This window comes from Rhipicephalus microplus, chromosome 4 (assembly GCF_043290135.1).
Source record: "Rhipicephalus microplus isolate Deutch F79 chromosome 4, USDA_Rmic, whole genome shotgun sequence".
In the NCBI taxonomy this organism is placed as follows: Eukaryota; Metazoa; Arthropoda; class Arachnida; order Ixodida; family Ixodidae; genus Rhipicephalus; species Rhipicephalus microplus.
In genome coordinates, this window is record NC_134703.1 from 143536357 (window position 1) to 143680535 (window position 144179).

Genomic DNA, 144179 nt, shown 5'->3' on the forward strand with positions numbered 1-144179 from the left:
TGCTACCAACTCTGAAAAAGCAATATGGCTCTTCGTCTTCAAGCCTTTCGTGAAGAATTCAACGGAGCTTCGATATTTCAGTGGAATGCCCGAGGCCTCAAGCGCCGCATTTCTGATATCCGACCATTCGCGTTCAAGAACCAATTTACTATTATTGTTATTTGTGAGCCATGATTTCACAAAGTGATGCGGGTGTCCAGGTACGAAGCCTTCAAGTCCGCTACCATCAAAAAACAGAGTAAAGTCGTTGTTTATATCAAGTGTGAGCTTACATATATTGAGCTTACATATTGTGGGCATTCATTATGTACTTCTTCTCATATATGCATAATCATAATCATCATCATCCTCATCTTCATTGGGTGTCACCACAATCATCATCGTGTGTATGCGCGCTCTGTCTCAGACTGCCCGCTCGCTGCTGAGTCCTTGGGCTGAATAAACGCTGTCTCAACACAGACGTCTTAAATGGTGGAGGTGGATTTTCGGTCCTCGGTCCTCTCCTACCTCGCTCGACTCCCTGTAGCTTCATTGAGGCCGCCCATTACTCCCACGGTCTGGCAGCATATCACAGAACGAGCCTGCCGGTGCTGGTGCCGTCTCTCCCTCGCCATCTTCAGCAGCGACTCCTGTTTACGCACACAGCGACCAGCGTGATCCCCTTCTCTTCGCCGGTCTTCGGGGGGAAGACGTGGAGGACTGGCTCGATGAGTACAGCTGTGTTAGTGTTGCTAATCACTGGGACGATAGCGCCAACTCCCATTTCGTGTCTTTCTACTTGACCGGTGTGGCGAAGACTTGGTATTTCCACCACGTCATTGGCTTACCCGACTGAGCGACCTTCCAGCTCCAGCTGCGACATGTTTTCGGGACACCGGCCATTCGTTTCGCTGTCGCGATGAGGACCCTCGATATTCGCCGTCAACATCCCGGCGAATCTTACACTTCCTACATTGAGGATGTCCTTTGACTCTTCCGGCGTGTCAATTCATCTATGCCGGAATCGGGCAAAGTACGGCACATCTTGAAAGGCAATGGACCTGTTGCCTTTAATGCCTACGCTGCGCAAAATCCAGCTACCATCGCTGACGTCGTCGCGACATGCCATCGCCTTGAGTCGCTGGACTTCGTTCGTCTCCAACCGGACATTGGCAACCACCACTCCACGTCTCATGGCTATCTGCGTGACCTCATGCGGGACATTATACGCGAAGAATTGCGGTCTATGGGCTTCACACCTCCTTCACCGCGTTCAACACAGTCTTCAGGAGTTCCTTTGCGTGACCTCATGAGGAATGAACTTACATCCCTGATCTCGTACAGGCCTCGGAGCAACGTGCACGTGACATTGCCGCAGTTATTCTACGTGTCGGTTGCTGCCGCTCCCCCGGTAAACTACCATCCGACACCACCTGACCCTTCTTTGGCCCACATGACCACGTTATCTCGAGGTGCCCCTAACACCTTCTACTACCCACCCTGGCGCTCGTGCCACCCTGTCTGCTATTACTGCGGTTATCGCGGCCACACATCTCGTTTCTGACGAAAGCGCCAGCAAGATTAGCGTCGGGGTTACGACGTGCGTAAACGAGATCGATCCACCGGGGCCTCTTATCAAGGTCAGCGTTATTCGTCTCCTCTACAGCGGTCTCAATCTCCACCGGTATCGAATGCACCGCAGAACAGCCGAAACACGAGAAGCCGCTTGCCTCCGTCTTTCCGCCGTTCCTCTTCTCTACTTCGGCCCGCCTCATTTTCCTCTAACAGTAATTCGGAAAGCTAAATGATGCAGTTTGTGGAGAAGAAACTGCATTTGAAATTTGAACTGAAATTCCTCGATCATGCCCGTGTAACATGATGATGATTAGTGGAGTTTATTGGCGCAAGGGCCAGATGTGGCCAAAGAGCGCCAGAGCGATGATAATGAACTGTGCGATGTGCAGTGTAGATAAAACAGATGTGACGTAGCTGTAAATAGGCCTAAAAACAGTCGCTGTATGTGCGTAAATATATATATATAGTAAAATTATGCAATGACAACTGATGTGTGCTATGGAAACATAAAATAGTTTAAAAGTGATATGTATGTGAAATAAAAACTTGGCATGGAGCACCAGTGCCTAGAAAAACCCCCTAAAACAAGAGCATGGAGGCCTTGGCTCATTGAAAGCTGCTATCACAACGGCATCCTCTGAACAGAGGATGCGCTATGAACCTGTTGGGCTAAAAACATTCAATGTTGGGCTAAAAATCTTCAATACTACATCCTTTTAAAAACTTAAAACTGATTTTGCACCAAAAAGCGGCTCTTCACCGAGAAACATAATCGGATGTAAAGGAAGATTAAAGCGGTATGCTAAAGCAAAATATTTTTTTCTCTCACTTTCAGCTTCCGGACACTCCAGGAGGACGTGGAGGACGTGGAGGACGGTTAGCTTCTCACCACATCTACCACAAGTAGGAGGTTCATCGCCAGTCAGAAGAAAGCTATAGGTACCATAAGTGTGTCCTATTCTGAGGCGATAGAATAGGACATCAGTTCACGGTGTTCTTGTAGCGGAGGGCCAGTAACCCAACCGCGGCTTAATCAAGTGAAGCTTATTTTTTATTTCTGTGTCCCACAAGCGTTGCCAGTGGTTTCGCAGTTTCTTACGTAGGAAGGGCTTTAGATCTGTTGTAGGGACAGTAGTGGTGGGGTTAATAGCGCGCAATATAATTGACGTGGCCATTTGGTCAGCTAGCACGTTGCCCTCGATGCTTCTATGGCCAGGAACCCAGCAAATAGTAACATGCTGGTCGGACATATACGCTCTACACAGAACAGAATACAGCTCAATTATTACCGGATTTCTGATTCTGAAAAGGGATCTTAATGCTTTTACAACGCTTAACGAGTCTTTGAATGTAATTGATTTTTGTATGTTTGATTTCCGTATATGCTTCACAGACGACATAGTGCGTAACCCTCAGCCGTAAATATACTTGTTTCCGGGTGCAGCACACCGGATTCCGAGAAGGATGGTCTGACAGCTGGTTAAGCCACCCCTGCATGCGACTTAGAAGCGTCAGTATAAAACTCTACGCATGAGTAGTTGGACTGGAGTTGTCGGAAATGCATTTTCATATGTGCATCTGGTGCATGTTTAGTTATCTCGGCAAAGGAAGTGTCACAATGTATGAGCTGCCACTGCCACGGCGGTAAATGTTTTGTTGTGGGCATAGGACAAAGTTCTAGCAGCGGAACACCAATTTCCTCACTTAAGCTTCTCACACGCAAAGAGAACGGCTTTCTCGCTGCGGGTCGATTATGGTAGAGGGTGGCAGCGGTCGTATCGTTTATAGCTGAATAAGAAGAATGCTTTATGTTTGCGCGTACCTTTATAAAATAAGTGAAACTGCTATAGGATCGCTGTAGGTGAAGTGACCAAAGATTCGACTCTAGATAGAGACTCTGGATCGGACTTGTCCTGAAAGCACCGGTTGCTAGTCGAATACCCAGATGGTGAACGGAGTCTAGGATTTTCAAAGCACTTGGCGTTGCGGAATGACAAATTATAGAGGCATAATCAAGGCGTGACCGAACAAGGCTTTTGTACAAGTTCAAGAGACACTTCCGATCACTATCCCATGTTGTACGTGATAGGAGCTTTAGGAGGTTGATCGCTTTCAGACATTTCATTTTTACATGTTTAATATGGGGAATAAACGTGAGCTTAGAATCTAAAGTGGTTCCTAGGAATTTAGGCTCGCTGCTCACAGAGAGTTGGTCTCCCTCGATCGCAGTATTTGGTAGTGGCATTACCCCTCGTTTGTTGGAGAAGAGTACACAGGTACTTTTCTGGGTGTTTATTTTGAAACCATTCTCATCCGCCCATTTACAGAATTTATTCAATCCAAGCTGCACTTGTCGTTCACAGATAGACATATTGCATGATTTGAAACTCATCTGCACATCATCAACATACACAGAATAAAACATCGCGCTTGGAATGACTGACTGCAGGGAGTTCATTTTTACAAAAAAGAGTGTGCAACTAAGCACGCCCCCTTGCGGAACACCAGTCTCTTGGGTAAATGATCTAGAGAGAGCATTTCCCACCTTTACGCGAAAGGTTCGGTTAGACAGATAACTTTTCATTGTGTTTATCATGTTCCCATGGATGGCCATGGCGGCAAGATCGCGAAGAATCCCGAATCGCCATGTGGTATCGTACGCTTTCTCCAGGTCTAAGAATACCAAAAGTACAAACTGCCTATGAATAAATGCATCTCTGATGTATGTCTCTATGCAAACAAGGTGGTCTATTGTCGACGTCCCCTCTCTGAAACCACACTGAAGGGGGTCTAGTATACTGTTACTTTATAGGAAGTGGGTTAAGCGCCGGTTCAACATTTTCACATATAGTTTGCATAAACAGCTTGTTAACGCTATTGGCCTGTAGCTGGCGGCCAAGGACGGGTCTTTGCCTTGTTTAAGTACCGGGATGACTATCGCTTCTTTCCATGACAATGGAATATATCCAGCTTCCCACATGGTATTGAAGAGGGTTAGGAGCGTTTTTAGTGTTTCTGGGTGGAGATACTTCATCATTTCGTACGTTATACAATCGCCACCTGGCGCCGAGTTGTTGCAGTACGCAAGAGATGCCTTAAGTTCAGCTAATGAAAATGGGCAGTTGTAAGCCTCCCTGGATGGACGTTTAGATTTAAGGGGTTGCCGCTCTTCGCGTTCTTTGAATCTTAAGAACGTTTCTGTGTAGTGCGATGCACTTGAGACGTATTGAAAGTGTTCGCCTAGGCAGTCCGCCTGCTCCTCCAGGCTCTCCCCTCGGCTACTTACCAAAGGTAGGGGGTGTGACTCCCGACCCATTAACTTGTTTACCCAATTCCAAACCTTCGTTTCGTCGGTGTAAGAATTTATACCGGAGATGTACCTATTCCAACTTTCTTTCTTTGCAAGACGACGCATTCTTCTGTCAGGCTTGGGACTTAACCTGTTTGAAATTGTTGAGGTTTTCAGCCGTTGGGTAATTTCGGAGTAGTCTCCAAGCTTTATTTTGTCTATTGCGCGCTTTCCGACAATCGTCGTTCCACCATAGGATGCGACGTTTATTGGTCATTCCGTTGGTTTGCTTGATACATTTCACTGCAGCGTCAATAATAAAACCTGTTAGGTATGCTACAGCATCGTCTATATTAAAATCAGCAATCTCATCTCTGTCTAAAAATGTAATTTCTCGAAACAGTTCCCAGTTGGCTGACTTGGTATTCCAGCGAGGAAAGTCAGGCGAGCATGTATCTTCTTTTGTTAACTTTAAAATAATCGGGAAGTGGTCACTCCCAAAAGGGTTCTTGAATACGAACCACTCCAGATATGGAATTATAGCACTCGAGACAATACTCAGGTCTATAGAAGAGTATGTGTTATGTGTAGTGCTATAATACGTTGGTTCTTTTTTATTTAGTAGACATGCACCTGACGAAAACAGATACTGTTCTATTAGGCGTCATTGCGCATCTAAACGGGAGTCACCCCATAGGGGTTTATGTGCATTTAGATCACCAACGACTATATATGGCAGAGGAAGTTCATCAATGAAGCTTTTAAATTGTGTCTTTAAAAGTTGATATTACGGGGGAATGTAAATAGAGGTAATTGTTAGTAGCTTCCCGAACAGCACTGCTCGGACAGCAACTGCCTCAAGAGAAGTTCGTAGGTTTAATTGCTTACAGGCAACACCTTAATTAACTATTATAGCGACACCAACCGACGAAGCGGCAGCGTCGTCACGGTCTTTGCGGAAGATGGCAAAATGCTTTAGAAAGTTTGTTTGTGTGGACTTGAGATGTGTTTCCTGAACACAGCACCTTTGGAGTATGTTCATTAAGAAGTTCTCTAATATCGTCGAGGTTATGGAGAAGTCCTCTCACATTCCACTGTAAGATCTGTGTGTCCATTTTAGATGTGTTTTGTGCTGTGTGCTCAAGGATGGAAAGTTAGCTCACGGACCCTTTCCAGGCGCCATGACACGAGATTTTTCTTTTTTGGATCGGTCGACGGAGTCGCGCCGATTCTTAGGTGCTGGCTGCGCCCTCACGCTCGGTGTTATGTCCATTGCCTCTTGCGAGGCGCGGGACACGCGCTCTTGCGAGCGCTGCGGTTGTTTTGAGGGCCTCGCCTCAAAAGACGACATCTTCGTGGCTCCCAGCCCGGAGGTTGGTGGGTCTTTCTTGGATGGCGGAGCAGCACTGGCTGCAACCGCCGAGGGGGCGGATGGCGTCACCGCTGGCTCACTACGCGTGTGCCAGACAGGCGCCGGGGGCCGTCGTGGCGCTGCCCCCTGACGCGCCACTTCGGCAAAGCTGGTTTCTGGTAGGCAGGACACCTGCCTTCGTGTCTCCCTAAAAAATGTTTTGTTTTACTTTAATTGTGACAATTTCCTTTTCCTTTTTCCAGCATGGGCATGACCGCGAGTATGCGGCATGCTCCCCATTACAGTTCGCACAGTGAAGAGAGTTTTCACGGGTATCTGATGTGTGTTCTTCAGGACTGCATTTCGCGCAAGTTAGGCGGCCTCGGCAGTTCTTTGAACTGTGGCCGAACCGCTGGCATTTGAAACATCGAAGAGGGTTTGGTATATATGGCCTCACTTGAAGCCTGATATACCCAGCCTCAATGGAGTCGGGCAGTACACTTGAATTGAAGGTGAGTATCAGGTGCTTAGTCTGGACTTCTTTGCCATCACGCCTCATCCTAATTCTTTTCACGTTGATGACATTCCGTTCGCTGAAACCCTCCAGGAGTTCAGCCTCCGTCTGCCCTAACAGGTCATCATCTGAAACAACGCCACGGGTGGTGTTCATGGTTCGGTGTGGGGTTACTATTATTGTGGTATCTCCAAATATCACTAGATTAGGCAGTCTCTCATAATGTTTCTGGTCGCGGAGCTCCAACAGGAGGTCACCACTTGCCATTCTCGATGCTTTATATCCCGGGCCAAATATTTCCATCAAAGACTTTGATACTAGAAAAGGTGAAAGTGTTCGCACTGATTTGCCGGGTGTGTCAGCGTGGATAACATGGAATCGGGGAAAAAATACTTTCTGGTTTCCAAAGAACTGGAAGACTTCATCGGTGCGCCCTCTTTTCTGAGGGCGATCAGAAAGTGGAGGGAAGGAACTAGTCATAAGAGAAGGTTTATTTTCGGCAGCGGCGCCAGCCACCCACCATGGAGTCCTACAAGGGGACGCTGCAGGGTCTGTAAGCACAGGCCCTGCAGACGCCAGCTGTACACCACAACTATAACCGAATATGGTGTATCCAAGGTAGGATAGCCACACAGGGTTAACCCTTGCCGCCGGGAAACACGGAAGTCAATGGAAGAGAGTAGAGGACAGAAAAGATTTAAAGTAAGAGAAAAGACGAAGATGTGAGGGGGAGACAGGAAAAGGCGACTGCCGATTCCCCCCAGGCGGGTCAATCCGAGGGTGCCGTCTACGTGAAGCCAGGGCCAAAGGAATGTTGCCTCTGCCGGGGGGCCTTAAAGGTCCAATCACCCAGCGTCAGCTCAACCCCCAGGATCCTCTTTTCCCCGGACACGGCAAAGCCACGCAAGGCTAGGCGTGGGAGGGAGTCAAAACTCCCCCTTTACCTCAGGTCCGTGGTGTCGCTAAACACCAAACGCCTACTTGCACAGGCGCCCCTGCAGGGCCGTGTAACGTGATTTCTGTTGAAGTGGAAGGAGTGTGTGCCAATGCTTTGGTGGACAAGGGTGCGGCATTTTCTGTGATGCGTGTTGATTAAGGTCAGCGTCTTAAGAAAGTGATGATCCCTTACGATGGACCCACGTTGGTTGCTGCCCAGGGGTACACCATTCGCCCTTGCGCTTTCTGTACAGCCCGTGCTTTTATTGATGGTATCCGCCATCACATTCTGTTCACCGTCCTGAATGACTGCTCTCACCAATAAATTTAAGGATGGGATTTTCTTTCATCTGCCTCTGTGGCTATTTGCTGTGGCCAACGCGTTGTCCACCTCACCAACACGGACTGCACGCTAAACGATGACACCCAGAGGCCACTTCGTTTAACAGCTGCGGAGAATACCGAATTACCAATAGGTCAAGAGTGAATTGTAACTATTACCTCCAAAGACATCGACCATGACGATGTCTTGGTCTCATCATCACTTAGTTGCGTTGGTAAAGGCATCGTACTTCTCGCTTCCGGTGTAGTTTGTTTTCTAAATGGTTCCGCACTTGTCACCGCCGTGAATACAACATCTGAAAAAAATTTACTTCATCAGAACACCACGGTGGCCTGCGTGACCGCTCCAGAGCCAGCGTGCGTTGTGCCACTTCATGCCATCTCCTCGAATGACCACTCTAGTGGTGAGCCTGCATCATTTTCCGGATTTGCCGCAGCCATTAGCGACGACTTGACACCTTCACAAACACAACAGCTGCTTGCTTTCTTAAAAAACACGCAAGCTCTTTTGATGTTTACTCCTCGACGTAGGGCCGCACTACTACTACAACGCATCGAATTTACACAGTAGGAAGATATACGCCGCCTGCCCTATCGCGTGTCTCCTGCTGAGAGAAAAATTATTGAAGAAAATGTAGCTGACATGCTCAAATTAGAGGTAATTCGCCCCTCATCTACCCCTTGGTCGTCGCCTGTGGTTCTGGTTCGTAAGAAGGATGGCTGCGTGCGCTTGTGCGTCGATTACAGGGCGCTCAACAAGATCACTCGCAAGGATCTGTACCCAGAGCCTCGCTCTGACGACGCCCTTGATTCTCTACAAGGCGCGAAATACTTTTCCAGCCTCGACCTGCGTTCCGGATACTGGCGAATTCCTACGCATGAAGAGGACAAAGAGAAAATGGCATTCGCAACCCCCGACGGGCTATCCGAATTCAACGTTATGACTTTCGAGCTGTGCAAAGCGCCCGCTACTTTTGAGCGCATGATTGATACCGTGCGGCGCGGCCTTAAATAAAAGACCTGCCTCTGCTATTTGGACGCCGGCGTTATTTTTTCGTCAACGTTTCCTCAGCACCTGCAGCGTTTGGATGACTTTTCTGACATGCCTTGCCACCACTGGTCTACAACTCAATACAAAAAAATACCGTTTCGCCACAAAAGCTATCAATGTTTTGGGACTCGTCATGACCAAAGACAGAATGCGGCCAGATACGGTCAAATTGCTGCGGTGCTTCGCTTTCCGCTCCCCGAGAAGCCGAAGGATTGGCGGAGTTTTCTTGGTCTCGCCTCCTATTTTCGCCGTTTCATACGAAACTTCGCATCAATAGCGGCTCCACTGCACCAGCTTCTTGCTTCCTACGTGCCCTTTCTGTGGTCGTAAGAATGTCAAACGGCATTTGACCTGTTGAAGTGTGCCCTCACGTCCTAACCTGTACTCCGCTACTTTGATGAGTCCGGACCAAACATCCGACATGCAGACGCTAGTGGCCGTTCTGCTCCAACGCGACACCTCTTCACAAGAGAGAGTAGTTGCATATGCCAGTAGAGTACTAACCGCAACCGAGAAGAACTAACTATACATTAACTGAGCAGGAGTGCTTGGCGGTGGTCTGGTCAGTACAAAAGTTCGTCCCTATCTCCACAGCCGTCATTTCATGATCGTTACGGACCACCACGCCCTATGCTGGCTTTCCACGCTTAAGAACTTGTCTGGACGCTTGGGTAGGTGAATTCTACGTTTACAGGAGTATGACTTCGATATCATTTAAAGTGTGGTAGAAAACACCATGACGCCGACGCCCTTTCGCGCTGCCTTTTACCACATAACCAGCTCGGCATCGGTCAAAGTTCAGCCGTCACTTCAACCGCAGCACCTGCGCTCGCCTCAATAGACCCGCTATTTTCGGACGACAAGCGCGCACTTCACTCCTGCCAGTTGTCTGATCCATACTGCAGGCTTATTATGAACTAGCCCTCAGAAGCTTCTCATACACCTAACGCGCGGCATCGTCGCATGGAGTTCTCTACCGTCACATCTACCACCCTGATGTCAAACGCTGGGTTCCCGTGCTACCACGCTCTCTTTGACTTGACGTACTTGAAGCCTTCAACGACGACTCGATTGCCGGCCATCTTGGCTTTCGAAAAACTCACGACCGCATTTGAAGTCGCTCCTACTGGCCTGGTACTTCTACTAGCATCGCGCGCTACCTTGGTTCCTGTGTCCTATGTCAGCGTCGTAAAATCTAGACATTTGCACCGGCTGGACCTATGCAGCCAATTCTGTGCCCCACAACGCCATTTGAGGTTGTAGGTATCGACCTTTACGGCCCTCTTTCTGTCAATCTACTGGCAAACGATGAATAGTGACCACCATAGACCACATGACACGCTATTTGGAGACATCTGTGTCAACTGCCTCTGTTTCGGAAGTTGCCGACCTCGTTCTGCACGCCATCATTCTGCGCCAAGGCGCCCCTCGTATATTGCTAAGCGACCGTGGAAGGGTGTTCCTGTCAGAAGTACTAAATGAAGTATTGCGTGCTTCGGGAATAACACACAAGACAGCTTCAAGCTATTACCCTCAGACCAACGGTCTCACCGAGAGATTTCACCGTACTCTTGCTGAAATGTTAGCCGTATACATCAGTCCAGACCACATAAACTGGGATACCATTCTCCAATTTCTCATCTTTGCCTACAACACAGCTGTTCTGTGCAAAACGAGTGCCCACAATATATACATTACCTCACGATGACAACCAGCATGTCAGCTTCAAAGTAAAACGTAGAGACATCACTTTCACGATAGTAGGCGCATATATATCACCTTCAAGTCACTTTGAACCTGAAAGACTACACGCACTGTGCACCTGGACCATGTATCATCACCTGAGATTTCAACGCTCACCACCCCCTATGGAAAGTGAGATGATAGATCGTCGTGGTAGGCAAAGTTTCTCCTTTGCTTTGGAGCAGCAGCTGCGTTGTGTACAAAACGGAAGTCTTACGTTTCTACGGGGAACGAAATATTGCAGCTGACTCGACTTAAGATTAGTGTCACGATGCCCTAACAGGAAAGGTTCAGTGGTTCACAGATTTATGAAAATCATGCAAGTGACCAGATACTTTCTTAAAAATCAAGGGCCTGAAAAACCACAAAAATGCAGCGCTTCGACTCGCATCGGGTGGTCAAAGCTCCGGTTCCTGGGGAAAGAGAAGTGTCAAGAAAATGAAGCGGCTCCTTTGACGCTCTCGAGCATATGATTAGAGGTGCTGCTGAAGAAGCGACTTGTTGTTATGAACTAAATTGAAAATACTGTCATATGAAGCGAAATTGAAACGGCTCAGAGCAATCCGTCATTGTGCCAAAGAAGATACAGGTTCAATAAGTCCATTTACGACTTGAGGGAGGCAAGGCATCTACAGAAAAAAAATTCTGCGGCAAATCAACTCACTTCAGCACTTTCGGTGGAAATCTCTGTGCGAATCGCCAGATACACGCAAGCCTTTAACGCAAACATGGAGAATTGTTCATGGCATACGAACATCGACGCATCAACATCGCCCCTTCAAGTGTCTCTCTCTCCACCAAAACCACACCGAAGTTGGAGTAGTAGATTTCTGCATAAGAGTTGCCGGTCAGGCGCCTGTGTTCGCCACGCGTCACTTGGAAAACGCACCAGTCTCCAAAGATTCAAGAATAGACATCATTTTTTTCTGTAGAAGAATTTCAAGTAGCCTTGACTGCATACAAACAATCTTCATCGCCTGGTCCATATGGGATCACGTACATGACTCTTTGAAACCTCGGTGAAGCAGCTTCACAGGCCCTTCTATCCGTGTACAACGACTCGTGCAGCAGCGTATTGGTCCCTTCTTCGTGTATATCTAACCGCCTCGCCCCCGTAATTAAACCAGGTAACTCTCCCCTGGACTTGAATACTTACCGCCCCATCACACTTGTCAGCTGTCTCCGGAAAGTGACGGAGAGGATGATTTTGACTCGCCTAGAGTGGTACCTGGAGCACCGTGAGATATCCCGTTATGCTATGACAGGCTTTCGGCATGGGCGGTTCGCTATTGATAACGTTATTGACCTGGTCTCGTCTGTGCAACATCAGAAAAGCCTGAAACGATTATTTTCGGCGTTTCTCTTGGATGTGAGAGGCGCATACAATAATGTATCGCATGAAGCCATGAAGTTTTTTCATTGCAAATAAAGTTTTTTTCATTCCATTCTATTCCAAGTCATTCTGCATATCTTGAAAAATGTTGGCTTAGTGGGCGGGGTTTATCAATGGATCGACAGCTATTTAAAGGGCAGGACCTTCTCTGTGAACTCGCTTTCTTGGTTTCATGCCGACCGGTGGTGTCCCCGCGATCTCCGTCGACAGCGCAGCTCAAGCCGACTGGACTCGCCCTACGCCATCTCCTGACGCCGACAAGAGCTCTCAGCCTCTCGTCAAGTGGCGCCCCTCCCTCAGACTCCTGCGACCATGTCCATCTCTCCTATCTTCTCCTTACTTCAGTGTGCGCTGCCCCTGCACCTCGCTCTCTCCTTTCGCTCTCTCTATCTCTATACCTTTTATTCCTATCCCTTTAATCCCTCCTTACCCCCCACTCGTGAGCTACCGTTGAGGTGTCCTCCCCCTGAGAGACAATTACGGGGCTCACTTTTCTCTTCTTTTCATTTAAGAATCACCCCCCCCTTCTTTTTGCATACTGAAGATGGCACAACAAAGCACCATTGTATCTGTCACGGTGTGCCACAAAGTGGTGTTCTTAGCCCCACACTTTACAATCTAGCGCTCCTCAGCCTGGTTGACGCACTTCCACGATCAGTCAATTTACCAATATATGCAGATTACATCTGCATCTGGGCGTCAGCCATAAAAAGCCTTAATTTGCGTGCAAGGCTTTAGTGAGCAGCTATACTGGCGACAAAGTATTTTGAAGGACAGACACTAGAGCTGTCATCAGAGAAGCGCTCGCTATAGCATTCACGCATAGGGCGATGAGCCCGTATGTTATTTTAATCAATGGACACAAGATATACTATGTGAAGACCCACCGATTCCCCGGAGTCATAGTTGATTTCGACCTCCTCCCGACCATTACTACTTTCAGGTTGGATCCCATGCAAGAAACTTGAGCTTTACATTACACCAATTTTAAGGCGGTCATAATGAAAGAAAAACGCCACCTACATCCCGAAGCCATATCCGCATTACGAATAATGAAGAGCTTTGTATACAATTTACACACGTGTTGTCACGTCTTTACATAATAGAGTGGGCAATGTACAGGGGCTAATGATACCTTGGAGCTTCACGCACTCGCCATCGTTCACTTGGCTGGTATGGTGTGTTTTGTTATACAAGCGTGCTTTTGACATGCAATCATTAGTTTTGCGCGCAGATGGCGTCCTTCAGTCTTTTTACTAACGTAGCCTTTTTTGCAGACGATGTTGGCCACTACTACTGTTGGCTATTGTATCTTTTCTTTGCACATACTTACACCCTATTCAGAGCTTTAGTAGAAGCAGGAACAATATATTGCTCTCAAGACAACAAGCTGGAATCGAAAGTACTCGTAATGATAGAACAAATACATAAAGTAGTAATGAAAATAAGTAGTTTAAATCTCAGTGAAATTGCCTTTAATAGCATAATTTCACATGAAAAACTAAACATTCTTCAGTGGCAACGACCAAGTGGCACCTCGGAGAGCTTTATCAAGCCATATAACTCATAGAAAGAAATTCTATTTATATGTGTCAGTGTGAGCAAAAAAAGTGTGCCACGTACATTGCGTGAGTGCTACTGGCAGAACTTTCACTAGTCAATGAAATGAGGCTACCGTAAAAAAGGCCAGACGTGGACGGTGAATATTACCATATATCAATTTTTTTAGAATTTTATATAATATTTCGAGACTTTTGATAGAATGTTCAGGTAATGTACAGCTAGTGTACTTGATAATCGGCGGCTGTAGCTATGAAAAACGATATGGACGAATTTTTCACTAATGTTATCCTGTGAGCTCGTTTTACATTGATTTTTATTTACCGAACTACAAATTCCATTTGGAGCTGGGCGAACTCATGAGTTACATATACGAGGGGTTTTGTGCAGGGTGCGTTGCAAATGACGTCATTTTAGAGCGTTCCCGTTGAGCTATTGCAGCTATCAGCCAGTGTGAAGGACAATATAAAAATGTCCAGGTATATTGTGAACATGATGTCATCTAGCAACTTATTATCGCGCTATATGACAAAAAGAAGGTCATTCCGATTTCTTGTGAATCCAATAGCTTCCAAATTGTAATTTAGGTTTCACTTGAATATCAGTGAATAAATGCTGAAAGGGAGTTTAATGCATTCACCTATTACGAATAAAAGAAAAAAAAAACGTGTTTTGCACTAAGTGATGCTTTAAACATCTAACTACCTGTGATTTTCATCTCGCCCTGTTGTGAGAGAGCTTGTCCTGTTTTATGCCCCCAATATATGTATTGTCCCGAAAATGGGTTGGCATTGCTGGCCATAAGGAGAATATATATTCCTGTTTACGCGGCAGGTTTCACACTATAGTTTCTGCCCTCAAAACTCGTATGGCACAATTGCGATATACCGTTGGAGCACGTGTGCTCGTTCTACGATAGACGGAATATTTATTTCAGCTGGCGCGCCAAGTAGACCGTATACCTCAGCGCGTATGAGTCACAGAGAAGAGTAAAGCTTGACCTAGCAGCTGCACAGCAGCTGTCACTGGGTTTTGCTTTTCATCTAGTGCAACATCGCTAACGTGAAAAGTGTATTCTGCTGTGGAATATGGCTTTACTGGCTTTTTTTTTTCGCTAGGGTTACAGCACCAGTGTGCTGATAATATATTTATTGGGCTCCTACTCAGACGTTTATGTGTAGTTACATAAAGTGCCACGCCGTTAGTGCCATGCTAGTTCATGCGTTTGCCCACTCAGACGCACCGAAATGAACCGGGTACTGCAAACCTTTCCTTATCGGGTCGCTGTCTGTAAATCGAGGCGGGCCACTATGAGTCCTTCCACGGCAAGAAAGCATTGTGCTTCATCAAACAACAAGAAACCTTTCCGACAAATACCCCGTATTCCAGCGCTGCCACTTATCGGAAGTTCATGGATATATTGCCGATTTTTACGTAAGTTTCGCAACTTTGGCGAAGTGTGCTTGCTTTTGGAAACATTTTATTCTGCTTATCAAAACATTGTAAATATTGAGCAGTAACTGAAATGATGATTATATTGCTGTTAAATTTGTTACACTGAACACTCATATAAATAACTGATACTTCATTTACCTTAAGACATTACGTGACCTCCTAGAAAACAAAAGAAGAGTTCGGCAAATATACAGTCATCCCCATGTGGATGTTACTGGAGAATAGGTGCGATATTGGCGTCAAGTATAGACGAACACGTATACTCACTTACAAAGAAACCACGTTGTAATTCCCATAAAATACGAACGCAGCTGCCCGGGGTGTGGCGAACGGCCAACTCTCATCCACATTACGCGAGAATGCGAATCACCACCACATAGATTCAACTCTGCCCTTTTAGGGACAACAGCTTTGGAGTGAGGATCCCAACCACTTGCCCAGAAACCTTTAAGCGAATAAAATCAGTTTTTCATCGTCATCATTGCCGCAATTGTTTTCTAAAGGTTAAGGCACTGGGCTGCTGACCCTCAGGGTGCGGGATTGAATCCCAGGCGCCCCGCCGCATTTTCGAGGGGGGCAAAGAGGGTTGACGCCCGTGTGCTTACTTTCAGGTTCACGTTAAGGAACCTGAAATAGTCGAAATTTTCGGAGCCCTCCATTGCGGTGTCTCTCATAACAACATAGTGGTTTTGGAACGTTCAACTGCAGCAATTATTATTATTATTATTATTATTATTATTATTATTATTATTATTATTATTATTATTATTATTATTATTATTATTATTATTATTATTATTAACTTAGGACACGAGCAGGGAATGCCCCTCGTTACGTGTTCTAGTGAAGTGATCATTGCTCTAACGTTGGAACAAGGTTTTCATGACTTGGTAACATAACTTAGGTAAAATTTCGAAGCAATTTAGAGTGTGAAAGGAAGTATTGGATAGTTTTGCTTCTTCGTGTGAAAAACAGAGAACTTATCTCACTGGGCTATGCACGATGCAACTTTTTCTTGTCGATAGAATTCAGACCGCTGCACAAATTTAGGCAAGCGTTAGCGACAGCAACATTCGCTGTTGCGCTTTGATAGTTGTGACGCCTCTTCTATGTCTCATGCAGGCAGAGTTCCCAAGTGTGGCCGGCTAACAAGCAAATAATCATCCCAAAAGAAGCCTGAAACAAAAATTTCAGTTTTTTTATGACTGAAGGTATTTTATTAGCGTAAAAATGTCGGCTGAATATGAAGATGATTTACAAAATCACTCTTTTGTACAACCAAAACAAACGAAGCAATGAACGAAAGTACATACTCACTTCTAAACATTGTTTCCAACGTAGCCTCCCATCAGTTAGTTGCATGCACATTTTTTGCGCACTATTAACGTTGAGTGTTGGTACCCCCAGCGTATCTTTGACTTTTACACTCAACTGCACACGATCATTGAAAAACGTGCTGATGGTGATGGTGATAATCCCTATAACACATATTTTTTTTTCTGGAAAAGTTAAATCATAAAAAAACGTGACAAGTGACTCGAGAATTCTTCAAGTGCCTCGGTGAAAAGTAAAACAAGATCAGAGCCGCTCTTTATAAAAGAACTAGCAACTCACTATGCATTTCTAACGTCCTACGTGAAGGTTCCAAACCCGTGACTAGCAGCCCAACCCACACTTGAGTGTCTTCACGGTAGATTTTTTTCTTAGTAAGTGTAATCATGAAGTACAGATACATCGCTGGGTTGAAGCCTTTTTTTCGTGAGGTATGCAGTCACCATGCATTAAAACATTTCCATCAAGATAAATATATCTTTTGAACTAGCGAACCGTTTTAGGATAAAATTTATATGGCTATCAACCGGGGATCAAGACGTCAAGTCCTTTTGAAAATTACCCGTTAGCTGACTTTCTCCCACACCCTCCTCCCGACCGTTCATGATTTCACCACTTCCATGTCCCCCGCCATTGTATATTCTATGAATGCGGCTGGCATGCCGAGGATAGTTTGATATGTCTGCCCCGTGTACATATTTTGATTCCATACCATATGGACAAACATGCGGAGACGTTTTTGCTGTAAGACAAGCCCTAAGGGCACATAGGTACAAACTGTAAATCTTTTGCAGGAAATGGTGATCCTGATGAAAGGCACAAAGTCTCCATGGAAATGTACAGAAAATACGGCCCAATTTTTGTAGAGAGGCCGCAGGGAAGGCACTCAGTGGTGCACATTGTCAAAGGCACAGACATACGAATACTGCACAAGGAGGAAGGCAAGGAACCATTCAGATTGGGAGCGGCGCCCTTGAAGCACTATCGCGAATCCAGGCCCCAGTACTACGCAAACGTCGGCCTTTTGAATCTGTAAGTCGTTGCTGGGTGCATTCATTACGGTGCTCACTTCGGGCACATACCTCAGCTCACGTTAACATTTCTTTGCATTTCAGTGAGAATATCAAGTGTTTACCTAGCTCTTTGTCACGAAGTGATTCTCTTGTGGAACACATCTTGCGGTCTGTGCTGTTTTTTCTGCGTTCCACAGCGCAACAGCGGGGTCTCCAGCTGCCTACATCGCGGTCATGGATGTACAATCCCCGGAGAACCCGCCCAGTACCAGTTTATCCACGGGCATTGCTTCAAGAAAGCGTGGTAATCCATCTAGTGAGAGCGAGGACACCGAGCTTTACTCTGCATTAGACTACGAGTCCTCGGAAGACGACTTCGAACCTGTGCTCTACCGCAAGACCAAACGAAGAATCATGAACGCATCATCGGCATCAAGTGCAGCCACTGTGAGGACAGCGCCTCAGCGATGGCCTCACTCCATTCTGTTTGTGCCGCAGACTACTACTGCCAATCTACGCTTCCTCAACAGGCAACCACTGTCCTTGTACCTTGAAAACATTGTGCCTAGCGAGATTAAGGACATCAGGATAAACACGAGGAAGAATATTTTGGCAATTGACGTGAGGAACCAGAGTGCACTGAACACGCTACAGCATGTGTCAGAGCTGGGAAACACCAAAGTCCGATCCATCATACCAGGGAATGGTGACACCATAACAGGAGTTATCTATAACATAGACACTGAAATCGCCAATGAAGATCTTCCTGTACTGATAAAACCAGTGAGTGAAAACAACGTCATTGTGCATGCTGGTCGCCTAGGCAACTCTCGTTGTGTGCGACTAACATTCAAGGGTGACTGTCTTCCCTCTTACGTGAAGGTTGGCCATTTCCGTCACCAGGTTCGCCCATTTATTCCGAAGCCTATGCAGTGTGTCAAGTGCCAGAAGATTGGCCACGTGAAGGGCGTTTGCAGAAATTCCGAAGTGTGCCCCCGATGCGCTGAACGCCACTCAGAAGACGACTGTAATGCAACTATGTTGAAATGCTCTAACTGCCAAGGAGCTCACAGTGCTTCCTCCAAGGACTGTCCTCAGATTAAGAAAGAAATTTATATTCTGAGGCAACTGGTGCGAGATAACTCCAATCACAGAGAAGCTGCGCAAAAAGTAAGGCGAAGGCGCTGTCATCGTCGAAGGTCCTCACGAAGGACAGTGCAAAATCTGACGAGAAAGTCAGAAACTCAAGTGAAATCGACAAGCGCGGCTCCTAGCACGGCAAACGTCTGCGCTGAAAGAGAAGATGCTGAAAGATCTCTCTCTCTCTCCAAAGGAATGGCCACCCCTTCAGCCTAGACGATCTGTTGAGCCTCAACAGAAGCCGCCTACACAACCTGTAGAGCCTCAACAGAAGCCGCCTCAAGAACAAGCACAAAATGCTGCAACGGCCGGGAAGCCAGATCATCGCGTGATGGTGATGCTAAGATCATTAGTGGACACTATTCGCATGTTGTTAAGTGACATGAATACACCGTCAGCCAAAAGTGCCTTTCAAGTACTGGACGCGCTTAGTCCAGTACTAGCAGCCCTAGAGTAGACCATGGCTAACCCACCACTGTCTTTCAGGGATGAGGTTCGTAAAGCAGCAATACTGCAGTGGAATGCCAGGGGACTGAGATCGCGCATTGGGGACTTTCGTCGATTTGTGTACGTCAATATGTTTCCCGTAATCGTCATTTGTGAGCCGAACTTATCGAGTGCAATACGACTCTCGGGATACGAACCTTTTATGTCGTCTACTGTTACTGAAAGCAGCAAGGTTCTGGTGTACATTTGCCGAGACCTCACTTACATCCTTCAACCTGTACCACCTTATGACGGAAACCAATACGTATGCTTAAGAGTGCAAAAGAGGAGGCTCAACATCACTGTGGTTGGCGCATACCTATCACCATCAAGCCGTTTCGATCAAAAAAGACTACGAGACATCATAGCGTTAAATCCTGACCCGCGTGTCATCATTGGGGATTTTAACGCTCATCATACATTATGGGGAAGTCATAATACCAACATGAAGGGCAGAAGCTTGGTGTCTTTTGCCTCCGACAACCAACTTTGGCTGCTGAACGATGGCAGTCCTACATTTTTGCGTGGCTCCACATACAGTAGCTGTCTCGACTTGGCTTTTCTTTCGCGAAGCCTAGTGAAACATACTGAATGGTTCACGGATATAGAAACGCACGGGAGTGATCACATTCCAACATACGTCAAGATCAGAGGATTGTCGCCTCCTAAAGTTGGTTAAAAGAGTGGACTGGAAAAAATTTCAGTCCCGTATGGAAGACCAATGCCAATAACACATATCCGATTTACAAGAGGCCATCAAGAGCACTGTAAAAGAGACTGTGGGTCCAATCCCATGCCCTGTAAGAATCACGGACATCGACATAAGGCTGGAGCGACTTCGAGCCTTGCGAAGACGAGCTGAAAGAAGGTACCAGCGCACGAAGGACATAGAAGATTTACGGACTGCTAGACGTATGCGGAAGAAGATCAAACGTCGGTTGGACAAGCTAGAATTCTAACGCTGGATTACTTTCTGCGAGTCACTCGACCCTCGTAAGCCTCTATCGCAGATATGGAGGACGGTTAGAGGTTTGCGGTCATCGCCCATTCAGAAGTCACCATTCAAGGCCTTAGCCTTTCACCAAAATTGACCAGATGTGGACGTTGCTGAAGCGTTCTGTGCCAGATTATCAGGGCAAACTCCAGCCATCAGCAGCTCACCACTTTCGAGCAGTTGTCCGCCACCACGTGACTCCTGTACGGACTTCCCGTTCACCATTCAGGAGCTCAAAGCAGCACTCGCTTCATGCAAACGGCCCTCCACACCAGGACCTGACGCAATCTCCTACAGAGCCCTGTGTCATCTGGGTGAGCGCGCGAGAATAGCTCTACTTCAGCTATATAATGATTGTTGGCTAGAGGGCACTGTCCCCTTAAGTTGGAAAACTAGTCGTCTAGTACCATTACTAAAACCTAGCAAATCATCATTGGAACTCTCCTCCTATCGCCCGATCGCATTGGCTAGTTGCGTGGGTAAAGTGATGGAGAGAATGATTCTCGGCCGACTCGAGTGGTACTTGGAGTATCATGAGATCTACCCAAATTCCATGGCTGGCTTCCGACGTGGTCGATCATCGATCAATAGCGTCATCGACCTAATCACGTACGTCGAACACGAGAAAGGCCATAAGCGTCTTTGCGCCTCTCTGTTCCTTGACGTCAAAGGAGCCTATGATAACGTTACACATGAAACCGTCCTTAGCGCACTAGAAGAGGTTGGAGTGGGTGGCCGAATGTTTAAGTGGATACGCAGTTATCTCCAAATGCGATCCTATTTTGTGAGTACAGAGACCGGAAACAGGTCTACACGTTTCAGTTTTCGTGGCGTCCCTCAGGATGGTGTACTGAGCCCCGTGCTATTCAATATAACACTAATCGCTCCCAATACGCACCTACCAAACAATATTTATCTATCAACATACGCTGATGACATCTGCATCTGAACATCTGCGGTAACTCACCTGCAGTTACGAGCGAGAATACAGAGAGCTGCTACTGCAACTACTTTGTATCTACGCAATCGAAGCCTGGAAATTTCCTCCGGAAAGTGCGCTCTTCTGGCATTTACGCGCAAACCCATGTCGAATTACAGAGTGTCAATTAACGGTCAAAATATACCCTATCGTCGATCTCACAAATTTCTGGGTGCCATAGTCGACAGAGACATATCATGGAGCCCTCATGTGTCGTATTTGAAAAAGCGATTGACAGGCATATGCCATCTTTTCAAGTTTTTCGCTGGAAAGACTTGGGGAATGCAGCCTAATGCTATGTTACGACTGTACAGGGTGCTTTTCCTTGGCTTTTTACGATACAGTCTGCCTGCATTATCAAACGCCAGCAAAACAAGTCGACGCATGATACAAAGCATTCAGGCACAGGCGCTTCGAATATGTCTAGCTCTGCCTCAGGGTGCCTCAACAATGGCGACTATAGCTATAGCCAAAGACCACCTCGTGCAGACCCATATTGAAATTGAAGCTTTGAGGACACACATAAGGCATGTGGGCCGGACTCCCCATCACCACCTAGCCCCTCTACCAGTGGATAGCCATCATACTTCCTTTTGTCGAACAATAACTACACATGGTGACTCCCTACCAACTGGTTTTACGCCCGCGGCGAGACCTTCAATTCCTCCATGGTGCCTCAAACAGCCAGTCATCAACCTGACAATACCAGGCATCCAGAATAAAACGAGATTTCTCAATACCAGCCCTCAAGCAGCTCGCCTTACTTCTGCTGTACGAGAAGTACCAAGACTGCACCCACGTCTACACCAACGGCTCCGTCCTGCCAAACAGCTCAACAGCGGCGGTCGTTATTCCAACGCACGCCACAACCATCAAATTCAGGACAGCTCATGCAACCACAACAACGGCAGCAGAGCTTGCAGCGCTTCGCGCTGCGCTGCGTTTCATTAACGACCAAAGCACGCAACGGTGGACGATTTTCTGCGACTGCAAGGCGGCACTGCAGTCACTTCTGTCAAACCTACGCCGTGGTCCAGACGAGCAGTGTGTATTTGAAACAGCAGAAATGCTACACCATATAACAGACAAAAGGCACCACGTTATATTTCAGTGGTTGCCAAGCCACTGTGAAATTATCGGTAGAAACGAGCTGATCAAGCTGCCCGTTCAGCCCATACAGAAGACAACGACCAGTCAATACCTCTCTCAAGGACGGATGCTGCTAGGAGGCTCCGCCTTCTTGCTCGCCAACGCTCCATGGCTCTTTGGAATGAGCCTCTCTTTACACATGCAAGATTACGATCCCTTGATCCAACGTTAAGCATGCAGCTTCGAACAAAAATTCGACGAGGTGACGCTACTGCTCTGTGCAGACTATGGTTGGGAATCGCGTTTACCCGTGCGTACGCGTTCCGCATAGGTATGGCCGACACCGCCGACTGTGCACAATGCGGAGATGAAGAAACAATTCGACATATCCTGTGTGACTGCCCGAAATACAACCTGGAAAGACAACATCTTTCTAATAAACTAAACAGGTTAGATGACCAGCCGCTGTCAGAAGAAAGTATACTGCGCCATCGTCATGACTCATCGTCACAGAAGAAAGCCGTGCAAGCGCTACTGGGCTTCTTACGAACTACTGGCCTGTCGGAACGCCTCTGAGTGGACTGATTTTGTGTGTGGGTGTGTGTCGGTGTTTTTCTCTTGTTTATTTTTAACTCTCCCTTTCTCTTTCAACCCCTCTTCCCCAACCCCAGTGTAGGGTAGCATACCGGATACTAGCATCTGGTTAACCTCCCTGCTTCTTTTTTTCTCGTTTCTCTTTCTCTCTTGTCACTGATACCACATGTTAGTAAACCTTGATGTTAAAAAAAATGTGCTCCCAATAAATGGTTTGCAGTTATTTTTTGCTTAGAGCGGAAAACAGGGGAACAATTTATCTGCGTTGTGACATAGTAATTATTTCATTCCATAAGGTACAGGCATTTTTCAGATGTTGATTAATGATTTTACTTAGTGAGGACCTGGGGCCTGCTTAGAAGGAAAGAATAAAAAATATTGAAAGAACCTTGATGGGGGCATGCAGAGAACGAGGTCGATGCAGAACTGGCTCAATGGCAGCTCGGTCTCCTGTTGCTGGCTCTGAGCTCTACTTTTCGAAATCATTCCATTGTGCAAATAAACGTGTTCCATTTGTGGTGGGAGTTGCTAGGCAAGCCAGCTACTGTCAAGCGAGAACGGAGGACAACCGTCTACTAACAACGGAACCGCAAGAGCACGAGCTTTACCATAGCCGTTGACTAGCGGCCTTGCCACCACTACCTCAAGAGATGAACTTGGATGGCGACAGCCGGGAGCCGACCGCGAGTGCACCGTTTTTTCACTACCGGGAGCCACGCGCTTACCCCTATCAATGGGTGAGCCGACCCAATGATTGGAATGCTGCTAGCCAGTTGTCCCCCATGGGCCTATTTCTCGACTTCAGTGCTTTGGTATTGTGGATGATGTGATCTTGTTATTCCTTCTCATGTGTGGATTACCTTTGCAGTCCTGTGTTTTTGCTGTGTAATTCTTCAGGCTTTTATGTTGTGCATTTTATTACTTTTCTATGTATTCTGTACATTTTATTCTTAATGTGCAATGGTTGCGTGCAGAACCCCGATTCGTCTTCATTTCAAGATGAGGATGGTGTGGTGTCGTCGTCTCAGTTTCGGTTTCGGAACTTGTTCGCTGGCCCCTAGAGGGCATTGTACAAATGTACCACGTTGTATACACAAAGAAAGTTTCCGCCCGGGCTCGGTGGCGCCACTTTGTCCTCTTCCCCAGCCCGTGCTGCGGGCTTCGGGCCTCACTTTCCCCGTGCGTCAGGTCCGACGCACAATGCAACAAATATGGTTCCAGAATCCCGAGCTCTTGACAACATCGGATCAATTCACGGAGGAGATTAAGAAGTACTTTGGCGACCTTGCCCCGAACAAGAAAGGCGCAGAGAAAATGTTGTCGCAGGGAGCTCATACTTGTGTTGAGACTTGCAAAACATACATTAAAGAGGTGCTAAAATTGTGCAAGCGTGTGAGTGCCAACAGGACCAAAGCAGACACGGTGGGCCACATTATCAAAGGAATAGCGGAAGATGTCTGCCACTTCCTTATCGGCAATGAAAGTCTTGATTCTGTGGCCGATGTGATCGGGCTACTGCCGAACACACAGGCCCTGAAAGGTCGCTGCGCCGCATTAAAGTTCGAACGCCTGGCCAATATCACGATGGTCGCCACTAAGGATGTGTGCCAAGACTCTTTCCTGCCGCCCTTTCTTCAACAATTCACCTCAGTGTACGCGAAGAATTTCGTCGCCACTTTTCTGCACCCGTGAATGTCCGAGAACCACCGCGCGATACACCGTCCAAGAGCATTATTACTGCAAGTTTCGACAAGCGCAGTTACCCTAACCACGGTCCTCAGCTAAGGCCTCCACCACTTCCGCTTCTCATGTACAGCGGCCTTATGGTCCCTGAAGTCATGACGGCTACAACAGACATCCACTTCCTTTTGTGTCTCAGTGGGAACAGAGCGCCGCGTATACCCTCAACATGCAGCGACGTCCTCTATGCCTCATGAAGAGAAGACTTTGGCACGTTGGCAGGGAGTACATTGACGTACCCAATCGCGTACATCTGCGTTCATCCGGGGCCATACATAGCGTGATGACGCAAGGCGTTGCGAGGCACGAACGCCGGGGTGAGAGAGTTGGTGCAGCATGCGGAAAAGCGGCTTGCGAAACGTACTTGATAATAGGAGTGTGGGTGTGTCTGTAAAAGTGTCGCAGACAAGCTTGACGTTATTGAACAGAATGTCGTCAAATTTGTGTGCTGTTTCAGATGGGCGCAGTTTTTTTAGCTCGGGATTATTAGCTTGGTGTGCTGAGAGCTTCTGCACATCGAGTGGCGCAAGAGTTGGAGGTGATGTCACTGCGTCCACGCGACTGAGAGTGTCGGCAAGTATGTTCAGGTCACCGCTGATGTGTAGGATGTCGGTGGTGAATTTCGATACAAACAGGAGATGGTAGATTTCTCGCAGCGTATGTGTCGATGACTCTCTGCAAAGCGCATATGACGATGACTTCGGGTCTCTGAAAATGAAGAATGGTCGACCTTCGACAAAATGACGAAAGTGTCGGATGGCGAGGTGAATTCCTATCCCGACGAAAGGTGCTTTACGGATCTTTTGTCGGGCTGAGTTTCTTGGAGAAAAAGGCTACAGAAGTTGCCATGTGTTGCGAACCCGCTGCTATAAAACTGGTCTCACGGTTGTGATAGCCGCATTGCTCATGAGGGCGAGAGGTGCCGTGGGGTCAGGATGTGCCCGGAAAGCATCATTGGTGAGTGCGCCCTTGATCTTGTTGAATGCATCTTCAACAGTGTCATTCGAAGGTAGCAACGATGTCGTGTCTTTGATGGTAAGTAGACGGTCCAAATGGTTCACTATACTCGCACAGTTTTTTATTAATCGGTGGTAAAAGTTAACCATGCCAAGGAACTGTCCTAGCTTAGTAACTGTTTTGGTCCTCGGGGAGCTCTGCACTGCGTCGAATTTTGACGGAAGTGAGCGGATGCGTCTGGTGTCCAGGTGATGTCCCAAAAAGACGAAGTTAGAGGTGCCAAACTTGCCTTTAGAGACGTTGATGACGATGTCGTGGTCGGACAGTCGCTGTAAGAAACAACAAAAATGCTTTGTAAACGCTCTTCAGAAGATTTCCTGGCCACCAAGAAGTTGTCAACGTAGGCGTAGACGAGTGGTAGACCACGTGTGACTGTGTCGATGAAACGTTTAAATTACTGGGCGGCAATCCTGGGACCAAATGGCATTCGCAAAAACTCGAAGAGTCCGAAAGGTGCTGTGATGACCGTCTTGGGTATATCTTACTTAGCCACGGCATCTTGGTGGTAGGCGAAGACAATGTCAACCCTCGAAAAGGTGGTGGAGCTTTGCAGAGCAGCGGTAAAGTCTTGTATGTTGGGTAACGGGTACTGATCCAGAATCGTCTTACTGCTTAGAGATCGGTTGTCTCTGCATCGTCTCCAGTCACCTGATGTTTTGGGCACCTTGTGGAGTGGAGCGGCTCAGTTAGTTTAGAATGGGTGAATACTTCCTAATATCACCATACTGTTACGTGGTTTTGGCTGACCAACGTCCCCTACGCGACATGAAGGCTTTTCGGGGAAGCTTCTTTCTCGTTTCGTGGGCTCATACCGCGTGCTTAGACGAGTGACCGACACTGCATACGAAATTGTTTCTGATGATCCATCGACCTCACCTGCTCTGCTGTATCGTGACGGCGTCCATGTATCAGGACCCAAGCGCTGTCACACAGCTCCTGCTGTGGCGCCGTAGGCTCATCGGGTCGGCGCTTTTGCCGCCATGGCTTGTGCTACGTGGTTTTGGCTCATACTAACATGGCATAGTGGGACATAGCATAAAAGGGTGCGTCAGACTGAAAGTGAAGAGTTCGACGTTGTTGGTGAGGTGTGTTGTAGCTGCGGATTGTCTACTTTTATTTCCACGTAACAATATGTTCAAATACTGCACGTGCAACTTTGAGCTTGTTTTGAGCAAGTCGACGTGGTCGGAAAAAGGCAGGACGTCCAGAGGTTACGGCGTGGTGACGTCCGTCGTGGCTCACTGATTTTTTCCAATTCGGCGGTGCGGTGATATGCGGATATTCTTGTTGCAAAGCCGCAAAAGGTTCATTAAAAAGCGTAGCACAAGTGAGAGTTCTATCCGCGGTTTCCGGCGCAGCAATACCTTTCACAGAGAGGTAAGTTCTCGCTTTGAGTAGACGTTGTCGTTTGACGTCAACAATGAGGCCGTGGTTGGTGAGGAAATCAGTGCCGATAATGGCAGAAGAAGCATCGGTGATCATGAGCAGCCAGCGAAATGGTCTTCGTAGTCCCAGGTTGTATGTAAGCGAGCATTGTCGAAAAATTGGACTGCGTGTTCCGTTCACAGCTTGCAAGATCAGCATTGAAAGTTGCGGCGTGTACCTTACGTGTAGAAGGCAAAAGGCCGACCTGTGCACCGATTAGAAATTGTTGCCCAGTGACCATGTCGTTGACAAAGAAGAGGCGAAATGTGATGGGCCTGTGACCTCTCGTCACCGCTAGCGGCCGGCCGTACGGTTTTCCGACCAAGCGCATGGGAAGAGACAGCGATGCGGTAATACCAGTGGATATTAGACTGGTATGCTTCACCATTGCGCTGGCGCTCGATGGAGGAACAGCGCTGAAAGATGGGGAATGGCGCCGTCGATTTGAAAGAGAAACGCTCCTACGTGTGCTGCCAACGAGAAATTTCTTTATTCTATCGCAGAACTCAGCGACAGGTATTCATGCTGATGCTGGCTCGAGCAGCGTCATCAGTGAAGGGTTGGCAGCTTGCGATGTTGAAGTCGGAAGTGCAGCTGCAACCATGGGAAGTGGATTGGCAACTTCCATAACCTTGTCGGCCAACGTAGCGAGCTCTGACAAATTCTGGGTTGAGGCACTGGCCAGTACCATTTGGACTGAAGAAATAGCGAAAAGAATAGATCACGGAGAAATGTACTATCTGTGGCGGAATCACGTGGTCCGAGAAGATAGAATAATCGAATCAGGGGCTGGCTTGGCTGTTGATTGCCGAGTTGTTCGACCGAGAGTAGCTGTTTCAAGCGCGTGCTTTCCGAGGGAGCCGTGTGGTCCAATATAGCGGCCTTGGTTAAGCCGTAAGGCGACTCCGGTAGGGCATGCCCAAATGAATGCAGAAGATCGGAAAGCTCGTCAATGACGGCCGCTGGAAGGACGTCGAGCACAAAGAAGTACTTGCGAGCCTGGGCGTAATCCGCGAGAGTTCAAAACGGGCCGCTGCTTCGATGAACCATGCCGAGAGGTTCCGTTCCCAGAACTGTGGCAGTCGAATACTGTTCGAAATAACCGCAGCGCTTGAATCTGTCTCGTCGTCCACCGAGTCGGTTGAGCCTTGCGGATGTTCGTTGCCAGTGCAGACATGGCTCCACGTCTTTTTTTTTTTGATAGGGCACAAGTTTATAGCTCATGCACACGTCCGTAGTCACCAATTGCACACAAGAAAACAGCCACTCGACACGCCCTGTTATCGCGAAAGCGAAAAACACACTGCCTTCTTTATTTTCTTCGCCCCTCACGTCAGCCTTGCTGCCACCCGCACGATTCCTGTACTCCCTTTGTGGCACAATACCAATGATGTCAGTGGTGCTACAGAGCGCCGCCAACCCTCAACATCTAGAAACGTTTTCTGTGCCTCGTGGGCCCATCTGCTATCAGTGTTGCGTTCGTGGACATATCGCCAGATTTTGCCCCATGTGATGTCCGCCACGTTCGACATTTTCTCAGCGATCCCCGACGTTTGCACATTGAAGCCAACGGCCTGACTTAACCTACTTGCCACCCAAACCAACTGACCAGCGCACGCATGTCAGCCGAACAACCGAAGTGTTTCGCCGTGTCTGTGCGCAGCTTAACGCCTCCCACCACACGAACGTATCGGTCGCCATCTCCACGGTGCTGGTCACAGCTTTCGTCTTTGCTACCGGGAAACTAGCCAGTGCGGCCGACGGAGGGAGGTCACTGGACGTACCCATTTTCATCAAAGTATGCCTCCACTTCTTTTTATGCTTCAGAATAAGGTTCATGTACTTGTCAATGACGTTCCCACGATGGCATTGATAGATGCTGGTGCAAGTGTTTCTGTAATGTGTTTAGTTTTTTTTTGCAACAACTTAGCCTCAATGTTATGTTTTATTAGGACAAACTTGCACTTTTCAGGCAGCGAGCGGCGCGTTCTTGCATACAGTCGGTGTCTGCCCTGTGTGTCTTATTGTTGCCTGTGAAACGCTCTAGGTGGAATTCACCGTACCGGCTCAATCAACGCACGACGCTATTCTTGGCACAGACTTTTCGCGAGAGTGTCGCACTACCGTGGCTTGTGAAGTAGGTGAGGTTCTGTTGTTTACTGTCACCAACCAGTCTAATTGTTAGAAAGATAATCGCATTGTAGCTAAAGATGCCCTTCTGCAGGCTTGGTAGACGGCACAGTGTACAAGCGCTTCGGAAACAGACTCGAGTTTCACTTCAAGTGACAGTTATTAAGCCGTTGCCCGTAACTTGTGTTAAGAAAGCCATCTTTGTACCAAGCTGCGTTGTATCTTTCGCAGACCAGAAAGCTCAATTACGGGTGATAAACAGCTCACCTGAGTCGGTTGTACTACCGGCTGGTATGTGCCTTGCCCTGTTTGAATAGTAGGGCAGTATCTGCGTTGGAGCCTTACGCGATCCTGCAAAAATGGATCCCAATGAAACTCCTGGTATGGAAGCTGAATTCTCAAAAATTATTAGCAAGTCCGTTTTCTGGCAGAAGCGTAGAGCCCTCGTTGCACTACTGGCATGGCGTGCTAAAACATTTCATTTTTCACAAAATGTGCCTAGGGCTGAAATACCGACCACGCGCGCTCGTCACAAGATCTTTGCTAGCTCAGCTCATCCTCTTCGACAAAATCCATTTTGTGTTTCCGCGTCCGAGCGCAAATTTATTGCTGAACAAGTCAGCGAGATGCTAGCCACTGGTGTCATTCAAGAATTGTTTAGTTCCTAGGCTGCACCTGTCGCCTTGGTAAAGAAAAAAGACGGGTCCTGGAGGTTCTGTATTCATTATCGGCATCTCAAGTCGGTAACCAAGAAGGACATGCATCCGCTTGCTTGCATCGATGACATCGTTGATTGCCTGCATGCAGCTTCCTATTTTCCTTTGGTAGACTAGTGATCCGGTCATTGGAGGATTCCCATTGATGCAACTGATAAAAAAAAGACAGCGTTTGTTACGCCAGACGGTTTGCTTGAATTTGTAGTTAGGCCGTTCAGTTTGTGTAATGCTCTGGCAATATTTGAACGCTATATGGATACCTTGTTCATCATCATCACCATCGTCATCTGCCTGTCCCCGTCCACTGCAGGATTAAGGCGTCGCACACGTTCCACCAGTCAACTCGGTCATGTGCCTGCTGCTGTCATTTTATAGCCGCAAACTTCTTAATCTCTACCGCCTACCTAACTTTCCGCATTCCCATAATTCGCTTGCCTTCTCTGGTAATCTACTTTGTTACCCTTAATGACGAGTGGTTATCTTGTCTACGCTCTACATGTCTGGCTCATGTCCATTTCCTCATCCTGATTTCAACTATGATATCCTTAACCTCGGTTTGTTCCCTGATCCACCCTGCTGTCTTCTTGTCTCTTAAATTTACACCTACCATTCTTCTTTCCATTGCTCGCTACGTCGTCCTTAATTTAAGCTGAAACCTCTTTGTAAGTCTCCAGCTCTCTGCTCCGTAGCTAAGAACCGGCAACATGCAGCTGTTATATACCTTCCTCTTGAGGGAGAGTGGCAATCTACCTGTCATGATTTGAAAGTGCTTGCCAAATGTGCTCCACCCCATTCTTATTTTTGTAGTTACTTCAATCTCGTAGTTCCGCTCCACGGTTATTACATTTCCTAAGTAGACATTGTCTTTTACGACTTGAAGTGCACTACTACCTATCTCGAAGCATTGTTCTCTGCTGAGGTTGTTGTACATTACTTACGTTTTCTGCAGAATAAAACCTACCTTTCTGACCTCCTTGTATAATTCCGTAATCATGAGTTGCAATTCGTCCCCTGAGTTACTCAGCAATGCAATGTCATCTGTGAACTGCTTGTTACTAAGGTACTCTCCATTAAAATTATCCCTAACTCTTCCTATTCTAAGCCCCTGAAAACCTCCTGTGAGCACATGGTAAATAGTACTGAGGAGATTGTATCCCCGTGCCTTACATCCTTCTTGAATCGCATTCCGTTGCTTATTTTATGCAGCACTATGGTAGCAGTGGATTTCCTGCAGATTTCTTTTAGGATGTTTATATATGCTTCGTCAACAATCTGATTCCACAGTGTCTGCATGTCTGCTGATATTTCTACTGAATCAAACGCCTTCTCGTATTGAGGCTACAAAACAAATTTTAAATGCAAAACATTTCTTAGCGAACTTCGGCGACTTTCAGCGTATCTATCTGTCTATCTATCTATCTATCTATCTATCTATCAAGCCGCTTACGACTGGGTGCTCTCGTGATCACCCCGTGAACTTGGCGTGAACCAAAATTAGCATGGGAGGGTAAGATGGTTTTCCGAATATGACGTGCAGGTCAAGACATGTATATAGTCACAACCCCATCGCGTACGTCGCCAAATGCTTCCCGCCAAACAGTGGCACATACCTACGGGCGGGTGTTTGCCGCTGGTATGCGGGTATGCGCCACAGGTGATTGACACCTAATATCTATCCAGCAACGACGAGAAACACACATGGTAAATTTTAACGCGTGAGCGGTTAATACCCGACATTGGTAGGGTCGGCTCGACCAATGCAAAGAATAAATGTCAGGGTCCCAGCTGGAGTCGAACCCAAGTCTTGTGCGTGGCAAGTAAGCTTTTTACCACAGAGCTACACAAGGTCTCGGAACTACTTTTCTAATAGATGCTAATCTTCGTGAAACGTCAATAGTGTTTACAGTGTTGCCTACTCGATTTTATAAATTTTGGAGTAAGACGGTAAGCTGGGCCAGTTGGTTAGGATCCATCGTGAACTTACAGCGTAACACCAGAAAAAATACAGGACAGGGACAGCGCCGTCTCTTCTTTCTCTTTTGCTTTTTCCCTGTCCTGTATTTTTGCTGGTGTTGCGCTGTAAGTAAGTTCACGATGGATATATTTTGATAAAGCTGTCACGTCAGAGTAACGTCAATTGTAGTTAGTTGCCATGCACTGAGGTCGATTTCTGTTGCAGTGTTCTGGGCCAGCATCATCGCGAGCATCAGCGCTTCATATCAGCTTCTGGTGTTGCTAAAACGCATGTTCCAGTTGGGATCCTTGCGCAAGTGCAAACAACTGGTTATATAAACATCGGGAACTCTTCAATGTCTGTGCGTGTAACATTTGTACATATATTTAATGTCGTTTTATGACGTGTCGCTCAATAGGAAAATTGCAACAAGGTCACCTTCCCCCTGAATGCTTCGCATAACGTCGATTCCCAGGTACGTGGGATCTGGTGATTTTTTTTTCCAAATGGCAAATTCGTTTATATTACCTAAATGATGTGGTTATTTTTGGACGAACTTTTGTTGGACGAAAAAAATGTCGTTTTGGTGAATGTCAAACACTGGTTTTTGGACTCCTTGGGGACAAAGCTGGTGTTAGGCCAGGCCCATAGAAAGTTGACGCCACGTGCAAGTTTAAGCAGCCGCTATCTCTCCGGAAGCTGCGAATTTTTCTGGGCCCATGCTTTCATTTTCGCCGATTTGTTGCAAATTTTGCTGAAAAGGCCCAGCCACTCACAAAATTCCTGAACAAGGACATCCCTTTCCACTGGACACCAAATTGAGTCAGCGTTTAAACAACTACAGTTCGTCCTGACTTCCGGGCCAATACTACGCCATTTTGATCCCTCTGCTCCCATGGAAATTTATACTGATGTGAGTGGAGTCACTTTCGGCACGGTGCTCATTCAACGCCATGGTTGCTGAACACGTAGTCGGCTATGCAAGCCGGTCCTTTAGCGAGGCAGGGCTTAATTATACGCTTACCGAACTAAGTGCTTCGCAGTCGTTTTCGCCGTACACAAGTTTCGCCCCTACATCTACGTTCGTCGCTTCTCAGTCGTCACCAATAATCACTCCCTTTGCTGATTCGTAGGGTACGTGACCCATCTGGTCGACTTACATGATGGTCCCTACACTTACAAGAATTGGACTTCACGGTCTCCTACAAGAGCGGTTAGCGCCACGCAGACGCTGACTGCCTGTCACGGGTTCCTCTATACCAACGACTCAGTGTGAAGCTGACAACTTTGACCGCTCTATCGCCGCTATATATTTATAATGGCTCTTATTTTCCTGACAATGCGGCTTTCAGGGCAGCACAGCACGAGGGCTGTTGCTTAGATGACCTCTTTGCCTCCGCGAATTATCCCGACAATTCGAGCTCTTTTGTAGTTCATGATGCCGTTTTTTACAAGAAGAATTAATCCGGCGAAGGCGTCCATCTGCTTCTCATAGTTCCATGCCCTCTACGCCCCCAAATTTTTGTTTCCGTCATGACGACGCAACCAGTGAACACATGGGCTTCGACAAAACGTTTCATCACCTTCTAGGTACAAAATCTCCGCCTAGGAGTGAAAATTGAATCTTTCACTGCAAATGTCAGTCCTAAACTTCACTATTTATTGGAAGAAAAGCAAAATATAGCTTTGTTCACTAAGTATTATGGCTAGGTGATGTTAGCACCCGCCCGATCTCAAAGGTACAACCATATCAATCCATCCATACACCCATTACGAATGCATCGCTCTGTCATTGCGTTACAGATTTGGCATCAAGATTAAATGAATTATTTTAGCAACAATTGAAAACAAACATGTTTGTTTTTCTTGCGAAAGTACAGCAATAGAGTATTAGGCGAGAAACACTTTTCTTTACGTTTCGTCTTCTGCAATGCTATGTGCGTCTGTCCAAGTGGTCTGCCCCATTTACTTCCCCCAACCCTCCCGCCCTATTGCATCTTTCGTTTTGTTATGAAGTCGAGTTAGAGGAGCGTGACAGTGCATCTACTTAGCTTCGTCATTGTTTTGCAGTTGATTTGAAATGAGTTTGGGCAAGACGCCGTCGTGCAAAAAACAAGAACTCGATGTTGTCAACCTTCTAAGTACGTTTCCGTGTTTAGCCAGTGCCAATTGATGGGTTATCGTGTGCGTCGACCCCCTGACACGCTACGTTGAAACTGCGGCTGTACCTGCTGCAACAGCCTTTCACGTGTCGCAGTTTATTCTTCAAAGTTTCAAAGTTTCAAAGTTTATTTGCAGGAAAATACAAAAACTTCCCTGCGGGAGGCAAAGACTAAAGGCTAAATAGCCTGACGAGGTCTTGACCTCCTGATACAGTCTGCATCAGTGCCATATTACACATATTCACACATCAGTAACATACATATACAAATAAGTGACATTATACATATCTTATTTAGTTACATAGTATACATTCAGAATATGTTTTACATAAACAGGAAACAATTTTGGTATCAAACGATTCTGTTTAAGTATCATTGTTCACAGTAAGAAAAAAAATCAACTCAGTATACAAGTATTCCTAAATATAAAAGCCTATGGATTTACTATGTCTTTAGTCAAAAGAAGAAAGGATTTATGATGACATTTAAATTGTTTAGTTTTCAGAGTAAAGTCTATATTCGATTCGTGAAGGTTTAGCAATTGTATGATCTTATAATCAATAGCCTGCTTGCCATAGTTCGTGCGTGTTTTCTTAGTTTTGCGGGTAGAATTTCTGAAGCCATATGTTGTTGATACAGTGCGTGGAAAGGAATCCTGTAGTTTATGTTTGTGGATGTGTTGCATCAGTTTAAGATTATATACTTTCCTAGCAGATAGAATTCCATGTTTAAGAAAAAGCGGCTGAGTGTCTAAGTCCTTGGGGTGACCTTTATATTTTTCTATTACACGGAGCGCGCGCTTTTGCAAGATTAATATTCGATCGTAATTGGTCTTAGTTGTTGTTCCCCATACAAGCATTCCGTATAGAAGCTTGGAGTAAAACATGCTATAATATAATGATTTACATAACCATGAAGGGAGGAGGAAAGCAATTTTACTCAAGCACCCTACAGAACGAGCTAGATCTACCAAGAGACTATTTACGTGCGGTGTCCATGTTAAGTGCTCATGAAACCAGACTCCAAGGAATTTTTGTGTGCTGACTTGTTCGAGTCGCTGATTGTCAAACAAGATTACTATATTATCACTGATGTGCTTGTTAATGGGCCTGAACATAATAAATTTTGTTTTTTGTGTGTTTAATTTTAGTTTGTTTTTTGTTAGCCAGCCTGAAAGTTTCGAGAGATATACATTTGTCGAAGCTTCTACTTCCTGAATGGTGGAGCCTGTGAAGAATATACTTGTGTCGTCAGCGAACATTTTAATTTCGGGTGTATACTGAACCTCTGTAATATCATTTATATATAAAAGGAAAAGCACGGGGCCTAAAATGGACCCCTGCGGAACTCCTTTCTTTACGCTTAAATAGTCTGACTTTTTACTGTCTATGCTAACAAATTGTTGTCTGGATGATAAATAGCTTTTAAATAAATCAGAGACTATTCCACGAATTCCATAGCGGCTTAATTTCAACAGTAAGATATTATGGTCAACAGAATCGAACGCTTTACGCAAGTCAAGGAAGACACCTAACGTGAACATTTTATTTTCAATATTTTCTATTATGCGGCTTTTTACATCAATTAGTGCCTCTTCCGTGGTTTTATTTTTGCGAAAACCATATTGATGCGGTGATAAGATATTGTACTTCTCAAGATATTTCATAAGGCGCGTATTTATACATTTTTCATAAATTTTTGAGAATACAGGTAATACGGATATCGGACGATAGTTTGTTAATTCAGTAGTGTTGCCACCTTTATGAATGGGTGTAACTTTGGCCACCTTAAGTTTTGTTGGAAAGATTCCAATAAGAAAGGAATAATTTACCAGATATGCTAATACGGGGCTAAGTATAGATGCGACAGCTTTAACTGGAGCCACCCTTACGTCATCATAACCACTCGCAACGTTTGTCTTTAGTTCTTTTATATATCGGTAGACTTCCTCGGGTAATACTTCGTGTAGTACGAGAGAGTTCATGCAACTACTTGTTTCATCTTCATATTGTGTTGAGTCTTCATCATAAACAGCCACATTTACAAAGTATTGGTTAATTGCGTTTGCCAGTTCCTTACCCTCCAGAATGATATTGTTGACTTTTACTTGTTTAGGTGTATTTGACGTTGCTGTTCTCCCAGTTAAGGAAATAACTTGTTTCTATATTTTTGCCGGTTCTGATTTTATACGTGAGAAGGTGGCTTCATAATAGGCAAGTTTAGCCTTCCTAGTGTCACTATTTAGTTTGTTGCGGAATCGCTTGAATTCACGCAATATTGCAATATCTCTAGTAGCAAGAAACCTGTGAAAAAGCGCGCTTTTCTGCTTGATTCGTTTCAGGAGGTCACTGTTTATCCATGGTTTTCTGTTCTTACCCTTTCGTGTTCTGATCTGTTGTATCGGGAAAGCAATATCGTAGCACTCAAGGAAAATAGCTAGGAAAGTATTATATGCGCTATCTGGGTTGCATTGCACATACACAGGTGACCAGTCAGCACGTTCGTTTAATTCGGTAAACTTAAGCAGTGATTTGTCATCAATATATCTATACCGCGCGATATTTGGACATTTAATTTTGTGCTGCAGGTTTTGTGTAGAAATGTAGATAGGTAGGTGGTCACTTAGGTCTGAGCACAGTATGCCCGAGGTGTAATCGCAACTATTTAGGCTAGTTATACAGACGTCAAGTGACGTGGAACTATTGTGAGTAATACGGGTTGGATATATAATGGCATTCCGACATCCATATGATGCTACAAGGTTTTTCAAGTCAAGCGCGTACAGCTCTTCACTCATCATATTAATATTTACATCACCCATGATAAAATATGGTTTTTTTATCTCATTAAAACAATGCATGAGGTTTTCCATATGACTGAGAAAATGCCTCTTATATCCAGTTGGGGGTCTATACACCACGGCAAGTACAAAAGAATTTGTTTCTATTGCTAGGCACTCTATGTCACCATTACTCACAGAAAGATCATCAAGCATTTGAAAACAATATCGCTGCCGCAAGTATATAGCCAACCCTCCACCTCTTCCTGCGCGATCCAAGCGTGCTATATTATAGTTAGTGAACTGAGGAGACATGTCAGTATTACACAGCCATGTCTCTGTAAACAATATTGCATCGATGTCCACGTGAAGAGAACTCATAAAGACATCAAATGCTTCATGCTTGTTCCTAATACTTCTTATATTTTGATGTAGTATGGTAAAGGAGGCATCATTAATTATTGGTATTGTTGTTTCTATAGTAGACATGGTGAAAAAAATCCGCCTTCTCTTCTCCTTCCCTTCCCCTTTCTTTACCTAATGAGACCTAAATCAATTGGGCTTGTTATCCGGATTACATCTGACGTTTCATCTTTGCGCGCAAGAATTTTTCCTCCACTAGACCATACGAATTTCCATTTTGCAGATTTCTTTTTTGCTATGGCTGCGCCAAGAAGCTGCTTGTTCTGTCGCGTCAGGTGCTCGTTAACATAAATAACGCTTTCCGCTCCCTCGTAATCGAGGTGACTAGAAAGGATCGTTTGTTTCTTTGCTTTTGCGAGCACCGCATTACGTTTGTTGCGCGAGATGAGCCGGACAACGATGTTCCGTTCATTCCTTTTTGCCGTCGACACCCTGTGACAGATGTCGATGTCACTGTCAGATATTGGCTCACCCACAAGCTCACCTATCTTTTTCACGACGATAGTTGAGTCAAGTTCCTCTGGTGCACCCTTTATCTCAAGATTGTTACTTCTTTGATATTGCTCAAGTTCTTCAACTTTCTTTTCAAGCCGATGATTCTCGGCTTTTAGTTTTTCGTTCTGAGAAACCAGTTCTTTTACTTCCGCTCTTAGTGCCCTGATATCGGATCCTATTTTCTTTACTTCATCGCATGTATCGCAGCAAAATTTCAGGCTTTCTTTTAGTGACCTTATCTCGGCACGTATTTCCCGTTGAAAATCAGAGATTAACGTTGCGATTTCTTTCTTGTCACCCTTACTCATGATAGGAACTTCACTTGACAAGTACAAAAAAAAAGAAAAAAATGTTTGTCCGGCAGCAGTGCAAAAGGCAAGGAAAGTAGTCGAGGGATACCTCTTTCTTACCTGCAAAGAATTGCAGATGTATTTTTGCCGTCTGATCGCTTTGTGCACCGCTGCCGGACTGTGTGGGAGACGAGAATCTCAGCGCTTATAAAGCCAGCCGAGGATCAGCTGACAGCCTTCTGCGCCGACTCCGTGTTATCTTGTTCCAGCAATCAGGCCAGCAGCGTCACGATGCCGGTTCTCGATGCGTTGCGGGCCATACGTCGATGAAGGGTAGTTTTGCCGTAGCGTCCAACCGAAGCGTACACGTGGAAATTCCCTGCAAAGAATTGCAGATGTATTTTTGCCGTCTGATCGCTTTGTGCACCGCTGCCGGACTGTCTTCGCCATATGATTCTACGTTATGACCCTTCACGAATTGTCATTAGTGGCTGGATAGATCAGTTTGTCGCTGACGTTGTTGAAGAAATCCTGCGCCTGTGTGCCAGCCAATTCCGCCACGTGACCCCGTATCAACCACAGACGAATTAACTCGTAGAGTGGACCAACATTAAACTAACGAACATGTTATCAATTTATGTTGACGGTAAGCACAACAATGGGGATGAAGTACTACCTTATATCAGATACGCATACAACAACGTGAAGCAGGAAACGACAGGGTAATCGCCTTTTTTTCAGCTCTACGCCCACTCCCATCGCATTTGTCTCGTCACAATTCTGCCTTTTACGTTAGATGTGGAAACAGCGGTTGCCGAGTCAATATGTCGCGCTGAAGAAGCCCGTCGCGTCACACACCTTGGAACCATTGCATCACAACAGCGCTACAAGGCCTGGTATAACGCCTAACTCCCACCATCAGTCTGTTTTTTGCACAAAAGGTGGCCTTGTGTGGTTGTAGAGGGCTTTCAGCAAACGTGGTTTGTGCCAAAAGTTCTTGGCCCGCTACTCCGGACCATTTGGTGTTCTTGACCATCTCAGTGACGTTAGATATGGCATCTCCGGTGTCACAAACAATGGTCGGCGCTCTACCAAGGCACAGCTGACACACGTCGCACACCTCAAGACGCATGACCGTCAACCTTCCTACTGTGAACGGGGAAATGAAACAACCTAGATGGGTGCATGAAGAGGACGAGGTTGAGGCGGGACTGGGTCACGAGCAGCTTGGTCTCCTGTTGCTGGCTCTGAGTTGTACCTTGGATTGATTGATTGATTGATTGATATGGGGGGTTTAACGTCTAAAAACCACTTTATAATTATGAGAGACGCCGTTGTAGAGGGTTCCGGAAATTTCGACCAACTGGGGTTCTTTAACGTGCACCCAAATCTGAGCACACGTTCCTACAACATTTCCGCCTCAATCGGAAATGCAGCCGCCGCCACCGGGATTTGATTCCGCTTCCTGCGGGTCAGCATTCGAGTGAGATGTACCTCTCGGAATTATTCCAGTGTGTAAATAAACTCATTCTATTGTCAGAATATTGTAATTTGCCTGGCTCTCAGATAAACCTCCGACAAGAACCCATACTGCTGCCTGGGAAGTGACGCATGTTAGTTGAAAAAGACTTCGTCGTTGTTGAGAAATAAGAGAGTTGAGAGAATTATTGTTGAGCGTATCGTTCACTTCAAAAACATGATAGGATGCTTGAAGGGTAAGGGGTTCTCAAATTATTTTTTGCTTGTGTATCACACAAGCAAAGAACCACACACCAGAATAGCCTAGGTTGAGCCTGTTACTGGTCTCAATTACAATTACCCCAACTTTGTCGCTTTGTATTCGGCAGAGTATTGACTACCCAAAAATATTTTAATAAAAACGTACAGACATTCAGCACTCCTGCGTTTTTGTAACCAGGGTACAGAGTGCTTACTGTACTTAGCGCTTCAGTGGCGTATTTTGTTGTCGTGCATGGGACCTTCCGACGATACTTATACGACCAAGCCTGTGTACGCGAAACACACACACACACACACACATGCACGCACACACGCACACACAACACACACACAACACACACACGCACGCGCACACATGCACACACGTACGCACGCAAGCACACAAACACACACACACACACACACACACACACATTGAAGGACACTTGAGATTTGCCTTCGAGGGTAGCATTGGATAACGTGATCGGGCTGTGTGTGCATGGCCTTCTCGGCTCGCAGCCTTGCTTCGATTCTCTATCATGCCTTAACCACGCTGCTAAAGACACACACACAAACGCGCACACTCACTCGCACAAAAACGGCTGACTGTTCACGTAACATTGGCCGTTTCGAACAATGCGTGAATGCCTATTGAAGTATTACTTTCTATTTGCATCGGTCTTCATTTTTCGGCCACAACCTACCAGGCCGACACTAATGCCAGTACCAGCAGTGACACCGGATTTTTTCTGAAATTTGCTTTGCAACACCTTCGTAGTAAAGTTACAAGATTAACAAATGATCCAGTTTGTATTCACAGAATCGTAACAGGAACCTACCTATGAGGAACATGCAGTCTCTCAGTAGTAATTGTGTGCCTGGGCTCGTGATATTACAAATGCAAGGGAGTTTAATAGCGACGCCAGGTAGTAGGCAGGCAGCCGGTACGGACAGAAATGCTCGAGCAGTCCAGCCTCTACAGCTCGTGCACACACTCGCGCTTCGCACTCAGAGAGAGATCGTCCCACTAGTCAGTGCCTTGCGAATTCCCAACTACAATACCCTGGCGACGAAGACGAGCCATCCTGGCGACTCAAGGTGACCAGAGAACAGGAGGGTCGTAGCAGGGCTTGAGGCGACTGACGTGGACCGTCTCACGACCAAGGCGGCGCTTGTCCGTGGACGGCTTGAGCGGTTCAATCACATAGGTGACAGAAGAAGGGTGCTGTATGACGCGGTAAGGGCCTGTATACTTCGGTGAAAACTTTGGAGTCAGTCCAGGAGAGGGGAAAGGCAGTCGGAGCCACACTAGAGAACCGATGTTGAAAGTGTCCTGTAGAAGATCACGGTCGTGGCGATCTTTTTGGAGTGCTTGATCATCGGCTGTGAAGGGCCGTGCAAGCTGACGACACTCTTCGGCATGTTCGGCCATTTCAGAAACTAGGCTGAACTCGGAGGCATCAGGATTGTATGACAGGATTGTGTCGAGTGTGCTGCATGGGTCACGACCATACAAAAGAAAAAAATGGAGAAAAGCCCGTTGTTGATTGAATCGCCGTATATTAGGCATACGTCACGAAAAGAAGGACAACGTCCCAATTGGAGTGGTCGGAATCAATATACATAGCGAGCATATCTCCGAGGGTTCTATTGAAACGTTCCGTTAGGCCCTTCGTCTGAGGGTGGTAGATTGTTGATGTGCGGTGTACCGTACGGCATGAATGTAAGAGCTGCTGCGAAACTTCGGAAAAAAATACGCGGCCCCTGTCACTCAGGAGCTCCCGTGGTGCACCATGACGAAGAACAAACCGATGCAAGATGAAGGTTGCAACGTCACGAGCACCAGCCGAAGGTAGCGCTGCCGTTTCGGCATACCTTGTCAGATGGTCGGCAGCCACAATCACCCATCGATTACCACTAACAGAGCACGGTAGCGGGCTGTATAGGTCAATCACAACATGATCAAATGGGCATGCAGGACATGTTAAAGGCTGCAGTTGACCGGGTGAATGAGGAAATGTCTTGCACTGCTGACACAGGGAACATCAGCGAATGTGTTTGCGTACAAACGTGTACATACCCCGCCAGTAGTAACGCTGGCGGATCCGCTTACACTTCTTTAGCGCACCGGCGTGTGCGTGTTGCGGCTCAGCATGAAAATATTCGCAGATATCAGACCGCATTTGGCTGGGTATGACTAGCAGCCATTTACGACCCACCACTTGATAGTTGCGAATGTATAACAGGCCATCGCGTATGGCGAAACGCGTTGCTTGGCGGCGAAAAGCACGCGGGTAACCAGAAGTTGATGCGTCAGAAAGCACATTCAAGAGCGAGACAATCCAAGGGTCTTTCCGCTGTTGGAATGACATGTCCGTGACGCAGACGGCACAGAGGGGAAGGTCAAGGGCTGATATTTCCGTATCATCAGATTTCACGGGGGATCGTGAAAACGCATCTGCGTCAGAGTGCTTTCGCCCCGATCGGTAGACGGCGCGTATGTCCAATTCCTGGAGGCGTAGTGCCGAACGTCCGAGGCAACCAGAAGGATCTTTCAGTGAAGCCAACCAACAGAGTGCGTGATGGTCAGTTACCACATCAAATGTTTGGCCGTACAAATAGCGACGAAACTTGTTTAACGCCCACACAATAGCCAGGCACTCTTTTTCCGTAACAGAATAGTTGGCTTCTGCCTTAGTGAGGGCGTGGCTGGCATAGGCGACCACATACTCCGTAAAACCTGATTTGCGTTGCGCGAGTACTGCACCAAGGCCGACGCCACTTGCATCCGTGTGTACTTCGGTCGGCGCAGTAGGATCGTAATGACGCAGTACGGGTGGCAAGGTAAGGAGTTGGCGCAGTGTTGTGAAGGATTCGTCACAGGCTGCTGTCCAATTCGAAAGATCTGCAGGGCCAGCAAGAAGTTGGTGAGCGGAGCGATGATGGAAGCAAAGTTCTGAACAAACCGACGAAAATAGGAGCACAGGCCCACAAAGCTCCGAAGTTCTTAAACTGTAGTCGGCTTACGAAATTCGGCAACAGCACGAAGCTTGTCAGGGTCGGGAAGGATGCCGGCTTTCGAGACGACATGACCAAGTATGGCGAGTTGTTTAGCCCCGAAGTGACAGTTCTTCAGGTTAAGCTGAAGCCTGGCGTTTGTAAGGCGCTGTAGATTTTTACGCAGACGAGTGAGATGCGAAGTGAAATCGGGTGAAAAGACCACAACGTCATTAAGATAGCACAACCATATGTTCCATTTGAGACCGCGTAAAATGCTGTCCATCATTCGCTCGAATGTGGCGGGGCATCGCACATTCCGAATGGCATTACGGTAAGTTCATAGAGACAATCCGGTGTGACGAATGCTGTTTTTGGACGATCAGACTCAGCCATTGGGACCTGCCAATAACCTGAGCGAAGGTCAAGCGAGGAAAAGAATTCTGCACCTTAGATACAATCGAGAGCGTCGTCTATGCGGGAAAGAGGGTAACCATCTTTCCTCGTATTGTTGTTTAGGCGCCTGTACTCTGCGCAGAACCGTATCGAACCATCCTTTTTTTTTGACGAGTACAACTGGTGAAGACCAAGGACTACAAGAAGGCTTGATGACTCCACGCTGTAGCATGTCGTCTACTTGTTCTGCAATTACGCGATGCTCCGCAGGGGACACACGATAGGGGCGCTGGTGCAAAGGAGTACTCTTCCCTGTGTCAATTGTGTGCCCAACGGTGTTCGTTCTTCCTAGTACCGCTTTGGGAAAGTCAAACGAACGCCTGAATTCATGAAACAGGGCAACAAGCTGCTCTCGTTGAGCCGGGGCTAGATGGCAGTCAATAGAACGATGAAATGCATCGGATGACACACTGTTCGAGGCAAAGTGAGGAACCAATGCGTTCAGCTCCAAATTCGGTTTGGTGTCGAAGAAATCGGCAGACATGATAGTACCTTCATCGATAGGCTGAATGTGACCGAGCGTCTCGTTGCGGCGCAAACTGAGGGGGCACGAGTTCGGATTGGAAATAAATATTACGGTAGTGTCTTGACAAAGCGCAAGAACGGCGAATGGCAGCGATGTGTGATGGCGGCTACCGAAGATGTCAGATGGCGTGAATAGGACGGTAGCGTCAGAAAGTGAAGTGCAGCAGGCAGGGACAAACTGGGCGCTGAAAGGAGGAAGGTCTATGTCCGTCGCGACGACAAGGTTAGCCATACTAGATACGGCCGCATCAACAGAAGGCGCATCACGAAACGGTAACAGGTCCACTTCGGCCCGAGCGCAGTCCACGACGGCGTGATGACGTGATAAGAAATCCCATTCTAGGATGACATCGTGGGAACATGAAGCCAACACGTGAAATTCAATGATGTACAACATGTCTCGAATAACCACTTTTGCCGTACATGCCACGACGGGCTCAATTTGTTAGGCGCTCGCAGTGCTAAGAGAAACTGTGGGAGAAAGCATCGTCACTTTACGAAGAGAGCGGCAGAGTCTTTGACTAATCACAGATATCGCGACACCGCTATCTATGAGTGCAAGTGTTCGTACACCTTCGACGATTACATCGATAAGATTGTCGGGAGATAGGCGAGGACTTAAACGATCAGACGATGACGATGATCAGGCTCGTGCCTCCGGAGCTGCGGCAGTTAGATTTACATCTCAATGAAGGTGGATTGTCGACGCATAGGCGACACCGAACGACGACTTGTTGAAGGGGAAGGTGAGCGGCAAGTAGAACGTCGAGAAGCGGAGGTTCGGGTGCCGAAAGCAGCTTGCAAATCTCACAAATTTCTGGGTGCCATAGTCGACAGAGACATATCATGGAGCCCTCATGTGTCGTATTTGAAAAAGCGATTGACAGGCATATGCCATCTTTTCAAGTTTTTCGCTGGAAAGACTTGGGGAATGCAGCCTAATGCTATGTTACGACTGTACAGGGTGCTTTTCCTTGGCTTTTTACGATACAGTCTGCCTGCATTATCAAACGCCAGCAAAACAAGTCGACGCATGATACAAAGCATTCAGGCACAGGCGCTTCGAATATGTCTAGCTCTGCCTCAGGGTGCCTCAACAATGGCGACTATAGCTATAGCCAAAGACCACCTCGTGCAGACCCATATTGAAATTGAAGCTTTGAGGACACACATAAGGCATGTGGGCCGGACTCCCCATCACCACCTAGCCCCTCTACCAGTGGATAGCCATCATACTTCCTTTTGTCGAACAATAACTACACATGGTGACTCCCTACCAACTGGTTTTACGCCCGCGGCGAGACCTTCAATTCCTCCATGGTGCCTCAAACAGCCAGTCATCAACCTGACAATACCAGGCATCCAGAATAAAACGAGATTTCTCAATACCAGCCCTCAAGCAGCTCGCCTTACTTCTGCTGTACGAGAAGTACCAAGACTGCACCCACGTCTACACCAACGGCTCCGTCCTGCCAAACAGCTCAACAGCGGCGGTCGTTATTCCAACGCACGCCACAACCATCAAATTCAGGACAGCTCATGCAACCACAACAACGGCAGCAGAGCTTGCAGCGCTTCGCGCTGCGCTGCGTTTCATTAACGACCAAAGCACGCAACGGTGGACGATTTTCTGCGACTGCAAGGCGGCACTGCAGTCACTTCTGTCAAACCTACGCCGTGGTCCAGACGAGCAGTGTGTATTTGAAACAGCAGAAATGCTACACCATATAACAGACAAAAGGCACCACGTTATATTTCAGTGGTTGCCAAGCCACTGTGAAATTATCGGTAGAAACGAGCTGATCAAGCTGCCCGTTCAGCCCATACAGAAGACAACGACCAGTCAATACCTCTCTCAAGGACGGATGCTGCTAGGAGGCTCTGCCTTCTTGCTCGCCAACGCTCCATGGCTCTTTGGAATGAGCCTCTCTTTACACATGCAAGATTACGATCCCTTGATCCAACGTTAAGCATGCAGCTTCGAACAAAAATTCGACGAGGTGACGCTACTGCTCTGTGCAGACTATGGTTGGGAATCGCGTTTACCCGTGCGTACGCGTTCCGCATAGGTATGGCCGACACCGCCGACTGTGCACAATGCGGAGATGAAGAAACAATTCGACATATCCTGTGTGACTGCCCGAAATACAACCTGGAAAGACAACATCTTTCTAATAAACTAAACAGGTTAGATGACCAGCCGCTGTCAGAAGAAAGTATACTGCGCCATCGTCATGACTCATCGTCACAGAAGAAAGCCGTGCAAGCGCTACTGGGCTTCTTACGAACTACTGGCCTGTCGGAACGCCTCTGAGTGGACTGATTTTGTGTGTGGGTGTGTGTCGGTGTTTTTCTCTTGTTTATTTTTAACTCTCCCTTTCTCTTTCAACCCCCTCTTCCCCAACCCCAGTGTAGGGTAGCATACCGGATACTAGCATCTGGTTAACCTCCCTGCTTCTTTTTTTCTCGTTTCTCTTTCTCTCTTGTCACTGATACCACATGTTAGTAAACCTTGATGTTAAAAAAAATGTGCTCCCAATAAATGGTTTGCAGTTATTTTTTGCTTAGAGCGGAAAACAGGGGAACAATTTATCTGCGTTGTGACATAGTAATTATTTCATTCCATAAGGTACAGGCATTTTTCAGATGTTGATTAATGATTTTACTTAGTGAGGACCTGGGGCCTGCTTAGAAGGAAAGAATAAAAAATATTGAAAGAACCTTGATGGGGGCATGCAGAGAACGAGGTCGATGCAGAACTGGCTCAATGGCAGCTCGGTCTCCTGTTGCTGGCTCTGAGCTCTACTTTTCGAAATCATTCCATTGTGCAAATAAACGTGTTCCATTTGTGGTGGGAGTTGCTAGGCAAGCCAGCTACTGTCAAGCGAGAACGGAGGACAACCGTCTACTAACAACGGAACCGCAAGAGCACGAGCTTTACCATAGCCGTTGACTAGCGGCCTTGCCACCACTACCTCAAGAGATGAACTTGGATGGCGACAGCCGGGAGCCGACCGCGAGTGCACCGTTTTTTCACTACCGGGAGCCACGCGCTTACCCCTATCAATGGGTGAGCCGACCCAATGATTGGAATGCTGCTAGCCAGTTGTCCCCCATGGGCCTATTTCTCGACTTCAGTGCTTTGGTATTGTGGATGATGTGATCTTGTTATTCCTTCTCATGTGTGGATTACCTTTGCAGTCCTGTGTTTTTGCTGTGTAATTCTTCAGGCTTTTATGTTGTGCATTTTATTACTTTTCTATGTATTCTGTACATTTTATTCTTAATGTGCAATGGTTGCGTGCAGAACCCCGATTCGTCTTCATTTCAAGATGAGGATGGTGTGGTGTCGTCGTCTCAGTTTCGGTTTCGGAACTTGTTCGCTGGCCCCTAGAGGGCATTGTACAAATGTACCACGTTGTATACACAAAGAAAGTTTCCGCCCGGGCTCGGTGGCGCCACTTTGTCCTCTTCCCCAGCCCGTGCTGCGGGCTTCGGGCCTCACTTTTCCCGTGCGTCAGGTCCGACGCACAATGCAACAAATATGGTTCCAGAATCCCGAGCTCTTGACAACATCGGATCAATTCACGGAGGAGATTAAGAAGTACTTTGGCGACCTTGCCCCGAACAAGAAAGGCGCAGAGAAAATGTTGTCGCAGGGAGCTCATACTTGTGTTGAGACTTGCAAAACATACATTAAAGAGGTGCTAAAATTGTGCAAGCGTGTGAGTGCCAACAGGACCAAAGCAGACACGGTGGGCCACATTATCAAAGGAATAGCGGAAGATGTCTGCCACTTCCTTATCGGCAATGAAAGTCTTGATTCTGTGGCCGATGTGATCGGGCTACTGCCGAACACACAGGCCCTGAAAGGTCGCTGCGCCGCATTAAAGTTCGAACGCCTGGCCAATATCACGATGGTCGCCACTAAGGATGTGTGCCAAGACTCTTTCCTGCCGCCCTTTCTTCAACAATTCACCTCAGTGTACGCGAAGAATTTCGTCGCCACTTTTCTGCACCCGTGAATGTCCGAGAACCACCGCGCGATACACCGTCCAAGAGCATTATTACTGCAAGTTTCGACAAGCGCAGTTACCCTAACCACGGTCCTCAGCTAAGGCCTCCACCACTTCCGCTTCTCATGTACAGCGGCCTTATGGTCCCTGAAGTCATGACGGCTACAACAGACATCCACTTCCTTTTGTGTCTCAGTGGGAACAGAGCGCCGCGTATACCCTCAACATGCAGCGACGTCCTCTATGCCTCATGAAGAGAAGACTTTGGCACGTTGGCAGGGAGTACATTGACGTACCCAATCGCGTACATCTGCGTTCATCCGGGGCCATACATAGCGTGATGACGCAAGGCGTTGCGAGGCACGAACGCCGGGGTGAGAGAGTTGGTGCAGCATGCGGAAAAGCGGCTTGCGAAACGTACTTGATAATAGGAGTGTGGGTGTGTCTGTAAAAGTGTCGCAGACAAGCTTGACGTTATTGAACAGAATGTCGTCAAATTTGTGTGCTGTTTCAGATGGGCGCAGTTTTTTTAGCTCGGGATTATTAGCTTGGTGTGCTGAGAGCTTCTGCACATCGAGTGGCGCAAGAGTTGGAGGTGATGTCACTGCGTCCACGCGACTGAGAGTGTCGGCAAGTATGTTCAGGTCACCGCTGATGTGTAGGATGTCGGTGGTGAATTTCGATACAAACAGGAGATGGTAGATTTCTCGCAGCGTATGTGTCGATGACTCTCTGCAAAGCGCATATGACGATGACTTCGGGTCTCTGAAAATGAAGAATGGTCGACCTTCGACAAAATGACGAAAGTGTCGGATGGCGAGGTGAATTCCTATCCCGACGAAAGGTGCTTTACGGATCTTTTGTCGGGCTGAGTTTCTTGGAGAAAAAGGCTACAGAAGTTGCCATGTGTTGCGAACCCGCTGCTATAAAACTGGTCTCACGGTTGTGATAGCCGCATTGCTCATGAGGGCGAGAGGTGCCGTGGGGTCAGGATGTGCCCGGAAAGCATCATTGGTGAGTGCGCCCTTGATCTTGTTGAATGCATCTTCAACAGTGTCATTCGAAGGTAGCAACGATGTCGTGTCTTTGATGGTAAGTAGACGGTCCAAATGGTTCACTATACTCGCACAGTTTTTTATTAATCGGTGGTAAAAGTTAACCATGCCAAGGAGCTGTCCTAGCTTAGTAACTGTTTTGGTCCTCGGGGAGCTCTGCACTGCGTCGAATTTTGACGGAAGTGAGCGGATGCGTCTGGTGTCCAGGTGATGTCCCAAAAAGACGAAGTTAGAGGTGCCAAACTTGCCTTTAGAGACGTTGATGACGATGTCGTGGTCGGACAGTCGCTGTAAGAAACAACAAAAATGCTTTGTAAACGCTCTTCAGAAGATTTCCTGGCCACCAAGAAGTTGTCAACGTAGGCGTAGACGAGTGGTAGACCACGTGTGACTGTGTCGATGAAACGTTTAAATTACTGGGCGGCAATCCTGGGACCAAATGGCATTCGCAAAAACTCGAAGAGTCCGAAAGGTGCTGTGATGACCGTCTTGGGTATATCTTACTTAGCCACGGCATCTTGGTGGTAGGCGAAGACAATGTCAACCCTCGAAAAGGTGGTGGAGCTTTGCAGAGCAGCGGTAAAGTCTTGTATGTTGGGTAACGGGTACTGATCCAGAATCGTCTTACTGCTTAGAGATCGGTTGTCTCTGCATCGTCTCCAGTCACCTGATGTTTTGGGCACCTTGTGGAGTGGAGCGGCTCAGTTAGTTTAGAATGGGTGAATACTTCCTAATATCACCATACTGTTACGTGGTTTTGGCTGACCAACGTCCCCTACGCGACATGAAGGCTTTTCGGGGAAGCTTCTTTCTCGTTTCGTGGGCTCATACCGCGTGCTTAGACGAGTGACCGACACTGCATACGAAATTGTTTCTGATGATCCATCGACCTCACCTGCTCTGCTGTATCGTGACGGCGTCCATGTATCAGGACCCAAGCGCTGTCACACAGCTCCTGCTGTGGCGCCGTAGGCTCATCGGGTCGGCGCTTTTGCCGCCATGGCTTGTGCTACGTGGTTTTGGCTCATACTAACATGGCATAGTGGGACATAGCATAAAAGGGTGCGTCAGACTGAAAGTGAAGAGTTCGACGTTGTTGGTGAGGTGTGTTGTAGCTGCGGATTGTCTACTTTTATTTCCACGTAACAATATGTTCAAATACTGCACGTGCAACTTTGAGCTTGTTTTGAGCAAGTCGACGTGGTCGGAAAAAGGCAGGACGTCCAGAGGTTACGGCGTGGTGACGTCCGTCGTGGCTCACTGATTTTTTCCAATTCGGCGGTGCGGTGATATGCGGATATTCTTGTTGCAAAGCCGCAAAAGGTTCATTAAAAAGCGTAGCACAAGTGAGAGTTCTATCCGCGGTTTCCGGCGCAGCAATACCTTTCACAGAGAGGTAAGTTCTCGCTTTGAGTAGACGTTGTCGTTTGACGTCAACAATGAGGCCGTGGTTGGTGAGGAAATCAGTGCCGATAATGGCAGAAGAAGCATCGGTGATCATGAGCAGCCAGCGAAATGGTCTTCGTAGTCCCAGGTTGTATGTAAGCGAGCATTGTCGAAAAATTGGACTGCGTGTTCCGTTCACAGCTTGCAAGATCAGCATTGAAAGTTGCGGCGTGTACCTTACGTGTAGAAGGCAAAAGGCCGACCTGTGCACCGATTAGAAATTGTTGCCCAGTGACCATGTCGTTGACAAAGAAGAGGCGAAATATGATGGGCCTGTGACCTCTCGTCACCGCTAGCGGCCGGCCGTACGGTTTTCCGACCAAGCGCATGGGAAGAGACAGCGATGCGGTAATACCAGTGGATATTAGACTGGTATGCTTCACCATTGCGCTGGCGCTCGATGGAGGAACAGCGCTGAAAGATGGGGAATGGCGCCGTCGATTTGAAAGAGAAACGCTCCTACGTGTGCTGCCAACGAGAAATTTCTTTATTCTATCGCAGAACTCAGCGACAGGTATTCATGCTGATGCTGGCTCGAGCAGCGTCATCAGTGAAGGGTTGGCAGCTTGCGATGTTGAAGTCGGAAGTGCAGCTGCAACCATGGGAAGTGGATTGGCAACTTCCATAACCTTGTCGGCCAACGTAGCGAGCTCTGACAAATTCTGGGTTGAGGCACTGGCCAGTACCATTTGGACTGAAGAAATAGCGAAAAGAATAGATCACGGAGAAATGTACTATCTGTGGCGGAATCACGTGGTCCGAGAAGATAGAATAATCGAATCAGGGGCTGGCTTGGCTGTTGATTGCCGAGTTGTTCGACCGAGAGTAGCTGTTTCAAGCGCGTGCTTTCCGAGGGAGCCGTGTGGTCCAATATAGCGGCCTTGGTTAAGCCGTAAGGCGACTCCGGTAGGGCATGCCCAAATGAATGCAGAAGATCGGAAAGCTCGTCAATGACGGCCGCTGGAAGGACGTCGAGCACAAAGAAGTACTTGCGAGCCTGGGCGTAATCCGCGAGAGTTCAAAACGGGCCGCTGCTTCGATGAACCATGCCGAGAGGTTCCGTTCCCAGAACTGTGGCAGTCGAATACTGTTCGAAATAACCGCAGCGCTTGAATCTGTCTCGTCGTCCACCGAGTCGGTTGAGCCTTGCGGATGTTCGTTGCCAGTGCAGACATGGCTCCACGTCTTTTTGTTTGATAGGGCACAAGTTTATAGCTCATGCACACGTCCGTAGTCACCAATTGCACACAAGAAAACAGCCACTCGACACGCCCTGTTATCGCGAAAGCGAAAAACACACTGCCTTCTTTATTTTCTTCGCCCCTCACGTCAGCCTTGCTGCCACCCGCACGATTCCTGTACTCCCTTTGTGGCACAATACCAATGATGTCAGTGGTGCTACAGAGCGCCGCCAACCCTCAACATCTAGAAACGTTTTCTGTGCCTCGTGGGCCCATCTGCTATCAGTGTTGCGTTCGTGGACATATCGCCAGATTTTGCCCCATGTGATGTCCGCCACGTTCGACATTTTCTCAGCGATCCCCGACGTTTGCACATTGAAGCCAACGGCCTGACTTAACCTACTTGCCACCCAAACCAACTGACCAGCGCACGCATGTCAGCCGAACAACCGAAGTGTTTCGCCGTGTCTGTGCGCAGCTTAACGCCTCCCACCACACGAACGTATCGGTCGCCATCTCCACGGTGCTGGTCACAGCTTTCGTCTTTGCTACCGGGAAACTAGCCAGTGCGGCCGACGGAGGGAGGTCACTGGACGTACCCATTTTCATCAAAGTATGCCTCCACTTCTTTTTATGCTTCAGAATAAGGTTCATGTACTTGTCAATGACGTTCCCACGATGGCATTGATAGATGCTGGTGCAAGTGTTTCTGTAATGTGTTTAGTTTTTTTTTGCAACAACTTAGCCTCAATGTTATGTTTTATTAGGACAAACTTGCACTTTTCAGGCAGCGAGCGGCGCGTTCTTGCATACAGTCGGTGTCTGCCCTGTGTGTCTTATTGTTGCCTGTGAAACGCTCTAGGTGGAATTCACCGTACCGGCTCAATCAACGCACGACGCTATTCTTGGCACAGACTTTTCGCGAGAGTGTCGCACTACCGTGGCTTGTGAAGTAGGTGAGGTTCTGTTGTTTACTGTCACCAACCAGTCTAATTGTTAGAAAGATAATCGCATTGTAGCTAAAGATGCCCTTCTGCAGGCTTGGTAGACGGCACAGTGTACAAGCGCTTCGGAAACAGACTCGAGTTTCACTTCAAGTGACAGTTATTAAGCCGTTGCCCGTAACTTGTGTTAAGAAAGCCATCTTTGTACCAAGCTGCGTTGTATCTTTCGCAGACCAGAAAGCTCAATTACGGGTGATAAACAGCTCACCTGAGTCGGTTGTACTACCGGCTGGTATGTGCCTTGCCCTGTTTGAATAGTAGGGCAGTATCTGCGTTGGAGCCTTACGCGATCCTGCAAAAATGGATCCCAATGAAACTCCTGGTATGGAAGCTGAATTCTCAAAAATTATTAGCAAGTCCGTTTTCTGGCAGAAGCGTAGAGCCCTGGTTGCACTACTGGCATGGCGTGCTAAAACATTTGATTTTTCACAAAATGTGCCTAGGGCTGAAATACCGACCACGCGCGCTCGTCACAAGATCTTTGCTAGCTCAGCTCATCCTCTTCGACAAAAGCCATTTTGTGTTTCCGCGTCCGAGCGCAAATTTATTGCTGAACAAGTCAGCGAGATGCTAGCCACTGGTGTCATTCAAGAATCGTTTAGTTCCTAGGCTGCACCTGTCGCCTTGGTAAAGAAAAAAGACGGGTCCTGGAGGTTCTGTATTCATTATCGGCATCTCAAGTCGGTAACCAAGAAGGACATGCATCCGCTTGCTTGCATCGATGACATCGTTGATTGCCTGCATGCAGCTTCCTATTTTCCTTTGGTAGACTAGTGATCCGGTCATTGGAGGATTCCCATTGATGCAACTGATAAAAAAAAGACAGCGTTTGTTACGCCAGACGGTTTGCTTGAATTTGTAGTTAGGCCGTTCAGTTTGTGTAATGCTCTGGCAATATTTGAACGCTATATGGATACCTTGTTCATCATCATCACCATCGTCATCTGCCTGTCCACGTCCACTGCAGGATTAAGGCGTCGCACACGTTCCACCAGTCAACTCGGTCCTGTGCCTGCTGCTGTCATTTTATAGCCGCAAACTTCTTAATCTCTACCGCCTACCTAACTTTCCGCATTCCCATAATTCGCTTGCCTTCTCTGGTAATCTACTTTGTTACCCTTAATGACGAGTGGTTATCTTGTCTACGCTCTACATGTCTGGCTCATGTCCATTTCCTCATCCTGATTTCAACTATGATATCCTTAACCTCGGTTTGTTCCCTGATCCACCCTGCTGTCTTCTTGTCTCTTAAATTTACACCTACCATTCTTCTTTCCATTGCTCGCTACGTCGTCCTTAATTTAAGCTGAAACCTCTTTGTAAGTCTCCAGCTCTCTGCTCCGTAGCTAAGAACCGGCAACATGCAGCTGTTATATACCTTCCTCTTGAGGGAGAGTGGCAATCTACCTGTCATGATTTGAAAGTGCTTGCCAAATGTGCTCCACCCCATTCTTATTTTTGTAGTTACTTCAATCTCGTAGTTCCGCTCCACGGTTATTACATTTCCTAAGTAGACATTGTCTTTTACGACTTGAAGTGCACTACTACCTATCTCGAAGCATTGTTCTCTGCTGAGGTTGTTGTACATTACTTACGTTTTCTGCAGAATAAAACCTACCTTTCTGACCTCCTTGTATAGTTCCGTAATCATGAGTTGCAATTCGTCCCCTGAGTTACTCAGCAATGCAATGTCATCTGTGAACTGCTTGTTACTAAGGTACTCTCCATTAAAATTATCCCTAACTCTACCTATTCTAAGCCCCTGAAAACCTCCTGTGAGCACATGGTAAATAGTACTGAGGAGATTGTATCCCCGTGCCTTACATCCTTCTTGAATCGCATTCCGTTGCTTATTTTATGCAGCACTATGGTAGCAGTGGATTTCCTGCAGATTTCTTTTAGGATGTTTATATATGCTTCGTCAACGCTCTGATTCCACAGTGTCTGCATGTCTGCTGATATTTCTACTGAATCAAACGCCTTCTCGTATTGAGGCTACAAAACAAATTTTAAATGCAAAACATTTCTTAGCGAACTTCGGCGACTTTCAGCGTATCTATCTATCTATCTATCTATCTATCTATCTATCTATCTATCTATCTATCTATCTATCTATCAAGCCGCTTACGACTGGGTGCTCTCGTGATCACCCCGTGAACTTGGCGTGAACCAAAATTAGCATGGGAGGGTAAGATGGTTTTCCGAATATGACGTGCAGGTCAAGACATGTATATAGTCACAACCCCATCGCGTACGTCGCCAAATGCTTCCCGCCAAACAGTGGCACATACCTACGGGCGGGTGTTTGCCGCTGGTATGCGGGTATGCGCCACAGGTGATTGACACCTAATATCTATCCAGCAACGACGAGAAACACACATGGTAAATTTTAACGCGTGAGCGGTTAATACCCGACATTGGTAGGGTCGGCTCGACCAATGCAAAGAATAAATGTCAGGGTCCCAGCTGGAGTCGAACCCAAGTCTTGTGCGTGGCAAGTAAGCTTTTTACCACAGAGCTACACAAGGTCTCGGAACTACTTTTCTAATAGATGCTAATCTTCGTGAAACGTCAATAGTGTTTACAGTGTTGCCTACTCGATTTTATAAATTTTGGAGTAAGACGGTAAGCTGGGCCAGTTGGTTAGGATCCATCGTGAACTTACAGCGTAACACCAGAAAAAATACAGGACAGGGACAGCGCCGTCTCTTCTTTCTCTTTTGCTTTTTCCCTGTCCTGTATTTTTGCTGGTGTTGCGCTGTAAGTAAGTTCACGATGGATATATTTTGATAAAGCTGTCACGTCAGAGTAACGTCAATTGTAGTTAGTTGCCATGCACTGAGGTCGATTTCTGTTGCAGTGTTCTGGGCCAGCATCATCGCGAGCATCAGCGCTTCATATCAGCTTCTGGTGTTGCTAAAACGCATGTTCCAGTTGGGATCCTTGCGCAAGTGCAAACAACTGGTTATATAAACATCGGGAACTCTTCAATGTCTGTGCGTGTAACATTTGTACATATATTTAATGTCGTTTTATGACGTGTCGCTCAATAGGAAAATTGCAACAAGGTCACCTTCCCCCTGAATGCTTCGCATAACGTCGATTCCCAGGTACGTGGGATCTGGTGATTTTTTTTTCCAAATGGCAAATTCGTTTATATTACCTAAATGATGTGGTTATTTTTGGACGAACTTTTGTTGGACGAAAAAAATGTCGTTTTGGTGAATGTCAAACACTGGTTTTTGGACTCCTTGGGGACAAAGCTGGTGTTAGGCCAGGCCCATAGAAAGTTGACGCCACGTGCAAGTTTAAGCAGCCGCTATCTCTCCGGAAGCTGCGAATTTTTCTGGGCCCATGCTTTCATTTTCGCCGATTTGTTGCAAATTTTGCTGAAAAGGCCCAGCCACTCACAAAATTCCTGAACAAGGACATCCCTTTCCACTGGACACCAAATTGAGTCAGCGTTTAAACAACTACAGTTCGTCCTGACTTCCGGGCCAATACTACGCCATTTTGATCCCTCTGCTCCCATGGAAATTTATACTGATGTGAGTGGAGTCACTTTCGGCACGGTGCTCATTCAACGCCATGGTTGCTGAACACGTAGTCGGCTATGCAAGCCGGTCCTTTAGCGAGGCAGGGCTTAATTATACGCTTACCGAACTAAGTGCTTCGCAGTCGTTTTCGCCGTACACAAGTTTCGCCCCTACATCTACGTTCGTCGCTTCTCAGTCGTCACCAATAATCACTCCCTTTGCTGATTCGTAGGGTACGTGACCCATCTGGTCGACTTACATGATGGTCCCTACACTTACAAGAATTGGACTTCACGGTCTCCTACAAGAGCGGTTAGCGCCACGCAGACGCTGACTGCCTGTCACGGGTTCCTCTATACCAACGACTCAGTGTGAAGCTGACAACTTTGACCGCTCTATCGCCGCTATATATTTATAATGGCTCTTATTTTCCTGACAATGCGGCTTTCAGGGCAGCACAGCACGAGGGCTGTTGCTTAGATGACCTCTTTGCCTCCGCGAATTATCCCGACAATTCGAGCTCTTTTGTAGTTCATGATGCCGTTTTTTACAAGAAGAATTAATCCGGCGAAGGCGTCCATCTGCTTCTCATAGTTCCATGCCCTCTACGCCCCCAAATTTTTGTTTCCGTCATGACGACGCAACCAGTGAACACATGGGCTTCGACAAAACGTTTCATCACCTTCTAGGTACAAAATCTCCGCCTAGGAGTGAAAATTGAATCTTTCACTGCAAATGTCAGTCCTAAACTTCACTATTTATTGGAAGAAAAGCAAAATATAGCTTTGTTCACTAAGTATTATGGCTAGGTGATGTTAGCACCCGCCCGATCTCAAAGGTACAACCATATCAATCCATCCATACACCCATTACGAATGCATCGCTCTGTCATTGCGTTACAGATTTGGCATCAAGATTAAATGAATTATTTTAGCAACAATTGAAAACAAACATGTTTGTTTTTCTTGCGAAAGTACAGCAATAGAGTATTAGGCGAGAAACACTTTTCTTTACGTTTCGTCTTCTGCAATGCTATGTGAGTCTGTCCAAGTGGTCTGCCCCATTTACTTCCCCCAACCCTCCCGCCCTATTGCATCTTTCGTTTTGTTATGAAGTCGAGTTAGAGGAGCGTGACAGTGCATCTACTTAGCTTCGTCATTGTTTTGCAGTTGATTTGAAATGAGTTTGGGCAAGACGCCGTCGTGCAAAAAACAAGAACTCGATGTTGTCAACCTTCTAAGTACGTTTCCGTGTTTAGCCAGTGCCAATTGATGGGTTATCGTGTGCGTCGACCCCCTGACACGCTACGTTGAAACTGCGGCTGTACCTGCTGCAACAGCCTTTCACGTGTCGCAGTTTATTCTTCAAAGTTTCAAAGTTTCAAAGTTTATTTGCAGGAAAATACAAAAACTTCCCTGCGGGAGGCAAAGACTAAAGGCTAAATAGCCTGACGAGGTCTTGACCTCCTGATACAGTCTGCATCAGTGCCATATTACACATATTCACACATCAGTAACATACATATACAAATAAGTGACATTATACATATCTTATTTAGTTACATAGTATACATTCAGAATATGTTTTACATAAACAGGAAACAATTTTGGTATCAAACGATTCTGTTTAAGTATCATTGTTCACAGTAAGAAAAAAAATCAACTCAGTATACAAGTATTCCTAAATATAAAAGCCTATGGATTTACTATGTCTTTAGTCAAAAGAAGAAAGGATTTATGATGACATTTAAATTGTTTAGTTTTCAGAGTAAAGTCTATATTCGATTCGTGAAGGTTTAGCAATTGTATGATCTTATAATCAATAGCCTGCTTGCCATAGTTCGTGCGTGTTTTCTTAGTTTTGCGGGTAGAATTTCTGAAGCCATATGTTGTTGATACAGTGCGTGGAAAGGAATCCTGTAGTTTATGTTTGTGGATGTGTTGCATCAGTTTAAGATTATATACTTTCCTAGCAGATAGAATTCCATGTTTAAGAAAAAGCGGCTGAGTGTCTAAGTCCTTGGGGTGACCTTTATATTTTTCTATTACACGGAGCGCGCGCTTTTGCAAGATTAATATTCGATCGTAATTGGTCTTAGTTGTTGTTCCCCATACAAGCATTCCGTATAGAAGCTTGGAGTAAAACATGCTATAATATAATGATTTACATAACCATGAAGGGAGGAGGAAAGCAATTTTACTCAAGCACCCTACAGAACGAGCTAGATCTACCAAGAGACTATTTACGTGCGGTGTCCATGTTAAGTGCTCATGAAACCAGACTCCAAGGAATTTTTGTGTGCTGACTTGTTCGAGTCGCTGATTGTCAAACAAGATTACTATATTATCACTGATGTGCTTGTTAATGGGCCTGAACATAATAAATTTTGTTTTTTGTGTGTTTAATTTTAGTTTGTTTTTTGTTAGCCAGCCTGAAAGTTTCGAGAGATATACATTTGTCGAAGCTTCTACTTCCTGAATGGTGGAGCCTGTGAAGAATATACTTGTGTCGTCAGCGAACATTTTAATTTCGGGTGTATACTGAACCTCTGTAATATCATTTATATATAAAAGGAAAAGCACGGGGCCTAAAATGGACCCCTGCGGAACTCCTTTCTTTACGCTTAAATAGTCTGACTTTTTACTGTCTATGCTAACAAATTGTTGTCTGGATGATAAATAGCTTTTAAATAAATCAGAGACTATTCCACGAATTCCATAGCGGCTTAATTTCAACAGTAAGATATTATGGTCAACAGAATCGAACGCTTTACGCAAGTCAAGGAAGACACCTAACGTGAACATTTTATTTTCAATATTTTCTATTATGCGGCTTTTTACATCAATTAGTGCCTCTTCCGTGGTTTTATTTTTGCGAAAACCATATTGATGCGGTGATAAGATATTGTACTTCTCAAGATATTTCATAAGGCGCGTATTTATACATTTTTCATAAATTTTTGAGAATACAGGTAATACGGATATCGGACGATAGTTTGTTAATTCAGTAGTGTTGCCACCTTTATGAATGGGTGTAACTTTGGCCACCTTAAGTTTTGTTGGAAAGATTCCAATAAGAAAGGAATAATTTACCAGATATGCTAATACGGGGCTAAGTATAGATGCGACAGCTTTAACTGGAGCCACCCTTACGTCATCATAACCACTCGCAACGTTTGTCTTTAGTTCTTTTATATATCGGTAGACTTCCTCGGGTAATACTTCGTGTAGTACGAGAGAGTTCATGCAACTACTTGTTTCATCTTCATATTGTGTTGAGTCTTCATCATAAACAGCCACATTTACAAAGTATTGGTTAATTGCGTTTGCCAGTTCCTTACCCTCCAGAATGATATTGTTGACTTTTACTTGTTTAGGTGTATTTGACGTTGCTGTTCTCCCAGTTAAGGAAATAACTTGTTTCTATATTTTTGCCGGTTCTGATTTTATACGTGAGAAGGTGGCTTCATAATAGGCAAGTTTAGCCTTCCTAGTGTCACTATTTAGTTTGTTGCGGAATCGCTTGAATTCACGCAATATTGCAATATCTCTAGTAGCAAGAAACCTGTGAAAAAGCGCGTTTTTCTGCTTGATTCGTTTCAGGAGGTCACTGTTTATCCATGGTTTTCTGTTCTTACCCTTTCGTGTTCTGATCTGTTGTATCGGGAAAGCAATATCGTAGCACTCAAGGAAAATAGCTAGGAAAGTATTATATGCGCTATCTGGGTTGCATTGCACATACACAGGTGACCAGTCAGCACGTTCGTTTAATTCGGTAAACTTAAGCAGTGATTTGTCATCAATATATCTATACCGCGCGATATTTGGACATTTAATTTTGTGCTGCAGGTTTTGTGTAGAAATGTAGATAGGTAGGTGGTCACTTAGGTCTGAGCACAGTATGCCCGAGGTGTAATCGCAACTATTTAGGCTAGTTATACAGACGTCAAGTGACGTGGAACTATTGTGAGTAATACGGGTTGGATATATAATGGCATTCCGACATCCATATGATGCTACAAGGTTTTTCAAGTCAAGCGCGTACAGCTCTTCACTCATCATATTAATATTTACATCACCCATGATAAAATATGGTTTTTTTATCTCATTAAAACAATGCATGAGGTTTTCCATATGACTGAGAAAATGCCTCTTATATCCAGTTGGGGGTCTATACACCACGGCAAGTACAAAAGAATTTGTTTCTATTGCTAGGCACTCTATGTCACCATTACTCACAGAAAGATCATCAAGCATTTGAAAACAATATCGCTGCCGCAAGTATATAGCCAACCCTCCACCTCTTCCTGCGCGATCCAAGCGTGCTATATTATAGTTAGTGAACTGAGGAGACATGTCAGTATTACACAGCCATGTCTCTGTAAACAATATTGCATCGATGTCCACGTGAAGAGAACTCATAAAGACATCAAATGCTTCATGCTTGTTCCTAATACTTCTTATATTTTGATGTAGTATGGTAAAGGAGGCATCATTAATTATTGGTATTGTTGTTTCTATAGTAGACATGGTGAAAAAAATCCGCCTTCTCTTCTCCTTCCCTTCCCCTTTCTTTACTTAATGAGACCTAAATCAATTGGGCTTGTTATCCGGATTACATCTGACGTTTCATCTTTGCGCGCAAGAATTTTTCCTCCACTAGACCATACGAATTTCCATTTTGCAGATTTCTTTTTTGCTATGGCTGCGCCAAGAAGCTGCTTGTTCTGTCGCGTCAGGTGCTCGTTAACATAAATAACGCTTTCCGCTCCCTCGTAATCGAGGTGACTAGAAAGGATCGTTTGTTTCTTTGCTTTTGCGAGCACCGCATTACGTTTGTTGCGCGAGATGAGCCGGACAACGATGTTCCGTTCATTCCTTTTTGCCGTCGACACCCTGTGACAGATGTCGATGTCACTGTCAGATATTGGCTCACCCACAAGCTCACCTATCTTTTTCACGACGATAGTTGAGTCAAGTTCCTCTGGTGCACCCTTTATCTCAAGATTGTTACTTCTTTGATATTGCTCAAGTTCTTCAACTTTCTTTTCAAGCCGATGATTCTCGGCTTTTAGTTTTTCGTTCTGAGAAACCAGTTCTTTTACTTCCGCTCTTAGTGCCCTGATATCGGATCCTATTTTCTTTACTTCATCGCATGTATCGCAGCAAAATTTCAGGCTTTCTTTTAGTGACCTTATCTCGGCACGTATTTCCCGTTGAAAATCAGAGATTAACGTTGCGATTTCTTTCTTGTCACCCTTACTCATGATAGGAACTTCACTTGACAAGTACAAAAAAAAAGAAAAAAATGTTTGTCCGGCAGCAGTGCAAAAGGCAAGGAAAGTAGTCGAGGGATACCTCTTTCTTACCTGCAAAGAATTGCAGATGTATTTTTGCCGTCTGATCGCTTTGTGCACCGCTGCCGGACTGTGTGGGAGACGAGAATCTCAGCGCTTATAAAGCCAGCCGAGGATCAGCTGACAGCCTTCTGCGCCGACTCCGTGTTATCTTGTTCCAGCAATCAGGCCAGCAGCGTCACGATGCCGGTTCTCGATGCGTTGCGGGCCATACGTCGATGAAGGGTAGTTTTGCCGTAGCGTCCAACCGAAGCGTACACGTGGAAATTCCCTGCAAAGAATTGCAGATGTATTTTTGCCGTCTGATCGCTTTGTGCACCGCTGCCGGACTGTCTTCGCCATATGATTCTACGTTATGACCCTTCACGAATTGTCATTAGTGGCTGGATAGATCAGTTTGTCGCTGACGTTGTTGAAGAAATCCTGCGCCTGTGTGCCAGCCAATTCCGCCACGTGACCCCGTATCAACCACAGACGAATTAACTCGTAGAGTGGACCAACATTAAACTAACGAACATGTTATCAATTTATGTTGACGGTAAGCACAACAATGGGGATGAAGTACTACCTTATATCAGATACGCATACAACAACGTGAAGCAGGAAACGACAGGGTAATCGCCTTTTTTTCAGCTCTACGCCCACTCCCATCGCATTTGTCTCGTCACAATTCTGCCTTTTACGTTAGATGTGGAAACAGCGGTTGCCGAGTCAATATGTCGCGCTGAAGAAGCCCGTCGCGTCACACACCTTGGAACCATTGCATCACAACAGCGCTACAAGGCCTGGTATAACGCCTAACTCCCACCATCAGTCTGTTTTTTGCACAAAAGGTGGCCTTGTGTGGTTGTAGAGGGCTTTCAGCAAACGTGGTTTGTGCCAAAAGTTCTTGGCCCGCTACTCCGGACCATTTGGTGTTCTTGACCATCTCAGTGACGTTAGATATGGCATCTCCGGTGTCACAAACAATGGTCGGCGCTCTACCAAGGCACAGCTGACACACGTCGCACACCTCAAGACGCATGACCGTCAACCTTCCTACTGTGAACGGGGAAATGAAACAACCTAGATGGGTGCATGAAGAGGACGAGGTTGAGGCGGGACTGGGTCACGAGCAGCTTGGTCTCCTGTTGCTGGCTCTGAGTTGTACCTTGGATTGATTGATTGATTGATTGATATGGGGGGTTTAACGTCTAAAAACCACTTTATAATTATGAGAGACGCCGTTGTAGAGGGTTCCGGAAATTTCGACCAACTGGGGTTCTTTAACGTGCACCCAAATCTGAGCACACGTTCCTACAACATTTCCGCCTCAATCGGAAATGCAGCCGCCGCCACCGGGATTTGATTCCGCTTCCTGCGGGTCAGCATTCGAGTGAGATGTACCTCTCGGAATTATTCCAGTGTGTAAATAAACTCATTCTATTGTCAGAATATTGTAATTTGCCTGGCTCTCAGATAAACCTCCGACAAGAACCCATACTGCTGCCTGGGAAGTGACGCATGTTAGTTGAAAAAGACTTCGTCGTTGTTGAGAAATAAGAGAGTTGAGAGAATTATTGTTGAGCGTATCGTTCACTTCAAAAACATGATAGGATGCTTGAAGGGTAAGGGGTTCTCAAATTATTTTTTGCTTGTGTATCACACAAGCAAAGAACCACACACCAGAATAGCCTAGGTTGAGCCTGTTACTGGTCTCAATTACAATTACCCCAACTTTGTCGCTTTGTATTCGGCAGAGTATTGACTACCCAAAAATATTTTAATAAAAACGTACAGACATTCAGCACTCCTGCGTTTTTGTAACCAGGGTACAGAGTGCTTACTGTACTTAGCGCTTCAGTGGCGTATTTTGTTGTCGTGCATGGGACCTTCCGACGATACTTATACGACCAAGCCTGTGTACGCGAAACACACACACACACACACACATGCACGCACACACGCACACACAACACACACACAACACACACACGCACGCGCACACATGCACACACGTACGCACGCAAGCACACAAACGCACACACACACACACACACACACACACACACACACACACACACACACATTGAAGGACACTTGAGATTTGCCTTCGAGGGTAGCATTGGATAACGTGATCGGGCTGTGTGTGCATGGCCTTCTCGGCTCGCAGCCTTGCTTCGATTCTCTATCATGCCTTAACCACGCTGCTAAAGACACACACACAAACGCGCACACTCACTCGCACAAAAACGGCTGACTGTTCACGTAACATTCGCCGTTTCGAACAATGCGTGAATGCCTATTGAAGTATTACTTTCTATTTGCATCGGTCTTCATTTTTCGGCCACAACCTACCAGGCCGACACTAATGCCAGTACCAGCAGTGACACCGGATTTTTTCTGAAATTTGCTTTGCAACACCTTCGTAGTAAAGTTACAAGATTAACAAATGATCCAGTTTGTATTCACAGAATCGTAACAGGAACCTACCTATGAGGAACATGCAGTCTCTCAGTAGTAATTGTGTGCCTGGGCTCGTGATATTACAAATGCAAGGGAGTTTAATAGCGACGCCAGGTAGTAGGCAGGCAGCCGGTACGGACAGAAATGCTCGAGCAGTCCAGCCTCTACAGCTCGTGCACACACTCGCGCTTCGCACTCAGAGAGAGATCGTCCCACTAGTCAGTGCCTTGCGAATTCCCAACTACAATACCCTGGCGACGAAGACGAGCCATCCTGGCGACTCAAGGTGACCAGAGAACAGGAGGGTCGTAGCAGGGCTTGAGGCGACTGACGTGGACCGTCTCACGACCAAGGCGGCGCTTGTCCGTGGACGGCTTGAGCGGTTCAATCACATAGGTGACAGAAGAAGGGTGCTGTATGACGCGGTAAGGGCCTGTATACTTCGGTGAAAACTTTGGAGTCAGTCCAGGAGAGGGGAAAGGCAGTCGGAGCCACACTAGAGAACCGATGTTGAAAGTGTCCTGTAGAAGATCACGGTCGTGGCGATCTTTTTGGAGTGCTTGATCATCGGCTGTGAAGGGCCGTGCAAGCTGACGACACTCTTCGGCATGTTCGGCCATTTCAGAAACTAGGCTGAACTCGGAGGCATCAGGATTGTATGACAGGATTGTGTCGAGTGTGCTGCATGGGTCACGACCATACAAAAGAAAAAAATGGAGAAAAGCCCGTTGTTGATTGAATCGCCGTATATTAGGCATACGTCACGAAAAGAAGGACAACGTCCCAATTGGAGTGGTCGGAATCAATATACATAGCGAGCATATCTCCGAGGGTTCTATTGAAACGTTCCGTTAGGCCCTTCGTCTGAGGGTGGTAGATTGTTGATGTGCGGTGTACCGTACGGCATGAATGTAAGAGCTGCTGCGAAACTTCGGAAAAAAATACGCGGCCCCTGTCACTCAGGAGCTCCCGTGGTGCACCATGACGAAGAACAAACCGATGCAAGATGAAGGTTGCAACGTCACGAGCACCAGCCGAAGGTAGCGCTGCCGTTTTGGCATACCTTGTCAGATGGTCGGCAGCCACAATCACCCATCGATTACCACTAACAGAGCACGGTAGCGGGCTGTATAGGTCAATCACAACATGATCAAATGGGCATGCAGGACATGTTAAAGGCTGCAGTTGACCGGTTGAATGAGGAAATGTCTTGCACTGCTGACACAGGGAACATCAGCGAATGTGTTTGCGTACAAACGTGTACATACCCCGCCAGTAGTAACGCTGGCGGATCCGCTTACACTTCTTTAGCGCACCGGCGTGTGCATGTTGCGGCTCAGCATGAAAATATTCGCAGATATCAGACCGCATTTGGCTGGGTATGACTAGCAGCCATTTACGACCCACCACTTGATAGTTGCGAATGTATAACAGGCCATCGCGTATGGCGAAACGCGTTGCTTGGCGGCGAAAAGCACGCGGGTAACCAGAAGTTGATGCGTCAGAAAGCACATTCAAGAGCGAGACAATCCAAGGGTCTTTCCGCTGTTGGAATGACATGTCCGTGACGCAGACGGCACAGAGGGGAAGGTCAAGGGCTGATATTTCCGTATCATCAGATTTCACGGGGGATCGTGAAAACGCATCTGCGTCAGAGTGCTTTCGCCCCGATCGGTAGACGGCGCGTATGTCCAATTCCTGGAGGCGTAGTGCCGAACGTCCGAGGCAACCAGAAGGATCTTTCAGTGAAGCCAACCAACAGAGTGCGTGATGGTCAGTTACCACATCAAATGTTTGGCCGTACAAATAGCGACGAAACTTGTTTAACGCCCACACAATAGCCAGGCACTCTTTTTCCGTAACAGAATAGTTGGCTTCTGCCTTAGTGAGGGCGTGGCTGGCATAGGCGACCACATACTCCGTAAAACCTGATTTGCGTTGCGCGAGTACTGCACCAAGGCCGACGCCACTTGCATCCGTGTGTACTTCGGTCGGCGCAGTAGGATCGTAATGACGCAGTACGGGTGGCAAGGTAAGGAGTTGGCGCAGTGTTGTGAAGGATTCGTCACAGGCTGCTGTCCAATTCGAAAGATCTGCAGGGCCAGCAAGAAGTTGGTGAGCGGAGCGATGATGGAAGCAAAGTTCTGAACAAACCGACGAAAATAGGAGCACAGGCCCACAAAGCTCCGTAGTTCTTTAACTGTAGTCGGCTTACGAAATTCGGCAACAGCACGAAGCTTGTCAGGGTCGGGAAGGATGCCGGCTTTCGAGACGACATGACCAAGTATGGCGAGTTGTTTAGCCCCGAAGTGACAGTTCTTCAGGTTAAGCTGAAGCCTGGCGTTTGTAAGGCGCTGTAGAATTTTACGCAGACGAGTGAGATGCGAAGTGAAATCGGGTGAAAAGACCACAACGTCATCAAGATAGCACAACCATATGTTCCATTTGAGACCGCGTAAAATGCTGTCCATCATTCGCTCGAATGTGGCGGGGCATCGCACATTCCGAATGGCATTACGGTAAGTTCATAGAGACAATCCGGTGTGACGAATGCTGTTTTTGGACGATCAGACTCAGCCATTGGGACCTGCCAATAACCTGAGCGAAGGTCAAGCGAGGAAAAGAATTCTGCACCTTAGATACAATCGAGAGCGTCGTCTATGCGGGAAAGAGGGTAACCATCTTTCCTCGTATTGTTGTTTAGGCGCCTGTACTCTGCGCAGAACCGTATCGAACCATCCTTTTTTTTTGACGAGTACAACTGGTGAAGACCAAGGACTACAAGAAGGCTTGATGACTCCACGCTGTAGCATGTCGTCTACTTGTTCTGCAATTACGCGATGCTCCGCAGGGGACACACGATAGGGGCGCTGGTGCAAAGGAGTACTCTTCCCTGTGTCAATTGTGTGCCCAACGGTGTTCGTTCTTCCTAGTACCGCTTTGGGAAAGTCAAACGAACGCCTGAATTCATGAAACAGGGCAACAAGCTGCTCTCGTTAAGCCGGGGCTAGATGGCAGTCAATAGAACGATGAAATGCATCGGATGACACACTGTTCGAGGCAAAGTGAGGAACCAATGCGTTCAGCTCCAAATTCGGTTTGGTGTCGAAGAAATCGGCAGACATGATAGTACCTTCATCGATAGGCTGAATGTGACCGAGCGTCTCGTTGCGGCGCAAACTGAGGGGGCACGAGTTCGGATTGGAAATAAATATTACGGTAGTGTCTTGACAAAGCGCAAGAACGGCGAATGGCAGCGATGTGTGATGGCGGCTACCGAAGATGTCAGATGGCGTGAATAGGACGGTAGCGTCAGAAAGTGAAGTGCAGCAGGCAGGGACAAACTGGGCGCTGAAAGGAGGAAGGTCTATGTCCGTCGCGACGACAAGGTTAGCCATACTAGATACGGCCGCATCAACAGAAGGCGCATCACGAAACGGTAACAGGTCCACTTCGGCCCGAGCGCAGTCCACGACGGCGTGATGACGTGATAAGAAATCCCATTCTAGGATGACATCGTGGGAACATGAAGCCAACACGTGAAATTCAATGATGTACAACATGTCTCGAATAACCACTTTTGCCGTACATGCCACGACGGGCTCAATTTGTTAGGCGCTCGCAGTGCTAAGAGAAACTGTGGGAGAAAGCATCGTCACTTTACGAAGAGAGCGGCAGAGTCTTTGACTATTCACAGATATCGCGACACCGCTATCTATGAGTGCAAGTGTTCGTAGACCTTCGACGATTACATCGATAAGATTGTCGGGAGATAGGCGAGGACTTAAACGATCAGACGATGACGATGATCAGGCTCGTGCCTCCGGAGCTGCGGCAGTTAGATTTACATCTCAATGAAGGTGGATTGTCGACGCATAGGCGACACCGAACGACGACTTGTTGAAGGGGAAGGTGAGCGGCAAGTAGAACGTCGAGAAGCGGAGGTTCGGGTGCCGAAAGCAGCTTGCGCATCGCGTTCGCTAGCTTCAGGTGGCACGTGAGGCGCGTGGTACGGAGGCCGCAATGAGTAGTCAGGGTATGTTGGTGCATTAGCTGTGAAGCGCCGACAACATAGACGTGCAACGTGACCTGGAATCCCGCAAAAGTAACATATGGGCCGGTTGTCATCAGTGCGCCAAGGATTTCCAGCGTGCTGCTGTGTAGCTGGAAAGGTGCAAAATCGCACAGGTCGTGGCGTATACAATGGCAGACGAGGCGGAGGCATTGCCGCGACGGCCGCATAAGTCAATGGCGTGGCAACAGGTGTCGATCGAGAGGCAGACGTAGGTAATGGCAATGCCTCGGAGACCTGCTCCTAAATAGCTTGTCTGATTGTCGGCGTTAGGCGGTTCGTTGGTGCTTCGGTGGTCAGCAGATACGAGAGACACGAAAGCTGTCGTGCGACCTCTTCACGTAGATATATATTTTATCTGCTCCAGCAGGGTGCTGTCACCACCGACAGCCAGGGAAGCGAGAGAGTCCTCTGCTGTCGTTGACCTCCGAACTGATGCACGTTGCTTGCGAATCTCTTCCAAGCTCTGGCACAAGGTCACAAGTTTGGATACGGTGCTTGGGCCCTTTGCCAGCAACATTTGAAAGGCAACACCGTCTATTCCTTTCAAAATATGCCTGATCTTGTCTTGTTCGGTTATCTAAGGGTTGAAGCGCCGGCATAAATTGATAACATCTTCAATGTAGCTAGTGAAGTTTTCGCCCTGCCTTTGTGCTCGTCCACGTAGGCGCTGTTCAGCACGCCGCTTGCGCACTGTGGGGCAATCGAACACAGCTGCAAGGGTGGTCTTGAAAGCAGTCCAAGTGGTAAATTCAGTACGGTGGTTTGTGAACCACAGGCTGGCGACGTCTTTGAGATAAAATGGAACGTACTCCAATTTCGAGGGGTCGTACCACTTGTTGGCGGCGCTCACCTTTTCAAACAGCTGCAACCGGTCTTCCACATCTTGGTCCTTGGTGCCACTGAAGAAGAGGGGATCCCGTTGGCGCAGGGTGGTAGGTGCGATGACCAGTTGAGATTGGGCCGTGCTCTGCAGGGGGGTGCCTTGCTCGGTCGTCTGATCAGGCATTGCTGATGCAGTGGGCAGCTTCCGGCTTCGAAGTTCCAGGTTTGCGTACCCAGCACACTTCCACCACTTTGCAAGGGAGTTTAATAGTGACGCCAGGTAGTAGGCAGGCAGCCGGTACTGGCAGAAATGCTCGAGCAGTCCAGCCTCTATAGCTCGTGCACACACTCGCGCTTCGCACTCAGAGAGAGATGGTCCCACTAGTAAGTGCCTTGCGAATTCCCCACTACACAAAGTGACTTTTTGCTGTGCAGCGCTATCCAGCAAAGTTATGGAGCTGAAAATACATTGATATTTTTAGCTCTGTTTCAGTTTTTTCTAGTGAGAGACTGCCGTCAAAGTGGTAGCTCAACGGGTCAGTAAATGAAATGAATACAAAAGCTGCATAAACTGGCATTCCTGCGATGAGTACAATCTCTTGTATAGTCTCAAATGTCGGCAAATTTTAATGTTGACACTTTTATCCTCCTGAATAATGTGATGCTTCAAGGCACTCCCACAGACTACAGTAAACAGTGCATTGCTTGGCAATGATGCATACGCGCAATACAAAACTCAACAAAACTGATATCAATATTAATATTATACGGGGTTTAACATCCCAAAAACACAACATGACTACGAGAGACGCCCTAGTGGAGGGCTCGGGCAACTTCAACCATCGTGGTGTTCTTTAACGTGTACCTAAATGTGAGTGCGTGGACCTACAGTATTTTCGCCTCCATCAAAAATGCAGCCACCGAAGCCGGGATTTGGCCCCGCGACGTTCGAATTATCAGTCTAGCGCCTTAACAACAAGACCACCAAGGCGGGGCCTCTATAAACCTAAATTTGCGCTGATGTATTCATACCTTTCATGAAGCACTGATGTTGTTATTTGTGAATAGTGTCTCCGAATACGGTGTTGGCTTCCTGATCAATCTGACAACGACGTCAGAAACGTTTATTTCTCTTTGCTTGGAGTCTTCACTAGTAACCAGCCGATGAGACAAAATGCGTACGTTTGTACTACGACTTAATTGATACGTTGGGTTTAACGTCCCAAAACCACCATATGATTATGAGAGACGCCGTAGTGGAGGGCTCCGGAAATTTCGACCACCTGCGGTTCTTTAACGTGCACCCAAATCTGAGCACACGGGCCTACAACATTTCCGCCTCCATCGGAAATGCAGCCGCCACAGCCGGGGTTCGAATCCGCGATCTGCGGGTCAGCAGCCGAGTACCTTAGCCACTGGACCACCACGGCGGGGCACTACGAGTTCATTGTCTCTTTCGTATTCTAACAGCATATGTATGTAAATTAGCCTTACTTCATGTGCGGCCTACATGTCATGGCGCATAATAAAACTATAGTAATCATGACGACTACGCTTGCCTCAGAAGGTAGATAAAACCCATTTCACTATTGGTTCCCTATAAATAAATAACATTTCTGGCGTCGCAAAACAAGTACGTTCAACTGTGCTCTTATCAAAAAACTATCATAATCATAACGGGTTTCTCTCACAAATATTGGAAAAATGGCATTACTAACCAATGGTATAATAAAAATGAAGAAGGCCACAGTTAGCCCAACTAATGGCTGCGAAGCGATAACAGCAAGCCGAGTACAAGGGAGAGCACAAGAGAACGGAAGAGCAATAATGGCTACCGGGAGATTGCAAATAGAGAAAAGGCCTACTCCAACGACGTCGTGCGAGAGTCGTGTTTTGACTGTTCGTGTTTACTCGAACCGCTCTGCACTGAGAGCCAACGTAAAAACAGCGTAACATCCCCTAAACAAAGACTAGCAGTTACCTAGAAGTAACCTAGTACCTATCCTCGTTCTCTTATCTAAGGCCTAGAAACTGCCTTGTAGCAAGCATACCAGTCTTTCAGATAGTACAGTTTCGCTGTTTGAAGGCTTGCGCGGGCCAAGTGCAAGCTCCGCCATTTTGTTTTTTTTCCTTGTGCATGTCGTTTTGTATGCAGGCAAGGAAAAGAATGGCTAAGTGCCCGGTCGAGAATGCAGCCACACATGCTGAAAGTCCGAGCAGCCACTTCTTACCTTCCAATCATGCACAGAATATCCGATGAAGCTCTCAGTCTCCTTGACGAGCTCATGGATGCAAACGGCTGTGTAAAAGACTGCTTCTACTTCTTCCGTCGATGGGCCCTGGAAAGTAAGTTCATGAGAGAATCTATCCGTGAATGGGATGGTAGATTTTTTATAGAAAATGAAATATGCTTGATGGAAACTTTGTTTACGTCACTGTAATCGACGTATTGGAATAGCGCACGCACGTGATTGAATTCGTGCAAGAACATGAATTAACGCATGAACACAGCCCGATCAGCACTGCGCTTGTGACGTCACCCAGGCGCATATGACATTCTTATCGAAATATATTAATCCTCTAATTTTCACCACTAAGGTTGGCGACTATATTGAAGTCATGGTTCTCGCACATGTCCTTGGTACCAACTTTTTACTTCCTATTAATTTAGCATTTTAAATCTCCACTTCGGATTGAACTCGATTTCACGGCGTTTCTATCTAGCCCAAAACAATATGATGTCCAATTATAGGTAGTACTTACAGCTACTGATATTACTGAAGGAAGTGATTTAGAAGAGTCTGCTAACTTATATGGCAGTACATACGATTGCAGCACCTAGTTTACAGGTTTTTGTTTGTAGGTTTGCGCTGTCAGTAATCCAGGTGCTTGTATTTGGCAGTCGATCCTCTTGAGGGATAGATTGCCACTATCCCTCAAGGGGAAGGTATAGAACAGCTGCATCTTGCCGGTACTTAGCTACGGAGCAGAAACCTGGAGACTTACAAACAGGGTTTAGCTTAAATTGAGGATGACGCAGCGAGCAGTGGGAAGCAAAATGGTAGGTGTAACCTTGACAGACAAGAAGAGAGCAGAGTGGATTAAGGAAGAAACCGGGAATAAGGATATCACGAGAAAATAGACATGAGCCAGGCACGTAGCACGTAGACAGGATAACCGCTGGTCATTAAGGGTAACTAACTGGATTTCTAGAGAAGGCAAGCGGGTTAGGGGGAGACAGAGTGCTAGGTGGGCAGACTAAATTAAGAAGTTTGCGGGTATAAATTGGCAGCAGCAAGCACAGGACCGAGTTGACTGGCGGAACATGGCGGAACCTTTGTCCTGCAGTGGATGTAGTCAAGCTGATGATAATGATGACTCATATGGGGGGTTGAACGTCCGCAAACCACCATATGATTATGAGAGACGCCGCAGAGGAGGGCTTCAGAAATTTCGACCACCTGGACTTCTTTGGCCTGCACGCAAATCTAAGCACACGGGCCTACAGCATTTTTGCTTCCACCAAAATTTAGCTGCCCCAGCCAGGATTCGCTTCTGCTACCTGCGGGTTAGCGACGGAGCACCTTATCACCACTACGCAGCCGTGGCGAGGCATCCTAGGGCTTGTAAGAATTTAAAAAAACCGTGTTCTTCACTCAGCTAACGTATTCCGGACATTTTTTTTTTTGTTTCGGATACGGGAATTGCTGCTGATAAATTATTATATTGATACCATCCAGAAACATCTTCCTTGCCATTTCCGGTGGAACACTGAATAAAATTATTGATCAGGAAACAGGAATACTGTGTTTCTGCCTGGAAATAGTCATCATGATTTCACTACCAACTATTCGTCAACGTTGCTTTGCCACACAAAAAAATAGGTCTGGTACAACATTTATTTCCACTTATCTCTATTATTTACCTCTACGAATGTCAATTTCATTTACTCACTGCACAACAGAAACCAACAACATAAACTAGAAGAAGATGACTCATTATAGTATAATTTTTGCGAGAAACACTGTTACGTAAGAATACCGAATAGAGCCGAAATTGACACTGCGAGACAGATGTGCTAATCCTATTGTGATTGCACCATGGAGTGTAATAGTTTGGTAAAGAAAATGTTGAGCACACTTGATGAAATCGTCCTGCCTATTGATTTGATTGATTGATGTGCGGTGTTTCAATGTCCGAAAACCACCCTATGAATATGAGAGGCGCTGTAGTGCAGGGCTCCGGAATTTTGACCACCCGGGTGTTAAGTTGTGTTGCCCACAAATTAGGCTGCCGCTCTGAGAACATTCTAGTGCATAGTTACTTTAGCAACAGGTCAAGTGGCAGATATTTCCATTTATGCTCAATCTGGCGCTCTGTTATGGCACTCAGTGTTATCTAACGATTCGGCGTCCTGCATCGAACAGCTCATAGATTATTCGATGCCTCTTTTTAGCCTATGATAACTGGTATCTTCTTACTTTTCTATATTTCTTCACCGAGGGCAAAGTACAAAGAGACCAGGAATTTGTTTTAAGTAAGGCCATGGTGGCTGCTAACCCTTTCTGTCAAATAGGGTTCTGCAATGAGACCAGTAATTTTAACGGGAGTGGCACACGATAGTTGGCTGCTATACTTCAAGAGAGTACTTTATAAGTGACTGCCACTTTGGACAAATTCCTCTATGATGTACGCTCTACCAATCTCTTATGGTTTCTCGGGCGATATATATTAATGTCTTAATTTGGCTCCCCCTTTATGCAGCGTGACGTATTTTTGATCAATGTGTTGTTTGAAGACTTTAGTTTCATAATTGAAAAAAAAAACCCAGTTTCGTTGTCGAAAGACGAATGAACAGTTACAAGAAGGCCTGTTATTCTTAAAAAGTCACGATAAGTTAAAGCGAGTCCGTCATTACCGGACCCCTTTAAAGCAGTCTTCTTTTTTGTGTTTTTGGATGCTTCAAAAAGTATATTGCGAGAGGATGCTGCCAAGTGGAACAAATATCAGCAATCCCTTTAACTTACGACGATTCTGTTAATTGTCACTGGTCGTTGGAGCATAATAACTAGGCACACTTTAATAAATGCTTGCATCTACGATGCGTCATACTATAGAAAATGTTTTTACGACTGTCAATTTTATGGCGTGCATGGTCTGCTGGCGGAGGCTGTACTTCTGCCTAGACAACAGGCCCTACCGAAGCAGTAATTCTAGAATGTTGACAAGAACGGTCCTCTGAAAGTTATTGCTCAACAATCTACTTAACGTTTTGCGCAGCAATGGTCTAATAAATATAGATTAAAGGACTCCCGTTCTGCACTCTCTTTCCTTACTCTTCATATATTTCCCCTTCCTCTACTGTAGGGTAGCAAAAATAGATGTGTTCTACTTGAGCTCTATGCCTTTCAATTTTTTTGTCGCTTCCTCGAGTTGAACCTGAATTGCTAGCTCACCTAAAGTGCGGCGCTTATAAGCCTCTTTAACTTGGTTGCTACCTATTAGTATAGGTCTATTTATCGTGTTTAGGCTGTTCTGTGAAACATCTTGTTGTTTCTGAAGAAGAAAGCACCCGGTTTCCTTATATACTGCACAGATGCCTCTCATCCCAGCGATCTTGAAAAATGGCGGAACATACCTCAAAAATTACGTAGTTAGAAATTTGGTTGTTGTGACTGCTTAGTTTCAATTTGAACATGTCCTAATATACGGTTATACACTTTATAACAAACGCTCGCAACGCAGGTATAGCGTCGACCACCGCCGACGTGGAATTGTGTTGTTTGAAGAACCCACTTAACCCAGAGTCTGACGGTGCCGCCATATTGGATGACATAAAAACAGCTTTTGTGTGCATACAAAAGCTTGGCTACCGGTTTCCATATTTACACTACTTGCTCACGCCCACGTGGCAAATTTTCAAGAAAACAATGGAAGATTTCACAACGTAAGTACCAGCGTAAGTGTTTTGTAGGCAATTAATATGCAGTAATAATATGTGCAGTTATTCAAGTAACCAGAACGCAATAACTGGTTACTGGTGCCCACATTCACGAACACGCCAGGTGTTCCCTCATTGGTCAGACTGGATGGACAATTCTGTAGCTTAGGCACCCAGTAAGTGATGTATGTGCGTGTCAGTGTTTGTGTCTTACGTGCCTCTAGCCAAACGATGATGTCTTCTGGAATCGTGGAGCGTACATATAGTTTTCCATGAAACATTACTAGAAGTAAGGCAGGCCCAATGATCTATGCTGTATACTCGCGGGCGGTGGTCATGCTCGAATGTAGAATCTAAGTTTGTTTTGGCCGTCTGCTCCTTGGTTTTTATGGTTTATTTGGTATAAGGACATGCGCCTGTTTTCTGCTCTAGTGAGCAGTCTTTTGTTTCTCGTTTACACACGGTGGTGTTTCATTTCTAGAACCATTGACAATGTTTCATCTTTTCGCAGCATAAAACAAAGTGGGTGATAGCCTGGCTCTCGGCAGTAATAAACTGGGATAAAACATTAGGTTGGACCAGTTGGTTGGAATTCATCGTGATCTTGCGTACAGCGCTACACCAGAAACACAAAACAGCGTGTTGGCTCCTTCCCTGTCCTGTGTTTTTGTTGTTGCGCTGTAAACTAGTTCACAATAAACAGAGAATTATGGCCACCTTTTCTATAAAGGCGAAACGACTTGAGGCCGTGTACTCACATTTAGGTGCACGTTAAAGAATTCCAGGTGGTCAAAATTTGCGGTGCCCCCTTGTATACGGCGTTCCTCATAATCATATGATGATATCGGATTGTGAAGCCCCACGCAATGTGAAAACACTATCAGAGGCAGTATCATTGCTTGATTATCTTGTGACCTCAATGTAATAACATGTAATATATAGAGCAAAGAGAATGCCGCTAAACAACAAAATATTTACAGGGCAGCCGAATATGAAAATTCAGATATGTAACTGAAGTGTAAACCCGATAGGTTTCATATACTTGTTTCTGTTTTGCGTCACCAGTACTTAAGATATCACAGTGCTCTCGCAGAAATGTTATCTGTGTATTTCATTTCTTTCATTAAAAGCAATAAAATGGTTCCATGATCGCTAAAGCTATCAGGCTTTGTTTTTTTACCAGGCTGCATTGTACAAGTGTTTTTGTTAAGTATGTCTAGCGTTAATTTCTCAGACGGGGCCAGTGACTGACTCAGCCATCACTGAGTAATCAGCACTTGCCATAAAGTTGTATCGAGCTTCACGGCATCGAATAAATAAAGCATCATGACATTCCACTTAGTTTACTCCAATCGATTAACGGGCAATTGATATTCCGCCATCTCTAATGGAGCGTTGCAAACATTCTACGACCCCTTGAAAAGCAGATAAGCCACGCGTTATGTTCCACTTGGCGTGTCTACAACACTAGGCTATAGCCGCAGGCTACTCGATCAGATTTCAGTGGACACCGAGTGAATATGTTATCCTGACCTACGAAAAAGCAGACAAATTGATACGTGAACTTCTTATATACGAAAAACCTCAAGTAGAGTTCAGTTACTGAGATCTGATGCTTTTAAAGAGATTAAATTGTTTGTTTCCCTAGAAGCTTCCTTACTTTTCTGGCAAATATTTACAATCTTTACTCGTTCGACCGTCTTTCATTAAGACTACCATCCTACATTTCTTGACATATGAACGCAATATATTAAAGGGGCACTAAAGTCAAATATTAATTTGCGTCAGAGTGAAAGCTGAATGTATGACAACATCTGAAACGACAATATTGTCAACAAGAGTTCCCTACTTACCGAGAAACTAAGGTAAACGCTCAAGAACACATGAGCCGCAGTAGGACATTTTTAAAATCATCCCGATGACATCAGACGGACCGCCTACAATTATTCACTAGAAATTGATGTAGCATCACTAAATAAAGAACCTTCCGTGCATCAAAAGATGCAATAAAATGCTGCTTGTTCGTTTCTGTTTGATTCATGGAAAACAGAGCCACCGGACTAGAGCGTACTAGAAGTGTTGAGTGGCATGACCATGCCTCGCCGCCTGATCTCTTTCGCGTTGCCCGTAGCGGCGGCGCTGCAGTCGAATAGTACTGAAAGAGCCGCGCGCCACGTGCAGGAACTGCTATGCATTTCGGGTCCTCTGCCGCGCTTTCTTGATGCAGATTTCTTCACGCCTGCCCGTCATTCATGTCTAGCACATGATGTCATCGCCCTTGAAGTATGACACGCCATGCTAGCGAATCGGAGCTCCAAAAAAAACCCTTATGAGAGATCAAAAATTATTTAGAAAGCGCGTGTCTTATTCTGATTTCTTCTGTAATAACTCTTTCTTCGTTGGTTAGGCGTCTACAATATTCAGAATAACTGAGCTGATTTATTGGAAGTTAGTGTGCACAGGAAGCTGTGAGAATAAAAAATAAATACTGTGTCAAACGCACGTAGAACCAGAAAGCCATAAGAGGGGAAAGGAAGGGAATTTGAACCCCCTATACCACGAGATGGTTTCGTAATTTAACTTTCGAGGGTATACTAAAATATTTACACGCATTCACAGCGACCGCCAATTGCCAAAGTTAGTCAATCTGCTGCTCTCCCCCACATAAAAAAAAACAGTTCTGGGTAGCCTTGCACCAAACGTTTACAGTTGGCGAAGCTGAATATAGCGCGTCTCTGTACAAATGCGCACTGTAAATTTCACCTTTCCGACAGTATGATGTCCTAAAGCTAGTTCAAGTCTAACGTAGTCTGACTAGAAATGCACCGCCTAAAATAGAATCTGTGCTAAAGGGCATTGCATGGATATTGTTAATGGGGCGGTGGCGTCTGACTTAAATGCTTGAACTTGCGAATATATATATATATATGTGTGTGTGTGTGTGTGTGTGTGTGTGTGTGTGTGTGTGTGTGTGTGTGTGTGTGTGTGTGTGTGTGTGTGTGTGTGTGTGTGTGTGTGTGTGTGTGTTTGCTGTGTACATATAAAACCTAAATTTCAAAGAACAAGATGCAGCACTGCCTGCCTGCACTTTTGACACCTAATAATAGCACTACGCTTATAATACAAACCATCGTCATAAATTTGCTGGCTTTCAATGGCGTTACACCAATGGAATATTTGGTAAGCAGCCCAATTTAAGCTATCGATACAAAATAAGAAGTGGTTGCAACGAATTTAGGCAGAATAACAGATGGGCTATATATACAATTGGCACTTCACTTTTTAATATGCGTGTGTGTTGTTTTTAATATGTTTACTATTTATTAAGCCTTTCAAAAAGCAATAATTACTATCTTTTGCAAAACTGGCATGATAAAACTGAGTCGTCACCGATATAAATGTTGTGACAACATTACTCATGCTCAGGTTTCTCGTGAAACAATCGAGCGCATGTAGGCTCATATGAGGAACACTGTGCTCTGGGTATCACAAAGACTGCCGACAAAGCGAGCGTATGATTTAATCGCGGTTTTGGTACTTCTCCTCCTTTTGTAGTTCGCCAGTAGCCACTTATCATGTAACGCAGCTCAAAGCGCTGCTTGATTGAGAAGCTAGGCGGATCAGTGCTAGTTCCGATTGACGTTTTTTTTTGTGTGTGTGTGTGTGTGTGTTTGTGTGTGTGTGTCGACATGCTTTTGAAAAAGTGAATGTAACGACGCAATTGAGGCGTACCTGCATATTCACTCGTACACCACGGCGCGTAGCAGGTTCGTTCACTGATAAAGACTCATAAATGCAATAAACGCGCTAAAAACGAGCAATTACATGTTTTCGTAGGCAACAGCGCGTGCTCTCTTAATGCAGACGCTCCTGAGAACTTCAGTACCATGGGACAACAGCGCCGCCACTACTGTCACCCGCCGGAGAATCAGCCGAGATGCGGCGCGGCCGCCTAGTTCATTCCACTGCCTCCTTCTAGTACACTGTAACCGAACGTTACAATGTAAAATGGCGCCAGTGGTTCGAAAATTCAATATTTTTGTGGTTACACGGGACATGTGACGCTATCTAGCGGGGCGCAGTTAAACCAAAAAACGTCTACAATTTTGAAGCTACTGGCGGGAAAACTGATCAATGGTCGTTGTTGCTGCTGTGGCTCCCTCTGCTTTCAGTCCGCTGCTACTAGCGCAGTGAAGCCGGGCAACGTTGTGCACGACAACTGTGACGCTAGTCGGTCCTGTCGGTCCGCTTCTTGAGACAGGTAAATTCAAGTGTGCTTACCCGATGCGGCCCACCAAAACGTGATTTTATTTCAAAATAGACCTTTTTTGGCACGAAAGTAACACCACGAGGTTTATGGACTGCTATTTCAACAATCATTGTCGAATGATTGTTGCCTTAAACAGCCCATATAAATGGATTGAATGTTGTTTCGGTAAGAAGAAACTTCACAGTGCAATAACTGCGCCTCGATAGAAACTGAAGGACATACTGAGGAGCATGCACTTTACAAACATTAGATGCATTTACACATATGAGGACCATCATTAATTTTGTTACTTCACATACTCTTTAGCTTGCCCCTTACAAAAAAGCCATGTAATGGACTTTATGCTCATTTGTTTAGACTATATCAATCAGCTCGACAACACAGCCATATCTGTACCGTCAAATTCATTTTTCTTTCATGCAGGAAATTTGTTACCTTATTGTAAAACTATACGCACAATGAAGAATTCTACCAACACACATCACTATCCAAGAGCCGAAAGCTTTGATACCCAATCAAATAAAAGAATCAAATCCTTTTATTTTCCCAGAAAGAAACAGGTTCTGGAGAGGTTCACTGGCTAAAAGCTGTTTATGGACAGCTTGACGAGGCCAGTGAACACTATACAAGGCAGGTTGGACAATGACAAAGACTGTGTATAACAATAAAGACCATAAGCAAACATTACAATACCAAATACGGTGTAATAAAAACATATATATACATTCCTACGAAACATCCTGATACCAGCATAGCACAAAAGATTACATGGACGCGAGCAAAAAGACAAAAAACAAAGAAAAAAAAACAAAAGAAAAATCCAGCAACCATAACACCACTATTACCAAAAAATAAAATAATAAAAATAAATAAATGATGAAAATATCAGGGAAGATATATACAAATTTGCTCCTTGTGTATGTGCTGCATCATACAATGTACATCACATGTCAGACAAACAAATTTTTACAGACAGAATTATATCATATAACCTATATGGTACAGCATGGATGCACACACTGAAAGAACAATTAAATTGAACTATCGTACAGACAGCACATTTTACAACGAGAAAAGTTAGCTTATATTTACAAAAAAGAATCGTAGTTCTTTTAATGAGAAACTGTTTACGTGACTGTATTTATTGAGAATAATTGGTAAATTGTATTGCAATGTTTCAGATTTGTAATTATTGCGAAACCTCGGAACAATCATGGAATAACATGGTTTACTACCGCTCGTCTCTCTCCTGAATTTCTCTCGCCACTGTCTATTCAAAGAGTAGCACTCCAGCAATTTTTATACGCCAGCTAAATTCATTCTGTGTGCACAAGTACACATTGTACATGATTTAAAGCAGTCGGGAAGATACGGTGCTATTGTAAAAGCTCGTATTCACCATAACTAAAAAAAAAGCAAAGGGACATACTGATACGCTAGAAGCCAATTAATGAGCTAGCGGTTAAAGGAGAAAGTAGAGGAATGGGGAGTTTCGCTTCAGATTAGACTCGAGGCTCTAAACGAGGAAACTGACGTAAGCGTTGACCAAATGAACGATAATTCTATTAGTGTCATCAAAAAGTTCAAAATCGAAATTGGAGGTAAAATCACAAGAGAGGACACGGTCGAACTATCTCATGAGACGAAAAACCTCATTAGAGACGACAAACCATAAAATCATTCAACGCAACCGAGAAAATAGAGATAGTGGAGCTTTCGAAGTTTATCAATAGGCGCAAGGTATCTGACATCAGAAGATATAACATAGAGAGAATCGAGCAGGTTGTAAAAAGCAGCACAAGCCTAAAAGCTTCGAAGGGAGACTTATGCATAGGCAAAAACTGTATATATGCATTAAGGAAGTAGGAAGGCAAAGTCTTAATCAATAGGGATAGGATAGATGAGGTGGCGAAGGTGTTTTACGGGGGGCTGTACAAAAGCCGAAGCAACCAGGATGATACTGTAAGAAGCGATGATATCCCATAGGACTTTGACATCTTACGAGAAATCACTGAGGAAGTAATGAAAGCCTCAAAAAGAAGGAAGGGAGAAAAATGGGAGGAAAAGAACGGCAGGCAGGTTAACCAGCCTTATGGGCAGCCGGTTTGCTACCCTGCGCATGGGAGGGCGATGTGGGAGATGAGAGATACAGAGCAGAGAGGGAAGAGAGATAAACACATCACGTTCGGCAGCACACGCGCGGACACTCAGTCTTAAAAGGAATACAAAGAGGCAATGCCGCTGGTGAGAATAAGGTAGCAATGGACCTGCCAAAATATAATATGGCGAAAAAATTGTTAGAAAACCTAGCCATCTTAGACGAAGAGTCCTTTGATGGTAATGGTACCAAAATCCTGGAAGAACACCATCATCATTTTAATCCTTGAAAAAGAGATTTCAAGGATCTGAAAATTTACAAGCTAATCCGCTTACTCTCAGTTGCCTACGAACTATTACCAGAAATTATGTCTAATAGAATTTAGGCGACCTTACAGTTCAATCAACCAAAGTACCAATCAGGATTTCGTACAGGCTACTCCACAATAGACCATATTCGTGAAATCAATCAGGTAATAAATAAATGCACAGAATACAACAAATCTCCATACATAGCTTTCATAGAGTATGAAAATGTGTTTCGCTCAGTAGAGACATCAGCAGTAATGCACGCACTACAAAATCAGGACATCGACAAACCCTACATAAACAAACTAGGCGAACTATACAGTGGATCCACAGCCACCGTAGCTCTGCATAAAGAAAGCGACAGAATCTCGATAAAGTAATGTTTAGGACAGGAAGACACGATCTCTCCAATGTTATACACCATGTAATTTCCAGGCCCTAGATTGGGAAGAGTTAGCAATAAGAGTTAATGAAGAGTATCTTAAAGTAACATGCAATTCGCTGATAGGTTATAACTAAAAACCAGATTATAGGCAAAGGCCTATTTTGTGCCTTGCGTTCCTATCGTTTCATTTTGATATATGAGCATGAATTATAGGTTAAAAAGTACTTTTATAGTATTCTATAATGCTTATAAATGCCTATTTTTGGAGTTGGTGCCTGAATTTCTATAAGTTCCTAGAAATGCCGACTTTCCAAATCAGCGCCTATATGAGCGCTATTTAAGCTCAAATTTTGGTTTTCAGTGCCATTTGAAACGGTTATTCATGTAAAAAAGACAACATTGCAATTTTGAAACAATATGAGGTTCAACAATGTCCTCTATTTCTAATGACTTCCGCAAAAAAAAAAAAACGCTAACCGCAGAGAAAGGGCACTTGTTGGCCACCTTACGCCACAGAGCTGACATGCTGCGAGCGATTGAAGGGGGAGCATGAGAAGTACAAAAGACGCTATTTTAGCAGCCCTAAGTGGAAGCATATCTCGACGTCTGCAGGAGAATGAGGAGAGAGAAGTGAAGATGAAGTAAGAAATAAGAGGGGTGTCTTTGGGTGAGGACGGGGCGACCGTCTTCTACAGACAGCTGTCCAGTGTCATGAAGAAACTGGAGAATCATCCTAAAAACCTAGGTGTTGCGTTGGGAAGGAAACAGCAGGCTTTTGTGTGCAGCCGCGGGTAGGTGGAGAACGAATGAAAAACCGTGGAGGGCCAGAGATGGAATGCTCATGTTGATTCAGTGGTGTTGAAGGCCGCCAAATTGTTATACTTTATACAGCGAAGCCTGAGACAGGTACCGGCATGTTTAAAATCATTATTGCATTTAGCATTTATTCACCATATGCCTGAATACGCTTGTGCCGTATAAGACTCTTTGGTACACGTCTGTAAGCGCGAAAACTTGAAGAAATACAGAACAGGGCTGCAAGGTTTGCCCTAAGTCATTACTAAAAAAATGACAGCCGTACCAATATGCAAAATGAACTATTATGGGAATTTATCATCGCGTCGAATTAAACTACGGTTAAAGCGCCTATGTCGAGAATTTAATGGTAAAACTCGCATTCGAAAATGAACGCACCTAAACAGTCGTCTTCAAACAACGGCAGTTGTTTTGAGACTTTAGAATGTCGTATCAGGTCTAATATTTATAATATTTGATTTCTTGTTGTATTCGTGACTGAATGAAATGGCTTATAAAGAAAACAAGTGTGCTCTATCAATGAAGGCGTGTTTTCTTTGACATTTACCCCATATGCCGCAGCGCCTTCTGTTAAATTATGTGATCAGCACGCGACTTTTGTTTTGTTTGTAATTTACCTATTTAACCAACCTTCTTTAGCAGATATAAGAAGTTGTAGTAAGACAATAGAGGTTCTTGCATGCCCAATGAAAAGAGTTCTACCACGGTGATTTTCCAAATTGATTTACTACGAGCCATAAAACCATAATGTGAAGAGGCAAGCTTGAATCTCTTGCTTCTATCTCCATGTAGCCATCGCGAGCCTAATTCCTTCCGTGCTCTTTTCGGTATCGTGGCTGGAAGATCACATGATGCATAGATACCAATAACAACATGCGTAAGCAAGGACACGTGAGCATGACGTGTCCCAGCCTAGTCATGCACAAACGCCATCGATGCTGTGTCATATCAGCGTTCTTTGTTGTGTATTACCCGTTTGTGTGGGATGGATCAGTCAGTGCACAAGCTTTTGGAGAGGCTGCAATGGATCATGTATCGTGACCATAATACACGACGTCGCTCAGCAGAAACTGAAACATACTTTTTTAGTGCCTGAAAATCCGGCCTCTATGTATAACATAGCCTTAATGAGGAACACAGGGAACGAATTACAGCTCATTATTACTGAACTGGAAACCGACAGCAGAAGAGTGGGCCTGAAAATTAATAGGCACAAAGCTAAAGTAATGTGCAACAGTCTCAGCATAAAATATCACTTTGCGATAGGTGAAGAGATGCTGGATGTTGTAAAGAAATATATCCACTTAGGACAGGTGGCAACCACGGGGCCAAACAATGAGAGTAAAATAACTAGAAGAATAAGGATGGAGTAAATCACATTCAGCAAGCTTTCTCAAATCATGAATTGTAATCTGCCACAAGCTTCAAGACAAAGGTTTATAACAGCTGCATCTTGCTGGTACTTACCTAAGAAGCAGAATTTTGCCGGCATAAAGAGGGGGTTCAGCTTAAAATGAGGACGACGCCGCGAGCGATAGAAAGGAATATGATTGGTGTAACCTTAAGAGACAAAAAGAAAGCAGAGTGGGTCAGGAAGCAAACCAGGGCGATATATATCTTAGTTGAAATCAAGAAGAAATGAACAAGGGCCGGGCACGTAGCACGTAGGCAGCATAATCGCTGGTCATTAGGTGTAACTGAATGGATTCCCATAGCAGGAAAATGCATGTTAAGGAGACAAAAAGTTAGGTGGGCTGATGGGATTAAAAAGTTCACAGGTATAACGTGCAGCTGAAAGCACAAGACTGGGTTGATTGGCGGATCATGGGAGAGGCCTTTGCCCTGCAGTGGGCGTAGTCAGGCTTATGGTGGTGATGATGAAATCGTATGCTTTACGTTAAAGCGTTCGCTATATCGTCTTTTTGTCAAGGCATGATTTGAGAGCGAACACTCGTCATGTCAAGAGATACTTTCTTGAGCATTTTGTTTGTACGCCTAGTAACAACCCTTTTTATGGCGATAGCAATTACTTGCAAGGACACTCTTGGCTGGACTTTGCCGCTGGCGTCGGCATCACCATCCTTCAGCGTATATGTAAGCCTATCTCTATACATAAAATTGCAAGAAAGAGAAACAATTCACAAAAAGACTCCGGCGCTGAATCAAACGTCCGACCTCTTGCTCGTGAGTTCGAGGCGTTAGTCATTGAGCCATGAAAGAGCACCTCTTTCAACGTTGAGACGGCAAGCTATTTATATCTACCACTAACCACTGACGACGTCCGTATTGGGGGAACTATCGTGTTTTCAGCAATACGAGCGAGATGGCGCAATCAACGGCGTCGTCACAATGCGGTGGCACGATCTCTCAGTCCCCAGCGTACTTTCCTTCGCGGATAGAGAAGGGGATGGATGCTCACAAGTGCGCGTGCTTGCCTCGTCATGGGGATAATCGTACGCCTTAGGCTCTCCCCGGAATAATTTTGTTGTAGGTACCACGCACACAACGGTCACTGCAGTCGCGGCACGGGGCGCGTTTGCGAAAAGGGACCGCTTTTCAGACACATCCAAGTAACAACTGAGACACTTATTCACGTGAGTAAGGCATGCACGTTTAGATCTGCTTGGCATTCTTCACGTGACATTCCAACTTTTCGGTATCGAAATCATCGCTTGACCTTTGCGGCAAGGCTGTGACTTTTTCTAGTCTACAAAGTAAAATTGCTTAGTTATTTTCTTTTAAAAACATAGTCTACAAAGTAAAATTGCTTAGTAATTTTCTTTTAAAAACATACTGGCGCTTTATACCACGGCTTTGAAAACATTTACTGGCTTAATAAATGCTCTATGTAAATATCTTATGTGTAAATGCATCGTCATTACATTCTCTAGGCGCACATATCGACATATCGATGCAGCAGCTCACCGAATAGAGGAGGAAAAGCTGGTGAGCAAAGCAACTATTCTGCGAAATCTGCTACTTGAAAAGAAGTTGACGTTTGGAGAAATCTTCACCTATACTAGCGATTTTATACTGGCAGGTGTGGACACCGTAAGTGCTCTACTACTAATCCTGTCTCAACACAACGGAATGAAGAATATAGCAGCAGACTCATTTTTTCAGACTGCTTTTGCAATGACCTGCTTGCTGTTTCAATTAGCGAAGAACCAAGAAGCTCAGAAAAAAGTACGCCAAGAAGTTCAGGCAGCTGTTGAAGAGAACTCACGTACTATTATGCCTGAACCGGAAAACATGCCGTTCCTACAGGCGTGCCTTAAGGAAAGCCTGAGGTAAGTGTATCAATTGGGGAAGTCCACAGCAATATTATGTTCACTGCACGTGCATGAACCAACTGTATGCCTTTGAATACCATGAAGCTGCACGTGTAAAAAAAAAACATGTGTTTGGGGAAGAATGAACGTGGATCTACCCTGGTGTATATAGGTTATTTTTGTGAGCTTAAAAAAAGAAATGCTTATACATATTGAGAGAAATGTATCATATTGTTATGTGGAACACGCATGTAGTGATTCCTATGTGTCAGAATGGCTACAGTAATCCTGCAACTACGCGCCGCTGCACTGCACCGCCTGTTTTGGTTTCAACGTTAAGTGCCGACGCCTAAACCCCAAGAGGGGCCGCGACGCCGCCGCCATCACCGCTTAAGAAGTGCGGCGCGTCTCCTTTTTCAATCCGAACGGGAAGCCGGACTATTACATACCTCTCGTAGTGGAGTGAAAAACAGCGCGAAACACGCGGCAGTGAAAGAAACGGACGAAGCTCTGACTTACAACCGCTTTGTTTCTAGCTTCATTTATCTTGTTTCAACCAGCCAAACTAAGCACTTTAGTACACTTCCTCTCTTAGAAGAAGTAGTACAGGATCTTAAGGGCGAAACTCTTCTAGCCAGGGCTCTGACTCCCATTGGTATAGCCGCTTGTTTTTATAGCTCCCGCGAGAGGCATAGTTGCCTGTGCTATAATTAAAATCGCGGTGTTTGGATGACGCGTCGCCGCTCAGGTGGAGCGGCACACACATGCACTCTGCGGCTCCACACACTCTGCTGCTTACTCAATGCGTGCGCAGGCTACTCATCAAAAACACCGCAGAGGTGAAGGCAACTGTGGCAGGGCTCGCCGCGAACACCCTGCGGTGGGAGCCATTCAGACCCAAGCGGAGAGGGCTCGTCGGCAAGCGGATCATGCACTGGGGACCAGCGATGCAGAGGTGTCCCATAAGCGGCGGCAAGCGGACCCCGAGCAGAGGGTGGCGCGAGGCCGGAGAGACGAAAGTGACGACAAGCGAACTTGAGAAAGGAACAAGCGCAGGATGCAGTGGCCACGTGCCTGAAGTGGTCGCTACCGGAGACTTGAGGCGGCAACGCACGCTTTGAGCACCACTTCCCAGACCACTCATCTGTGTTATCGACCGCTCGTCATTCGATAATAATCACACCTTGTAGTTCACTGACGACAAAGCTGTAAACTTCTAAGGGAAGCGAGTTCCATAGCTCATCGGAAACAGCCGTCCTTTGTGGTGCCCAAAATGAAACTATCGGGCACTGTGTATTTGATTGCATCAAAACGTAAAGTAGTACACCTGGTGCATATAATTGCATGCGATATGTAAATTAACAAACATTGTATATATAATTGCACATACAATCACCCTACAACAACGTGTCGCAAATTTATATGATGAGTGGGGTCAATGTTTCACGGTTGACAAATAAGCGGTGCAGCTTCGCCCCACTCATCATCATTCACTTCGTCGAGATAGCGTCGATTTTTGTCCACGAGAGGTCTAACAAGTACTGCAAACGAACGCTCTTCGAGGTGATGAAAATGACGTGCCTGCTGTTACGGGAGTGCAGACATTGCTTTGAACCATGACCTGCACTTTTCCTGCGAGACTACGCGTCATGCTTGTTAAGCACGAGATACGCGCACAGTCACTAAATTTACACGAAAGGGTCAGACGACCTCGTAACGCTTGGCTTAGAGCCAATAGTTCGGCATAAGCTGCAAACTGCCCGTCTTCTTCGCATGAAATATATACACAAGTGCGTAAGTTCGGCCATATTTATTTTTTTCCAGAAACTTTACTATTTCTCGCTAGACACGTTATTATAATTTCTCCCAGCGCCCTTCCCCATCATGACTGGGGCTGAAAACACCGCCTCTGCTACTGACAATTTCCGAGCAGCGCACATCTGTATTTATCACTTGAGAAATATTTTTCATCCCTTTTATTTGCAGGTTGATGCCTCCTTCTCCTGGAATCTACAGAGTACTAGACCACGATGCTGTAATGTCAGGCTACGTTGTGCCAGCTGGGGTAGGTCTCGCCACGTTTTCAAGCATTTACATTTGAGTTTAAAATACTGAATTACTGGGTATCATTTGCACAAGTGAAGGCCTGCAACTTTTGTAACCATTATTATAAGTGAGGCAGTACCCAGTGCCTCCTTTTGAAAAAAAAAACATTTCTTCAAGTGGAATTGATATCGCCAATACCACACCTACTTTTTATCGATGTTCACACCATGTTCCAAATGTTACAGAAAGACACGATGAATTAGTATTTGACCTATAAAGTAACCTAATATTGATTTGCAAGTTACAAGCCTGAAACAAGAAATTTTTGTTTACTGGGGTTCACCGCTTCGTCCTCTAGACGTTCAGAACATGATACTCATGTTGATAAACCCAGTGATTATCTGATGAGGCAGTGTCAGCTCATGGTGAGCTCCCATGCCGCCTCTCCAAACACGTTTTATGTGAAGAAATGGTTCTGTAGGGCAGATTCTTACCAAATTCTGACGCATTTTTCTGCAAAATTGAGTAGAAAATATTAGTCAAAACCATTGCAACAAGCAATGCTGTATTTGGGAGCTTGTAATTGTTATACAAGTGTGTTATGCTTCTTTGAAAACAAAAAATAGAAACTTGGAACTTGCAAATCTGTAGGCCTTTTTCAAAGCTGATATCAGGCTTATGTGAATGCCATCCGCTTTAACATTAAAAGCAATTACTGGCTAATTCTTTTTGATCTTGCCCTCAAGTATTACAAAGGTTACATAGGTATTGCGAAAACCGCGTTGTGCCACTCAATGTGAAGGAGTGCTCCGCATGTTTTCCGAGTTAGGTACGTATTGAAGAAACTCATGATTGTGATCATCATCATCATCATCATCATTCTGACTACGCTCGCTGCAGGGCAAACGCCTCTCCCATGACCCGCCAATCACCCCGGTCTTGTGCTATCTCCCACGTTATTGCTGTAACTTTTATTTCACCGGCCCACTTAACTTTCTGTCTCCTCATCAAGCGCGTGCCTTCTGTGGGAATCAGGTCAATTACCCTAATGGCCAGCGATTATCTCTCTTATTGGCTTCGTGCCCAGCCCGTGTCCATTTCTTCTTCTTAATTTCAACCATGGTATTTTTAGCTCTGGTTCGTCCCCTGACCCGCTGGGCTTTCTTCTTGCATCTTAGGGTTAGACCTGTCATTTTGCTTTCCATAGTTCACCGCGTCGTCCTGAATCCAAGCTGAACCCTCTTTATAAACCTCCAGGTTTTTGTTCGGTAGGCAAGCTGCAGCTGCTACATACTTTCATGTTGATGGTTAGTGGTAGATTATCATTCATGACTTGAGAATGCTTGCCGAATCAGATCCACCGCATTCTTGTTCTTCTGATTACTTCACCCTCATGGTTCGGCTCCGCACTTACTACTTCTCATAAGTAGACATAGTCCTGTACAATACCCAGCATCTCGCCGTATATTGCTCTGTCTTAATCATGTTTATGAATACTCATGCCATGATTTTCATACGAAACCTGTTAGTTTTAGATTCTTTTTCAGACATTGGCCTAACTATCGCACAGCCCCTACCTTCGTCTTCTATACTGTTGTGTCAATTCCAGTGTACTCATGATCCCAGGAAGAATTGCGTGAAAAAAAGAGAAGTTCCGTTTTCGAAGCATTCGACTGCTGTAAACATCGGTTACGACACAATCGAATAAGTGGTTACGCGCACAGATATCGCTAAATGACGTGCAGTTCAATACAAAAAGAAACAAAGAGGAATCATAGTGATATGTGCTTTTTCAGGTGCCAATCTTTATAGATTACTACGTGGCTGGGCGCATCACTGAAAATTTTGACAATCCGGAGGTTTTCTTGCCTGAACGCTGGCTAAAAGTGCAGCGAGAAGACTTACACTTTGACAGATACGCTTCCCTACCGTTCAGCTTTGGACCGCGCATGTGTCCGGGTCGAACAATAGCAGAGCTGCAGGTGTGCCTCCTTGCATCCAAGGTACGTGAAGGACAAGGTTGACTGAGGCAACGTATTTGTCGCACGCAAGTGTCATAGACTTCGGTGCGCGTCAAAGGACCCCAGGTAGTCAAAATTTCTGGATCTCTCCACTATGACGTCCCTCATATACATATGGTGGTTGTGGGACGTTGAACCTCACATATTAATCAATAATATATGCAGATGCCATGGCGAAACCCATATTAAGTTACATGTACGGTGAAACCTTCATCAGCATTAACTCTATGATGGGCGCCAAATCGGAAGCAGTACTCAAATGTTTTTATGCTGGAACATTTAGTGTACACCGTTTTTACAGCGATGCTGTTTAAGGGCATACACTAAGCGCATACACTGACAGCTTACACTAGGATACATTAAGAGCATACATTGGCAGCATGAATTTAACAGCATGCATTGAGCGTTTGACGGCGTACACTAACAGTTTGAGGGCAGACACCTGACGGCTTCACTGTTCAAGCTATACCCACAAGTTATATGCCAAGCTGTGAGTCAGAAACGGGTATGTGACAAACAAATTGGGCAAGTACCACTACGGAACACTGTTCCACTAAAAAGGAAGGCAACATTTATGTCTACAGGCGATCACATAATTATCATCATAATAAACGTCCCCCCCCCCCCCCCGGTTCACTAACATGAAGAAGGCCCCAGCTAGCCAAGCAAACACGTATTTGCCGCTGCCAAGCCTATCAGAAAACTATTATAAACCTAAAGGGGTACGTGGCACAGAAGTTACGTGAAAAAATTCTGCAATTAAAAAAAGCATACACAACCCACGTATACCCTGGAAATCGATGTGTTACAAAACATTTGGAAGGAAGTAGAGAGTGCAATTTTTTTTCCTGAACGAAATGGTACAAAGCGCTGCTAAAATATGTACAAATGCACGTACAGACATACGCTAAACAGACGCATATGTTTTCAATAACGAGAATTAGCGTAGCAATGACAACAAGAACATGGATATTAGCAACAACAGAAGCGGTAAGCTGATATGAAGCGCCGGTGCTCGCAAGGATGCTAGCCCTGGACAATGCTACATAAATAAAATTCAGTGGGTGGCGCTTAGCTACAATAGACATTAAACCAATGTGACTGCTGTATCACCTGTATCTAATGTTTAGAAAGTTAGATACCCAGTTCTGGAAGCCCAATTGACGTTTCGCGAAGATTAAAATATACTTGAAAAAGAAAAATGGGAGACTTTTAAGCCCCGTCTTTAGGAGTTGAACACAATAGCGACATCCTTCCCTTAGTGCGTACTTCAAACACTCAGTGAATAAATCTTTTCGAACTTGCTATGAACCCACTAAGGTGCTTTAAAGGGCCACTCACCAGGTTTGACAATTTTGAGCTGACAAGCGCAATGCGTAGATGAGGCGTTCATGATCACGTCTGCCAAAATTTGCAACGCTACACACCGCGGAAACGGGTCGAATTTCAAGATGAAAGCTGCTCCCCCTCCCCTCTACCGGCACACGCGTAGAGAATAAGGGCATGACGTGGGCGTAGGAATGACCCTACGTACACGGCAATGCGATGACGTTGGTCCTCTACGTAAATTCATTCGCTCAGGCCTCGCCTCAGTGTATACGCATTAATCCTCTACGTAGACGACTGTGCTCTGACATTGTCAACAGTATAGCACGCGACATGGCAAAAATTATTTACCACAACATGCGTGGTTTAGGTATTTGTTGCTTTAAGAGATGAATAAAACTTGAAATAAATAATGAGACGAAATAAAAAATTGTGCACGTTTTTCCTAATTTTTTTTCCCGTGAAATGCTACGAGATGCGGGGCTAATGTGCCAGCGTTTTGCATGCGTTCGTGTCCACACGGTCAGCGCATTGAGCAGACGACCGCCGTAGAACGCTCCTACGCGTTCGCGCACTCATTGTGCTCATCTATTCTACCACGCCTAAGGCCGCGTTCACACTGAGCATTCCGGCCGCCAAAAGTGCTCCGAATTCGGTTCGGCGGTGGCGAGTTCCGCCGAAAGGGCCCTCTCCGCGCCGATCGCTCTCGGACCGATTTTTGCGGCGTCTGCCGCCGAATCGGTCACCGCGGACCAATAGGAGCGCTAGTCAAGAAATTTTGAAAAATGGCGGCCAAGCCCTACTCACTTGTTATGCCGCAGTGCACGTAAGTGAATGTTGAAACCAACGGGAGTTTAACCTACTCTGTGCCTACTTCGCCCCCGTATTTCGTGAAAGAGGTGACCGAGCTTGCTGTTGGCGTGTCCGAGCTTGTTGCGGTCTTGCAGAGCAAAACAAACCCACCAACGCCGCTGGCGTCGGTGGTTTTTCTGCTCTTCGTGCGTCCCAAGACAGCCACTTGCCAGCAAAGTAAGCAGTACTGTCTTTTCTTGCTTCTTGCGTACGAGAATCGTCGAAGTATACACCACCGGATAGCGTAGTAGCGTTTGCAAGCCGCGACAACAACCGGGTGACAGCGCATCCATCCCGCGTTCGCCCCGTATTAGATGACACATTCGGCGGCGCGGGGCGCATCCAGTGCGAACGACGCTGCGTTTCGGCGGCAGGGGAATTTCGGTCACTGTAGAAAGCGGATGTTTCAGTGTGAACTATACTCCGTTTCATACATCAGGTGCAACGCTGTGAAAGCTAGGTAAGTAGTCCGTAAAGAAAACACGAAGTGTTGCTGCGCGCGGTTTCGTAGCCGAGTATATTCTGCTTCTGGACGCCGGTTGGTGCAGACGCAGGATGGAAAGCTCATCCCGAGCAGCGACAGCGGCCGACGCCGGCCGCGGTACAGCGTCTCCTCTCGTTCCAAAGGACTACAGGATTATTCTGCCTTCGTTGCCATCAGGTGAAGCGATGCGTCGAGCAGTAGCTCTACACTGCGACGTCAGCGGCCGACCGTACCGCATCGACGACTTCAGGAAACCTCTCAAAGATTTAGGCGTCATACAGCAAGTAAGTGGCATCGGAGCATATCAGATGTCGCACGTGTGGCTATTGAACATGAAGACCGTGGAAGCAAAGAAAGCGCTGACAGACGCAGGCGTTATCAAAGTTAAAGACCGGGTATGTCTCGTCATTGACCCGACGCGGCAAGAAGTTTAAAATGAAATTGCACTGGCTAGCGTTCGATGTTACAAAAGACGCTATTCGACGTGCCTTCTATGAATACGGTGACGTCAAGGAGGTGACCGATGACCGATGGAGAGTCGAGGATTTTGAAGGAGTTGAATCGACCACTCGAGTAGTACGCATGCAACTACGAGATGGCGTTTCTGTGGATCAACTGCCCCATCAGGTGCGTATTGGCAGCAGTACGGCACTGGTCGTGGTGCCGGGAAGACCGCCTTTGTGCTTGCGGTGCCGAAGCACGGGGCATATGCGACGCGATTGTAAGGTCCCAAGGTGCAGCGAATGCCACTCTTTCGGTCATGAGCAGAATGAGTGTAACCGTTCATACGCACGAGCTGCAGGGCGACGACCAGAGACTCAACAGAGTGAACTTCTCATGGATGAGGAGGAATCTGAACAAGCGTCTTTGCCTGCGACACCACAGAAGCAGACGACATCGGATGACACGCCGGTGCTGGGGAAAAGCAAGCAAGTTTCTTCAGCCCCGGACACGAACGCCGAACGGAAGATGGGAAGTCAAGCGGCCCCAACGACTAGCGAAGAGACGCGTCCTGCGCCTGCGATGCACGCCGCGTCGCAGCTGCAAGCAACGCGCCCTGAAACGCCGGCGTCCCAGGCCAACGCTGCTTCGACTCCTCTAAACTCGGCTTCACGGCACTCTTTGGCGCACAAAACACACGAAAATGAGGATTTGCCTAGTGATCTGGATACCTTAAACATGGAATTAGAATCGGCGTCTGCAAAACGCCGTCGCGATTCAGACGACGGTGCTCAAGTAGACGAAACGCAAGTAAAGTCGGAAGTGCAGTGGAAGGTGGTCAGTGGAGGCAAGAAACGAAACGCTGCCCGACAACGGTCGTCGTCGCTCAAACGCGACGATGGCCGCTCAAACTAAAGGTGAACAACATGGATCCGCCCTGGACGACGAGAGCCCAATAAGTGAACGTGCCGGGCTCTCAGCTCGGACCCGCTCACCGATCACGTCGCTGAGCGGGTTCGTGAAAGCAGCGACGCTCAATGTACGAGGACTGGCTTCCAGGAAGAAACAGACTCAGCTCTACAGACTAGCCATGGACCAAGACCTGGACATTATTGCAGTTCAGGAAACCAAAGTGGAGAGCGTGGACGCCACCGAGAGCCTACTGCAACGTTTCACCGGACGCTACACAGCCAGCGTCAGTCATGCAGTTGGTAGGTCGGCAGGGTGTGTGATCTTCGTGCGGAATAGTTTAGGTGCCAGTGTTCAAAACGTCACGTCTGACTCATCTGGAAGGTTTGTTGTATGTGATTTGACCTTCTTTTCTCTTAATTGGCGAGTGATTTGTTTATATGCACCTCTTAAAGTTGATGAACGGTGTGTAACATTCGACGAAATTCGTACTTATTGTCAATGCGATCGCATAGTCATCCTTATGGGAGATTTTAATTGTGTGATCAGTGCCGATGATAAAACAAGTACATACAATTTCAATGACTCAAGCACAGTCGCGTTAACGAATCTAATTTCTGACTTAGACCTTGAGGATGTTGCAGAGTGTATTGGTAAAGGACCAACACTGTATACGCATTTCCAAGGCTCCAGTCATGCGCGCCTAGATAGGGCCTACGTATCACTGGATTTAATTCCGATTATCAGTGAGTACAATGTCCTCCCTATTTCATTTAGTGATCATTGCTTAGTATTATTTGTAATAGGTAAAAGGAATAGACGTAGACCAGTATTTAACTGGGACACGTGGAAGCTGAATTCTAATCTCTTGGAAGATGAAAAATTTATGGACAGTGTTCGAGAGGCGTTGGTAAACATAGATAGTGGAGACCAAAAATACGGAGTGAAGTGGGAACAATTTAAACAGAATATAAAGTTGATAGCTATAGAACGCTCATGTGTAATAAAACACAAAAAGAGTGAAGAAGAAAGAACCCTACGTTTAAATCTCAAAGAACTGCTAGCAGAGGACAGCAAAACGCCAGGCATATTCACAAATGATATAAGGTCAGTAAAGTCCAAATTGGAACAAATTGATGAGGAGAAGTATCGTGGCGCACAAATAAGGGCAAGGGCAGAGAAAATGACCGTAGGAGAGAAACCGACCAAAAGAATGCTTGGTCTCGAAAAACGAAACGCTCAGCGGAATGTTATACATCAGATTGAATACATGGGTAACGTTACAAGTGAACAAAGATATATAGAGGATGCTTTCAACGAGTACTACACCACTTTATTTGATAAATGTAAAGTAAATGTAGATGAATTCAAGAATGAATTTTTAAAATTAATGCCAATGGTTGAGGACTGCAGGAAAGACAGCCTAGAATGTCCTATTTCTGAACCGGAAGTGACAAAAGCAATCATTGCCCTCCATTTGGGAAAGTCCCCAGGACCTGATGGCTTAACAGCCGCATTTTATAAGGAATTCAAACACGAACTAGCACCGATCCTGGCAGCGCTTTTTAACGAAGCCTTAGACATAAAGACTTTGCCACCTTCTTTTCTGCTATCTCATACTATTCTAATTCCAAAAACTGAGGACGCAGTTAAATTACGTGAAGTGAAATCGTACAGGCCAATCAGTCTCTCAAATATCGACTACAAGATTTTGATGAAAGTGCTAGCAAGGAGACTGCAGACAGTGATTAATAACATTGTAGGCGACCACCAGACATGTGGGATCAAAAGGCGCACTATATTCACAAACATTCACAAGGCACGAAGTGTATTGGAGTGCTGCGATGCCACAAATGATCACATCGCGATGATCCAGATAGATTTAGAAAAAGCATTTGATCGAGTACCGCACGAAATTCTTTTTCTTTTGTTAGACTATGTCAATGTTGGCAAAGTAATTCGAGATACAGTTCGAATGGCATATACTGGATGTAAAACTCGGCTAATCATCAACAAAGTTCTTGGGAAACGAATTAATGTCAGACGTTCTGTACGACAAGGCTGCCCTTTGTCTTCCCTCCTATTTTCAATTTTTATAGAGTCATTTTGCCAAAAAGTCATGAAAAGCAATAACATAGTGGGGTACAAACTACAAGAAGCTGAAGTACGGGTACTGGCATACGCAGATGATATAGCTGTGTTTTGTAAAGATTATGATAGTATCGCTGAAACTATAAAAATTGTGAACCTTTATTGTAATGCAAGTGGTAGTTTGGTAAACTGGAGCAAGTGCTTGGGTTACTGGCACGGCGAATGGCCTGTGACTCCACAATTTGTGGCTGGTATTTCATGGACTACTACTCCGGTACGATATTTAGGTGTGCCATTAGAATATTATTGTGACAGTGAACCGTACTGGCGGCGTCAGGCCGCGGAGCTACGAGAAAAAGCTGAACAACTCAATGGTTTCGAGCTATCAATTTTCGCCAGAGCGACATTTTGTAACGTATTTTTAGTCAGTAAGCTCTGGTATGTCCTTCAGGTAATGCATTGTTCACGTGTGAATCTACAGAAGCTTCATCGAATATTTGCTGTTTTCTTGTGGGGTTCTTCTTGGGAGCGAACAAGTAGAACTAACTTATTCAGACGGGTTCGCTCTGGAGGACTTGGTCTGTGTCCCTTGTACCTTCGTCAGTTAGTTAATCGGTTTATGTTTTTCCGAATTAATCGAGACCCATTCATACGTACTGTTATACAGCTTAGGCTTGGAAGACGGTTGCCAGAATTTGTGGTAGCATCTGTTCACATGAAGGCAAGTATTAGAGGTTTCTTAAAAGAAGTTGTTGATTCAAGTCTCTTTCTAAAAACGCGTTTTTCATTGGAATACCTCAGTACGGTTTCGCGTAAAAAGTTATACAAAGATTTAGTAGAAACAGTTCTTCCTGTTCCCCTATATAGAGCATTATACCGTGTAGGCCCAGGCCAAAATGTCTTAAGTCGTGTTAAAAAAATGGAGGTAACACCTGGAGCGAAATCCTTTTTCTTTAAGTTGCACACTGGGACCTTGCCCGTGAAAACATGGATGCAAGAAAAAGGCTTATTCGTTCCTTGGGGTGTTGATTGCCTTCTCTGCAAAAAGCCGGAAACAATTGAACATGTTTTCCTGGACTGCTGGGATGCAGTCTTTTTCTGGGATGTTCTCCAAAGGACTTTGAAAAAGGATCTGCCTCTCGATGCCTATGGCATCAGATTTCTATCAGTATATAATGAAGAAGGAATACCTTTCGACCTAGTTATGTTACTGGGCCTGCACGGTATATGGCAATCTAGAATGGCGGTGCGCCATGCTGATATTAATGCACGTCCGGTCAGGCAATATTTCTTTCAATCTGTCTGTTCGTTCGTGGAAGCACAAAAGGTTCAACAAGAGGTGCCCGAATGGCTTCATCAAGTAGAAAGCCTTCTACAGATGAAGGAATTTTAAAAAGCCTGTTAAATATGATGCTTTTTACCTCTTTTTTTTGTTTCATGTTTCTACTTTGTTTGATGTATATATGTTTGTGAATGTTGTATGTAAACAAGCAATAAAGAAAGAAAAAAAAGGTTTCGTAGCCGAGTGGTCTGACGCGTCGCTCCGGAGAGTTCACCGTAGTCTTGAAGTGCATGGGTTCGAATCCACGTGGTACCATTTTTTGATAATTTTTGCGAGTTCAATTCGAAATCTTGTTTTTTTTTTCAGTAACTTCAACTTATTTACTGACAGCTTTAATGTGCGAAGCTTCGAAAAAATTCGCGCAGCAGTGGTGGTCGAGGACGCATAGCTGGACGCATTTTTTCGAAGCTGCCACAACAAGTAAAAAAAAAAAACGGCGGCGCGGAGAGCGAAAACCTGATACGAAAGCGACAAACATAAATTACCAACTCGCATATTTGCATTGTTTATCCGACAACACAGGCGTTTCTTTTTTAATATGATGACAAATATGTATGCTTAGAAGTTTCCCGAGAAGCATTTATTGATTCTCGTACACCCCAAGCGACGCACTACTTTTTGGTCGCGGCAGTACACAGCGCAAACAAGAGCGCTAGCTTTGACAGCGTTGCACATGATGTATGAAACGGACTATAGGCATAAGCCAGCGTTTCCAAAAAATCCCGCAGAAACAGGCAGAAGACCACAAAATAACGCTGGTCAACAAAGCAACGCCACTCGCGTGCACGGGGGCTGGGCTTGTTCGGGCACGTCATGCAAACGTCACCTCTTGGTCGGATGCCGGAGAGGGTGGCGAATAGGTTTGGCTTGCGATGGCTACGCGGAGGAGCGGCAAGGGTTTCGAGCCAACGCCGACGAAATTTAGTCGGCGTTGTTCGAGCTCGCCACCTCTCACCCTAGTTTCGCGCCGCTACAAAAAACCTGTTTTCTCCGCTCGTAACGAACCGAGTCGAAAACGTTTTGTGGCGAAACGTTCCTCATCGGACACCCAACAACTTCCACTGTCTAACTAAAATTCGGTATGGGGCCTGGTGAGTGGCCCTTTAAGGGAACAGGCAGTGGATTATCAGTGCAGTGGATGATCAGCTTTAAATCATGAAACCTATATTATAATCACATGTTTTGACGCCCAACAGCAACGTACCCATGTACTAAGCATCATTAGTGCAATATTCCATGCTATAACAGGAAGCGTCTATACAGGACGCCTGTGACTGTAAAACATGAAAGCTACTTCCAATGCATTTCTGAGCAGAGGAAAGTATTTTCACTCTATTCACAAGCAGACAGGTGGCTGTGGGGCGGAATATCCCTTGCCACTAAAACAACCCGTGTTCATTCCCCACTCTGACCCAGAATTTTTCTATTTATTTTATTTGCATCGTTTGCGAACTTTCGGTCAAGCTATTTATTTATTTATTTATTTATTTGCATATACTGCCAATCCCAACAAGAATTATTGCAGGAAGGGCACATACATTGTGAAAAGGCAAGATTTATACAGAGGGTACTCACTGAATTATTATTATAACGAGTGAGACAAAGCCTACAGAAATACATTTGATGACTACATCAGTACCACTAAAACACATTCAGTAGCATAGGACATCAATTCCAACTAGTACTGAAAAAAGAGAATAGCGAGCACTTCAAACAGTGGACAAGAAAAAAACAGAGTTCGTCAATTCTGATGACAATAAATAACATTCGAGCAGGAATGAAAAAGTTTCCAGTGATTCACTGTTTGTTATACTGATTGGCAAGTTATTCCAATCGCGAATTGCTAGTGGAAAAAACGGATATTTCAGACAGTCCGTCCGGCACTGATATTCATTTAGTGTCTGAGAATGCTTTTGTGGTGTTGGCCTTGTTTCTTTATATGACATGTACTTTGAACTGTCTATGTTTAGCTGTTGGTGAACTAACTGATATAGGAATTTCTGATGTGCCAGTTTAGCGCGGTTTTTTATTGTTAAGAGACCTGCTTTTTTTAAAAGTTCCGTGGGTGAGTCAGTCATTCTGTACTTGTTATAGACAAATCTTATCGCTTTTCGTTGTTTTCGTTCTAGTGAATTGATGAGATTGTTTGTAAAGGAAGACCACGCGACGTTTGAATATTCTAAGACAGGTCTGACGAACGCTTTGTAGGCTAGAAGTTTTGTTTCAGGTGGCGTGGAAGCGAGACTTCTACGAAGGAAAAACAGCCGTTTTAATGGAGATGATGTGACATGACTAACGTGGATATCCTGCCTAAAATCTTGCGTTAAAGTTAAACCTAGACATTTGTGTTCAGTCACTAACGGAAGTGGAGAGTTGTTTACAACGTAAACAAATTCATACTATTTTTGCGCACACAACCAATGACGCCTACAGTGATGCCGACACCAACGCCGACGCTTGAATTTTGCGAAAGGAGCTCTTTAACGCTATATCACGTTAAAAATATCTCCGAGCCCTGGCGTGGCTTTGTGGTATAACACTTCATGCCACGTGTACTGCTAAGGCTACATTACTGTAGGTGGTGGTGGTGGTAAAAAACATTTATTTCAGAAAAAGTTTACTAGAGAGTGCCGACGTGGCCCATCGGCGTGCTAGAGTGGCAAGACCCTATTCCGGGACGCCAGTGGAGCTGGAAGCTGCCCGTGCGCGCTCCACCAAGGAGCGTTGTGCAGCCAAGGTAGAGCAGCCGAGCAGGTGCTCCTCCCAAGCCTCTCTAGTTGGGATAGGAAAAGGGGATGAGAAAGGGACGGGATTAACTGGGCACGATGCTACGACGTGATATGTGTCGGCGAGCACATGATAGGTCGAGCAGGTGCCATTGATTTCCGGCAAAAAGTGCCTGGCGACCGCCGGACTTATAAAGGTGTTCGTCTGCAGGCGGCGTAGCAGTCGTTCGTCCGCTTTCTCCAAACCGCGTGCGGGGTCCGGGTAGAGGCGGCGCGAAGCCCGGTAATAAGCCAAAATTTCGCGAAAGCGCGTCAGGTTGGTATTGCCAGATTCCGTCTCGGGACATGGAGGGGCAACGGCCCGGACATGAGAAGCGCGGGCAGCGGCATTTGCCGCCTCGTTGCCGCGCAGGCCCGAGTGGCCTGGGGTCCACACTATAGGAATGGGATGAGGGTTAAAGCGCCAAGAGGCTGCCTGTAGTAGGCTAGCCGCCAGCGGAGCAATGGAACCCTGAAGGTACTGAGAACAGGCCGAGCGCGAGTCCGTCAGGATGGTGCGTGAGGCAGGGTTAGAGGCGGCCAAAGCTATGGCAACCTCTTCAGCGTGCGTTACTGTGTCTGCTCGAAAAGAGAGGCCATCTACGTGTTTGCCCTCTGTAATCACGGCAGCCGTGAAGTGACCCGAGGGGGAGGGACCCGAGACGTCCACGTAGAAAACACCAGGACGATCGGAGTGTCGCGTATGAAGGGCCGCGGCGCGTGCTAGTCTACGGCCAGGATGGAGGTCAGGGTTCATATTACGGGGTAGAGGTTCCACCCATAGCTTTTGACGCCAGAGCTCTGGTACCGGCTGCAGAGGGTCTTGGTCAGATATCGGGTTAAGGCCAAGTCTGTGTAGAAGACGGCGCCCTGAAGGCGTCTGCGACAGTAGATTGATTTGGTTAACGCGATGAGCTTCGCGCATCTCTGCAAAGGTGTTGTGTACCCCCAGAGCCGTGAATCGGCTGTTGGAAGTTGCAATAGGTAGGTCCAGAGCGCGTTTGTATACTGAACGAAGAAGGACGTCCAGCTGGTGCTCGTGTCGACGACGCAGGTGAAGGTAAGGCAAGGCGTAGAGGACGCGACTGGTCACAAACGCGTGGGCCAATCGGAGGGACTGAGACCCGCGGAGGCCGCCGCGCTTGGTAGAAACTCGCCGTATCATGCGGCTCACCTGTTCGCTGGTGCGTCTGAGGCCTGCTATTGTGCCCTTTGGATCCATGGACGATGTGAGATGAAGGCCAAGAACCCGAATATTTTTCACTGACGGGATGGGCCCGGACGGAAGAAAAATTTGAGGCGACGGTAGCGGAGAGACTGAAAGAAGAGCCGATTTAGCTGGAGAGCACTCCAGGCCGCATGAACCTGCGTAGGTGTCCACCAGAAGGGCAGCCTTTTGCAGGCGTTCTTCGATTTGCGCTAAGGAGCCGGTGTTGGTCCAGATTGTGATATCGTCCGCATATAGTGCGTGTTGTATTCCCTCGACCTCGCTTAGAAGAGAGGGGAGGTTCCTCATCGCCAGGTTAAAAAGCAGAGGAGACAGAACTGCCCCTTGAGGTGTACCCCGCGTGCCTAATAAGTACGGGCCGTGTTCGGTAGAATTAAGGCGAATGAAGGCGGTGCGATGTGATAGAAAGGCGCGAATGTAGTTGAAAGTCTTCTGCCCGCAGTTTGTGGTAGACAAATTAGTGAGTATAGTGCTGTGTTTGACGTTGTCGAACGCCCCGCGGAGATCGAGAGCGAGCACGGCTTTATCGTTATGGCGCATAGTAGTCGGCTCTATGATATCGCGTTGAAGCTGGAGCAGGACGTCCTGCGCCGACATATGCGGGCGAAAGCCAAACATTGTGTCGGCAAAGGTGCTCCTGGCCTCCAAGTAGGCTGAAAGGCGTTCGCGAACCATGGTTTCCATGAGTTTGCCTGCGCAAGACGTAAGTGAGATGGGTCTCAGTGCCTCAATACTAACGGACTTTGCCGATTTGGGAATGAATGTCACGACCGATGTGGTCCATTCCGTTGGAAGCGGAGAACCGTCCCATATCGAATTTATAAGGTGGAGTAGCGAGAGGTGTGCTTGGTCGGGAAGATTTGCCAGGAGCGATACTGTGATTCCGTCGCGTCCAGGGGCCGTGCCCCGTCGCATTTTCGTGAGTGCAAATCGTAAATCAGAAAGCGTGTATGGGGCGTCGAGGTCGGTGTTAGGGGCGCCGGAATACGTATATGCTGGGCCTGCGGGATCAATTGTGCGGCAGATGTAGCGGTCACAAAGTTCTCGCGCGAGTTCATCCGTAGTGCCCTGAAATGCATGCAGAACACGGTGGAGCTGGCGTTGCGTTTCTCCCCTGGTGGTGGAGGGATCGAGAAGGCTTCTAAAGAGTCGCCACGCACTCTTAGAGCTCATCTGGCTTGCAGCCTTCGAACAGGTGTCTGCCCAGTTAGCATCGGAAAGTTGTGCGGAGTATGCGGCCGCCTCTGCAGTGAGCGCCTCAATGCGAGCGCGAAGTTTCCGATTAAGTTTGTTGCGTTTCCAGCGCCTTATGAGCCCGCGGCGAGCGTGCCAAAGATGTAGGAGGTGTGGATCGATTGCAGGAGTCAAATTAGAGGTTGCAAGGGTGCGAGTGTTCGCTTGTTTCATATGAAGAGCGTATGATGCCCACGCTGCATATTCGGTCGAGGAGAGGCCGGCGGGGAATGGTTGCATTCTGAACTGAGTCCAATCGGTGAGACGGGCTTGGCCCCAGTGTTGGCGCATTTTCTGCCGCGGTGTGAACGAAATGCGGAGTAAAAAGTGATCGCTGCCTAGGTTTTCGCCTAAATTTTCCCATGTTGCATCGCGGATGTGACGGGTGAGGGAGAGGTCGGGGCATGTGTCTCGCGTGACCGAGTTGCCGGAACGTGTGGGTTGTGCCGGATCGGTAAGAAGCGTCAGGCTCAGCGAGGAAATGAGCTCCTTGAGCTCTCTGCCCCGGGCCTTCTCGTAGTGGTAACCCCAGTGAGGGCTGGGGGCATTAAAGTCCCCGACAATCACCAGTGGTTGTCGGGCCGCTATACGCAGTGCCCGATGGAAGAGATGCGCAAACGAAGCCCTCGCAAGGCGAGGGGGACAGTACATGTTTAAGATATGTATTGATGGTTGGCCCCTCCGCTGAGACAGCACTGATATCATGCAGTAGTCGTAAGGAAGATCCAGATCGAGGTCGATCTGTATCGCCGTGTAAGCTTTATGCACGAGGAGGCATGTGGTGGTGCCGCCTACATAGGAGCAGTATCCAGAAAGGGATGGAGCAGGGCCAGATTCTTGGAGCGCCAAGACGGCCGGCTGAGAGCCAAGTGAGCTGAGGAAAAGGGAAAGATGTGAACGCTTTCGCCTGTTCCCGAAGCCTCCAGGGTTCCACTGTACGATCTCGAATTTAGACGCAATGTTTGAACGGGACGTACGATTGGTAGCCATCGTGACTGTCCTAGGTTTTATATTTGGTCCTCCATGTCCCGCTCGGAATCCTCAGAGGCAGGGATGGGCACGGAGGCCGCATTGTCCGACGACGGGGTGGTGGTAGCCACCTTACGACGACGCCGTGGAGCTGTACCCTCACTGCTCACCGAGCAGGAGCGGGAACGCGATGCCTTGGGTTGAAACTGGGTGATTGCCCAGGCTTGAATAGCCTAAGTAACCTCTACTACTATGCGTTGGACCGAGAAGCTGGTGAGGAGGTGATTAATCGAAGCTTCGACGCGCGTGAGGCGTTCCTCTACGCGCGGGGTGTGCTCTTCGCTAGGGAGAGTTTGGTTAGCGGGCAAGAGAACCTGAGGTGCCCCAGGAGCCTCAAAAGCTTCTGGAGTAGATGTAGCACCGGTTCCGAGTGCTGGAGTACACATGGCTGCTTGAACCGGCGGTTTAATGGGAGTGGACTTAGCGCGAGGACTAAGCTTGGACATAGCTGGCGTAGCCGCCTGGACAGAGGAGGCAATACCGGATGGCTTTGCAGTACACTGTTGTTGGGGTTGAAGTCGCTTATTTAAGAGTTGGAGTTGTTTAGTTAAAAGAGAATTTTGCTTTTGAAGTGCCGCAACTTGCTGGCGAAGGGCCGCAAGTTCGGGAGAAGGAGGATCGACAGAAGGGGGTGAGAGAGGCTTAGAAGCAGCTTTCCCTGCCCAACTGCTCACCTGAGGTATCGCGGCTGGTGCTTCGAGCGGTGGGAATGCTTGAGAGTCGGCGTGGAGTGGTGGAGCCGAATGATGCAGGTTTGTGCTGCTGTCTGGCTGTGACGAACATGAGGTGGTCCCTCGAGGAGATGTTGAGGGCTGCTTGCGTTTCCGATATTTTCGGTATTTTGCCGTGCAGCCACTGGTCCCAGTCTCATGGGCGCCATGGCAGAGGAGGCACTTGGGGTGGCAGTCGTGGGCATCTAGACCTGCAGGTGCGGGGGTTCCACATTTGGCACACTGGGTTGGAGCGGCGTGAGGGCACTGAGGTGGTCGATGACCGATGGTACCGCACTTGGTGCATACAGGGACCGTTTTCTTATAGGCGCGGATATACGTCGCCACGCAGTGGTAGAAGAGGAAGCGGGGTAACGTCGTGCCCTCGAAAGTCACCACCGCCGCCGCGGAATCTCCGAGTTTGCGGACCGCAAGGATAGTACCTTGAGGCCAATACAGTTAAGACTTTATCTTTTCCGGGCTTTCAGCAGGGTTTACATTGATGACGCCCTTGCATGTATCCCCTGGTGCCTTGGCGTGGCCTCGAACGGGCAGCTGCTGATCCCCCACTTGCAGCTGGAAGTCCCCGAGGAGTCGCTGTGCCATAGGCAAAATGGTGGTGCTACAGACCAAGATGTTCTGTTCCCAGATTGGCCACACTTGAATTTGCGTGGTAGTCCGGTCGCCAAGGTAGCTGCGGATGGCGTCGCCCGCGCGATCGGCCGGGACAAATGTGCGTAGCTCGCAGGGAACGCGAGGTTTCAGCACTACGATGTAGTCGTCGCGAGAGAGGCGAGGAGTTTGACGCGGACGCCACTTGCGTTGCTTCGCTGGCTGCGAGGACGGAGCAGAGGTAGGCACACCGCCGGAGGGATGGCGCGCCGGCGGTCCTTGCAAGGCTGAGGAATGGTGGCCCGCCGTGGCGTCTCGTTGTTGTTGAGACGCAGACTTCGATTTCGCTTGCTTGCGTTGCCACAGTTTCACCATGTCGTCGAGGTATTCATCTTCTGATGGCATAGTGTTTTCGGAGGATGAAATCTCCATGGACAGCATTTGGCTTGAGGTAGGATCATAGCCCGTAACCACGTTAGCGGCCGCCATCGCCGGGCTGAGAGCCCTTAGCGAGGCGGCGTTGTAGCCGGGAGTGAAGGACGTCCCTCAAGTTGTCAAAACTGGACCCACCTGGACAAAGGTGTTGTCTAGGCGAAGCGGAGAACTTGGCGGTGACGATAAATCCAAGTTTCAGGGGTACCAAGGTGGATGTCCGCAGAAATAGCAGAAAATCTACGGAGGCGATGTGGAGTGCGTCCGTCACCATCGAGCGCTCGCAGCGCCCCCCTACTGTAGGTTCACTGGCATTTATTCAATGCATTCATCTGGTCAACTCTGCTCATCTGATATTTTCAAGACGTGGTCTTTCTTGGAGACCTTCGACGCAAAAACTTTGGTCTGTCTGTCTGTCTGTCTGTCTGTCTGTCTGTCTGTCTCTTTATTTGTCTGTATATTTGTCTGTTTGTCCGCTCTTAATGATACCCCGAACGGCCGAAACCATCCGCAGCGCCCACCAATATTGCTCAAGTTTCAGCGTTCAAACTTGTGCGATTTTCAATTAAAAAAGCAATTATTGTGCATATCTGAACACGTCAAGAATTTGTTTGTGTGGGTTTTTACTCGAAAAAGCATACATAAGTAATTCTAAACACTGTAGCGTTTATTACGCTGCGCTGAAAATGCAACGCCTGCACGAAAAGGAAAGTGTTTCCGACGCTTTGCAAAGACGACATGGTGGGGACACCTACCCGTCACTCTGCATTCTACACCTTACCGCCTCCGATGCGGGTGCGCACGCGGCGCGCTTCGGTTTCCAAGATAACTGTCAGATAGCCCTCATGTCTCACGTGGGACGTGACTCGATGTGCTCATTCACCTCCGCTGCACGCTCGGTTAGGCCGCGTTCACACTGAGCATTCCGGCTGCCGAAAGTGCTCCAAGTCCGGTTCGGCGGCAGCGAGATCCGCCGAAAGGGCCCTCTCCGCGCCGATCGCTCTCGGACCGATTTTTGCAGCGTCTGCGGCCGAATCGGTCACCGCGGACCAATAGGAGCGCTAGTGAAGGAATTTTGAAAACTGCATGACGGCCAAGCCCTACTCACTTGTTATGCTGCAGTGCACGTAACTGAATGTTGAAACCAACGGGAGTTTAACCTACTCTGTGCCTACTTCGCCTCCATATTTCGTGAATGAGGTGACCGAGCTTGCTGTTGGCGTGACCGAGCTTGTTGCGGTCTTGCAATGCAAAACGAACCCACCAACGCCAGCGGTTTTTTCTGCTCTTCGTGCATTACAAGACAGCCACTTGCCTACAAAGTAAGCAGTACTGTCTTTTCTTGCTTCTTGCGTACGGGAATCGTCAAAGTATACACCACCAGATAGCGTAGTATCGTTTGCGAGTTGCGACAACAACCGGGTGACAGCGCATCTATCCCGCGTTCGCCCCGTAGTAGATGGCAAATTCGGCGGCGCGGGGCGCGTCCAGTGCAAACGACGCTGCGTTTCGGCGGCAGGGGAATTTCGTTCGCTGAAGAAAGCGGATGTTTAAGTGTGAACTAGGCATAACGCAGCACTTCCAGAATACAATTCACCAATTTCTTAGCGCAGAACAGGAAGCGTTTTGTTCACTCTTTCAGGACGCAAAACTAGCGTATTTCGAAGACGTTTGCAGTGTGACATGCAGATACGGGGCCAATTTTTCCTAATGCCCACGCATTAAAATTACACATGTCTGTTCTGGCCGTTCCTGAGTAGACATAAACTGCCTATTACATGTGGCCCATACCCACATACTTGTGGCACATACCCAACCGCGAATATGTGTCACACGTCTGTGGGAAAGGGTTTGACTTTGTACGCGACAGGCTTGTCACATTATTCATGTCACGACGAGTGAGTCGTATTTGTCTAATACAAACATCCTATACTAATTTTAGTTTTTCTGCAACCTAACGGAATGTTCACGAGAGCACCAGACGTAGGTCGCCGAATAGATAGATAGATAGATAGATAGATAGATAGATAGATAGATAGATAGATAGATAGATAGATAGATAGATAGACAGATAGATAGATAGATAGATAGATAGATAGATAGATAGATAGATAGATAGATAGATAGATAGATAGATAGATAGATAGATAGATAGATAGATAGATAGATAGATAGATAGATAGATAGAAGCTCAAAGTGTCTGCAGTACACAAAAAATGTTTCGCATTTAAAAGCCGATAACAGAAGCGGAAGAAACAAAACAAGCTCTTAAGTTATGGGGAGAATATGCAAACTGCACTAACTTATTACTTGAAGTCAGTTATTATGTAACTTTACTGCTTGTAATGTGTGTATTGTGCCTATTGTTCACTGTTGCTAAATATAGCTGCGAGTGTTTCCTTAAAATGTCAGGGAAGGTGCTAATGAACGTAATCTGAAGCCAGTGTGAAAAAAGAAGACTCGTTGGTGCCTTCATAACTAAGGATACTTTTGACGGAAGGTGAATGAGGACGCAAAACACAACAGGACGGGCGCCCGTCCTTTGTTATGGTCTGGTCCTGTGTTTGTGAGCCCTGTGCCCTGGATGAATGAGCGCCAAAAGTGTCCTCAAGTATGAACCAGAGCTAACTACTCAATGCAGGTTCCTGATAGTTTGTGCCATAAATTCGAAAAAGTAGATTATTTTATAGGTGATAAAAAAGTCGGACTTTAGTTGTATCACAACTGTAGAAAATGCTGTTCAAAAGCTTTCAGCAATGACTTGGTACGCTGCTGTACTGATGCAATTTTTGGTGCCTTTCAGATTTTGCTGAAGTACGAGGTTCACTGTGACAAAGAAGACATAGATTTTCATCGACGTTTGGGAAATGTACCAAATGAGTCAGTTGACTTTTCTTTCAAAAGGATTTCTTTGCCAGCTTTCCTAAAGGTTGCTACTTAACACTAACCATACATCGCGAAGAATGCAGATGCTACAGTGTGAGGATGTCCCATCATGATGCCATGTAATCAAAATAATTTAGTCGGAACTGTTTCTCCGTGGATCACATAAGATATATTTCGGTTGCGCTGCCAATAAAAGCACAATACCTTGCATTGAGAAAGCGCAAAGAAAAACCATTACGTTTCGCTCATTTTCTCCTTTTTTCTTCTTTTTCACCACAACGAAGGTCCAGCCATTGCGGCCACACCCTCATTGTAGGTCACTTGAGCAAGGATGTAAAGGACGAAAAAAAGACACCCGAGATGTGTAAATGTAGCGGCCTCCTACAATGCGGGATACATGTGGCGCATATTCGGAATATATGTGGTGCAGTCGGGAACAGTAACAAGCTAGTAGTAAATTGTTACTGACTACTAGTTACTTTTTTCAGTAACTTGTAACTGTAACCAGTTGGTTATAGGTTAGAGGAATTAGAAACGAGGACAATGTCACTTTTAGATGCGAAGCAGCTCTTTGACAAGCTTGTGTAACTCTCTCTCTCCGTACCAATGCACTGCGTGCCACAGGTGTTGGTATGGTACCAGGTGGGTCACGCCGCTACTGCACACTGACATCACACTCCGCTCGCAGTGCGCGCTGATGTCACTCTCTCCCTTGTCTGCCACGGTCTCGCCGAGGCGCCTGCAGCTGCCACCTGGTCCGCTCACCCACAACACCTGCCGCGACCATAGTTCACTGCACCGCTGACTCATTGGTTCACGCGCAATAAACATGACGCGCGCCTAACGTGCGCATTGAAATATTTCTGTACGTGTCACATAAGACCTACGCCAGCCAACGCTTGAAACGAATCTTGCAGCGCTCCCCACAGCGCCCGCGATGGCATCGTACAATCTGTGACGCCACCCGCACGCAACGCTGCTGCTTCGCATCTCATCAGGGTTTCGTTCGGGAAGATTATCGAGCTTCATTTAAGCAGTAAGTTTTAAGTGAAGCATCGTGAACGTTACGTCTACGTCTTAATACGCTACAGACACTCCTCAAATTCTGACGCCAGAGGCTTTCCACTTTTTTATTTTTTTTACACCATATCTGCTCGTTTTTCCACGAGTGAAGCCACTCTTTATAACCTTTCAAAAACGAAGCTGTTTAAGAGGTCGTGGTATTAATGCTGTATTACGATTTATAAAGTAATCTCCACTGCTGCACTTAGAAAAGAAGGCAACAGTTGCTCCCAAACTAAAGAACGGTAAATAAGACAGGTGGCAACAAGAAGTACAAAAAGGAGAAAAATACGTTCTATCCGTCATTTTGTTTCATATTTCTTCACAAATGACCAAAAGGGTATCGCGGCGGTTGATGCAAGCCGATGGGTACGCCGCGAATGCAGAATAACTCCAAGGGTCACCCTCCCTATGATTCGTTAAGAAGCTTTGTCTTACTTGCGCTGTATATGTTGCATTAGTTCGACGCCTGTTGGGTCCTATAAGTCTTGTGGATTCTTTGCCGCCTGCTTCGCCCATTGTAAGTCGTGTAGTATTGGCGACATTTTACTTGGACATGACCCGCCCCAGCCTGGTCCTTGGCTGGTGGGCGTTTTTTTTTTCGAACCATTCATTGATATATAGAGATCCAAAGACACTCTGCAGGCCCTGTGCACAAAAAACTACTAGAAAAGTGACTGATGCGCGTTTATCGTAGAGAATAGACGCAACGGGCGTCGACTTCGCTCACGAGGCACTCTCCGTCTCTTTTCGCATGTATTTCCTTGTGCAGTAAATAAAATTCTAGGGTAGTTGCATAGTTGCACCCACGGCATCAACCAAATTTTCTATTTGTAGTATTCTAAAGTGTGCACAATTTTGAAGAACCACCAAATTTTACAGCTTAAAAAATTTTTGAAATAAATACCCTTTTTGCCAACGTTGCATGAGAAAAAAACTTGATGAACTAAAATGAGGATTAGACATCAAATCCTTGTGTCAGATGCCCTTTCAAGTTTCGTTCACCCATAATCTAACTCAATTTAACTACCTATATTCGGTCATGCGTTTTTATCAACTAGAATGTGTCATTTGATTTGTGATTACATACACATTTTTGAAAAAACGGACAAGCGACGTCGTCCCTTTTTCACCGTAACTTTAGTTATAAATGGTTACTTTTGAAACCACTGCAACTGTAACTATGCCATTGTTGTTTTTCATTGACAATGGTACTATGGCTTATTTGGCATTCGCTTTCTCTAAAAGAGCCAAGTTTAAGTGAAAGTGATAAAACCAACATTTTTCAGTACTGACAGGATAGACTGGCCTGCATCAACAGGTTTCTGCAAGTGTTCTCCTGTCAGAAAAAAATAGTTTATATCTACGTTGCGGCTAACATCTATTCAGCTCAATGTGGTCGGTATTTAAGATTAAAATTTGAATTTAGCTCCTATGATTTATGATATATAATTTGCGCTTGAATCAGTTACGCAAAGTTTGTCTGAATGGCCGCGAAGTAATGGCAAAGCAATATTTTGCGATAAATATTGCATACGAATTATTGACTTTAACATCTCTCAAGCAGGATTGTGAAAAAATATACACCATTTTCAGCTTTCGTCATTACCGTCCTTAATTTCTGACCGTAATGCTGTTTGCCAAGCTAAAAGATCGATTGGTTCTTCCTGAACCGTCGACCGCGTTTTCATGTTTCTAGCCTTCTCAAACTTCTTGAGCTTTTATTCTTGCTGGTTTGATGTCATGCCATTTATAAACACTAGCTCGTTGGGGATGATGATGAATGGTATTTTATGGCGCAAGTACCAATTGGTATCCAAAAAGTGCACCATTTCAGTAGGCTAAAGATATGAACATTGATTTGACGAGAGGCTGCAAAGGGGCCTTAAAATTCCTCGCGTTAACGCGGGCTTAGAGTCACAGAAGTAATAAAATCATGACAGTGGCGTGAAATTTGTGCAGTGAAAGTGGATAGAAAAATGTCATGATAATAAAAACATGGTGGAGATGTAGTCACCACAGCGACAACCTCGGTACCGACGTCGTGCTACGAATCACCTTGAAATATGGGGTGAAAGCTATGAACATATTTTAAAAATGTGAAAAGTTATTGCAGTTTAAAAAGTGGATCCCTACCGATGAGCGTCCCTATGTGTAGTGGGAGCTGCTATCGGTAGGACAGTAAAAACTTCTTTTTTTGTTAGGGCATCTAACTCATTGCACTGCACGAGAATGTGGAGAACCGTGAGTGCTTCCCCACATCTTTCACACATTGGTGGATTGCCGGTAGACAGAAGATATGAATGTGCAGAGTGTGTATGTTCTGTTCTTATTCTTGTAAGTGTTGCTACTGTGTATCGTGTTTTCGATAGTGGCGGCCAATTACCTAGTTGTGGCTTAATAGCATGAAACTTATTGGCCGTCTATACCACGTGCTCTGCCGATACCCCCTGAGCTTTCGTTTTAGAAAAGGTTTCAAGTCTTGTGCAGCGAGTGGTATTGATGCATGGGAAGTATTGTCGTTGGTGGAAGCAGCTAGCTTGTTGGCCAAAACGTCCCCTTGTATCTCATGGTGCCCTGGCACCCAGCAGACAACGACATGCTGTTATGATGTGTACAGTGTGCACAGAAGTGAGTAAAGTGACACCAGCACGGGGTTCTTGTGTTTTTTAGTTTTTAGCGCTTTAACCACACTTAGGGAATCTGTGTATATGACCACATTTTGTAATTTTATCTGTTTGATATGGTTTACGACCTCCAGTATCGCATAAGCTTCTCCTATGAAAATGTTGGTATCAGGATGAGGAACGCCAGCCTCGGAAAATCATTGGCCCACCGCTGCATATGACAAAGAAGTGTTGAACTTTAAGGCATCGGTAAAGAACTCGGGTATGTATATTTGTGTTGTGGTTCTAGGGAGTATGTATGCGTGTGCACAAGGATGCGTGCTTTGTGACGTCCACAAAAAAGACCTCACAGTCTATAAGCTGCCACTGCCACGATGGCAGATATGCAGCAGGAGCCATCGGACTGTGTTCGAAAAGAGGCACACTTGTTTCTTCAGCGAGGCCCCTTCCACAGAGCGAGTAGGGCTGCCTCAACGAAGGACGGTTCTCGAACAAGCCAGAACAAGACAAATTATTAATTGTGAAATGAGAGGGCTGTTTCTTGCCTGCCTTCACCTTCAGAGAGTACAAAAAGACACGTTATATCTCTGTAGGTGGAGCGCAAATTCATTTGAATCCACGTACAGGCTCTCCTCGAGGCTAGCTCGAAAAGCACCCGCAGAGAGGCGAATGCCTAGATGATGGACAGGGTTAAGAATCTTCAAGGCTGATGGTGTCGGAGACTGGTAGATTATAGCACCGTAATCTAGGCGTGTGCGTACGAGGCTTTTATTTAAATTCATAATGCATTTCCTGTCACTACCCCACGTAGTGCTTGACCACACTTTCAAAATAATCACTGTTCTTGCGCACCAGTCTTTTAAATACTTGGTGTGTGGAATGAAGGTTAGTTTTGTGTCTAACATTAGACCAAGAAACTTGTGCTAGGTCTTCACTGACAGAAGTTGACCATGCGTATCAATGTCGAGGTCAGAATGGAGGCTCCTCTTTCGGCAGAACAAGACGCAAATGCTCTTTTGCGTGTTGAGTATAAAACCATTCTCATCTGCCCATTGAGACACCTTGTTCAACCCTAGTTGAACCTGGCGTTGGCACATTGAGATGTCGCACGATTTGAAACTAATCTGTACATCATTGGCATATATGCAGTAAAAAGTATTACGTCGGAGATACAGGTGCAATGAATTCATTTTAACTATGAAAAGTGTGCAGCTCAATGCACCTCCTTGTGGCACTCGTGTTCTTGAACAAATATTTGAGATAAGACTGTGCCCACTTGGACACGGAATTCCCGGTGGTACAGGGAGCTTTCAAGGATTTTCAGCATTCTACCCCACACATTTAAGTATGATAGGTCTCGCATTATGCCAAAGTGCCACGTAGTGTCATATGGCTTTTCCATGTCGAGGAACACCGAAAGAAAAAATTTGCTTATGAACAAAAGAGTCACGAATTTGTGCCTCGATACGGACAAAGTGGTCAGTGGTGGACCGAGCATTTTGAAACCCACACTGGTATTGGTCTAGTAGGCCATTAGTTTCAAGGAAGTGCATCAGGCGCCTGTTTTTCATTTTCTCAAATACCTCGCAAAGACAGCTGGTTAAGGCAATTGGCCTGTAGCTGGACACTGAAGATGTATCCTTGCCTTGTTTTGGAATTGAGATAACGATAGCTTCCTTCCAGGCTGAGGGTAGCTCGCCGGAAAAACATATCCCGTTATACAGGGAGAGGAGAGCTTTTTGGGTTTCAGTGGGCAGATGTTTCCACATTTTATATGCCACACTGTCCAGGCCTGGGGTATATTTATTGCAGCAGGTAAGTGAGGCTTGTAGTTCAGCTAAACAGAAAGGTTCATTGTATGGCTTGTGTGTTGTGGGTTTGCGCTCTGACCTCTGTTTTTCTATTCTGGTTTTGTATCATTGGAACACTTCACTATAGTGTGATGAGCTGGCGACCTGTTCGAAGTGCGCCCCGAGAGTGTTCACCTGGTCTTCCAAACTCTCCCTTTGTATGTTCACTAGATGAAGTGTGTGCTTGTCGTCCTGCTACCTCACCAATCATATTCCAGATTCTCGCCTCATGTGTGTATGAATTAATGCCTGATAAGAGTATATGCCAACTTTCTCATCTCGCCTGTCAGCACGTCCTTCTTTCTTGCGACTTGATGCTTTTAAAATTTACAAGACTCTCGGCTGTAGGTGAATCTCTGAGCAACTGCAATGCCTTAATTTGTTTTTGCGTGCATTACGGCAGTCACTATTCCTCCATTAGACTCGCAGTTTAATTGCCTGATGGTCCACACGTTTGCGGTGTACATTTCGTTGCAGCAACAACCAATGAAGCTGTCAGGTAGCTCACAGCAGCTTCTATGCTTAAGACCCCCATGTCAAAAAGTAGAGTCATTTTTTGAAACTGTTTCCTATTAGCCTTATCGGTGAACCATTTCAGAACCTGTAGAGGACATATATTTGATATAGATGTGCGAATAACTATAAAAAATGGTCATTACCGTATGTACTTGCGAGAAAAAAGAGGTAGGAGTGATGGAGATGTTATGCTAAGGTCTATTAACGTGTAGGTGTTGTTACCGATATTGTAATAAGTTGGCTTTTTGCTATTCAGGAAGCACGCACCGAAAAAAAAGGAACTGTTCAATCAGGCGACCTCGCGCATCGCAGCGAGTGTCTCCTCATAAGCTATTGTGCGCATTGAAGCCCCCTAGGACAACATATGGTTCTTGGAGTTAATCTATTATTGCCTGGAATTCCTGTTTATTGAGTTGGTGATGTGGATGCATGTATGTGGAGCGAATTGGGACAACAGTTGAAGAGGACAGCCCGGACGGCCAACGCCTCAAGGGGTGTTTGAAGCGGTAATTGTGCACAAGCTGTTTCTTGATCAACTACGATGACAACACCACCAGATGATGCGATAGCATCATCCCGATCTTTTCGAATAATAGCGTAACTGCCTAGGACTTTGTGTGCTTATATTTTAAGTGTGTTTCTTGCACACACAGCACCTTTAGTGTATGTTTGCGTAGAAGTTCTTGCATATCATCGAGGTTTCTCAGCAGTCCTCTGACTTTCCACTGTAGTATTTGTGTCGTTTTATTGTTGTGTGGTGCTGTGTGTACGAAAGTGTTGCCTTAGGTTGCAGGGTCCCTTGGGGGTCCTGGAATTCGGTTTTTTTTGGCGCACTCCAAAGAGTTGTGCCTATCCTTCGGCACCTGAGGGGCCGGAGGAGTGGTACTTGTATCCATCACCTCCTGCATCATGGCGGATGGTGCCTGCCCAGCAGGCACGTTCGCAGTGGTTTCGGGCCCCGGGGACCAGCATACATGGGAGACTGCTGCCCTGAAAGTCAAGTGGCGGAGCAGTACAGGCTGCTACAACCGGGGGTGCTGATGCCTCGACTGTGTTCACAATCTGTGTGACACTCGCGGCTGCGGAAATGTGTGGCGGGGTGCCCCAGCGCGTCAAATATGCAAAGGAGAGATACGGGGGGTTGTGCAGTGAAAAACGTTTACGTGCCTCTTGAAGTGACAAATTGAATTTGACCTACAGTTATACTGTTTGTTTCTCTTTTTTCCATGTAGGGCATGATCATGAGTAGGCAGGGTGATTTCCTTCACAGTTCGAACAATGAGTGGTTTCTGAGGTGCAGTCGTCCGATATGTGTTGAGTGGATGCACACTTTGCGCAAGTGGCTCACCCTCTGCAATTCTGCTATCCGTGCCCGAAACGTACACACTTGAAACATCGACAAGGATTGGGGATATATGGTCTCATACGGAGCTTACAGTAGCTGATTTCAATTGGTTCTGGTAAGTCACTAGTACCAAAGGTGACAATTATGTGTTTCGTGGGTGTTTCTTTTTTGTTTTGTCGTATAATTTTCTGTACCTTGACTACATTCTGGTCTTGCCAGCATTCTAATAGTTGATTTTCTGAGAGTTGAAGAAGGTCACCATCAGAAATGATGCCGCGGACAGGGTTCATGGACCTGTGTGGACCCACGGAATCAGGAGTTTCTCCAAACGCTACAACTTTCGACAGCTTCTCATATTGAGCTTTGTAACGAACCTCCAAAAGGAGATCGCCACTTCCCATCTTTGTGACTTTATTTCCTGGACCTATTGCTTCGGTGAGAGTTTTCCACACAAGAAAAGATGAAACAGCATGCACATTCTTCTTTTCGTTCTGGCTATAAATAACATGGTACTTTGAGAAGGTTTGTTTTGGTGTGTTGAGCATGAAAGTGTCTTCGGTGCGCCACATTTTCAGGGAGCGATCAGAAAGTGGGGGGGCATTTGCCATAAATTGACTTTATTTTAAAGTTCAGCAGTGGTGCCAGCCGCCCGCCATCGAGCCCAACCAGGGGACGTGCAGGAGATGCTGGGCAAGTCCTGTCAACGGCAGCTGTACAGCGCTGCTATAACCTTATATAGAATAGCCAAGACTAGATAACCACACAACTTTAACCCTTGCCGCCAAGAAATTTGGAAGTAGATGAAAAAGAGATGATTACAGGACAGACAAAAAGTGAGAGATGAAGATGATGATGTAGGGAGAGAGAGATAGGAAAAGGCGACTGCCGATTTCCCCTGGGTGGGTCAGCCCAGGGGTGCCATCTACGTGAAACCGGGGCCAAAGGGGTGTGTTACCTCTCCGGGAGGCCTTAAAGGTCCAATCACCCAGCGTCCGCTCCACCCCCGGTATCCCCATTTCCCCGGACACGGCAAAGCCACGCATGGCTAGGCGTGGGAGGGAGTCGAAACCCCCCGTTAGCTAGGGGTCCGTGGTGTCGCTACTGGCAATGGCCACCAAAAAGACAATAATTACATAGAAGCATGGATGCTACCTACATCAAAGCATCAAAGCTACCTTCATCAAAGGTACCAAAATTATACCGAAGAAAGCAGGGCTTCAGAACACTGACAAAAAGCTACTACTTATGTATGAGGCTAGGCAAAGCATGCAAAAGCCCGGGCAATCACAAAAGCCTAATCAAACCTTGCGCCAGAATATAACTCTGCTCAATAAAGCATGGAGAACCACACACTTGAACTAACCAAACGAAATTGGGAGGCTACATATGTTAGCATGCGGAGACAAATAGCATCGGCTAATACATAGAACCTCTTAAGATATCTTTTAGACCCCGAGAATAGTGCAAGTACGCAGTGACGATACTGATCTATTTCCTCACACGATGCTCAGTTTCAGGTGACACGTTTCCACTCAAGATATCATGCTGCAAATTCAACATCAAATATAGACGCGGTGACAAGGAGAGCCAATCATAAGGCAATGCTAGAAGGTGACTTACAATAATTATTATGTTGTGTTTACCGTCCCAAAACCACCATATGAATATGAGAGACGCATCAGTGGAGGCCTCCGAAAATTTCGACCACCTGTGGTTCTGTACCGTGCACCTACATCTGAGCACACGGGCCTACGAAATTTCTGCCTCCATCAAAAATGCAGCCGCAGCCGGGATTTGATCCCGCAACCTGCGGGTCACTAGCCGAGTACCTTAGCCACTAGACCATCGTGGCGGGGCTACCTGACCTAGCAAAAGCTTTTCATATTGTCACCCATAGCGCCTTGACCTCGCAAAAGCTTTTCGTAATGTCACCAATAAACTATCTTAGACATTCTCAAAGAGATTGAGGTGTAACAACGCGTCTATGTCTATATAGAAAACTTTATTTCAGACCGAGTAGCGCAAATCACGATTGCGATATCAAATTGAAAAACATAGAACTCGAAAGTAGGGGTGCACAAGAGGTAATGCAATGATAGGCTTACCGGCTGAACTAAATACCATCGACGGTTCGTAGCATAGTTTATATGCAGACGACATCACGCTATGGGTAACTGGAGGCAGAGATGATTATATCGAAGAAACACTCCAGTCAGCTATTCTGATAGTGGAAAATACGTGCGGGATAGAGGCCTGAAATGCTTATCACCGAAATCGGCGCTTCTCTATTACCCGCCAAGATACAGGGGCTCAGGTGGGTCCCACCGCGACACAATTATAAAACTTGTAGCGGATGGTAACCTAATACCGGTGGTAGTCTGCATTCAAATCCTAGGACTACGCATAAGTCCAACGGGTACAATGGCAAAATATTAAGAATACTTGAAAACAGTGTCCAACAAACAATGAGGCTCATATGGCGCATAGCGAACAGTGTGGAGGTGCTCACAACCCCTGTGAAGTTGTTTGTGCCGCGTAGCACACGCATCTCGAACAAAAGCTGTATTTCGGGGGTGAAAACCGCCAGACGATAGATGGCGTTCTGTTCGCGTTGAGTACCACTATTGGTAGAGTGGTAGCGCCGGCGGTGACACCTGGAGGGAGGCAGGCCTTGGTGGCAGGCGAGGGTTGAGCGAGTCTCTTCTGCGCGTGGCGGCTGCCGCGAACGGTTGTCTCTAGCGTGGGTCCCCGGCGCGCAGGCCCGCGGTGCCACGTGCCGAGAGGCCCACGTGGTAAGTCAAGCGTTGGCGATGCCGCCTTGGGTGTGTTAATGTGTTTGTCGTGTTATCGTGTAACGATGTCGTAGCGTAATGCATGACGAGTTATGTATCAGTCCGGCGGACGATATCGTCGTTATAAATTAGTTAAATAAATGTGTGTTGCTCTTGGTTTGTATCGAGCGCGTTTGTGTCCGTTCGCTCCAAGAGCGCGGCGGAAGCCTCGCTCGCAATTCGAGAACCCACACTGGCTACCCAACGTGGAGCTCTCGGAGTACCGGACGACAGTTTTTGTGGTTCGCTAGAGGCCTTCGTTAGTGCCGGGGTAGAGTAGGCCTAGGGGGGACTACTTTGCTAGCGTCGGTGGTGTGCTTTGTTGAGAAGCCAGGAGATTGGTTTTGTAACGTGTTTGAATTTGTCGGCAGGTTGACTTTTTATTAGGGGCGAAGCTCTTTAGAGCGGCACCCGTTCGTCCCCCGTAGCCGTTGTAATTTGTAGCAAGTATAATATTTTGACCTCCAAGGTGGGGCCGGTGAGAGATGTCTTCTTTGCGTTGTTGAACAATAAAAAATAGTGCTCAATGTACATGCCAATGGATGCTAATGGGGAATGAGAAACAGGAGCATTCGGCTTTTAGTTAACACGCACGCTGCGATCCCCATTAGCAGCCATTGGCAAGTACATTGAGCACTATCTGACAGGAAAAGGTTGCTACGTTATACTCGCTGGGTGTTACCTCCTTGGTTTTAGAAAGATTTAGCGAGCGTTGGGCCGCAGTGCTATGGATACAGTGAACTAGTATATACCATGAACTCGAGGTGGTTAAAAGTGAGAAGTAAACCCGAAGCGCAAGCTTTAAGAAAGCGTGCGTGTGCCGCCTCTCGTTTAGTCCTTGGAATATTTTCTGGATGGCGGTACTTCTATATGGGAAATATATGAATAAAAGATGCGAGATGGTGGTACTTGGAGTGTTGAATAGATGAACGAACGGACACACAGACAGATACTTGGATGGACGCATGAACAGACGCAGGGGCGGATGCATGGACGAACCCAGGGACGGACGCACAAACAGACGCACGCACGGATGGGTGGATGGACTCATGGACGGTCACACATGCGGACGCATGGAGGACGGAAGCAAAAACGAATGGACGGACGAAATCTTCGCCCCACTCTCCATCATCCGCTCAGTGGATATGCTGCCAATTTTTTTTTCGCTCGCAAGTGTTGTTCTGTCTTGTTGGTGTTAGTTTTCAAAACCGTTGTTGAATTGGGACGAGAGCCATGCGGTCTGCATCCTGGCGGGAGCAAGGCCTAGAGCACAAAGTTTGTAGGCCAGGCCCGTAGTGTGTGAGCACGAAAGCCTCGTGGGTGGTCCGATTTTCTGTAAATAGCTTCTTCTATCTCTTTGGGATCAGGGAGCCGGGCGTCGTTGCTGACTTGTATTGCTTCTCGTCGCCGGGGCGTCATGACACCGCACGGGGTGGTGGACGCCGATCGCTCGGTAAGCTGCTGTGTGCAGCGAGCGATAGGGTCCCCTCACAGAGTGGATGTCTCCTCGCGGCTGCCTCATTTTCGCCTATGCTGGGTGCTGGGTGGATGCCGGTTGTTGCCGAGCGACTCCGTAGGCCTAAGGCTCTGCGCAGCCGCCTGTCGCACGTGGCTAAACTAAGTGGATCTGGGCGTTGAGGTGTTGCGCTCTGCTTCCCTCACTTTTTTTATCTTGCCGTGCACAAATTAGGAAAAGTGACTTTTATTTTATTTTTGATGGGCGTCTCGGCCACTGCCGATGTGTTAGCGAGCCGTAGTGACCATCGTACCACGTGGGCGAAAGGCCCGAAGCTCCCTTTCCTCGGCCCTGCTCCCTTATTTCGAGTGTTCGGAATATACGCAGCGGGAGTGATGTAATCCACGGCCGGCTGTCTTGTGTACCTCGTCAGCGCCGCTGCCGAGGAATGCGGTCGTGAGATCGGGCGATGGAGACGCCTGGGACCTGCGCAACTGCCTGCAGTCCGGCGCCCTCTTGAGTGCTGGTCACAACTGGAAGACGTGTCGGTGCTAGCGACGGTTCGTCGCGCCGACGGCAACTTTAATGTTGCGGGGCCGGTACTGAGGTGAAGTCGAGCCAAACAGTGCAGCAGGTCGTGGTGCAAGGACATTATAGACATGTGATGTCATTTTTGTAAAAGCTTGTCTAGCTTACCTTTTTGTTTTCGGGATATGGTTTGATTTAAGGCTGGGGACATGTGAGGGTGCTGACACATCCTGTAAAGTTGTTTGCGCCGCGCGGCGAAGTTGTCTCGCACAGAAGCCGTATCTTGGGGGTGACAACCACCGGATGACAGATGGTGTTGTGTTCGCGTTGAGTACCACTGTTGGTAGAGTGGTAGCACCGGCGGTGACCCCTCGCGGAAGGCAGGCCTTGGTGGCGGACGAGAGTTGAGCGAGTCTCTTCTGCGTGTGGCGGGTGCCGTGAACGGTTGTCTCTAGCGTGGGTCCTCGGCGCGTGGCACCGCGGGCCTGCCGCCGGGGGACCCACGTGGTAAGTCAAGCGTTGGCAATGCCACCTTGGGTGTGTTAGTGTGTTTGTCGTGTTATTGTGTAACGATGTCGTAGCGTAATGCATGACGAGTTATGTATCAGTTCGGCGGACGATATCGTCGTTATAAATTAGTTAAATAATTGTGTGTTGCTCTTGCTTTGTATCGACCGCGTCTGTGTCCGTTCGCTCCAAGAGCGTGGCGGAAGCCTCGCTCGCAATTGGAGACCCCACAACCGCAACTAAGACATGAAGAAAGCGAACCTAATTCGTTTCGTACAGGCTTTCTTTGTCACCAGGATAACATACGTAGCGCCTTACCTAAATCTTAGGAATGCCGTAAAAGCAAAACTTGATGCGATGATCAGACGAGCCTATAAAGAAGCTTTAGGGCTGGCCATAAAAACACACAGTGACAAAATCTTAGCACTGGGACTCCATAATATACTTGAAGAACCTCTAGAGGCTAAAAAAATGGCTCAATATGAAAGACTAGCGCAAGGCGCTACGGGAAGGCAAATACTTAGTAATCTCGGCATCCACTACGACGCACGACACGGTCATAAAACCAATATACCAGATGAAACCTGGTAACATCTTTATGTACCACTGCTGCTGAAGAACATGCATCCAGAATATAACAAAGAGATTAGAGCGCTCGAAAAGGATTTCAAAAAAAGATTCTCACACTCAACAGATGCTGTCTACGTGAACGCAGCGGTGTATGCTCATTCGTGTGGCATGGTCATTGTGGTCGTAGGCAATGATGGTGCCCTGAAGGCTAGCGGCTCTATTCGAACAGAAAGCGTGGAAGTTGTAGAAGAATAGGCTATCGCATTGGCCATAGCTTCCATGCAGTATAAAAGTGTAACCAATGGCTCCAAGGCCGCAGTCAGAAATTTTGCCAGAGGGCAAATCTCCCCGGAAGCACAAAATATATTGGTCAACTTTCGAGACCACGGAAAGGTCCTCATTAATTTGGGCGCCTGCACACTCCTCTCTTCCTGGCGATGAGGCGGCTCACACCGTGGCTCGAGGACTCACACGCCAAGCGACTGAAACGCCCCCATTCGGCTGGAAAGGAGATGGCATGGTCGCCTACAAGAAAATCACTGATCATTACCGAGTGGAAAGGGCCCGGTATCCTCCCGCGCACCACACTTAGCAAGCATCGAGTGGTTGCCTGGCGCCTCCTTCAAACAAACATACCCGAACCCGGTGGCATATAGCCATTATCACCCAGGTCAATACACCAAGAGGTGAAAATTACGTAAGGAAAGCGCGGACTTACCTCACATTTTGTGGGCCTGTCCGAAGGCGGTCTGACAGGGTCGCACAATTGATAACGATGAGTAGTGGGAAACCGTATACTGCTCAGCGCAGACCCACAAGAACAACTCTGGGGAATTCGACGGGCCAAGGACACCGCCAGGGCTCAAGGGCTTCTGGCTGAAATCTTGGCGTAGGCTCTGCACTACCGAGGCCACCGCATATTAAGGAGCGAAGCTCCTTAAGGCGTGGGCTGAGCATGCCGTCGTAATCCTAAGTAGCCACCTCTCGTTAGTTCTTGAACAAGCTGTAGAGGGCGGTACTTGTACATATAATTAAATGCATGAACGCTGAAAAATGCAAATGGTACGTTAGTAGAGGACGTTATTTGTAGTACAATAAATAATAAAGCTGGCAGCATATTCATGTAGTGAATGATGATGAGTGGGGCGAAGCGTCCGTCATTCCGGCCATCCGTTCGTCCTTGCTTCCGTACATTCATGCGTCCGTCCATTCGTGCGTCCATCTGTGCATCGGTCGATCCATCCGTCTTTGCATCCGTGCCAGCGTTCATTCATGCGTCCATCCATCAGTCCATCTCTGCATTCGTCCATGCATCTGCCCATCCGTGCGTCCATCCATTCATCTGTGGGTCCACCTGCCCGTCCATCCATTCGTGCATCCGTCCATGCGTTCATCTCTGCTCTCTTGCGTCCATCCGTGCGTCCATTCCTGCGTTCGTTTATCCACTTATCTGTGCGTCCGTCCACGCGTTCATTCATGCGTCTATCCGTCCATCTATGCGTCCGTCCGGCCATCCACGCGTCAGACAGAGAGACAGCCGACGGATGGACGCAGCCAGCGGATGATTCATGGTTTGCCTATAAAAAGTATGATACGTACGCACAAGGCTGCGGATGCGGAAGCGGCTCTCGCTCGAAGACGGAACCCCGATATGCGAGCACGCGAGAAAATAGGAATGACGTCACACGAAGACATTGGCGATCGCATGTTCGTCGGCGGCGCCATACGCTAGGGGTGCGGTGTAGTCAAATAAAAGCTGTTTTTGAGCACGCGCGCGCTTTCAGGTCGGTGGTTCTACAATACTGCAGAGTGCCGTGCGCGCAAGGCGGCGGCGGCTCGCGCTTGAAGACGGAACCCCCGAGGAAGAATCGTGCCGTGAAGCTGCACGGCCGCACCGCCAAGATCCCGGCGTACGAGAACGGGAGACCGAAGCAGCGCGGCAGCGGCTTGCGGACCCAGCTTCACTTCGCTTTTCATTATTCACCCCGTAGGTATGCTGTCGTTTTTGTCCTCCACCTCCATCTCCTATAATGACGGCATCAGCTGCGCACATTCAACAACGTGGCCTGGGTCGTACAGCACCTCGCCGTCGATAAGACACCGTGACGTTTCGCTAGCTGTATCTACATGGTTGTAGATGCTGGAGAAAAACACGCTTATTGAAATTTCGAAACACCCAATATTATAGCATCACACCGTGGAAACTGCAGGAGACGAGCGAGAACACCCACAGAGATATAATTTCTCTTTCTAACCAGCAAAGTGTTCGGCGGCGTCGGCATGCTCATCGGCCATTTCGGAAGTTTCTTGGCCCTGTCGATTAGGTTGCAACTAAAAAAAATCGTAATTGCACTTGAAAGCATTCGTTGTGGGCGTTGTTTATCCTTGTGGGACTGTTCGTTCAACAAAGTTTTCACCTGAAGCAGACGATGCACGCACAGAAGCAACGGCTGCTGAAGTGCGTTTCAGAGCTAACTCCACAAACTGACATAACTCGTGAGAGTGCGCTGCTCCAAAATCTTGAGGCCAATGTGCAACGATCTGGGAAACGCCATAAACAACGTCAACGTTGGCGCTATAGTTGCAGTGGCTGTGCCACCGCCACGGAGCAGAGGCAGGCTTGTAAAGCCTAACGTAAACGTCAGTGTCAGCAAGCGCAACCCGACTTTCGGACAAACGAAGTTGAACGTAAAATTGACGTCGACAGGAAACTTCTGCAGATGCAGCACGGGCTCGGCTCACCGAATTGGAATGTGAGCGTTATCAAGACGACCCCGAACATCGGCATCGGAACGTCGAAGAGCAACGGCAGCGTTGAGCAGCTGATACCGAAGCGATCAGGCAACGTGAGTATGCGGTCACAGTCATCGTCAACCACAAAGCCGCCGCCATGTTTTTCCATTCCACCATGATTGGAGTAGAGGAAGATGTGTAATACTTCAGGTACAAGAAGGGAATGTGTGCGCTTTTCCTCACGCATGCTGTATCATGCTTTTGTCAGAAAAAAAGAAAATGTCTAAATAAGCTCCAGGATTTGTGCTACTCACCCTTTTTTTACTTGTAAAAGAGTTTCGCCGTAGCGCGTAATGACAAAATGAGGACAATGAACACGATTTATGCAGTAGCACAATAACTCACGCTACCGGCAGAAAAAGAAACGCGGTACATTGGTCTTTTTTCAGTATTGCTCTTTCTGCAGTTTGTGTGGTCCGCCTTTGAAGCTTTTGAGCTACGGTTCAGCGTTATCTCCAGCCATCGGGCTCATCAGGCTGACAATGAGAAATGCTGTTAGCTTTATACATGACCTGCTCATAATTTCTGCTCACTGCCATCTTGATTCTCTTTTGCTATAAACTTAGGCTGATTGCGCTGTATCTGCAGAGAACTAAAGATACCTGCTTCGTCCATCCGCTAAGATTCTGGGTGTTTTGCTTGAGCGAAACAGCAAGATTTCATAAAAAAAGGGAAACGTTCATTGCGCCACTTACCACCGTTTTTCCCTTTAGCCTTCCGCAATAGTGGAAAATTTGATAGAAAATTTTGAACATTTGTTGTAGCTCGGCTGTGAAGCGCGGCCTATATTTAGCATGATCTGTTTAGTACATCGATAAGATATACTTAAATGATCTCATGTTTTTTATTGTGGACATTTTATGGTGGACATGGTTTCTATGGTGGACATTTTATGGTGGACCGCAAGTGGCGTGAACACTACACATTATTACAGGTTACTGCGATGGACCTTGAGAGCACAAGCGAAAAGAGAGAAATACTCTTGGAAATACGGCCGGCGAAAGAATATGCTAATAGACATGGTGTCTCACCCGGCTCTTAGGCGAGTTTGCATGCCAGAATCTTGTAGACCTAAATAAAGTTATTCGCTCACACACTAACTTTGCAATTGAGGCCACCTCAATATGCTGCACTTGCATATACGCTATGACACTTTGCTTTCATGGCATGCCCTTAGTTCTGACAACCTACCATATATGCACACTTGCAGAGCTTCCGTTCGCTTTATTGCTCATCCATGGGCACCATGATGATGATGATGTGTAGGGCTTAATGGCACAAAGGCCAATTGATGACCAAAGAGCGCCAATTCAGTAGACATGAGATGTGGGCAATGATATGGTATTTGGCGGTAAAGGGGCCTTAAAATTCCTCGCGCTACGCAGGTAAAAACATAGGAGTATTAAAAGCATGACGGTGGCGTGAAATATGTACAGTGAAGCTTAAAAGCGAATTTTCGTGACAATAAAACTATGCTGAAGATGTAGCCACCACAGCTGGACCTCAATAGTGAGTTCGTTCTACGGATCAGCTCAGTATATGGGTTGAAAGCTACGTATATCATTAAAAGAATGCAAGCAGTCATTGGACTTTAAAAGCGGATCCCCACCGATTAGCATGACTGAATGTAGCGGCAGCTGCTGTCAGTAGGGCAGGAACAAGTGCTTGTTTCCCGGGGCATCTAGCTCGTTTTACTGCACATGGATGTGGAAAACCGCAAGTCCACATTTCTCACACAATAGCGGATTGCCACGAGACAAAAGGTGTGAATGTGTTCAGTGAGTGTGTCCTCTTTGTAATCTTGTAAGTGTGACCTGTGTGTAGCGGGATCTAGATACTGTTGGCCAATCGTCAAGGCTAGGTTTGATACCATGCAATTTATTATCCGTTTCCCTATCCAACAGGTCTCACCAGAACGAACTGAGTTCCCATCGTAGGAAGGGTTTCATGTCAATAGCAGGGACGGCCAGGAATGTATTGGCGGGTGCGTGGTCGTGCGCAGACCCAGCCAGCTGGTCCGCCACTACGTTTCCAGCGATATCGCGGTGCCCTGGCAGGCAGCACACCACAGCCTGTCGTTTGAGGGCGTAAATTGTGCATAAAAGAGAGTAAAGTGGTATAAAGACCGGATTTTTATGTTTTCTCAGCGTTTTCAAAGCTGTTACGACACTCAGTGAATCTGTATACGCAACCGCACGTGGCAGTTGTAATTCCTTGATATGCTTGACGGCCACATAACATGGGCACCGTGGACTATGCTTTGCGGTAGTAGGGATTTTGGTGTGGTGCGCAGAACTTGGCAGCTCGCAGGCGAGAGAGAGGATGTGTTCAAAAAAAAACGGTGAAACCAAGACGGCAACCACTTCAGTAGCATGGGACGAGGTGAGGGCTGAACTCAACTCCCCATCACTCCCCGATTTTTTTTATTTTGAATTTGTTTATATGCACGCACACATACAAGAACACGCCCAAACATAGAAAAGTATGCTCTAAGCCACTCGGAAAAACATGTCTGGCTACATTTCTGACCGAAAGAAGCGCAGTTAAACCAGTGGGGCCTTACGCTTGGTCGCAACGTATACATATAGCTGTGGAAGCTCTCTAAACGCTGGGTGCCGCCTCGTTTTCGAGTGTTACTGGCCGTGAAAAATTGGAAATTTACTTTCCCTAATGCAGTTTTATCGGGCACTGAGGCATCCAAAAAGTGTATAACACATGCGTGATTATAAAGTTACAGTACCGACACGCGGGCAAACTGCTCTTAGTGCTCTACAAATAAGAAACCTATGTGGATGAATATTTGCCGAGGGCTGTCATAGGAGGGGGTGAGAGGCCATGTCTATTGGCATATTCTTTGGCCTGGTAGATAAAGAGGAGTATTTCGCTCCGTTTATTTGATTTGCAAATGCCCATCGTAGCAGCCTGTTTTGATACGAAACAGAGCGCAGTCATCTGCGTCTCTGTTGTCAGATGACGACGGGATTTCAGCTGAATATATATATTTCAGCTGAATGTATATATATATAAATAAATAAATAAATATATATATATATATATATATATATATATATATATATATATATATATATATATATATATATATATATATATATATATATCTTCCTATTTACATTCCATTGGTTCTAATAACTTTCCCTGTACATTCCTTGGCATTACTGTCTGTTAGATCTCATTATTATTATGTTAAAACACGGAAAAACGAGCCCTTAGGTATACACTTCTTTCCCGTATATATATAAATATATATATATATATATATATATATATATGTATAAATAAGATATATATATATATATGTGTGTATATATATATATATATATATATATATATATATATATATATATATATATGTATATATATATATATATATATATATATATATATATATATATATATATATATATATATATATATATATATATATATATATATACGACCTAAGGGGTGGCACTTCACTGGACCTTTAAATTAAGCTCTTTATACCGTACACGATACTACAGTGGGTGGGCCGTAAGGCGGAACAACAGTACCAGTTCGTGGAGTTGGCTCAATAATAAGAACAACGCAGGACCCCTGGTTCTTGCGAAATACAAAGCTTCTAAGAACGAAGACAAAGATACATTATGGAAGAACGCTGAGTATGTTGGTTAATTTTATACTTTTGCATGAATAATTTTGATTTGCCTGGTCAACTGTGGTTTCCTGGTGGTGTGCGATTAAGGCGGAGACCACGAATGGTGAACCGACACCGGAGTTGCCATAGGTCTTGCTTCTAGAAAGCACAACAGCGCCGAGAGTGGCACTGACAGAGATGATGTGCTATAACATTACAGAAGTGAAGAGCCTGTTGTAGACACCTTGGAGCTCGTGAGGCGCCGCAAAGCTAACAGACGATGGCTTAGAACTGCTTCCAATGCAAGTGAGTCTTCACTGCGATGTTCGCAGAATACCGAGATATTAACCATCCTCGTCAAGCCACTTCTCGCCACTTACAACATGACATCTCTAAACCGGCAAGCCCTGTCGGTACAGCTAGAGGCACTGGTGCCGACCAAAATCAAGGACGTCAGACTGAGAATTCACAAGGACGTCATAGTGATTGATGTTCATTAGGTTAAGGTGCTGGACACGTGACTTGACATTACGGAACTTGATCGAATGAAAGATCGCTCTTATATGCCATTAGGCAAAGAAGGGAGCACTGGTGCAACTTGTTTTGGCAAAGAAGCCCTTACCCAATTCGTACTCCTAGTACTGATCAATCCTACGTCAGCAGACATCATTGTTACAAGTATGTGTTGTTTCGCCATTACCAAATTCATACTCCCAGTACTGATCAAACCTACGTTATGAGACATCACTGTTCCAAGTATGTGTTGTTTCGCCACATCACGATACGGAAAGATTAAAATTAGGCGCGAGACACTGCCAATACATGTGAATGCGGACCACTTCTGGCGCGGACTTCGCGCTCCTGTAGTGAAACCACTTCAGTCATGGTTGCATGTGAGTAGTGTGTCCAGAAAAGCTACCGTTGGCTCCTCATGTACGGGACTCCAAACAATGGACAGGTGCCCGGAATCACTGGAATCACTCGAAGAACAAATAAATTGTTCTTCGAGCGATTCCAGTGAGCCGTGTAGTGTCAGTCGATCTTGAAGAATCGAATGATGATACCTTAGGAGTACTGTGTTGAAACGTGTCGCCGGGATGATGATCAGTGCTGGAGTAGGTTTCAGCGATTTATTTAAGAGAAAAATATTCGAAAAACGTTCGAAGAACTGTGAAGCACAGACGTTTGATCAATATTGAAGGCTTCTAAGTGTTCTTTTACAGTTTACAATACAAGATTGCGTTCGTAGCCAGGTAAGCTTGTTACCATTCTTTCAAATACCTTCCTATAGTGATTTTGTGAACCATAGTTGATACCTGTAGATTGTGCAAGTTCATGTTATGCTTGTACTGACTTAAGTGCGAATAAACTTTGTTTTTGTTGTAAACGTTTGGTTCAGACTCGCTCTTTGGACCACAAGCGGCGTTTTTCAACTAAAATGACTTACAATTCAATTATGCGTGATTTAGTGGTATACACTTTGGTCGACTTAAACTTCGTCCGTTGGAATCTGCCCGGCGACTGCCTCTATATTACTGAGATCAGTAACACTTACCATTTCAGGTGAGTCAATCAGGCAGAATTTATAGACAGTATCAAGGCCCACCCTAGGAAAGATTGGCACACCTAGGGCAAACTGTTCACATTTGTGGCACAAGAAGTACTTATAGTAAGGATTTCAATATCGAATCTGTGATCCCCAACTCCAGAATGCGTTATCTACGCCCTCAGCCGAGTTGCTGTCGGTTGTATCAATACGTGTGGAAGCGCTTTTCCAGGGAAGAACTTTTTGCGGGAGGGCGGTACAAGGTGAACTAAATCTCAGATGCCGCTTCGGCGGCACGCAACAAGCCACACCATATTTTCTTTTTTCAATGGCTGTGTAAGCACCGTGACACTCTCGTCTTCCCCACTTGAATCGAAGTCAATTATGCTGCTGGTAACGGTGCACGAAAGCAACTGACGAAAACAAATGCGGCGCGCTCAGCTGACTCCACTCACTCGGCTGGTGGTGATCACTCGTAAAGATGATTGCCGCAAGTTTCTGAAGTTCTCGCTGATAATGAGATTCGCACTTGACTCTCTTGCTTTGCGACTTCCGGTTGCTCGCACGCACCAGTCACTGTTTTGTGTCCACTGGTCGAGCGATCGCCGATGGTCGAGCTGCTAGTCATTGATGTGAACCAGCCTTAAAGGGGTCGTCACCTGGCCAAGAGAAAATTTATGGTTTTTGGCGAAAAACAAAGGTAGAGGGTAATATATGCCTGCACACATGTGAAGCCTGCACTATAAAAGATCATTTCACTTCAAAATAAGGCGTATAAATTATTGACTGCAAACTCGGTCCACTGCCAACGAGTGCTATTTTGTCATGGCGTGCGTACGTAACAAGTCAAACAGGACCTTGTGAATGTAATGACTTTGTTCACTGTGTTGCGAGTGTTGCTTGCCGCGTAGTTCGCAAGTGTCGATCTGTTTCTAGTGCTGAGGGCTGTTACTGGTCCCATCGCCATGTCGTCGGCCCCATCATCACCTCGTGATTCGGGCAGCGATTAGGTCGTATAGTAAAAGTGGCGACGACGCTGTGCGTGTTGGCCTTGATCCCATCACCTCCAGCTCAAGCGACAAAAAAAGCGTTGACGACGGGGCGAGCCAAGATTCCAACCACCTCTGCGTTGTGAGACACTTTGGAAGACACGTTGGCACTTCAAAGAGGGCGGAAAATGATAGGCAAGACACTGAGAAGAACCAAACTATGCTGAAGCATCTACTAAAATCTATTCGTGCCATTCTCAACGAGCTACACACGCCAGGTGCGAAAACAGCTGTACAGATCCTCAACGTGCTGAAACCGCTACTGCTAGCCCTTCCATAAACAATATGGCGAATTTCTTCGATGAACGTGCGCGCACCTCTGCTATAATGAAGTGGAACGCACGATGTTTGCGAAGCCGATTGTCTGACTTTTGACAACGGATGTTTAAATACAAATTTCGGTTGGTTGTTATATGTGAGCCGAATATGATGTCATTGTTTTGGATTTCCCGATACGTCACTTTGTGGTCACGCGATGATCGAAATGCGAGCAAAGTAATTATATGCGTACGTTGTGATTTAACCTACGCGAGACATGCCGTGGCTCCTCATACTTCTAACGACTATATTTGCTTATCTCTAAAGCACAAGCGACTTTATTATCAATCATTGATGGATACATTCCTTCTTGAAGCCACGTGAACTGTTCCCATCTCGTGTCTGTGCTCCAAGCTTGCCCTGGACCACATGTATTAGTTGGGGATTTTAATGCACATCATCCCATGTGGGGTTCTGACTGAGTGAACACCCGCGGTAGGGACATTGCCGATTTTGTGCTCAATCAGGGCCTGATGTCCATCAACGATGGCTCACCTACTTATCTCCGTGAAGCATCGTACAGCAGCTGTCTGGACGTATCTTTTGTCAGCAGAAGTCTCTTGCCTACCACCTGTTGGTTCGTAGACGTTGAAACACATGGAAGTGACCATCTCCCTACATATATACAGCTAAAAGGATTCCGTCATTCGACTCCCCTGCCTGTGAAAAGCGTAGACTGGCCAGGATTCCAAGCTTCTGTAAACGCTCAGGGCGGGAACATTCATTCTATATCTGAAATAGAAAGCCTCATTGCATCAGCCTTAACAACGCATATGAAACATGTGAATGTATCGCTACCAAGATCGCGACTTGACGCACAATATGAATACCTTCGTGCAATCCGTCGCCGGGCAGAGAGGAAATACAGGAAGACGAAATCACCATCTGACCTATTTACAGCACGCCAAGCTAAACGACATGTTTTGCGACACCTATATAAGCTCGACAGGCAATGGCGGACGGTGTTTTGTGTCTCTCTTGATCCCAGAAAACCCCTGTCTCGAATATCGCAAATTATCCGAAGCTTTCAGACACCTACGCAACAGTTTTTTCCCTTTCCGAGCTTTCGCTCTAAAGCAAGATCGACCTAAAGTAGAGGTTACAGAAGATTACTGCCACTTACTCGTAGGTATGTCCTCCTCACCAATATCACCTTCGCGTTTAGCCTCACCGCCATCTAGTGACGATCGCCTCGACTTACCATTCACAATGCATGAACTAGACGGTGCCATTTTTGCGTCACGACGGTTGTCTACACCAGGGCCTGACGGAATTACTTATTCGGCTCTTTATCACCTCAGCCAGGAAGCAAGGCAGGCTCTCTTGTCCTTTTACAACTCTACGTGGGAAATGGCGACAGTCCCAGAGAGTTGGAATTGCAGCCGCATAGTGACCTTAATGAAACCAGACAAGTGTTCACATGAATTGTCTTCTTATAGTCCCATTGCCCTAGCCAGTTGCATCGGTAAGGTGATAAAAAGCATGGTGCTGGCAAGATTGGAATGGCTGCAGGAGAATAATGTCGGCTTACCAGATTTTGTAAAAGGTTTCCGTAGGGATCGATCAGCTATAGACGGTGTTGTAGACCTAGTTTCTTCTGTTAAAAAGGTAAGACAATGTCGGAGATTGGTAGGGGCCCTTTTCTTAGATATAAAGGACGTGTACGACAGCATTCATCATGAGGCCATTCTTGACGCACTTGAAGACATCGGCGTAGGTGGCCGACTGCACGCATGAATAGTGAGCTATCTCAGAGGACGTACAATTTTTATGTCAACATCTGACTGTGACACGACCAGGCACCTCGTAAGCCATGGAGTTCCGAAAGGCGCCATCCTGAGCCCCATGCTTTTTAACATAGCACTCGTTGGCCTTGAAGCTGAGCTTCCGACGTTGTGAGAATCAGTGCGTATGTGGACGAGATATGCATATGGGCATCTGGAGCAACGCGACCACAATTGCGAGCAAGGCTACAAGAAGGCACATCAGTACAATCTAAGAACTTGCGCCGTCAGGGCCTGGAACTTTCACCAAAATGTGCTACATTGGCATTTACGAAGTAATCAATGTCGCGTTAACCAATCTTCGCTGACGGAGCAGTGATTCCCGCGGTCAATCACCACCGTAATTAGGGGTCGTCATTGATCGTAGCCTGTCCAGGTCAAAGCATGTGACTGTGCTGCGGAACGAACTAATCAGTTTTGTGTATGTTCGTGTTATAGCAAGACTAAGATGGGGCCCTTCAGAGAAAAGTCTTCGGCAGTTATACAAGACATTAATTGTGGGCTATATACGGTACAGCTCACCTGTACTTTCCGGCATGCGGGAAACGTGCCTTCGTACTTTAGAGAGCCTTCAGGCACGAGCACTGAGAATACGCCTTGGCCTGCCACGGTGCACGTTAATCTCTGGCACTATAGAAGACTGCCGCACCTACCCAATACAGGTTTGCACGTCCTGTGAGCCTTTTCGAGTGCACCTTTTTCTGCGGACCCGACATGCACAGCACCCGTTGTGTTCGCTACAAGCGGACCGACCAGGTTGTTCCTATTCGCGATGCCTCGATACGCATAGACACATGATCTCTTCAGGCATTGCACCTGCCGTAATCTCTGCAGTGCTTCCATGGACATTGACTAAACCGCTGGTGTGCCTTCACATACGTGGAATTTCGTATAAGTCGCGTGTTTCTTATATTGCCATCAAGCAACTCACCTTGACACATTTGGATGACCGATACAGCGACTCTGTGCACATTTACACCGATGAATCCGTAACTTCGTCCACCTCAGCTGCAGCCTTCGTGATCCCTCAACTTGGTATTTCCCGACAGTACAAATTAGAACACAGGTCATCTTCGACAGCTGCAGAACTTGTTGCTATACAGGAAGCCATAAAATTGGTGAACGACCAAGCAACGCGTTAAAGGACGATTCTGTTCGATGCAAAATCAGCGCTTCAAGCTATCCATTCTTGCTCAAGAAGAGGCCAGTTTTACGAGTTAGCGTTACGAATCGTTGAAACATTTGACCTAACACACAGCAGTGGCCACCTGATTACACTACAATGGATTCCGGGACACTGGGGCCTGGTTGGCAACGAAACAGCCGATAGCAAAGCAAGGGCGGCAGTATACAACGCTCCTATGTACGTCCAAGTGCCATATTCGCGAAGTGACGTCAACACATTGTTGAGATCGCTCATGCATGAATGCGCTGCCACTTACTGGTCGCTACCAGATCACCGGAACAAGCGTCTGCGGGATATAGACCCCGGTATGACTTTTCGTCTTCCAGATAGAATAAGCCGAAGACATGCTAATATACTGCACCGGATTCACCTGGGCGTCACCTTCACTCTTCACTCGTCACTACACCCACCTAATCGGCCGTGCGGACCGCCCGAACTTTGAGCGCTGCCAAGTGAGCGAAACTTTAGCTCCCGTATTTTGTGAGTGTGCCTTATACGTGGCACAAAGAAAAATGCTAACTACAACGTTGGCAAGCATCGGGCGAACGCCATTGAGTGAAAGCCACATATTGTCAGCAATGAAAGACCAAACAGTGTCAAAAACTGCTACAAAGGCTGTTTTAGATATTATAAAAAGCACTGGACTAGATTCTAGACTGTAGGTTACTATGCTAAGTGGCTACTGTACACACGCACCACCTCTTCTTGTCCCCATCATCACCCTTCATCTTTCCTTCCCCCTTCCCTTATCCCCTGTGTAGAGTAGCAGGCTAGAGCGATCTAACTCAGGCCGACCTCTCTGCCTTCTAATAAATTCTCACTCGCCTTCATCTGAAATGCAGCCGCCGCAGCAAGTATTTGATCCCGCGACTTGTGGTTCAGCAGCCGAGTACCTTAGCCGCTAGACAACCGTGGCGGGGCTGCCTAGTTCTGTGATAGTGGCATAACATATCACCAGAATTTTCAACACGGCGCTTTATTTAGAAGTAGGGTAAAACGTAATAAAGAAGTGGTGCAGGGTTAAGTAGCCTAATTTCTAGCTTGACGTAGGGCATTTTTCTAAAACTGGTTGGCCATACTGATGTAACCCTGTGGTTCCCTGGTGTCGTGTCATCTTAACATCATAATGGTTTCAGTATTGTCTCTGCTTTGAAAGCAGTCTATAAATATTACGTTTGTATTCTTATGATTCAACAAGATTTACTCAAGGGTTACCCGACGTTGAAAGGATACGGTATTGCAAGTTACGTGTCTTTGTCATGTCATCATGCCGAAAACACCATTACATTTTCAGAATAATGACGCCTGTGCTGTGATGTGTGGCCAGATCATTTCACAGATTAGGTGACCCTTCAAGCGCCAATGTGGGCAGCTTGTCTGGTAAGCCCATGAAGGGCGTTACATTCACAAAACCACGTGAATCCTCATCGTAATGATTGCCTGAAAACAACAAAATGCAATAAAGACAATAGTCTCCGAATGCTACGTAGAAACACTATTCCTGCAAATCGTGAAGTCTGACAAATTATTCTAATTTAGGGTAGCTAAAAAACAATAAATAATGGCCGTGTGTCTTGGAAATATCTGTAAAATTTTCTAGAATTCTTTTTAGTGTTGTTTAGGTGCCCGTTGTTGATGCTTCATAACATTACCATATGCTGCCGTGAGACGTCTATTACAATGCAAATACAGTCACGGTGGCAGGAGCCAGATGACGAATCACTCACCCGGTCCCTTCCCTCCTATCCTTATCCGCCGTCATGACTCACCCATGCGAGATAGTGCTCTCCCATCAGCCCGCAAGAACATACCATGAGGCAAACAATGACATGGTTGCTTCGTTCACCTCATACTGAAGCACACAGTCTGGCTATACTCTGCAAGAGTTGAAGTGTTGTATACTAGTTTTAGAGTTCACTTTAGCTGATGCAAGAATGTCCCCACAAACCAACTATGGTGTATTACCATTGTCTTTCTAGGCATGTATAACCTGACTTTTTTTTGCTTCACCATCAAAACATGCAAAACAACGTGGTTCAACATCCTGACACAGCAAGCGTTGAAATCAAGGTGCTGTAGCGAGGGGCGTTTAGTATCAATAGACTAGGTAGAGTTCGTAAACCTGCTTCTAAACTAGAGTAAACAAGTGTCCCTTATTTCAACCCTTGTCATAGTATGTCCTTTGCGATCGAAGACTTGATTGATATGTGGGGTTTAACGTCCCAAAACCACCATATGATTATGAGAGACGCCGTAGTGGAGGCCTCCGGGAATTTCGACCACCTGGGGTTCTTTAACGTGCACCCTTGCGATCGAAGACTGAAGGTGCGACCTCCCACCGCGGGTAGCAGAACTAAATGGCTACTTTATCAGATTTTTTATCCTAACATAAAAAATCTGTTACAGATTTTTTATCCGAACATGGAAGACAGTGCTGCTTGCGGTCATTGCGGCAGTGATGAAACTATAGAGCGCGTTCTCTGTCACTGCCCTCGTTACAGCGTGCAAAGACGGCAACTAGCTGCTGCGTTAGCTCGCCTTGACGACAGACCTTTGTCTGAACAATCAATGCTAGAAAGGCGACATGATTTGTGTGCTCACAGAAAATCAGTGAAGGCCTTACTAAACTTTTTGCGTAGCAGCAGCCTATTGTATAGACTGTAGCACCCCAGCCCCCCCCCCCCCCTTTTTTGCGTGCGTCTACTTCCCTCTTCGCTTTCTTTCCCATCTTTCTTCCCCATTCCCCCTTCCCCTAGGGCAGGGTAGCAAACCGGATGCTCCATTTTCTGGTTAACCTCCCTGCCTTTCCCTGATTTTGTTCTGTGTCTTATCCTAACATGATTCTCGATAATCTCTAGCGACGTGGTCATATCTGAAAATCTTTCAATGTTCTGTCTCTCCTGACCAATATTGTGTCTGCCGTCGTACTCGAAACCCAAGTATATGCGTCCACGGCTGTGAGCTCACGTTGGAACTTGAAGAAGAACATGAGGTCGGGGCACTGCTTTCTTTATTGTTCTCCAAAGTGCCACCGTGACAGCCAGCCTCTATCGTCTCGCTGTACTTATATATAAAGTAGTAAAAAGGGCGCATGACTTCTTAAAATCTCACGCGTTTTCTGCAGGCTGTTACGCCTCGGAGTAAACACCGAACGTCAATGCCTCTGCAAAGGCAATCTGTGTCGAGGCCAGCGCGCGAGCCCGCCTGACGCGATCGACTCAACGACGTCATCAAATGGCGGCGCCAGTCTGTCATGCAACCCATAGTGAGCTCCCTCAGCCCATAAGCCCGTTGAAGCAATCAGCGCCTTCCAGTCTGGTGACTCTTACGGAACGCGTGAAAACGTCACTTGTCTTTGGCTTCAACTACGCGCAGCAATCGGCGCCTTCCAGTCTGGCGAGTCTTACGCAATGCGTGGCAACATCCCTCGTCCTTAGTGCAACCATGCGGAGTGGCGGGCCCCATTGAAGAATTCTGACATCACGGCCAGTGGCGGTTCTGGTTGGACATTTGGTTACTCATAGCATCCCCTGGTGCCTATAAAAAAAACACTGCGGCGTGTCGCCAGCAGTAGACCTATGTGTCAGAGAAGACATTTCGGCTCTTCGAGTGCCTAAGCTGTCGGCCCCAGTGCCGAATTTGCAACGCTTCTATTTCTTTGCTGTACACAAACCTTGCCTTAAGTCACCGTCGTGTTCTCTGCTCGTCTATCAGATCTGCGCAGAAGCAGTTGCGAGCTGAGTAACACACGCCACCAAACGGCTGGTGACCCTGTCTGCTGAGTTCGGAGCAGTGGCGCCTTCGGGACCATGTTGGCGTCTCGCCTTCGTAACAAGGCTCGCTTCGCTGCTCTCCAGCTCAGCTCTTCATTTTCTGGCCTACTAATGTTGACTTCTTTGTGTTCTCCATTCTTTAACGCAACATGTGGTTTCCTTTCGGGCTATCTGGCTCCCTCCGGAATTTTTTTTCTATTTTCAATTGTGGTCCTTCTGGTCAGAATCTGTAGAAGGACACATAATGCGTGTTTCTTTGTGTCGATATCATAATTCATCATGGTTACTTCGGCCTGTTTATTCCACTGCAGGACAGCAGCATCTCCAAATAATCTCCAATCTACCAAATCATGTGCAAGCTGACTCCTTTCTATCCACGCAAATTTCTGATTTTTATCACTCTGTGAAACTCCTTTATTTCCCCGACTGCCTCTTCTATTACCTGGTAACCATTCGGGTAATCTTGCGGTCCAATTTTGAATGCAGGTGGAAACGCTGTAGACCCCTGTGCTCAGATTCGCGTGCCCGTTCAAAAACCACAGGTGATCAATTTTTCCGGAGCCTTCCACTACGGCGTCTCGCAAAATCATACGCTGGTTTTGAGACGTTGAACCCCACATATCAATCAAAACAGTGTGCTGTGATTGGGGCTGCTTTAGATTGTGTTAGAAAGCCTGGGAAAACGTTACACATGGCTGCTTATAAAATACCTGTATAAAGACGCCTTATATATTCATCGGATGGGTTCCACCACTGATCAGTGCTTAGCCAGACACAAAATCTGATGATGGCATTGTGCGCGTGACCTTACACCTAGCAATACAGTAATCACAAAAAGTATATTATTCTGCACTTCAAATGGGCCAACTGTATGTATCTTTCAAGTATGCGCAGAAAATAAACGGACGAATATACTTCCAAAGTAATTTACTCATCACGTTCAGCACACTATTTAAAAACGGTGTCCTTCTTTTGATTTTTTACCAAAACTTAGTGACCGTTCCGATAGCATTCACGATGCGCATAGTTCTTCCACAAAATTATTAAAAGATACTTTTTGAAAAGAAAACTCTAACTCAGAGCGATATTAAGGGAAAACATAGTCTTTACGAAATGAAACATTTAACAGATTCATTGGTGTTGGGCACAGTATCACCGCTTTCACTTTTTTATTCGATGGTCTCTGTTGCATGATTTCGGAGAATAGCAACTCGAAAATGAGGTCACACTACCATACTGCAAGTGATCGGTTCTGAGGACAACGAAAACGCCGAATATAACCAACCACTTGAAACTCATCAGTTTCGTTTCCCCATACTTGCACGGTTTTCCTAGTTATTTTGGCTGACAAAAAGAGTTTAATACATCAGGTGTATTACGCGCTAGTCTGATCTCTGGCGTACGCCGGACACACGACCCCTCTGCTATCATTGCGGTGAGGCTGGGACATTTACCGCGAATGCCCATACCGGCAACTTGGCCTGCGTAAATTTTCCGTCAATTCACCTCGTCCTCAAGTTGGTCAAAGGCCGAGGGATATCGAAGAGTATCTCGCGCAACAGCGTAAACCGTTTACACGACGGCAATCGCAGTCACCATCTCCGAGGAGACCCGCAGCCACAGGGTCACGTTTCTAGGTGACGGTGTTGGAACGCTCTCCGAGCTGAGGTCGGGAAAGGTTGGAAAGGTCGGAAAAACTGAAGGCGGTGGCCTTCGGGGGCAAGGTCGCTGGGACTCAAAGTGCGGAAGACCTCCCATCGACGCTTGCACGCAACGCGGAAGACATTTCACCAGAGAATAGTCGCAGCACCGAAGAAACGCCGAAATCCACATCTGAATCCAGTGACCACGTGTCATTTGACCTGCTTGTGCTGATTGACGGTTTTCAGGTCAATGCATTGATAAACACTGGTGCAGACTATTCGATTATCAGTGGGAGGCTAGCAAAAGATCTCAGGAAAGTGATTACGCCGCGGAATGGAACGCGAACTCGAACTGCTGGAGGACACGTTGTAACACTGCTGGGTCGCTGTACGGCAAGAGTGAAAATTCGTGCGTCAACGTTTGTGCTCAGCTGCCTTGTTCTTCGCGACTGTTCACGTCAGCTGATTATTGGCATGGACTTCCTTCGGGAATACGGTGCCATCATAAATCTCCGTGAGTGCATCGTGACCTTCTCGACTCAAGGCGCAACAGATCGAGACGCTGATAACTGCCGTAGACCTGCGCTGCGTGTTGCTGACGACAGTGTGACGTTGCCGCCTCAAGCGACTGTTCCCATCGAAGTCACTTGTGAAGACCTCCGGGACGGTGACGTGGTGGCTGAAAGAAACCTATCACTTCTGCTACTCCAAGGTTTGTGTGCCGCCCGAAGTGTTGTGCGTGTCCGTAACGGACAGTCACAAATACTAGTTACGAACTTATTGAGCACCGTCATCTTTTCCGCGGAACCACCGTAGCCCATGGAGACCCTGTTGCCGACGTCACGGAGTGCTTCGCGTCCGAGGAAACGCATGAGGATGAGGAATTTCTAGACCACGTCGACATTAATTCGACGCTGTCAGACTAGAGAAAGGCTGCACTTCATGACCTTTTAAGGGAGTTTCGTTCTTGCTTCACCTCTTCTTCCAAAGTCCGTCAAACACACCTCGTCAAGCATCGAATTATTACCGACGATGACGTCCGCCCCATCCAGCAGCAGCCTTATCGCGTTTCTTCCAAAGAACGTGTGGCTATTCAGACACAAGTAAAAGATATGCTCGATGACGGGATTATTCAACCATCCAGCAGCCCTTGGTCCTCGCCAGCCGTTCTAGTGAAGAAAAAAGACGGAACGCTGCGATTTTGTATTGACTACAGGAAGCTTAATAGCATCACGAAAAAAGACGTTTACCCGCTTCAACGGGTCGAGGACTCTCTCGACAGGTTACGACGCGCGAAGTATTTTTCGTCCATCAATCTAAAGAGTGGCTATTGGCTAATTGAAGTGGATGAACGAGACCAAAAAAACCGCGTTAGTGACTCCAGACGGACTTTACGAATTTCTAGTTCTTCCCTTCGGCCTCTGTTCTGCCCCAGCCACTTTTCAGAGGATGATGGACATAGTTCCCGCTGACTTGAAGTGGTAAAGCTGCCTTGTCTACCTTGATGATGTGGTCATCTTTTCCGAGAGCTTCGAAGAACGTCTGAAGCGTCTGAGAAAGGTTTTGGAAGACATTCGCACAGCTAAACTCACGCTTAAACACCAAAAATGCCATTTCGTCTACGAAGAGCTGAAATTTCTGGGACATGTCATTAGTGCAGATGGAATGCGACCTGATCTAGACAAAACTGCTGCTGTCGCCGTCTTCTCTGTTCTATCAGATAAAAGAGCAGTACGCCGTTTCCTCGGCTTGTGCGCGTATTATCGCTGATTCATCGCTAACTTCTTGAAGATAGCTGAACCTCTTACGCGACTCACCCGAGATGACGTGCCTTTTACTTGGAGCGCAGAACAAGATGCAGAGTTCACAGAGCTACGACAGAGTATGCAAACAGCCCCTGTTCTTGCCCATTTTGATGAAGACGCTGCTACAGAAATTCACACAGATGCCAGCAATGTCGGACTTGGCGCTGTCCTTGTACAACGACACGGTGGCGTTGCAAATGTAATAGCTTATGTCAGTCGTACTCTTTCTTAAGCCGAGACCAACTATTCTGCATCGGAAAAAGAATACCTCGCAGTCGTGTGGGCGACGACCAAATTTCCGCCTTACCTCTACGGTCGTCCCTTCAAAGTGGTGACTGACCACCATTCGTTCTGCTGGCTGGCAAATCTCAGAGATCCATCCGGCCGTTTTGCTCGGAGAGTTTGCGTTTGCAGAAGTTCAATATTACGATTGTGTACAGGTCAGGGCGCAAACACGCCTGTGGGGAACGCGGTCAGGGGCTCCAATAATGAATATGCCTTTCTCGGTGCAGTCAGCGATTCCAAATTTATGTCAAAACAGCGGGAAGATGACGAATTACGCCCAGCTATTGATCCCCTGGAAGGCCGGAACTCTCAGGTCCCTCAACACATTGCTCGCGAACTGTCCTCTTTTTTATCTAAGAAGAGGCATTCTTTACAAGAAAAACGCCCGTGGTAGCGACAAAGCCTTCCTATTCGTTGTTCCTACCGAAATGCGTGACGAGATCCTCCTTGCGTGCCACGACGAGCCCACGTCAGGACATTTGGGCTATTCGCGAACTCTCGCCAGAGTACGCCAACAGTATTACTGGCCGCGACTATCAACTAGCGTACATCGATATGTGAAAGGCTGCTGTGAGTGCCAGCACCGCAAGACTCCGCTTGAGAGACCCACGGGCCTGCTCCAGCCGATCGCACCACCACAAACACCGTTTGACCTCGTGGGAATGGACCTTCTCAAACCTTTCCCTTTGTCGTCCTCTGGGAACAAATGGATTATAGTTGCAACAGATTATCTTACTCGTTATGCTGAAACAAAAGCGTTACACCGTGGCACGTCCACTGAAGTCGCGCAGTTCTTCGTGCACCAAATCATCCTACGGCCTGGTGCCCCGTCATGCGGGATTACGGACAGAGGGACGTCATTTACAGCACGAATGATGGCGGACATTTTTAAATTGAGCTGCACAAGTCATCGAAAACGACGGCTTAACACCCGCAATCGAATGGACTCACGGAGAGGCTTAACAAGACCATAACGGACATGCTCTCAATGTACGTGGACGTGCAACACAGAACCTACGATGAGATTCTTCCACACATCACGTTTGCTTACAATACGGCAACGCAAGAAACAACGCGATTTCCGCCTTTTCTACTTGTTTATGGAGGCAACGTGCGAACCATGCTCGATGCTATGCTTCCGTGTGACCAAAACAACGAACTCGCTCCAGACGCTGAGCAATACACTCAATACGCCGAAGAAGCTTGTCAGGTAGCTCGCATAAACACCAGTCACCAACAGGATGCAGACGCACGACGTTACAACCTCCGCCATCGAAACGTCACCTATACCACCCCGGGGACCAAGTGTGGCTGTGGATTCCTGTCCATTGACCAGGCTTATCCGAAAAACTCCTAAGCCGTTATGTGGGACCGTACAACGTTCTTAGACGTGTCACAGATCTTACCTACGAGGTATTTCTGGACCACGCAGCGTCTTCTCGTCGACAGCCTCGGCCCGAGAATGAATATGCCTGAAATGAATAAACCGTGCATGTCGTTCGGCTGAAGCCCTACTTCACACAGTAGCCCTTGTGGTTCACGTGTTGCGACATGCCGTTACATTGCGCTGCTGCTGCTGTTTGTGTTCTCCTGTGTTTTTATGCCTTTTCTTTTTGCGCTTGACGCAAGCATTGGCGAAATTTCCTCATTTGCGCTGCGAGTACTGGCACTCTCCCTCTTTTGCTTCTCTATATCTGCGTGTGTACGCCTTCATTTTTTTCTTTACGAGCATCGAGTCGATGCTTCCAAAGGGGGGACTATTGCCACATGATATGCTTTGGTGAGATTCAGGAGTGAAATAAAACAAAGACGATCTATCTGAGCTGCTGCTTGGCTAGTCGACTCAACGAACCCATTATACCAAGTTTGACTTAAGAAATGTGATAATACCATGAACTCGAGGTAATTAAAGGTGGGAAGTAGATTAGAAGCGCAAGCCGTAAGAAAGTGAAAGCCGAATTGTCCTGTCTCTCATTCCCAATTACCAACCATTAGCGTGTACATTGAACACTAGCTGACAAAAAAGGTTTGCTACGTCATAGTCGCTGGGCGTGACTTCCTTAGTTTTAGATAGGTTTAGCGAGCATTGGGCCACAGTGCTATAAATACAGTGAACTTGTGCATACCATGAACTCGAGGTGGTTAAAGGTGGGAAGTAGACACGAAGCGCAAGCCGTAAGAAAGCGTAAACGTGCCACCTCTCGTTTAGTCCTTGGAATGTCCGCTGGATGGCGGTGCTTCTATATGGGGAATATATGATGAAAAGGTGCGAGATGGTGGTACTTGGAGTGTTGAATAGATGACCTAATGGGCACATAGACAGATGCATGAATGGACGCACGGATGGCTTCACGGACGGATGGGCGCATGGATGGACGCAGGGGCGGATGCATGGATGCACGCAGGGATGGACGCACGAACAGACGAACGCACGGACTGGCGGTAGACGCACGGAAAGTCACACCGACAGGCGCATGGACGGGCGCAAGCAAGAACGAATGGACGGACGGATGCTTCGCCCCACTCTCTATCATTCACTCCGTGGATATGCTGCCATTTTTTATATTGCCGGCCACGTCAGTGATCACAAAAAATTGTCATAAAGCCCATGCAAATCTGCATGAGACAAACAGATGTCGTTCATCATTCTGAGCGAAATTACACTCACGCCCATTTCACGGAGAGACGCTGCCGGGCAACGCAACGCTGCGGACGCGCTTCACGTCGGCTCAGCCTTTTATGAATGTTTTCCGCAGTTTTATCAAGTCAAATACCTGGCAATCGACCACCACTGGATAGAGCGAGTTCATCCGAACGCTTCGACACCTAAAACCTTGTTGAGAGACCTTTTTTGAAGCTTTTTCGATGTGAAAAACCACCCGAGCCACAAGTGTGCCCAGTTAAGCCTACACCGACAAGGCCGACGCCGGCCTCAGGAAGGGTGATAAACGCTGCCCAGATGTAAGCCAAGGGATCGGACGCACCTCCGAAATGA

General features: G+C 46.5%; 1 protein-coding gene and 1 pseudogene across 1 annotated transcript; both read left to right on the forward strand.

Annotated features, from left to right (window-relative positions):
- The first annotated feature begins 14919 nt into the window (after positions 1–14919).
- Positions 14920–108270, forward strand: LOC119172898 (putative cytochrome P450 301a1, mitochondrial). Its single transcript, XM_075891978.1, has 9 exons — positions 14920–15167; positions 17315–17552; positions 70735–70925; positions 74325–74526; positions 85289–85448; positions 85521–85687; positions 87656–87734; positions 89512–89718; positions 107994–108270. The coding sequence occupies exons 1-9, from the start codon at positions 14981–14983 to the stop codon at positions 108129–108131; spliced, it is 1569 nt and encodes a 522-aa protein (XP_075748093.1). The 5' UTR covers positions 14920–14980; the 3' UTR covers positions 108132–108270.
- Positions 92470–94827, forward strand: LOC142814013 (uncharacterized; annotated as a pseudogene).
- Positions 108271–144179: the final 35909 nt, after the last annotated feature.

Excerpts from the sequence above, each read along its gene's own strand:
- LOC119172898 (XM_075891978.1), top strand. The coding sequence starts at position 14,981 with ATGAACCGGGTACTGCAAACCTTTCCTTATCGGGTCGCTGTCTGTAAA. Across the intron at positions 74,527-85,288 it reads ACAATGGAAGATTTCACAAC|GCGCACATATCGACATATCG; the intron begins GTAAGTACCAGC and ends TACATTCTCTAG. Across the intron at positions 85,449-85,520 it reads TACTGGCAGGTGTGGACACC|ACTGCTTTTGCAATGACCTG; the intron begins GTAAGTGCTCTA and ends TCATTTTTTCAG.